General features: G+C 44.8%; 5 protein-coding genes and 1 non-coding gene across 7 annotated transcripts in view; 4 read left to right on the top strand and 2 right to left on the bottom strand.

Annotated features, from left to right (window-relative positions):
* The window catches only part of hmgn3 (high mobility group nucleosomal binding domain 3), a 6,661-nt gene extending 1,271 nt beyond the window's left edge, over positions 1–5,390 (top strand). Inside the window, exons 2-6 of one of the 2 annotated variants that reach the window (XM_030109685.1) lie at positions 970–1,020; positions 1,268–1,297; positions 3,655–3,705; positions 3,895–3,993; positions 5,346–5,390. In XM_030109685.1, the coding sequence (XP_029965545.1) occupies positions 970–1,020; positions 1,268–1,297; positions 3,655–3,705; positions 3,895–3,993; positions 5,346–5,387 (273 nt within the window). In that variant the 3' untranslated portion in view covers positions 5,388–5,390. The remainder of the gene's footprint in view (positions 1–969; positions 1,021–1,267; positions 1,298–3,654; positions 3,706–3,894; positions 3,994–5,345) is intronic. The other variant, XM_030109686.1, reaches the window with a different exon arrangement.
* Positions 5,391–13,769: 8,379 nt separating this feature from the next.
* phip (PHIP subunit of CUL4-Ring ligase complex) lies at positions 13,770–45,145 on the top strand. The gene is made up of 39 exons (XM_030109799.1): positions 13,770–13,915; positions 14,030–14,088; positions 14,174–14,203; positions 14,354–14,413; positions 17,981–18,131; positions 18,500–18,598; positions 18,796–18,956; positions 22,268–22,489; positions 24,387–24,487; positions 24,727–24,797; positions 25,021–25,121; positions 25,542–25,582; positions 26,131–26,229; positions 27,052–27,208; positions 27,870–28,004; positions 30,807–30,935; positions 31,044–31,269; positions 31,386–31,508; positions 33,108–33,291; positions 33,381–33,483; positions 33,570–33,805; positions 33,899–34,106; positions 34,230–34,340; positions 34,429–34,536; positions 35,716–35,840; positions 37,229–37,311; positions 37,422–37,533; positions 38,934–38,995; positions 39,103–39,258; positions 39,829–39,949; positions 40,045–40,170; positions 40,600–40,675; positions 40,789–40,848; positions 40,945–41,097; positions 41,497–41,649; positions 41,771–41,982; positions 42,064–42,305; positions 42,382–42,525; positions 42,602–45,145. The coding sequence occupies exons 1-39, from the start codon at positions 13,876–13,878 to the stop codon at positions 43,297–43,299; spliced, it is 5,478 nt and encodes a 1,825-aa protein (XP_029965659.1). The 5' UTR covers positions 13,770–13,875; the 3' UTR covers positions 43,300–45,145.
* Positions 45,146–46,676: 1,531 nt separating this feature from the next.
* LOC115401551 (uncharacterized) lies at positions 46,677–51,252 on the top strand. The gene is made up of 7 exons (XM_030109800.1): positions 46,677–47,658; positions 47,825–47,959; positions 48,897–48,986; positions 49,128–49,222; positions 50,377–50,537; positions 50,639–50,755; positions 50,821–51,252. The coding sequence occupies exons 2-7, from the start codon at positions 47,835–47,837 to the stop codon at positions 50,929–50,931; spliced, it is 699 nt and encodes a 232-aa protein (XP_029965660.1). The 5' UTR covers positions 46,677–47,658; positions 47,825–47,834; the 3' UTR covers positions 50,932–51,252.
* Positions 51,154–53,835, bottom strand: irak1bp1 (interleukin-1 receptor-associated kinase 1 binding protein 1). Its single transcript, XM_030110852.1, has 4 exons — positions 53,579–53,835; positions 51,948–52,029; positions 51,733–51,863; positions 51,154–51,656 (listed from the first exon to the last, which is right to left on the bottom strand). Exons 1-4 carry the CDS (start codon positions 53,833–53,835, stop codon positions 51,401–51,403), a joined length of 726 nt encoding a protein of 241 aa, XP_029966712.1. The 3' UTR covers positions 51,154–51,400.
* A 43,048-nt stretch (positions 53,836–96,883) lies between these two features.
* Positions 96,884–96,972, top strand: trnay-gua (transfer RNA tyrosine (anticodon GUA)). Its single transcript is given in 2 exon segments — positions 96,884–96,920; positions 96,937–96,972. It is a non-coding gene; the product is annotated as a tRNA-Tyr (tRNA).
* A 12,323-nt stretch (positions 96,973–109,295) lies between these two features.
* tbx18 (T-box transcription factor 18) lies at positions 109,296–116,608 on the bottom strand. Its single transcript, XM_030110179.1, has 8 exons — positions 116,287–116,608; positions 114,796–114,958; positions 114,390–114,491; positions 113,055–113,226; positions 112,279–112,446; positions 111,456–111,520; positions 109,973–110,067; positions 109,296–109,839 (listed from the first exon to the last, which is right to left on the bottom strand). Exons 1-8 carry the CDS (start codon positions 116,519–116,521, stop codon positions 109,298–109,300), a joined length of 1,542 nt encoding a protein of 513 aa, XP_029966039.1. The 5' UTR covers positions 116,522–116,608; the 3' UTR covers positions 109,296–109,297.
* Between the last annotated feature and the right edge of the window lie 27,115 nt (positions 116,609–143,723).

Below are 143,723 nucleotides of genomic sequence, written 5' to 3' on the forward strand. Positions count from 1 at the left end.
CAGCAGCAGCATCACATGTTATCATCTGATAATAATTACAGCGCAGATTCATAACAGAGAAATTCTACAGACTTATTTCACCGGGCTTTTGCGGAGAATTATGATTAGAATACTCTATTTTAAATGAGAAAAAAATGTCACCCAGATCTCATTTATTAATTTGACAAGCTCTCAACTAATTGTTCTACAGCCACTGGAAGCTCCAGAAGGAAAATCTTAGGTTGTGTCCTTGTTCCTTTAAGCTTTTATATGAGTTGTATTGTTGACCCCATTGACTTTTAATCAAACAATCAATCATTCCTGAATGGGGAAATTGATCATTTCTTTGATGGATTGTGAAACAAGACTGTAGTGATAACAATAAATCCAGACTTTAAATTGTCCCTGCAGTCTAAAACCATAAAATATGATAATTATACTTTAAATACAGAGAGAAACTTGTCAGTGATGGAATGGCGCTAGTCTCTTGTATCATATATGGTAAGTAGAATGATATATAGATCGTGCAATTAACTTTTATGTGCCATTCTTTGACCTATTTTACGTATCTTTTGAATATACAGAATATTTATTAATTGATCAATTGAGAGTCTTTCTTTCTCTCCATGATATCAACTGGTGTTACACAAAATTATAGCTACTTTACAATTGAAGAAGAACCAAAGGGACTGAAATGTTTTGAAGGTTAGAACTGTGCATTCTAGTTCTCATTGGATTATTGGTTATGCACATCTTAGCATTATTTTTCAGCTTCATGAGCTCTACAGATCTTTCCGTATTTTGTGTATTGCAACTCAGCTTTATCACCTTGAAGCTCCTCTGATTGACTTTCGGACGACTGCAGATCAGATTCACCTAAACATCGCAGCCAAGCTCCAGATTTTAACCTCTTATGATGTTTTTCACAGTGAAAGCGGGTTAAGCCACGCGCAGTATTATCATTAAGACTTTGCCATTTGTTTCCCGTAGTCCCCAGAGGGTGCCGAGGGCAAGGACGCCCCCAAAGTCACAAAGCAAGAGGTAAACACTGTGTGTTTCTGTGCTGCGTGGTCGCGTCTGCGTGCCGTGTTTTGACACCGTTCTGAGAAAGCGTGTGTGACTGAGTGAACGGGCACATGACGGGTTAGTCATCAGGACGTTTGTAGAGGCTGGAAAGTAGATCAGCCCACAAAGGTACAACTGATCTCTCTCTCTCTCTTTCTCTCTCTCTCTCTGTCACTGTCTCTGTCTCTCTCTCTCTCTCGTTGATCATGCCTTTCTCCTGCAGCCCACCAGAAGGTCGGACAGACTGTCAGCGGTAAGTCTCGTTCTCCCGTCCCTGTCCTCACCTCTGTCGCTGTCCTTTCTTTTCCTCCGCTCGTATGAGAGTTAAAGTGTCACGTTGCCAGTGCTCAGAGTAAGGTCCTCGCTGCATCCCATAAACGTGGTCCACCAGGACTGACTCTGGCTTGGTTTGCGTCTTTTCTCTGTTGTCTTTGTCTAATTTCTGTGTTGCAACACCTTGTTGATATACAGGGCTGCATGATTTTAAGAATAATCTTCCAGCAGTTCTTTTGCTCAGTGATGCTTTTGAAATGTAATTGATTTGCATCGAATCTAATGGACATGGATGGTAACCAATGCAAGTTAGCATGTGCATGTCTTTTACGTGTGGTAAGTGCAGCCCTGTCAAACAGGTGGTGCATTTCTATATGTTGTCATTTTTTATGTGCGGTCCATCTGTCCTGCGTAATTTGCATGTGCTTGTATTTTTGCATGTTCGCGTTCAAAAACCAGATTGACTGTTGTTGAACTGTTCAAACGGATTAGATCAACCTTTCAGACCACTCAAAACTGAAGCGTCAGAGTTGAGGAAGGATGATGAGGAGGTGGAAAAACAGATGTTTCAAGCTGAGGAGGAGGAGGAGGAGGAGGAGGAGGAAGATTGTGCTATCCTTAGACATTATGTGGATACGTTTGCCTTTTAAAGTCTAAATTTACTTGGACTAAAGCAATATCATCTTGCTTCAAGTGGAAACTAAGTGAATCACGCTCAGAAGCAAAGCATAAACTTTACTGCTGAAGTAGAACTGTCTACCTGTAATAAAATGGAAATTAGTGGAGAGCTTTATTTGCTCTTAGGTCAAGTGGACTGTGTTTCACAGTCACATTACGAGTCGAGGCCCCGTACAGAAGAATACTTGTTCTAGCTGAAAGCACAAAACTCATGGTGTTCGCTTACACTACAACTTTACTTGAAGACTTTTCGAAAATGGCTCCCAAGGTAGAACTTCTGTAACTTTTTTTTTTAAATTCTCAGGATCTGTCTCTGTGTAAACGGGGAAAAACACAACTTTTCTGAAACGCTGCTACTGCGCATGCACACCATGCGGCATTGTTTTCTGCACACAGCACCCACTAGTGGCCCAACTGGAAAACTACATCGTTTTGTGTGTTTCTGCAATTTCTTTGTCAATGCAGAACTTTCCTGAAACAAAAACACAAAATCGATGCGTTTTCTCTTGAAACGGGGGTCTGAATCGGCTGGTTCTATGTAAAACCAAACAATAAATCAATAGTACTTTTAAACTTTCCCAGTTTACTCATTATAAGTGATTGGCAGTTGTTACCTCTACATTACAGAAAACACTTACATAATAAATTGTTAAATTATAGAACATCAAAGAATTGACCAGAATAAGAATTAAATGGAAGCTTTTTCTAAGAGAAAACAAAACTGATATTGTTTTTATGTGATCTTGTAAAGGTCAAATCAGCACAGTGACATCCAAATTAGTGCAGTGAGCGTGGAAAATCATCTTTCTAGTCTTAAATAAATATCAGAAAATGTTGGATGTAATAATTACAATGCACTAGCAAATGCAAAAAGTCCTGTAAATCTCAGTGTTAGCCATTTTTCATTCCATATTGATTATTCATGCTAAGTGAACTTATCTGGTATGTGTAGCATACAGTTAGTGAGATGCTATTTAGAGAAGTTCTGCATGCTATAATTTCTTTTTGCATGTTTTATAGTAATTTCTTCATCTTTGCATGATTTCAACACTCGGATCAAATTAACATAAGTTTTTTGCAAATGTGGATAATTGCTATGCTTTATATAGATATGCTACAATTGAGATAAAGAATTATACTTTTTTTTAATGTTTGAGAGATTGCTGATTATTTTCCATTTAAATTGAATGTAAGCCTTTAGTTTTTAGGTGCATTGTCCAAGATTTCTGAAGAACCATGAAGCCAGTCTGAGAAGCCATCATGTGATTTAATTCGATCTCAGCAGTGTTACTGTAGCTCGTGGCTTCGGGGTAACGTGGTTCACACTCATCAGTCTGGAAAATTTCTGCAGCAAACTTACTTGCCCTGAGCAGTGCTGATTTTCTATTTATTTATTTTTTTCCTTATCTGATAAAATCATCGCACAGTGGTCTGAGGTCGGTTCAGTTTTACACAATTCTGATATTTAACTCTGGTAAGCATGAGACATCCAATCCTCCAGGAGCGCTGGATCCATCCTGATGAAAGTGTCAAGCTGTTTTGGCTTCAGAAAAGTTATTTTAAAGAGCACTGAATGAGGATCCATGGGGAAAATCATGCTTATCCACAAAGCATGCACACTGGAAATGATCACTTCTAACTAGCTTTTATAATTTGTAGAAACCTGCTCCACCCAAGCCAGAGGCCAAACCCAAGAAGGCCATCGTGAAGGTAAAGTACACTCACTCACACACACACACACACACACACACACAACACATCCAAGCAGTCCCACAGTAACTCATATACACCCGCATGAACAGTCTGTGCAGTAAGTTATTATAAAAGATGTGAACAGAGACGGAGACTGAGATGTTTTGGAAAAGACGCCTGAGTTTGTGTACCATTTGTTTTGCGCAGAAGGTGGCCGATGATAAGGGGGTGAAGGCAAAGAAAGGCGGACCCAAGGGAAAGAAGGACGACGGGCCCGCCCAGAACGGAGAGACCAAGACCAATGAGGTACGACGAGAAGAGGAGCTGAAGACGTTTATAATGAGGAAAATGCAGATTCAGCAGATGAATGACCCTTCTTCTCATGTGTTTGTATCTCTCCAAAACCCAACACATACCTATGCCTCACTACTGAACACACACACACACACACACATGCACAGATCTATGTGTCTCGCCCGTCCGTCAGTGTGTCCTCCATCAGAAGCATGGCGCCCTCCATGATGTCAGTCAGAGGGCAGAGTGAGACAGTCAGAGTTAAGGGTACGACCGAGTGTTCCTAACCCAGCTTTGCCGTGTCTGTGTGTGTGTGTGTGTGTGTGTGTGTGTGTGTGTGTGTGTGGACACTAACACATGATCATAAACAGAGCGGACGACGTGCTTTTTGCTGTGTCTCAGGTGTGTGTTTGAGGGGAACCGCAGCGAGACGCTGAAGAGGCAGGGAGGCCCGGCGAGTTGACTCAAGGACAACTTTTTTACATTAGCATGATGGGGATTGTGATTGGCTGGCTGTGGCTCACACACAGCTCTCCTCTCCAGCGGAGGAGGCAGACAGGAGAGCTTTTGATATTCTGTTTATTCACTGAGGTGCAGAGATACATGGGACCTTGTATGGAAAACAAATATTGTTGGAATTTTTTTTTTTTTAATCTAGGACAATTAGTTTATCTTTCCATGGAAATCTGTGAAGGGAACTTGTGTATTTCAACTATTTTCAAAGAACCAAGCTGCTTTGTTTCTTTCCTGATCTGAATACTGATAAAGCTAACGGTCTTTTCTTTTCAGTTCTGTGTTTTGACAACTAAATTCCTCTTATAGCTTTATATGCACCAAACAAGAACACAGGTGGGATCACTGCTGTGGCGGGTTTAATCCTCACGCTCCTCTGTCTACATGCTGAAGTATAGCTGGAAAACACAGGAGACCCACCGTCTGTCTGACTTTCAGCAAAGCAGCCAATGAGAAGACGTTTCTCCAATTTGATTTGTTTGCATAAGCTTTTATGTTTTGCTTTTGTAATAGCATCTTTTTTTTAATCAGTTATAGCAAGGTGCCAGTTAGCCTTCCAGTCTTCAATTACAACAAAGCTAAAAGTGTCTCCTCAGATTATTCGTCCGATTATTCCTCAATTTGCCATCATGTGGATGAAATGAGGACTTTCTTCATATTCTAAGTGTGTTTTTTTTAGCACTTATTTAACAGAAAATTGTCAAAAGTTAAGTCTTTTCTGCGTTGTTGCCATGAATAACATGGGTTCAGACTGTCGTTTGTAAGCCGTTTGGTTGGATTCCGTTCCAGGTAAGTGATGGTAGCTCACCTCCGCCGGTGTCTGAAGCCTCTCACCTCTTCTCGCTTCGCAGGAAACTGAAGCGGCAGAGGAGGCGACTGAGGAGAAGGCGTAAAAACACGGACGCGCCCGCCAGCCCGTCCCCTCTGACTCCATGGCAGCAAAGCATCTTTTTTTACTGACGATTTTTGTACCATGCTGAATTCTTCTTTTCTTTTAGACTTATGATAGTAGAGACAGACAACCAGCAGCCCCACCCAACACACCTTCCCCCCCCCTCTGTATCTTCATGCAGCAGACAGGGGCAACTTTCAAACACTGTTGAACCACTTCTAAAGTCTAATTTCACTGAATGTGTGTTTAGATGGGAAACATCACACGCTTGCATGTTGATTTAATCAGTTTAACTTAGACACAAACCAGGAGTTAATGCACAGTGGTGTAGTGGTTTGCACTCTTGCCTCACTGGGCTTTGGGGGTTGGTCTTCTTGTGTTGAGTTTGCATGTTCTCCCTGGGCATGTATGGGTTTGTGATGAACAACTGCAAAATCCCAGTCATCCTCAAAAACAGATAAAGCTGAATGGATGGGCGGATAAATTGACATAATTGTCAGAAGTGATAATAATCTCACATTAGGACTGCTGATAGTGAGTAAAACATCTGTGTGTGCTTCACAAAGCTCAAAGTTGCCCGTCTCTGCTGTACAATCAGAAAGGCGTAATGAAGCGGTTTCATCAGACGGCTGTAGTCGTTCTTTATTTTGCCTGACGGAGGCCGTAAACGCGACCGTGATGATCTCTGGAAGAGCTCTGCTTTAGTTGCTGGCTCCTCTTCTCTGATCTTCATCGTCGGCCTGCAGTGAGGAGATGTTTCCCCCCCCCCCTCGACGATTAAAGTCGGAGGCTCGTGGGTGTGAATCAATGGAAAACACTTCCGCCGTCACCATGGGGAGGGTCTGCAGCGCTATGGACATCTTTAGTTTTTAGATCCACCCTCACTGTGTTTCACATAGCTCCTTTTGTACATGTGTGCTGGAGTGAATGTGTTTGTTGGTCTCGGTGTTTGACTTTGTTTCCCTTCCTCCCTTTCCTTTTTTTTTTTATTTTTTCCTTTCCCCCTCCACTTGAACGGCTTGTCCCGCAGCAGAGTGACATAGCAATAATGAGTGGTGCTTCTGTTCTAGACGGCTCTATTGGCTTTGGACCCTCTGGGCTTCTCTGACTTTCATCCTGTTGGGAGAATATTTTGAAATAAAAGAAAAAGTTGATGTCACATATTCGTTTGTTCCCTTTTTTTGTGTGTGTGTCGTCCCTCTTACTTTTTCCACCTTTTGATTCCGCGTGGTTGAATTGTTCCTCTGGACTTGCTCTGGTATTTCTAGTGTGTGCTCTAATCTGTCAGACCGCACATGTATGAGGCTGGAGTTTCTTTTCAATGCGTTCAGGTTTTACGAGCACACAAAGCCACTGTTTGCGCACATCTTTGTGTGTGTGCGTGTGTGTGGCGGGTCGTCGGGGGCACGTGGCGGTGTTAAATACAACTGCTGCGTCAGGAAGTGAAAGGTCAGCAGTTGCCAGCGCGTTGGGATGATATTCTCTTCATTACAGGACCGGCTGTCACTCAAAGTCAAGCTCCAGCTGACTTCTTTACTGAGGATCCTTGGTTAGCAGTGTGATGCATTTAAAGTTATGCAATGCTTGATTTGACCTTTTAACCCTTTGACCAAACCACTGAGTTCATGCGCTTAATGCAGGGATGTCAAACACGTTTTCAGGGGCCACATACATCCCAGTTTCATCTTCACTTTATTAACCTTTGAATTTAAACTTTGAAGTTTTTTTTTATACGTGACAAAAATGCCTATAATTTCACACAAATAAACAACTACTAATAAAATTGACTTCAATCACAACATGAAGGCAGTTTTAATAAGACCTTCTGCTGAAATGTCAAATTTGTTCGATTACTTTTGAATTATATGTGCTTTTACAAACTCACCCTGACAGCAGGGCTTTGCCGGTAAAGATAGTTTACTGTCTTTCATGCCATCATCACCAAAGTCTCACTCTCATCTGTTACTCTTGAGAAAAAAAATTTTTTTTTTCAATTTTATCTTTGAAATTTTTACAATTTGTTTGATGGTTTTGTGGGCCAGATTGGAGCCTCTTGCAGTCAGGTTTTGGCCCACGGGCCTTATGTTTAGACACCCCTGTCTATGGGGTTCTACTAAATAAAGCAGAATCAGCGGTTCAGTTAGATTAGATTCCCACGTGCAGCACTTCGGGAGTCATGAAAAAAAATCAAGGTTAGGGATTTTTTTGGTTTAAAACAAATTAACTGATATTAAAAAGTTGAAAAAGGATATTGACAAATCAAATAGTAGCACTTGTGTTGTGTGACGGACTAGATCAAGGCTGTACTCTACTAATCAACGAGTTACTATTTACAGTAAAAGAACCTGTGAATCTGACTGCATTGTGCTCCTGACCTTTGACCCCACCATGGCCTCTGTGTCGGGCTGAGTGGGACGGACTGAGGTTGCCTCCTTGTGGTAGTGTCAGCCACCACAATCCCATGTGCTGGGTTTCAGGGCAACTCATTAAAAAAAATTAATAAATAAAATAAACTAAGGTGATTTTAATTTACAGTCCATTTTAAACTCAAGCAACAAGAATAAATATCAACCTTTAATTTAGTCCCACTGTGAATCAATCCTTTGCTTAAGTGCAAATAACTATTTTTAGCAAAACCTGACCAACCAGATTTTTCCTCCTGTCACACAATTAGTGAGCACTTTCCAAAGAGACACGTCTCTCATAGAAGAACATACTTTTAGTTTACATTTTGTTACAACTTCATGCTTGAAATGAATCTAATAACTCAGTTTTGTGCTTTGCTTGTCTTTACTAATGGCCTGAAATAAATTCTATCACAATTCACAAACTCCCTTCAGCTGACTGTGTGCTATGATACGATGCAGTCTTACTAACTTTGCTTGTCATTGATTTGTCAGTTCTGTCCCTCAGTGTTGTGTTCTCTCTGTTACGAGACACCGCAGAACTATTGATTGAAGAGGGAACAACACTAACTGTTTGGAACATTTTTTATATCATCTTCATCATTTTTACACATTATGAACTTTAGAAGAAATGCGTAACACTTTAAATATGTTTTCTCCAGTCGTGAAAGTACTTTACATGAGATATTCCAGTTTGCTGTAGCTACACCTTTGGCCATTAACCTGAAACTGTGAATGTTGACGACGGTCAGTATAAACAAGTGAGAGTGAAGAAACCAGAACATAACATGTGAACATAGCATAAAGCGATGTAATAGACAACAATTTTACACTAAGAAAAAAAAAATCCCTGCAGAGACATTGCCAGTTCTCTGTGAGTTAAGTTCATTTAATTAAATAACACAACAGCGTGTTAATTGATGTTCACAGAAGAAGGAATTAGAATCCAGCGCAGTATGTTATTTTGAATTTTATCCATCTTTCGTGTTTCCCAGCAACCAAATCTGTTTGTCTTCAGCACGTCGTATATATTAAGAATGTTGTTTTATAAAAGACATCGCATTTGTTCTGCAGTTAGATCAAGCATCAGAGTGTTTAACAGAAGTAAAATTGCCAGAATGAGAACTAAAGCGCTCTATAGTAAAATGTGCAATTTGTAAAAACATCCAGATATGAGGCAGACAAAAACAGTCACAAAGGGGCGTGAGAAATCCAGGAATGAGACACTCAATGACCAGCTGAATGGTGAAAAACATCTGTATCTCTGTGGGTTTTTGGTTGTGTCTTGTGGGTTTCGCTTTCAGTTTTTGTAGCACAGATCTTCTTCCTGTCTTTACCCAAGGACCAGTGATTTTAAAATCAGTACATACAGTACGCTGTACACAACAAAGCAGTGTGTGAGTTTGCCGAACAGATGCAGTTTTCGGTTATTAACTAACCAGATGAAAACCGGATGAAAATAGTCCAAGTGCTTAAAAATAGAAAATAATATCTATGTAGAAAAAGTGAAAAAATAAAGAAAATGTTAACTTAATTATTTCTGTCAACTTTTTAAATTTGTGAAGAACTGTATTTGTGGGATTAGCAGTAAAGTGATATATCTGTGTGAAAAATGATGATTGCACATTATTTCACAGCAGTATGAGAATGGCAGTGTGACAGGCTTTTTTTAACATTTCTTCTGTCTCCTGTTTGAATAAGTTAATGAACAGTAGTATTATTACTTCAGTGTTCTAAACAGATTGGTCTGTTTCGAATTGGCAGAGAATAAGATTTTTTCTATTTTTTCATGTCCGCTTATACTTCTCATTCTACAAATGTAGGTTTCTTAACAATGTGGCAACAGTAAAGCAGTAAATGGATCAAGAGGTAAGAAGAACAACGAGCATTGTTCCAACAAGGAAATAAACAAAGTGCCAATCAAACACAAACTGCCTTATTCTTTGTGAGCAACTTAAAGAAAAATAACAGTTGAAGTTAATTGTAATAAGATAGATGACAATGAATTAAATGACTGACTGATAAGTAATTACAAATACTGAGTTGGTTATGGTGATAAATATCAGTGGGTACACAGCTGCAAGGTCAAGGTTTTGAGAATAAGTTGACAGATGAGTGGAACATTTTCCAAAATCACATTAAGTGATGATTTCTGAAAGTAAGTGAAGATTATATTTTGACTCATTTAAATTAAAATCTGGTGAATTAAATTGAAGATATTAGTCTGGAGTTCATCTCACAGGCCTGCATGGGGGCTTTGACCCAAAAAAAAAAAAAGGTTACAAATCCTCCCATTATATCAAGTGGGCAACAAACTTTCCCAAAGAGCCACATGGAAAATTTGCTCTTCTGTTGAAAGCTGAGACAGAAGTTGACATGAGGTTTTCCTCAAAAACATTTATTTCTTAATAATAAAAAGCAGCTGTTTTAAAATGATTTGTATGAGCTACTGTTGCTCTGTGATACTTTTTCTCAGACTCCCAGTCTGTCTGGTCACCATGATTACATTTTTTAAAATTCCGAGTTCAGTAAAGTAAATAAGTAAATAAAAACTGTCCAAGGTGCTGCTAGACGCAACTAATTGATGTAATAATGTGCAATCGTGGAAAATATGACCATGATAGTTGTAATAACAGTAGTTTTCATTTAATTCAGGATTTCTCAGTGACAACCTGAGGGCCGGTCAGGCAGAGCTGAAGGGTCACACAAGGCCCCCGGGCCTTATGATCTCCAGGTTTGCATTATAATCTAAACACCTGCTGATCCTGAGGTGTGTATTAATATTTAAGCTGCGGCTTGTTAGTTAGTGTGATATATACCTTTTTGAAACTGTTCCAAAAAGATGTGAAGATATTTCACTTTCAATTTTAAGTTGTCGGCTTCCTGAGGACAATGTGGAGCACATCTTACAGGGCTGTGTGGGCCATTTGCAAGAAGAAAAAAGTATGTAATGAATGATGATATATACTTTTTTTTTTTTTTTTTTTTACTGTTCCACCTCGATGTGAAGATGTCTCACTTTAATTTTAAGTTTTTAGCTCCCTGAGCTACTGTAGCAAAACATAATATAGCCTCACATAATTAACAAAGGAATCTCAGAACAATACCTAAAGGAAGCTAATATCAGTAAGTAATGACTACTTATGTGTTTATTTGCTTTTAATAAAAAGGGAAAAGCCACATTTTAACACTCACTCACGGGCACATTTTATCCTGGATCTTATTTTTAGAGCAGACCTGTGCCATGGCCCGTGCTTGACTGACCCTCAGGGCGTCACTGGGAAATTGTAAATCAAATAAAAGTTAGTGTCCGTGTTGCATGTAGTACTTTATTACCCTGAAATAGCCATTTTTTCTTTTTATGGTCATTTATGCATTAGTGTTTGCTGCTCACACCTCAGGTATTAGAACCAACATCCATTACCTCACAAACTCATTGGTTCACAGCTTTTCTTGTTTGTTTACTGAACTCCAAATGTAGAAAAATTGATTTGCAATTGCTGTGCAAACGTTTCAAGTGAAAACACAAAGCTTTTGTTGCGTTTTGGGTGTCCGTTTGCAGGACGACGGTGCTTGCAGCTCCCTGAAAATGATACTTTGTGAAAACGACACCTAAGTTGAAACTTTTCGACAATGCTCCAACTCTGCCATCATGTATATGGTGGAAAACGCAACTTTTCGAAGACGCTCAAGCACCATCTCACTGCGTAAATGGCAGAAATAATGCAATGGTGCAGTAGTTGTTCAGCACATGCATGGATTCCATAGATGATGGGTAATAATGTTTTCGTTGTCTAAATGTAGCCGTGTAAACGCAGAACTTTTTTTTAAATTTGAATCTTTATCAAAAAAAAATTACAAGAGATTAATACACCCATCAAATCAACCTAGTCATGGTGTCTACAAAACACATAAGCAAACAAAAAACATCAATAAGGAGAAAAAAAAACTAACAAAATAAATTAAAACAGTGACATAGGTGTTCCCTCTGTCACTAATGTGTGCAGCATTGGCCTGTTCTTGAAATAAAATCTCTTAAGCTATAGTGTCATCCCCTTTTCTTTTATATTCAATCCATTTTTTCCCACTTTGATTGAAACTTTATCTCCTGTAACCTCAATGTGTGTAAGTCTATCCATGTCAGTTATTTACTCCACTATTCTCAGCCACTGCTCCTGTAGGTGGATCCGTTTTGCACCATTCCCTCGTTATGCTTTTCCTGCTGGCGGCAAGCAGTGCCTTTACAAGATATTTATCCCAACCCAGAGTATTTTCTTCTCTCAGACTCCTTAAGAATAATACTGTGCCCATCCTTTGTACGTTATAGCCTAAAATCTCCGTTAATACTTCCCACGCTCCTTCCCAAAATTCTTCTGGACACTTCTAAAATATGAGTATTGTCCATCTCCTCCTGTCCACATAACTTCCAACACTTTTTCTGTTCTGTTCTGGAAGATACCTCCCTTTTATCTTTGTGGCTATGAAGAATCTGATGATGTTTTTTCTACTGAACTCCTGTCACAATGTTGACCCAGTAGGTTGAATGTTACATCTTACATACCATTCTTCTGCTGCCATCTCAACTTCAAGTTATTCTTCCCACTTTTCTATAAAGTTGAGTTTTGCCTACTCTTCACCATAGCTTGATACAGTGTTACCCTTCCTATCTTCCCTTATATGCATCCATTAATACCTTAATTACTCAATTTCCCTCTGTGACCATATCTGTTTAATAATTCTTGTCTGCAAATACCTGAAATAATCATTCTTTTCTAAACCAAAATTGTCTTTCAAATGTTGAAAGCTAATTATTTCCCCTTTTTCTTGTAAATACGAAACTTTTATGAAACTAAAATGTAAAAATGATGCTTTTTTTACTTGAAATGTTGGGTTAACAGGATCAAAAATTGTGACACACTGCTTTTTATCAAGAGGTAAATCTTAATGAGTAAAACTGAAGTCAACTTATGTTTTGGCCTCAATAATAGTGCTATTTTTTTCTTATGGTCCCTTAGTAGCTCATCCATCATAGAGGGCTTATCACTGATTAATAGAACAGTTACACACATATTACAATAAGAATTATTTTAAGAATTAAATGTCAATGTGTTAACTCTACACCTGTGTGAGATTTTTTTTTTGTCACTGCATGTTGGGGTGATTACAGAGGAAGTGTGCTGTAATATATTTCCTCCATTATCTTCCCTGATGGTCTGTGTTGCATCTCCACTGCCATTAAATGAGTGTAACTCACAGGGTTTCATTCATTAAGCTGCATTCCCCTTCTTCTCCAACCCTTCCCCCATTTTACTGCCTGCCACTATTTGGAGGAGAAATGGACGACTTCCCCACCAAACGGCTCCCGGAGAGAGTGGGTGTGTTAGCTGCACATTTTATTACACTTGAAGACGCAACCGAAAGGAAATAGCTGTAAATTCGCAAGAAAATCGCCATTTTTATTTTGGGAAAGCAGAAGAAATACTAGCTTGAAGCGGCAAGAACGGCTGTAAATCCCCCCCTTCATGTTCTACATCCGCAAGCGGTAAATGTTGAAAAACACAGCGAGAATTACAAGGTGTTAATCCGCAGTGAGGCTTAGGATGTTGTGTGATGAAGCCGTAATTAATAAAACGTGATAAAGTCGAAAGAAGCAGGCTTTCTGCAGCAGTGTGTCCTCTCCTTTAGCAGGCTGCCATTTCTACCTCCCCTCGACACTAACGTGCATGAAGCACTCCGCTCGTATCCTTCCGCGGAGGGCTTGCGCTTTTTTTTCTCCCCTTTTGAGGGGGAGGGGGAATCCAAGAAACGCTCGTATGAAACAGATTGACCACTACTGAAATTCACAAAGACGGACAATGAATGTTTCTGAGGTTTGTTGTGGTTGAAGAGGCTTTCTCGCGTTGAGGGGCGAGCCACGCTGAGCGCACTACTTCCTCCCCGCGCGGAGGACTCTGGCGCTCGGCCGGGACTCGGTGTGAGCTGAATGGAGGCAGCCTCTTCCTGGTGGATAAACAGTGACAGCTACAGGGCAGCCACCTAGACCCACCACTCAGCTCTGCCGCTGCCCTGGCAAACAACACCAAAATGGCTTCAGACAGTACACACATCGCGCAGTTGACTTCTGGTGAGTAGAGGAGATCGGGGGACGTGTCACGGTTGTGTTAATATCCCCTCAGTTTCCTTCGGTGCCCTCTTCTAACGCAGCTCCCGTCCTCTTCTCCCCCTCCAACCATACCAGAACTGTACTTCCTAATAGCCCGGTTTCTACAAGCTGGACCGTGTCAGAAAGCAGCCGAGGTTGGTCTTTACGCATTTTAGGACAATTTATAATATGTGCGGGATCGTAACGAAGCGTGATTTTGTGTTTTTATGCTGTTTTCAGACCCTGATAAAGGAGGTGGAGGAGAAGGAGGTAAGCAGGCAGCAGTGGGAGAGAGATGCTCCTCTGCACTGTACTTTGTCATGTTGCTTTCTCTCGGATTTTATCATTTTCTCTTTTAAAACATCACTCCATACATTTATGAACCGGGTGATCACGGTCCTCACTGTTTTTCCACCCCAGCTGCTGCCCAGAAGGCTGGACTGGACGGGACAGGAACACCCCGGGACCTACGAAAATTTGGTAAGGGAGCTCTATAACTGAGGAAAAAGTTTTTAGAGAGCAAAATAAAAATTGAATTTCCCGCAATTTTTAAATCAGGTGGTTGAGAAAAACCCCAAAAGGGAGTTTGCAGGGCGCCTTGGCTGCAGGCTGGGGCTGCCGTGGAGCACCCAGTGCCCGGGTCCCAGCCTCCTGTGCGCCGTGCTGCAGGAGTTGGGTGCCATGCATGTCCAAAAGGTTGTAATAGTTGTTGGAAAAATGTGTGTGAAATGTTGATACGTCATGAGTGTTGTGGTGTAGGAGCGCCAGGATCCGGAGGAGGGACTCCCTGCGCCACGAGCCACACAGAGATGGAGGCGCTCTTGTCCTGCAAGAAGCATAATTTGTGTGCATGGGTTGAAAATACAGAGGGGGCAAGAGTTAGAAAACAGGAGTTGGTGGGTTTTTTTTATGGGAGCAGAATATAAACAGTATATTCAGTAAAGTTGAGGCTCCTGTTTGAGGCTGTCGATCGGCTGTTGTGGAGCGTTTCCGCGTTTTATTTTTTATTTTTTTTTTTCAATTTTTGTGGAGAGACTTGGTGCACGATCGAGAGGAAGAGATCGGCGAAGACGCGAGGTAACGCCGGGGTTGACGTTCTATAATCGCGTTATTAATTTGAGCGCTAATTGTCATGTAAACAAACCGGGCTCGCCTGGACGCGCCGTTTACGCATGGGGGCGTGGATTGAATTCATCATGGCTCGCATTTTACGTCTCACCCACCTCTGCTGACAATTTGCGTCCCCGTGTTGGTTGTTTTTGCTGTTTTACAAGTTAGATTTTTATCACTATTCTAAAAATAATTGACCTATGCCCTATTTGTTTTTATTTTTTAATGCGTTATCACGCGGGTGGGTTTTTCCCTCGCTTTCCACGCGCGCAGGAGAGGTTCATCCGAGGCGAGATTACATGAAGTGTGGACTTAAATGTATACGTTTAAGAGGTTATTGACAGCGTCCCTGTGCCTGCATGTGTTTTTTTTTTCTTCCTCCCTCCCTCTCTCTTCCTGCTTGGCTCGCTGGGCTCTCCGTGCAGCCTCCTCCTCCTCCCTTCCCCAGCCGTTCAGCCTGCCTCCTGTCTTTTGTGCATAATTTTCCGTATTAAAAAAAAAAAAAAAAAGGAAAAATACTGCAGAGGGTTTTTAATTATTAGACCAAATAGAAAACGGGGGGGGTTTTAAGTGGCTGGGGCGCAGGATCCGAGCTGGTTTGTAGGTGGACGTCTGGGCTGCTCCAGAAGGGGGTTGGGCAGCAGAGACGAATCATTTCTATGATATTGTAATAATTAACGATATTAATTGAGGATTATTAATTAAGGCGGATTAATTAGAGTCTTGATTATTTTTATTTTTGCATATAGAGATAGCTCAAACCAAAATGCGCATTTAACATTGGGATACTATTAAAGACAATACAATTATATGATCTTTATAGCCCTAAATATGTTTTAATCATTTTATTAATTTGTGGAGAAGAGTCCCTTTTTCAACATGGCGCTGCGTTTTGGACTATTATAAATCTTTGTCGGGGGTGTTTTGTTAAAGGTGAGGTAAATTTGTAGCTTTTTTTTTTCTTTTTGAGCCGTGTGCTTTGAAGAAAAGGTGAAGAGGATGATAGAGGAAGTGTCTGGTAGTGGTGTGCAGGACCATGTGCTTTCTGCTGCTGCGGTTGAGGCTTCGGGAGTGTTATCTATTACAGCTGAGGAGCAAGGAAAATGGAGTAAATTGTTATTGCACATCACTGAGTTAGTGTATTTCTGTGTGTATGCGTGTGTGTGTGTGTGTGTGTGTGGTACCTGAGAGGGGCTCTGACATGTGCTTAGAAACACTGATCACGTCTCTGAACCAGCAAGGATGTTGAAAGCAATTAAGGGGTCATTAATTGTGTGTGTGTGTGTGTGTGTGTGTGTGTGTGTGTGTGTGTGTGTGTGTGTGTGTGTGTGTGTGTGTGTGTGCGCGTGCTCCGATAAAGGAGTGGAGAGACCGTGCGTGTGCGTGTGGCATAATTGTTTAATTTCAGGCTTATTTGACCTCGTTCAGATATTTAAATCAGATGTGTCTGAAACAAAGACGATTACTGCGTGACTGAGTCAAATGAATACATGAAAAAAAAAAAAAAAACAACTGAAAAACAAACACACGGCTGGCCTTTCTCTGCTGGTCCTCTCATGTAGGCCACGCGGGATCGTCCCCCATGTGTCAGTAGGATCACTGTGTTTAGAGCTGCGTGGGCTTCACAGGCTTCACGCGCACGCTGCATGCCACGCCCCCTTCCTTTCCCTGCTGAACTCAGCTGTTTCTCTGTCCACGTTAAAAACACGATTTTCAACTTAATCACATCTTTTTACTCATTTAGAATGAATTAATGTGATATCATATATTTAGTTTAGGATTATTCTATGTGTGTTATGTTTAATGTGTGGGTGCACTGTCTGAATATGTTTTTGGTTTTGAATGTAAAACTATAAAATTTAACGCGAAAATATGTAATCTGTATCTATGCATAATATTTTGGAATCAGGATAAGTATAAAATTTGAATATTGGACGGTTAAAGTATAATAAATGTTTTTCTTTTCAGATATGTTGAATTAGATGTGTGTATGGACAATATATATGTATTTCTAGATAGGTGTGTGTATACTTAAATATAGGTTATTGGTTATTAATGTAGTGTACATGTAATTTCATTAAATATAGATTTATGTGTAGATTATCTAAATTATGTCTGGAACAAATTAATGAAAACATTGTCATATTTGTATTCTAAAATTATGATTCCAGTTTAAGAGGATATTATTTAAAAACATATGCTTATTCAGTCCTTAATTTATTTTTTTTTGTTTTTAACAAGTCCAAAAAGTCATCCATCCACCTCACACGCCCTTTTATCTACGCCCAATGCTAAGCTGTGAGTGAAGGCAGGGTTCCTCCTGAACAGACTTCTGAACACAGAGGAGACAGACAGTCACCTCCACACTAACGTTCACACTCGCCGGCAATTTTAGAAACCTAATTAACCTCAGATACGTGTTTTTAGGAACCTGGAGAAAACCCAGGTATGCACAATAACATGCAGGCTCCACGCAGAAAGGCTCCCAGTGGTGCAATAGTGCAAACCACTGTTCAACCCTATTTACAAAAACATGAAAATCAATAGCGCTCATCAGATTTTAGGGATTCAAGGATTATTGCACATTAGTGAAATAGTGTGTGATGTTTATGGAGTGGAAGATGGAAACTATGTATTTGTTACATTGGATTTCTGTGCTAATTCTTACTAAAACAACAGTCAACCTTGCTTTCACTCCCAATTTTGATTATATGTTAAATAGTGTAAAATTCAAGAGTCAGATAAAGAAATAAATCCTTCTTCGATCATTTGCAAATATTTACTTTCATTTTGCTTTTAAGGGCATCTAGACAACTTGATGCAGCCACCACAGGTTTCTTTTATTTCAGTTTTCTTTCAGTTATGATCGTTGTGCTCGGTGTTTTGTGTTGATTTAATGGCTTTACTGCGAACTGACTCAAGTGTTTTTGCACCCAGGTGAAGCTCTACAGGCACATCGCCCCGGACCACCTGCTGCAGGTCTGCACCAGAATATGCCCACTGCTGGAGACGGAGGTCCCCGCCAGCGTGCCGGGACTCACCAGCCTGCTGGGGGCCGGCAGGCAGAATCTGCTCCGCACTGCCAAGAGTGAGAGGAAAACACACTTCTTGAACATGAGCTATTGTAATGTATAGACACACAAAAAAAACAGCCTGTCTTGATCTAAGCTGATCTGGATCAGTCAAGAAAACGCAGAAAAAACAGACCATCACTCATTCGCACATTCACACCCACCGGCAGTTTCGAAGTTACCAAATTACCCGACAAGCATGTGTCTCGACTGTGGGAGGTGGCTGAAGTACTTAGAGGAAAACCCACGCGTGCAGGGGGGGAAAACCTGCACTGCAATCAAAGCGGTAGTGTTCTGATAGAGGAGTTTCATCCAGGGCGACACTGTGTGGCCTTTACCTTAAATCAGTATACACGCAACCTGAATATTTGTGTTTTTCTTCCAGGCTGCAAGCATGTTGTGTGGAAGGGCTCAGCGTTGGCTGCGCTGCATTGTGGACGACCACCAGAGCCGCCTATTATTTATGGAAGCCCTCCCAATATTGGTAAAGCAAGCGCTTGAATTTCTGCTGTTAAAACTCTCTCTCTCTGTTTTCCTCTTTGATATTCAGTCAGTGAGTCATGTCTTATGTATACTGTGGGTAAGCATACGACACTGATGTTTTATACAGTATATGTTGACTTGATTGAGTTTGATTGCTGTTTCACTCTCTGCTATAATTCACGTTTCCATGACATCCAGTGGAGACCAGCTTCGGCCGCCGGCTGAACGGCTCCTACCGCCTGCGCCACCTCCTGCCCACGGCCGTCTACCAGCACATGAAGATGCACAAGAGGATCCTGGGACACCTGTCGTCGGTGTACTGCGTGACCTTCGACAGGACGGGGCGGCGCATCTTCACCGTAAGGCGCCGCGCTTCTCCCGTGTGTGTGTGTGTTGGCCTGGCTACCGTGTTCCTGTCGAGGTTCTTTGTTTGTTTAGTCACCTGTTGTATCCTGGGATTGTTAACATGCCTCGCTAGCATCTGTATCCCACGTTGTAGCAGTTCTGGTTGGTAGTAATCACTGTTTACTGCGGTGGGATGCTTTTACTCACCGGCTCTTCACTTAATGCGGCGTAAAGGAGAGATTCACCCATTTAATCGCATTTTCGATGAGGAAAATCCTGGAATTCCCTCGGTTTCGACAGTGAGCAGTTGACCTTTGCCCTTCTGGTTGCCTTATCAGCGAGTGAAACGTTTGGCGTTGTGCTAAATATTTGGGGGAACAATGAGACGATGTTGATTTAATGTCGCCGTCCTTCTGTTTGGATCCTCGAGTCAAACACTGCCTGCTGCTATACACCATTTTCAGCTTTCACTTCTTAAATCTCTAAAAATGGCTGGCTGCTGAGAGGGAGGGAGAGAGAGGAGGGGGGGTTAGATTGACTCTCTCTCTCTTTTCCTGTTATCTCTCGCTCTTTTTCTCTCCCCCATCCTCATCTTATGCTGCCCCTCCTTTGTTCCTTTCTCTCCGTCCCTCTCTCTTCTCTTCTCTTCCCCGCTCCCCCTCCTCTCGCTATTTCTCATCATAACTGGAGAAAATGTTTCCTCTGAGGCGCTGGCTAAGTGCCAAAATTAAAATTCATTCTTGGTCTCCTTCACTTTCTCTCTCCTTTTTTTTTTTCCTCCCTCCGCTCATTTTCTCTTTCCCTCTCTCTTGTCGTCTCCCTTCATCACAAGATCATTTTTATTTATATATTTTCTTATTTTTGGTCCTGCTCTGTCTTTTTGACTCTGCTGCATGCGTTCGCAGGCGTTTTGATTGATCACTGTGTATAGCGGCTTGTGATCATTGACTTTGCCGAGCGTCCGCGCGCGGGTTAGGTTAAACGATTGATCGGGAGACCGATTGACTGGTGTAATGTACATGTGGAGACGGCTCAGACCTCATTATCGTGGACATTTGAAAGGACAACATAAGACCGGTGGCTCTGGTTTGTTTGCCCCCCCGTGACACCGAGTGACATTTCCTCCTCAGCGATAACAGAACTTCTTGTTGGGTCTCCTGCAAATCCCGAACCAGTCTTCTTGTCTGTCTTTTCACGGTTGTAGTTTGTCCTTGAGCCTTTCTGAAATCCGTCCCGCGTTTGTTTGTGATCAGGCCTCGGAGAATAACGGCGACTGTCCGGTTTGGTTCTGCCCGCTGTGGAGTGACGGATTGTTGTCTGAGGCAGATACCGTGTTTTGTTTTCTCAAACGTTTTGCCGACATGAAATGATGTAATTTCAGCGAGCGGAGTTGCAAGGTGGTGCAGTTGTTAGTGCTGTTGCCATATCGCACAGAAAGAAAATCCCCGTTTTGGAACTGGTTTTCTTTTCACAGTGCAAAAACAAGCTTTGCAGGAGATTAAATTTCCCATATGTAAGAATGTGAGGGTCCATGTCGACTGTCTACTTGTTCCTTCCAGCCCACTGTGACCATGTTTTGCAGTTGTATGACTTATTAGCATTAAAGTCTCCAGTCAGTTTTTTTTTCCTTCTTTCTAAATAAATGCAGATATTTCAGCCTGACATTAAGGGTTTTTCCATGTTGGATACCTGTTGGTTTCAAAATGAGTTTTGAGGTCCTAATCAAGGCGCAGACAAGAGGCGCACTGTGTTAAATCACCAAACATTTTAACCCCCAACAAGTTGGATCACAGCCAGGAATTTTCAGCAGAGTCCCTGAAGGCTGTTTTCATTGTTAAACTGTTTTGATGGAGGTCTCGATGGTGCGTTTTTAACACGGGCGGAAGGAAGCGGCCTGCAGTCTGGAGTTCACTCACTCCACCATTATTAAGCCGTCATCATTTGGTTTTCTGATGCATTGTTTCCGCATCTGTTTTGTGCTTTTGTTGCTACTTAAAATACCCTTTTTGGTAAAACCGGTGTTTTGCTATAAACTCTGCTCCAGCTGTTGTAAAATGAGACATCTCCTCATAACCCAGGGAGGCCTCGGCCGAGACATCTGTGTTACTCGGTAGTCGTGTTTCGCACTACTTTATCTCAGCTGAACAGGTGAGCTCATGCGCTGCCAGTGGTGTCTGTTTAATGGCATTCTTCTCATTGTAATTCAGTATTTTATTCAGCCTCCATAAAGAAAACAAAATGTGATTCATCAACAAGGCCCAAACCGAATGTCTCTCAGCAAAACACTTGACAATCAATAAAATCCGGCTAGTAAATCTTCATATTATTGCAGCAATGCTGTTTGTGGAAAAGCAGTCGGAGTCATTTTAAACTGAACATACAGTGCGTTGATATATAGTATATGTTTTTGCAAAGCTTCATTCTATCAGTGTTTCTTCTTTCTAAATGTGTTTGTCAGGAGTGTCAAACACCTTATGGGCTCTTTATGGCCCACGGGCCTTATGTTTGACAGCCCCTGGTGTATGTGGTCCACTGTCTTTCCTGGGAAAGCCTGAATATGCTTCAACTTTCAGATTGTGTGAGATAATGTTCCTGTTTCTGTCTGACATTTCCAACTCCTGTTATTAGCTAATAGGTCGCGCGAAGCTTAAAAGAGGACAAGTATCGCCGTGTATCGAGTAAATGTTCCCCGCTCTCCCTGTGTGTTCAGTATTAATGTTCGTCTTCTCACTTATTTCAAGCGAATACAATAATGTAATGAAAGTCTGAGCTTCAAAATGACACAATTTCATCCGTTTGAATGCGTCTATCTGCTACTATTTAACCAGATCATAAAAAGTGAATTAACAAATGTGAGTTGGTCTTTATGGACACAGATGTTTTTTTTTTTCTAATCCTCTTTGTGTTTGAAAGAGCAGCTGAGGCTTTTTACAGGTGCAAGCAAACAGAATCTGACTAAGATATTCTGACACAATGGCGGAGTCTACCCATTCTTGTGGCTGTTATGTTTTCTATGGTGTAAATTGAATTTGTATGTTATTTGGTAATATTAGGATTAATAATAATGTTCACTGCCACTGTTTCCGTCATCGTGCAGCCTGATCATTCATCTATCTTTGCTTCTGAAGACTCGAGTCCCTCTTTTGTTTGTCTTCCAACTTTGCCAATCTGCCGACCGTCTAGCGCTGCAGCGCGCCCAGATATATTTTAAAAAGTCTCTTTGAACTTGACAAGTTGAATTCGTCTTACCCCAAGTGTTGCCCAGAAACGAGACGCTTCGCAGACTACCTTAAACGCCAGTCTTTCTCTTCTTTTTTTTTCTCAGGGCTCGGACGACTGCCTGGTGAAGATCTGGGGGACGGATGACGGCCGTCTGCTCGCCACCCTGCGCGGCCACGCCGCCGAGATATCCGACATGGCCGTCAGCTACGAGAACACCATGATCGCCGCCGGCTCCTGTGACAAGACCATCCGAGTGTGGTGCTTACAGACCTGCGCCCCGCTGGCCGTGCTGGAGGGACACGCAGCCTCCATCACCTCACTGCAGGTAGGACCTTTATCTGTGTGTGTTTGATTTCTTTGTTTCACTTGTCTGTGTGTTTCCAACCATATCAAAAAGGACTGAACCAGTTGTGTCGTCATCTTTGGCCACTATTTCAGCCTGACACCAGAAGATGTGCCGATGATTGATCCGTGTTCTGATCATTCTGATCACCAACTTTGTCATGAATTTTGCACCACTGAACAGCGGGAGACTGGAGACTGTTTCAAATCTGCAGCTCATCCACTGGTTTCAGAATCATGAATGGTTTTAACCTTCATACATCACCTATGAAAAAATATTTCTTTTTAATTCTACGATAGACCAAAGTTTTCGAACGGTGTGAACAGTGTTGTTTTAATTAATTTAATTACAGTTAAAAAAGTTGTAAACTGACTAAAATAACATATATCACCATTTCTAGCATGTAATTTTTTTCCACTGGATTTTAGTAAATATGTAGCGGCACAATTCTATTTTTAATACATTTTTATGTTTAAAATCTAAAAAAAAGTTTGCATATGTCAAAAAATAGTCATTAAAAAATAATTATAAAAGCCAGTCATCACCATAAAAGCTACAACTATCAAGTATTTCACACTTAATATAACTTCTCAAAATATATTTCTGTGTTTGAAAAGGAATGGTTGTGGTCATTTATTTTTATTTTTAATCAAACAAACTTTTCTTCTTTCTCTTTCCGACACAACTCTGTCATGTTTTCCACGACGGTCATTTATTTACATTTCTTAATTTGGAAACAAGGCAAAGGTTACCTCGGCCATTAAAGGGTTAACGCAGTGCCTCCCGAGGGGGTCAAAGGTCAGGAGCTTCCCAGACAATCCTTTACCTTTGTTCCTGCGCAGAGAGACATCCGCCAGTCTGTAATATCTTTTGAAGATCCTCAAGTATTTTCCTTTATTAGTTGCTCTACATTTACAGCTCGCTTTTTACACAGTGGTGAACCTCTGCTTATTTTTTTGCTTGAATTGGATTTTACATGTTAAAATAGATCAGATCAACATCATCAATATGTAATAAGAAGCATTTTTTTTTTGTCTCGCAGACAGACATATTTTTGCCGTCAGTAATTTCCACAGCAGCGTTATAAGATCACGTCTTCCCTATTTTTAGAAGTAGGTAGAAGTAAATGAGATTTACTCAAAATAAACTACAGTGCGCGTCGTTGTGAAAGAGAAACGCACAAATCCGCATCAGTCATGAGTTTTAAATAACGCATTAAGATCTTCTGATGCAGAAAAACAAGCTTTATGAGCGTTACATGTGGAAACGTTACGACACAGTCCATGCAGTGAGAGAACAATTCTGTAACCGAGCATAACGAAAATGACAAAAATAACGGCGTTGTGTTGATTTGTACATGAGTGTATTTAAAGCAGGGGTGTCAAACATAAGGCCCATGGGCCAAAACCAGCAAGAGTCTCCAGTGTGGCCCAAAAAAACCCACCAAGCAAATTGTGAAAAGTTTCAAAGAAAATATTGAATTTTTTTTTTAAAGCAGATTTTCTTCAAGAGTGTTAGAAACAACACCACACTGAGACTCCAGGTGAGATATCGGTGATGTTGCCATGAAAACTAGCTAAATCGTTGCTACAAACAAGCATCAAAGCCGTGTTGACAGGGTGAGTTTGTTAAAACATCCATAATGCAGCAGCTATGGGAGAAGGCTTTTTTAGAGATTGCACTGTATTTTGCAGCAGGAGGCATCATTAAGATTGGCTTCATGTTGAGATTGTAGTTATTTTCTGTAGTAATTGTTTGGTTTTGTGAAAAATATAGACATTTTCGTCACGTATACGCCACAACAAAGAGAAACTTTCTTCATCGTACTCGGTTTATGCGTCGCTCTTCAACCGGGCCCTCTGATTGGTTGTGTTTGCAGTTCTCTCCTCTGTGCAGCGGCTCCAAGCGCTACCTGTCCTCCACCGGAGCCGACGGCACCATCTGCTTCTGGCAGTGGGACGCACACACGCTCAAGTTCGGGTGAGAAACACCGGGCCGGGCTGCAGCAGGATTTTTCTGGGAATATTGATTTTATGCACACAAAGTTTTTTTTCATCGTATATTTTGTCGCTGTGTTTTGAAGCAAAGGTCAATACGTCCCTGAAAGGCAGCTTTCCAAAAACAAAAAAAAAAAAGAGGGAAACATAAAACCACAAAACAAACCTGAAGTGGTGTCTCAGATTTAATATCTGCTGTGTTTCTTGTTTGTGTGTTTCCAGTCAGAGGCCCAGTAAATTCACGGAGCGCTCCAGACCCGGTGTGCAGATGATCTGCTCCTCCTTCAGCGCAGGTGAAAACAGCTGGCTTTTGTCTTCAGCAGAATTACTTGCACAATTAGGCCAAGTCAACACTCCAGCGTGGCGCTGCTTTTTATGGAAATGCGAGATTGCCAGATTACCTGACTCTAAAATTCTAAAAGTTTTTGAAGCATGACGAAGACGACAAGTAAATAAACAAAAACCATGTACGATAATCACACCGGCCTTACTTTAATCTTTTGTTTTCGTGTCCAGGCGGGATGTTCCTGGCCACAGGCAGCACCGATCACATCATCCGGGTTTACTACTTCGGTTCAGGTCAACCGGAGAAGATCTCTGAGCTGGAGTCACATACAGTGAGTCGACACAGATCTGTGTTTAATCCAAACTCTCAGAATCTCTTAAATATGTTTCGTTTTAATATGCTAATGCAGATCTTACTTCTTGAGCCTGAACACAGTAGCTTGGTCAAATATAACTCAACTCACTATTGAATTATTTTTTTCCTGATGTGTTTTAGTCTTTCAAATGGAAGATTTTGTTTACAATAATGGCACACTTTTATTCTCTTCTTCCACACATTGAGAGATATTGTTGTCTTAGAAACACACTAAACATTTGATAATATTTTTGACCATATTGCTGAAGTATATTTTAAAAATCAACATGCTGTTTCTGAAGAGATGATTTCATAGTAATCCTAAAAAGTGTGACGCTGAGTGAACCGACAGAGGAAATAATGTACATTAACTTCTCCCTCATATTTTCTTGCCTAGGACAAAGTTGACAGCATCCAATTTTCACATTGCAGTGACAGGTGAGTGTTCTCAGGTTGTGTGTGTGTGTGTACGTGTGTGTGTGTTGTCGCTCCATATTCGGCGTCGTTAATTCTTCCATGTGCGTGCCGCTTTGTTTTTATGAAACCTCGAGGTGCCGGAATGCGACTCCGTGGTGTCAGCACAAACGCCGTCTTTTCCGAGCGTCTCGTTGCGTCTTCTAATTCGTATTCACGCAGCCGCGCACGGATCAACACGCGCCTGCGCACGCCGCGCGGCGCTGGACTGCGTGCGCCCGGATGGCGTTTGCAGGAAAAACAAGCTCGGTGCTGTAATTCCCCCGGGTGGCTGTAATCTAAGCGGAGAGGAAGGCGGACTGTCTATGCAAAGAGAGAGGGAGGCAGAGGTGGAGACGGAAGGGCTGCTTATAATTAGTCTATATTGACGTGTGGAGATGGAGAGAAGCATTTCACTGCAGAATGCAAAAGTAGAACTTAGTGTTACGTTTTAGAGCTGCGTGATTTGTTTTTTTTTTTCGCTCACCAGTCCATCGTGTGTGTATGTGTGTGTTTTTGTGTTTGTGTTGCAGGTTTGTGAGCGGCAGCAGAGACGGGACGGCTCGGATCTGGCAGCTGCAGCCTCAGGGCTGGAGGAGCATCCTGCTGGACATGCAGACCAAATTACCCGGGTACACATGTGCTTGGTGTGTGTGTGTCAGTCCGTCCTCTCCATCGGCAGTGCTGTGCTTGGAGCCAAGAGCCTTGAGCTGCAGTAATCCCGTATTTTATGATATCTATATTAAAAAAAAAAAAAAAGGTTCTTATTAAAAAAGGGAAATGCAGGGAAAACTACACTTGTATTCTGGGATCCGAGGCCATCTTGGGTGGGGTCCAGAAATCACATTGGGGGCTCCAAGGCTTTCAAAAATTAGTTTTTCATTTGCCTGCGAAAACTACTTTCTGGAATCTGGAGCTTATATGATACACTGCACTGAGATTACTGAGAGTCGGTGTGTTTGGTGAGTTAAAGCTCAGAGAGTCTGCAGCCTTTCAAGTAAACAAAACTTACACGCTGCCTAACGTGCAACATATAAATGATTAAGAGAAGAAAAGGAGGACATCCCAGCAGCATAAAGTGAGACGTAGTGATGGATTCCTCAGCTGCTCCCAGACGCCGTGGATTTACTGCAGGCACTGCTGACGGTGTGTGAATGGAGATGATGCTGATTATGTCTTTTTATTGTCTGGATGAAAACAAAATTAAAAGAATAGCCCTAAAATGACCTATTTAGTTTTAAGACCACGAAGGAAATTTCAGTCGAATACAGATGCGCTCTTGCTTTGACAAAGAAAGTAGCAATGTGGACAAAGAAGCGTTGATATGTTTAGGAAACGGCGACATCTGGAGTTGTGCATAATTATCAGAAGTTGTGGAGATGTGAACGAGTGATAAATGGATCAATTCATCGTCGTCATCATCATCATCATCATCGCCCTCGTCGTCTCTGCAGGAAGTACAACCCTCCTCCCCTGGAGGACAAGGTGACCAAGCTGAAGGTTACCATGGTGGCGTGGGATCGCCACGACGGCACGGTGATCACTGCCGCCAACAACCTGACGCTGAAGGTGTGGAACTCCACCACCGGGAACCTGGTTCACGTCCTGATGGTGCGTACAGCTCAGCTCATGTCCCAAAAGCAAGATCAGTATGAAGACCCATTCTGCCTCTGTTAGACCGGGTTTCACTTAATTTTATAAACATGGGTGATAAAAACTAAATACCTGCAGCTTCAGAAAACTGCTGTGTGACTGTTTTTCACCTCAAATTTGAAAACACCAAAGTAGTTTTTTCCTTCTTCAGACTGAATTTAAGGTTGCAGGGCAATCTGAGTCAGGAAGTAAAACAAACTATGAGCACTTTTGTTCACAGCAGAGATTCAAGTTATGGTTTATTTGTTAGACCTTGAAGTCACAAAACATGTTTCTGTTGATGAGCTGCGCAGTCAATTCATTTATTACATTTTCATAGCAGTTCAGAGAATAAAAGAGGCTTTTCTCATTTCACTACAGTGTCTTAAAGACACTCCGAAATGATAGTTTCTGCATGTTTATTGATGGTAAAAACAAAGTGACTGCTGCAGAGGAGACATGGCGTCATTCCTGCAAGAGCATTTCTATTGGATACAGATTTGTTAAATAGGCAAAGGAGGGAAATTGGTTTTAGTTGGCTTCAGCTTCCTGTTAACTTCATAAACAAGTGCTTAGACGAAGAAAATTGGTAAAATAGATCATTTCTTCACTCCAGATGTGTGTGCTGTTTCGCTCGCAGGGTCACGAGGACGAGGTGTTCGTCCTGGAGCCGCATCCTTTTGATCCCAGGATCCTTTTCTCCGCTGGCCACGATGGGAACTGCATTGTGTGGGACCTCGCCAGAGGTGTCAAGATCCGCTCCTACTTCAACATGGTGAGGATCTTTGTCTGCGTGGAGTTTAGCATCGTCCCCGTGCCGATCCTCAGATGTGAGGCAGATGTCACGTCTGCTTTAGTGAACGTGTACGAAACGACACGATTTAAAAAAACACAAGTTTCTCATTCTGGATATTTCTTTGGTATTTGCTGCATTCCCACCACACGTTCTTCTCATTAATTCTCAGACATTTACACCCTTTTTGTGCTTTCACTCGCAGTTCAAGTACTCTGAGGACACACATTCTTCTGTTTTTGTATTTCTGCGGTAGCTGAGTAGAGCGGCGTTCACACTGCAGGTCTTAATGCTCTGAATTTCTGCTGAGATACGATTTCTTTGCTTGGTTGTTCATTTTATTATTATTGAAATGCAACCCCCATCCAGTGAATTGGGTGTCTCACAGTCAGCTCCTGGTGTTTGACGGAGTTCAGAATAGTTCTGACGCCTCGGCTTCAGAAACAGGACGTGATCCACGGACACCTGTGTGAGCCAGGCAGATGTGCAGTGAACCTCACTGAGGTGATTCTGTGTTGGGATTGGCAAAGCAGCCACAGGTGCTGGACATTGCTGTTGGTACAAAGCCATTTAAATCTGATGCAAAACAATCTGTGACAAGGAAATGTCTGAAAAGTTTGTGTGTACATCTGTTTAAAAAAAATTTAGGCTAATAGTAGCTGCTAATTGTCTTGCATTTCTATTTGCATGTCACTATTGACAGAGGATTTGGTATTTAAAACCCTTTTTCTTTTTATATACTCTGTAAAAAGAGAGGTTGTCTTGTATTTGGTTTGTTTACTACAATTATACACACTGACATGTATTAAGTTTGAAGTTGCCAACAAAAATATGACAAATTGATAAAGTTAATAAAAAAACAAAGACAGGCTAAACTGTAATTATGGCCTTTTGCTTAAATGAGATCTCTTTCTTCCACTGATGCACAACTGTGATGTCTGGGAGTACATTTGAAAATAATCTGAGTCTGATTTGGTGGAAAAAAGGAGACTTTCCAGACTGTTATAACAAAATCAGATGCAGGTAAAAAGTCAGATTTGAACCACTTCTGCCTTAAGTAAATTGGTCATGCGACCCATTCATCCTCCTCTGTTAAACTTCTTCTGTGCAGCGTTTTCATGTTCTTACTGTTCTCAAGCGGGCTTTCTCCAAGTAAACGACTTCTTCTTCCCGCAATCAATCCCACAGTCCATCTGGATCCAGTCTGCCTGAGAAATGGGTCTTGAAATGCTTCCAAAAGGACTCTGGTGCAATTCAATTAAAGTCTGATTTAAATATGAATGCAGAAAACGAACCAATGCAGTTCATCCCAGCCCATATCTCACAGTTTATTCTAATTGATATGTAAGTTAGAGGAATTCCCGATGCTGTTTTGACTACTTAAAACATTTTATGGGCTGTCGGTGAGTTCCTCGCTGGTGAAATTCCCACCACAATAATTCAAAAGCCATTCCGTTACATTCAGTGCAGCACACAGCTTTGTTGTGGAAATCATGTTGCAGGATACAGTTTGGAACAGCCGCTCGGCGTGTGTTTTGTTGTCGTTTCCACAAGTGTGATCACCGCATCAGAATGATTTCATGACCTCCATCACGTACCTTGTACACCTTGATGCAGGAGAACATTTCTTTGCAAACACACGGTTCACCTCCGAACCCTCACCGTAGAGCTCAGCTCTCGTTTCTGATGCTTCTGGAGGAAGAAGCAGCTGCAGAATCCATTAAAATGCCATAAACACATCAGGCCATCATGACATGCAGAGGAAACCTTCCTCGCCCCAAATAATTCACTTTGTTTTTGGACAGATATGCATTGTTTCATGGGAAGAATGCGAGGGACGGCCTCCAGCTTTGGGCTCCAGCGTGGCTAACGCTGGATCGAGTTCACAAATTCTCCAGTGGGACTCGTATGGATGTGGATGATTGATCATCTGTGAACACAAAGACGCATTCAGCCATGTTACATGTCCCTCTGGCTCATGAGTGCACATAACAAATCGAAGGTCCAATAGTTACAAACGTCTACAACACACTCGTTCATCGAGGCTTTTGTTGTCCAAGTGCACTAGATGTTGCTCCCTGTTTCCACGGAAACATTCAGAAACAGTCATTTCATTTGTCTTTATTTATTGACCGCGAGTGTCGAGTACACCTTTATCAACATAGATATCTATTTGAGCCTCGTTATTCGTTCTTGATGAAGCACTTTTGATCTGCGCTTCAACCAAAGCTCAATTTCAGGGTAAATTCATACCAAACCCAAAAGTTCATCAAGTCCTCTTAAAATCCTGAGATCCAGGTTCGTCCGAGGCCGGCTCTGCGTGCTGCTGCTCCTCTTCGGTGGTTTGTAACATGCTGGACGGGACTTTTTTTTTTTTATATGAATGAAGGACAAAGAGTCAGGGGCTATACAGAAATGTTCCATCTTGTGATTGAATAGAGCCAGTGTGCAAAAAAGTGAGAATACCCACAGATCAGACCTGAAGCAACAGCTGCCTGATGGTCTGAGCTTCGCCTCTTCGATTTTCTGTTGATGAAGTTTCACTTTCTGCAGGTGGCTCTCTGTTGGATGCCATTTTTCACGACCCGTCTGCTGCCCTGCGAGGCCTAAATCTGTACTTTTTTTTTGTACAATATTACTTGTCTGTGTCAGTCCGTTGGATTTTGAGAGCTGACTGTGTTGATGTTAAACAATTGCTGGACTTGCCTGTAATTTCCCCTCCAGTCTTCCAATAGGATTTGCTAAATGCATTTATTTCCTTCTTTTCCTTCCTGTTTTCAATAGATCGAGGGCCAAGGGCACGGAGCGTTGTTCGACTGCAAATGTAGTCCAGATGGGCAGCACTTTGCAGCCACCGACTCCCACGGTCACCTGCTCATCTTCGGCTTCGGCTCCAGCAGCAAGTACGACAAGGTAAGCCATTGTTCTTAATGATAAAAAAAAAACACACACACACACACACCCCGCAGCCTGCCGACCTGAACGCTATTAGCAGTAACGATTCCCCTCTCCCCGCTGCAGATAGCCGACCAGATGTTTTTCCACACCGACTACCGACCCCTCATCCGCGACGCCAACAATTACGTGCTGGACGAGCAGACGCAGCAGGCGCCGCACCTCATGCCCCCTCCCTTCCTGGTGGACGTGGACGGGAACCCGCACCCGCCCCGGTACCAGCGGCTGGTGCCCGGCAGGGAGGGCTGCAGGGACGAGCAGCTCATCCCCCAGATGGGGGTCACCTCCTCGGGTACGGGGGAGAGGGGGTGGTTCTGCTCGGCTTGTACTCTTCAAATCAGCTCTTCACCTTGATCTCTTCTTCTTCTTTTGGTTCCTGCTGCTGCTTTCCTCTCCCGCCTGCATCAGGCCTCAACCAAGTGGTGAGCGAACAGGTGGTGGACGGCCCCAGTCCTCTGGACACCATGATCCAGAGGCTGCAGCAGGAGCAGGACCAAAGACTGGGGGGCAGCGACGCCAGAGCCAGCAGAGGTAAAACAGCTCCTGCTGTTGTAGCGTGGGCAGAATGCTTCACAAACCGATGCCGGAGCAGTCGCAGTATTTTCATTTGGCTTTACTCAGACTGGAAGTGTTTGTACTTAATACTTTAATTGAAGAAAAGGTTGATTCATTGTTTTGTGGAATGTTTGGACATGATCGGTCTTGGTCGGCACACAGTGAACACACAAGACACTGATATGCTAGAATAAAAGCGTCAGTTTATTCCCCGCAACACAGCGTATCACAATCACACAGCAATATGCAGCATAACAACACATTGTTATAGTTCCTTACCGCGACGCACGATCCGGGGAGCCAACAGACCAGGCAGGAAACTCTTTACTGCATCAATCCGAGCGAGTGTACATCTCCACGGAAGACTCCAACTAGACTGCGAGCGCGAGCCGTCTTTTATCCCGTCAGACCCCTCCCGTGGTGTCACCTCGAGATTGGCCAGATCTCACATGAACCGGGGAGGATGACCAGGCAAAAGAGTTCTCGCATTCCTCTTTCTCCACCTGTCCCTACTCCCATACCTTGTTACGGCAACCGGACATCGACATCTTGCGGGAAGGAAGAGTTCCCCCCACATTCCGAACATGTCAGCGTAACTCTTATAGATAACGATATAAGAACATGTCACCCTGTCCCTGCTTCCCGGACCATAGCAGAAAAACATGTTTATTCCAAAGCATAGGCGGACGTGCAAAACCGCACGAACACAGAAGATGCATGCAGAGCTGGAGGGGGCTGAGGACTTTCGTTGGGTCATGACGACTCCAGCTGGAAAGCAGCGCCGTCACCACATTCATTCATAACTAAGTGCCTGAAAATGACATTACACAAGAGTTTGTATTGATTGCATATTTATTCATGCAGTAGTTATTTAAAATAGTGTTTATATGTGCAAAAAGATAGTTATGCAAAACAAGCCCTTTATGTATCTTCTGTGTAAAGAGAGAGTTAAGGTTCACAGTGAAAACCCATAAAACACAGTGACAATATGTGATTTAGTTCAGCATTTGGTTTGAGATGTACAATAACTGACTAATATCACATGTTCTGATTCACTTTGAGTTACAAATCTTTTCTTTTTCAGTGCAAACATAATAGAGTGAAAACATTAATTGATTCATTAAACATCTAATTGTACTTGTTCTGCTTTTACTAAATTAATACAAAAAAACTAATTAGGTTGTAGAATTGTTGGTTGCAAGCCAACTGAAGATATTATCTGGGACTGTAGGGAATTTCTGGAAACAGCAATATTTTAAAACATGTTTCACAAACCACTGATTTAAGATCTTCCCATCAGCTGCTGACGAAAACTACTGTTACTGCAGCTTCACCTCATTTTTATCTTTACTCACACTTCACACAGTGGGTTTGCTTTTTCCACTGTAAATAAAAGGTTGTGTGGAGGAGACAACTGCAGTATTGGACTTGTTTATTATTAAATTATTCAGTCTTTCTGTGATAATTAGACTTTCATACATCACTTGGTGATTTCCTTTTATTCCCGCTGTGTGGATTAAACCAGCCAGATGAACCGTTTCCTCCCTTTTCACCCCGCCGGTGCTGCTCCTGCAGGGTCGGTCGGCTCGCCCACGGAGGTCCACTCGCCGCCCAACGTGGGCCTGCGGCGCAGCGGGCAGATCGAAGGCGTCCGGCAGATGCACAGCAACGCCCCCCGCAGCCAGATGGCCACGGAGGGAGACCTGGTGGCCTGGAGCCGCAGGGTGCTGGTCCCGGAGCTGGAGCACGCCACGGTCAGGTAGATGACACACACACACACACGAGATGGTTTCGCATGCTTTGGGAGTGATTTAAAACGCTTTGATCTTTTACGTGTTCGTCTTGAAGGAGACAGGTGAACTGGCGAGAGGCTAAGGGGGACGAGGAGATCAATATTTATCAGTCAGAACGGAGGAGACGCACAATCCACTCCCTCCCCAAGGAGAGTCGGGTAAGAGGATCGACGTGACCCGATTTCTCCTTCTGAGCTTTTTGGAAGGGAACGCACACTCACCGCGGCCGACTCTCCTCCTGCAGGTTCACCCGACGTCCGAGTGTGTGTCGGACGAGGCGAGGAAGAGCCAGGGGAACCACGGCTATCAGACCCGCGCCGCCATGGAGGAGACGAGCCGGCAGAGCGCCGAGGCTGCCGACGAAGACGATAGCACCTCAGAGGGAGAAGTGGAGGTTCGCCAGATCAACGGACACTCCTCAGAGGAGGAGAAGGAGGAGGAGGAGAAGGAGCCCTGGCCAGACGACCACAGCAGTTCAAGGTAACGAACGTTTAATATGTTGCACAGATTCAGTTAAACCAAACACAAGCGGCCATCTGAGCGTTGGATCTCCGCCGCGCGGCACCTTCGCAGCGATTACTCCAGCGACTACTCCGACTGGACGGCGGACGCCGGGATCAACCTGGAGCCGCCCAAGAAGAGCGTCAAAGTGAAGAAGAAAAGCAGCGGCTCCGAGGAGGACGGAGAGAAGAAGAGGGAGGGCAAGAAGGAGAGGAAGAAAGAAAAGGTCGACAAAGACGGGGCGTTACCAAAGAAGAAGCAGCCAAAGGAGAAGAGAAAGGTTTGTAAAGACTGAAATCACTCATTTTAAGGTCAAAATCAAGAGAAGCATCGTTATATCATTCACAGATGTGTATTATTCCAGCTGTTTAGTTAATTCTGTTGTGTGAACTTTAAAATTTAGCGGACGGAGCTCCAGGAGCAGGGACTGACTCTGGAGGAATGGCTTCCCTCCGCCTGGATCACAGACACGGTCCCCCGGAGATGCCCTTACATCCCCCAGATGGGAGACGAGGTACGCCCCCCTCCCCTCCCCTCCCCCAACACGAGCTCCCACCAAAACACAGCATGCTGACGGACACGCGCTGCGTTTCTGTGTGCAGGTGTACTACTTCAGGCAGGGCCATGAAGCCTACGTGGAGATGGCCAAACAGAAGAAGATTTACAGCATCAATCCTAAGAAGCAGCCCTGGCACAAGATGGAGCTGCGGGTGAGGAGCACGGCGACACAGATGGACGGGACACACCTGGAATAGAGGCGTCTCTCACTTTAGATCCGTCTACAGTTTCCAGAGAGCTCTGGTTTTCCCACAGTCGCTCCTCTGGAAAAATGACTTCAGTCTTTAGTTTAGGAAAGTCTTGATATTGTTAGTGACATTCTGCTCGTAAACACACTGGAAGTGTTTAAATATAAAGGAAAAATGCAGTAATTATCAACTGATTTACAAAAATGGTATGATCAGCTAACTATACGTTTGAATCAGCAATCAGAAAACAAAAAAATAACCAAGTCAACAAACTGCTCTGCTTCTGCAGCACTGCTGGTGGGGGTTGAACACGTGATATAAAAGAAAAAACGGACTGGAATTCTCACAGCTGGTGTCAATTAGTGGGAGCACAGTGATTCGGAGACAGTGCAGAAAGTTTTCTTTGTTGTGGTACATAGTAGAGTGTATGTGGAGAAAATGAGAATTACTACAAACTTCAAATGCCTTCTTATGCAAAGTACGGTATTTAGTTTTTTTTTTTTGGCAGCATCACCGATATCTCAACTCATGTCTCAGTTATAACTGCTATGCTGCTATAAAAATAAAAAAATAACAGTTTTCCTTGAAATTTTTACATTTTGCTTGTTTTTTTTTGGTGGGCCGGTTTTGGCCCACGGGCCTTATGTTTGACAACAGTCCCCTTTTCCCGTAACTTTGCAGATTCCCTTTAAAAAGATTAATTTCTTCTCACTCTTTCAGTAAATAATTTCTCCACCAAAAGGAAACGGTGATCTGAAGCTTTTCCTGACAGAGCAACTAGAAAAACACCTCCTGTCAGACACTTTACCGCCGAGAGGCAGCGGCTTATAAGATTGTGTTTTGCTTGGTTCACAATTCTTTCTTTTTTCTTCCATGAGATGAGGCAGGAGAGTAGTTTCGATTCGGACGACAGACAATAACACACTGCCGGCCCGGCACCGTTCTTTGTTGACTGGCTGTTTGCAGTGTGTGAAATGTAGCTTTCCTGTTTCTAGCTTTTTTTTTTTTTTTGTGTAATTCTGTAATTGAAATACTGCTTGATTTTAGTGGGAAAAGACATTAAGTAGATAATACATAAATAGAAATAGAATAAATAGAAATGATTTCTTTATTTTCATTATTGTCTTCATTTCTGGTTTTCAGGAGCAGGAGTTGATGAAGATCGTAGGGATCAAGTACGAGGTGGGTTTGCCCACGCTGTGCTGCCTCAAGCTCTCGTTCCTGGACCCCGACACTGGCAAGCTGACCGGAGGATCCTTCTCTATGAAGTAAGCGTCTCCGCTCAATAATAAATGCTGCTTTTAAGTGGAGTCACATGTATCTCAAATCGGGCCTGTCATGATGTCAGTTTATTATGGGCAAGAAGTATCATGATAACCACGTTATTCCAATGCAGATCAATAGTTTCCTCACTGCAACAGAAGCTTTCGCTGCTCCTGCATCCCTCTGATGTGGAAAACTCCTCAGGGCACGGAGACTGAGATGAGCAGTGCTCCTCTTTTAGCAGATACTTGGCTTTTTTCAGCAAACTGGCATCTCCTCTGTCGAGTAATCCTCCCGCAGTGTCCCACTGTTTTCGTCCCTCTCCTGTTCTGGTTTGAACTCGTTGGTCCAACATGTTTTCGGGAGTAACACGGTGGACTCGCTGAGGAGCTGGGCGACTTCACACACACACACACACAAGCTTCCTTGAGATCTGTTGGTTTGGATAATTTCATATTAGCGGAGTGATGCTATTAAATTCTCTTAGAGTTTTGAGGAAAATTGTGATGCTATCAAACCAGTTTCTCTCTATAAAATAAGAAGAATTAGATCCACATTTGTGTTTATCACGGTCCCTGACACTCGGTTTTTTTGCTGTCTTAGCAAAGGACTCAAACAGTTATCAGAAAGTCATGCAATATACTCACAGTTCTTGATATTTTCTCAGTCTGATCCTGTTAAACGACGTTCCTCTATCCTGTGTCTCGGTGCATTCTTCTCTCTCACTGTCACATTTCTTCAACAGTCTGCAGATGTTCTGCACCAAACAAGAACCAGACCGCTCTTTCAAATGCTTTTATACATCTCACATCTTTAAGATAGCTCCTCTTTTCAATTTAAAGTCGGGTTTTAAAGCGGCTGCGCACAAGATGAGCGATCAATAGTGATTTGTCTGGTCTTGACTTGAATTTTTGATCATCAGTCTCACAGTGAGGGAGGTTTCCAGACCACAGACAGCCTGAGATTATCTCACCTGACTCCTGCTATAAGCTGCAGCTGCAAACAACCAATACAAATAGTAGAACAACAATCAGGGCAGCATCAGTGCTATTCCAGATTTCCAAGCAGGTGAAGTGTTGTTCAGCTTTTCCTTTTTACTCCCATCCCATAATGACACCTTTTCTCTGCACACACAGTAGCTACTGCTGAAACAGTGACCTCAGTTCTCAGGTTTATTTCTTGCATACTGAAGTATGTCTGTCACCTCTGATTCAAAGGAAAGCAGAAAATAATTCAACAGTCACTGTTGCATTGTGGTTAAAAAAAAAAAGTCCAGATCACACAGCTGATGGAAAGGCTGATAAACTCACCGCTGCAGCCTTCAGGACTGAGAACAGGATGAAAGTTGAGACGGGCTCCGTCATCTGTTACTCATACTGTTTTTCTCTTGCAGGTACCACGACATGCCGGATGTGATCGACTTCCTGGTGCTGCGGCAGCAGTTTGATAACGCCAGAAAGAGGCAGTGGGCGATAGGTCAGGCATTTTCACCGAGTAACATGTTTCTGATCTGAATCACACATGAAGCCTCGCAGGTTCGACATGTTGCCGCCCGGTTCCTTATCAGTCCTGTGATGTCCGTGCAGGTGACAGGTTTCGCTCCGTGATTGACGACGCCTGGTGGTTCGGGACGATCGAGAGCCAAGAGCCGTACCAGTCCCAGTATTCAGACAGCTTGTTCCAGTGCTACAATGTCTGGTATGGCGCTGGATTACTTTGCCTTCATTATTTTATCAGGAATCCCCAGATAAAGTACCTGGTCACGGTGGATTCCACTATAAAACACACGCAATGTGTTTTTACTTATCCAAAACACATAAAACTCCTCAGAATATCAGCAAGAGTTCTTCTTCGGCAGGTCAAATTTGGATCCCTTTGTGAATAATTCCACTCTGGATGAATTAAGGCAAAACTGCCTTTTTATAACGCGCAAACTATAGGTCCAGTAAAGCAAAACGATCTTCACAGCAGATCCTTTTATCAAAACACACCAGGAACATGAAAACCTGTTGCTTCACGGGGAGAATGGGCTGAGATGAGAACCGATCCAAAGAAAGATAGACACTAATTAGACGTATCCGATTTGGAAGATCTCACCGTGGATGGTTTGGGAAAACAAAAAGCGAGTGAAGGAGAGCAAAGCGTCACATTGTCTGTTTGCAGATTCAGAGGCGCCGATGACAGTCGTCACAGACTTGATGCGTTTTCTGGCACAATCGCGGCTCCGACCGGCAGAAATGTATTCAGCCTTAGCTGAATGACAAAACTATAAATATCACGTTACCAGTCAGAAAGTCTCTTTTCTCAGCCCAGCAGCCAGCAAAATCCAGATGCACCGTTTTATACGACACACACTTCACACAACTTATCGGCTCAGGAGGGCTGAAGAAGGAATTCAGCCGGAAAACTAAATTCTTAGCGAGGCTGTTGAGGTCTCTTCTCTTACGCACGCCGATGCAGCACTAATTCCTTCTACTGGTTACACAAAAATGGGAGTCAGAGAAATCTTCGAGGACTCTCTTTTAGAGATCACTGAAGATCGCCGAGGCCGAGGTCTCCAAGCTTTGCGTCAGGATCACACTCAGTCCTGATTGTTTCATCGTCGTGAGTCAATGAAACGTCATCAAACAGCTCGATTAAAACAGTTTGCATGAAAAAGGAATCAAATTCCGAGCAAGTGTGAACAAATACCCTCTTGTGATCGTGTTTTCTGACACAACTGTCAAGAATGAAGTGAGTTTTCAGCTTTGATCTCTCATGAAAGACGGTTTGGCTTTTCTACTCATAATAATGCCTTTAGAAGTGAAAGCAGTGCTGGAAATTAGTACTATTGATTAGTTTGCTTTAATTGGGCTTGAATTGGTATGAAGTTCTCTTCTCAGACTTGTAGAACTCTACTTTAACAACGGAATGCGATTACCTTATTCTGTTACGTTCGTCCCTGAATCACAGCCGACACTGACTGGAGTCTCTATATACACTGTATTTATATTTCGTAGAGCTTGATACACACTTTACACAGCTGAGGAGGAGCAACACCTTTGTTAAATACACTGGCGACCCGTGTGATGATTCATATGAACCCTTTTTCCCGTCAGCTGGGACAACGGGGACACAGAGAAGATGAGTCCCTGGGATATGGAGCCCATCCCTGATGACGGTATGTGTCTAAAATACACACACACACACGTAATCCGTGATCTGATGGAACTTCTTAACAGCCAACGTTTGTGACAGCTGTTGCTTCCTCTGTCCGCCGCGGCGCAGCCACCTTCCCCGAGGAGCTGGGCATGAGCGTCCCGCTGACGGAGGACGAGCAGAAGGACCTGCTGTACGTCCCGCTGGACGGGGAGTGGGGGAACGCCGCGCGCGCCGACGAGTGCGAGCGCATCATCAAGGCCATCGACCAGCTCTGCACGCTCGGTACGACGCCGCGTCCAAATCCCGGAACCCGGGGGATGATGTGAAGTTTCTCATGAAGGAGGAAGAGCAGCAGCAGCAGCAGCAGCAGCAGCATGACTCCTCACAACATGAGTCACCTCGGAGCGGATTGGCCCGAGCCGCCCGGCCCACCGATCAGACGCTGGGAGGAATAAGTTGCTCACGCTTTGAGCTCAACGTTCGGGCGCTAGTTTGAATTCTCTTTAAATGATGTAATGTCATATTAGGCTCAGGTTTTTTGTGCTGCTGCAACCCTCCCAGTGGCGGGGAATCTGGTTTCAGGGCTCCCTCTAGTGGCGGTTTGGAGATTAAAACTTGAAAAAGCCCCCACATTCTGCACAGCTAATCCTGGGAGATCTCTCTGGCTCTGTGTTACTCCTACGCTTCATGCTGTCGTTGGCTCACAAGACAGGCTTTTTATCAACTCCGTTTGGTGCATTTTAAATATCTGAGGTGAAGCAAAGTTTAACACCTGATGGAAAAACACATATTGCATAAGTCATGCAGTCCTTTACACTGTGTATTCATGTCTGTTACCCACCGTTTCTGCAGATGTCGCTGCACCCTTTGCCTTCCCAGTGGACCTTCAGGCCTACCCCACGTACTGCACGGTGGTGGCCTACGTCACGGACATCAGCACCATCCGCCAGAGGCTGGTCAACCGCTTCTACAGGTAACCCCCCCCCCCCACCCTCACGCTCGTGTTTACCGCACTGCGTGGGCACGCCGTCGGGAGAGGGCTAAACTCGCTGCCGGTTCCCTCCTCAGGCGGCTGTCCTCCCTCATGTGGGAGGTCCGGTACATCGAACACAACGCGCAGACCTTCAACGAGCCGGGGGCGTTCATCGTCACCACCGCCAAGTTCGTCTCGGACCTCATGCTGCAGTTCATTAAGTGAGTGCGATCGATGGTGCTGTTCTACTGGTCCGGCCCACTCCTGATGACACTGAGCTGTATGTACGATACGATACCAGAACAACACCAAGTCCTCCTCCTGGTTGAAGCTAATGCCGTGTCACTGCTGATCTCTGGGCTCTGAGCGTTGCTGCCATCTGGTGTTTAGTTGTGGGTCTCAGTTTTTGTCATCGTGTCTTTTATTTTTTTCTGAAACACAACAATAGGAAACAAATTAGGAACAGCATGTTTTCCTGCTCTCCAAGGTCATCGGCGGAGCTGTTTGCTACATTCAGACACAAAACAGCGTCTGCTCTGAAACGATTAGCTCTGTTGAAAAGGTTTATGTTGACGGCCCGACAGCTTTTTCACTGTTCTGACCCAGATGAGGGAGTAATGGTTTTTTTACCTTCTTCTCTTCCTCCCCAGGGACCAAAGTCTGACAGACATCATGCCGCTCTACAAAACCATGAAGAAGGCCACTTTCTCCGACTCTGAGGACGAGGTGCGCGTCTGTTTTCACCCTAACCTGTTTTCCCCAAGACGCTTTTTACAGATGCAACAGATGAGATGCAAAAGACCACAACGCAGATCAAACCTTTCCCCCTCTGTATGTAGGATGACGAGGACGAGGATGAAGACACAAACACTCCCGGAACATCCACACGAAACCATAAGGTAACACTGAACCGTGTTTCCATCCGTCCCGCCTCCTACCTTTCCCATCATCCGAGGCCGTTTCCCATCAGTTTGCTGGTCTTGATTTCCACGCAGGGCCGTCGACCCATCCAGCGCCAGCTGCGAACCCGCCCCCCCTCGTACGACCCCAACGCCTGGAGAGGCCGCTGCAAGGAGCTGCTGGACCTCATCTTTCAGTGCGAGGACTCCGAGCCCTTCAGAGAGCCCGTGGATCTCCAGGAGTACTCGGTAACTCATGCCTGAACCAGAGAAAAAAAAACTACACCTCAGTTTTCCAGCAGACGGACACAGATTTGCATTTCCTGAGGCGCCTGTTCATTCACACCCTGTGAAGTAGAGTTTGGTCCAAAGAACAGAACTCTTCATGCTGTAGCTGTAGTAAGGAGGAAATCCAGTAGCCGTGGATGTTGTGAAAGGCCTGGCAGCCTCACTGCGGTTGAGGACTCTTTACTAACAAGGTGGAATTTCTTTGTTCTCGGTTCACTTTTTTTTTTTTTTTTTTTTTTTCCTGAGAAAAAACTCAAGTGTCTCACTTCTTTGCTCCCTCTCACTCGGCTCCCCCTCCTCTCATTCCTCTCTTTTTCCTTAAACTCTGAGTGAAACGTGGCTTCTCTCCGCCTCTCCAAGGACTACCTGCAGATCGTCGACTCGCCGATGGACTTCGGCACCGTCCTGAAAACGCTGACGGAGGGGAAGTACAAGTCTCCCATCGAGCTCTGCAAAGACGTCCGGCTCATTTTCAGCAACTCCAAAGCTTACACGCCGAGCAAGAAGTCTCGGGTGAGAGCCGCACACACACACACACACACACACACACACACACACACACACACACACACAAACACACACACACTCCTATCCCACCATCCATTTGATTCACTGTTTTGTTTGCCGTCTCCAGATATACAGCATGAGTCTGAGGCTCTCGGCGCTGTTCGAGGAGCACGTCAGCTCCATCCTGGCCGACTACAAAGCCATCCACGGCCTGACGGACCGACTGACGCGGCAGGGCACGGACAGACAGACCAGACACACTACGGACAGGCAGACGCGGCACGCCATGAAGAGGAGGAGGAGGAAGAGCGAGTCCCCCGCCAGCAGCACGGCGTCCAGGTACCAAGACGCTCCCGCCACGTGTGTTCTAAGCTCGACGACGGCCTCCCCCCTCACAGCCCCGGTCGTTTGTCTCTGCAGCCCGGAGAGGAAGAGACGCGTGTCGTCCCGGGTGACGGGGAAGAGGGAGCCCTCGCCGGCCCCCTCCCGGCCCCCGTCGCTCAGACAGACCGCCCCGCCGAAGCAGCCCCCGCAGCTGGTGAACGGGAAGGCGGACAGCCTGGCTCTGGGACGCACGCGGAGCGGCGCGCGCCACTCGGCGCACTCGCCGCCGTCTTCATCCGCCTCGCATCACGTCGCCAACAACGCAGTGAGCACAGCGGGTAAGAAGGAGGAACTCGCAGCTACTGATACGTTCCCGAACTCCAGGTTTCTAACCACGGAACTCTTTGTGTTCAGAGTCGACTCGCTCGTCTCGGGCTCACAACTCGGTGTCGGCTTCCACACCGGCAGCCTCTGAAAAGGCGGCTCCGCCCCCGCCCTCAGAGAGCAGCGGCGGGAGCACTCGGCGGAAACTCAGGACGCCAGTCCGACTCACTCCTGGTGAGTGACGATTTCCCCGAGACGCGGCCGAGTCGTACGATTCCTCTCATTGAACCGCCGTCTCTCTCCCTCCCAGGGTCTCCGGTCAGACCCTCGTCGCAGAACGCCGTCCACCTGAACGGCCACGGCAGCCACGTCACCCTCGGCGTTGGGAGGCGGAGCCGCAAGTCCCGGACGGATTTACCGCAGAGTCCCCCGGAGGCCCCGCCGCCGTCCAGCCCCTCCAGACCCCGAGGCCGCCCGCCGGGGAAGAAGAGGGGCCGGAAGAGCAAGCAGGAGCTGGAGGAGCTGAGGCGGAGGAGGAGCTCCACCCCCGAGGACGACGACGTCGACCAGTCCACCGGCGACGAGGGCGCCTCGTCCTCGGCGCAGGAGACCGCCGCGCTGTCGGACTCCACGCCCAGGCGGCGCGGGAGGCCTCGAGCGGTCAGGACTGAGGAGCCGCCGCCGCCGCCGCCTCCGGCCGAGTCGCCGGAGCCCTCCCCCCTGAGAAGGAGCAGCAGGAGAGCCAACGAGGAGGCCACGCCCCCGCCGCAGACCGCGCCTCCTCACCGGTCCGGCCAGAAGGAGGAGTCGCCGGCGGGCGACGAGGCGGCGGCGGCCATGCGCACGCGGAACCAGGGCCGGCGCTCGGCCTGGTACATGGAGGAGGACTCGGAGGAGGAGCAGAGGCAGCTGCTGTTCGAGGACTCGTCCATCACGTTCGGCACCTCCTCCAAGGGGCGCGTCCGCAAACTGACAGAGAAGGCCAAAGCCAACCTGATCGGCTGGTGACTGCCGGCGAGCTCCGAGCCGCTCTGAACGCCTCCGGGAGCCTCGGCGCCGGGCCGCCCACAGCCTGAGCCTCGGCGCCGCCTCCTCCACTTTATTGATCCATGTTGGATCCGGCGGGAGCGCAGGGAGTCGCCCGAACCGCTCTCAACCCCGGCCTCCGGCGAGGCGCGGCGTCAGATTGGACAAAAAAAAAAAACAAAAAAACAAACAAACCAACAAAACAAAACAAAAAAAAAAACATTAAACTGAGCAGAATTTTTAGTACTTGAAGAAATCACGAAGCGACCGGATGTACCTGGCTTCGCTCTGGCTGTGTTTGAGCGCCCCGGCAGCGCCTCTGCTGGGCGCGCTCACGGTGCCTGCAGAGCCGGAGCCGTGGGGTCAGTGCCGGACGACCAAACCGACGCCCTCTGCCCCCCCCCCCCCCCCCCCCCCCCCCATCGTCATCGTCCCCCCCTCCCCCGCTCTTTTTTTATACGACCCGCTCTCTGCTTTTCTAAGATTTGTACGTGGCGATCGGCTCTGCGTTTTGGAAGTCTTACACATCGGCTGACCCGAGCGTGTCCGTCTGCGCTAAAATACCAAATGGTGTACCTCTGCGGGTACGGTAGATCTGTAGGTTTTGTTTACTATCGACGTGCGTGGCTGTTTTATTCTTTTTTGCATGTAAATTGGATTTTTTTTGTTTTTTTCCCCCCACCTGAAGCTGTTTTTACTGTGAGGAAGAGGGGGGGGGAGAAAAACGGATGCGTGGGTGAAAGGTCATGAGTCTCCACACAGATCGTGTCTCGATGCGTCCTCAACATTAGCAATACCTTGTGCCTTTCTGTCTTCGGTGTGTGTGCGCATGTGTGTGTCTGTGTGTGCGTGTGTGTGCATGAGTGCTTGGCCTCCGCCATGCAAAGTACACGTGCCTGTTGGTGGACAAACTCCCGTTGCGACTGTGTAAATCTGAAAGTGTGTGTGTTTGTGTGTGTGTGCGCGTGTGTTTTTTTTCTAACACAACCGAGCGTGTCGTTCTCTTTCAGCGTGCAAACGGTGGCAGACAGTCTGACCCTCGCGGAACCTCCAGAGAAATGTATTTATAGCAGCTGAAAGAGAGTTTCCTGTCGTCGTCATCATCCGTGTCGATATTATATGATCGTATAACCTGAATCACCCGTTCATACCGACGGTACGGAGGGCGGCGAGCATAGCAATGCACTTACCACACACACTCACGCACACGCACACACACACACGGTTCAGTCCTGCATGTTCTCGCACTTCCTCATGCCTCAAGCCAACCGAACGGCCTGCGATCAAACCGCAGGACTGAATGACTGATCACGGAAAGCCACCCAGGAAGAGAGGAACTGGTCTCCCGCTCGTCTTTCTGACTGTGTGCCTTCGCTACTCTCAGCATGTTGAACTCCGTCACTCATTCTGAGGCCTTTTTTTTTTTTAAATTTCCGTCACTGGTTCTTCTCTTCAGCTTTCCTGGAGCCAACAGACTCGACGGGGGGAAACAGACTGAACTGGGTTTTTTTTTAAAAGTCGGTGATTTCATTTCTTTTTGTTTTTTTTAATTCTGCAGCACAGAGCAAAGTGAAAGCCAAAATCTGAACGTTGGTGAGAACTGGACGGTAGCATCGACACACACACACACACACACACACACACACACACACACACACACACACACACACACACACACACACACTCTCTTCTCATTTCACATATTACTAAACATATATCTCTCGTCTGTTCGTCATTTCTTTGTGTTTTGTGAACGCCAAAATTCTGTCTGGGGGCACTGAAGTTTTCCAACACGGCTCATGAATGTTTCTTTTTTTTTCTCTCTCTCTCTGAAGAGGGTTTATTGTCTCCACGGTGAGTTTTAACTTGTGAAGTGTCAAAGTGTTTTGTTCTTTTGTTTGTTTTTGTCCGTGTCCCTGCCGTACAGGATGATCTATCAGCGGGTGGATGAGTGAAGACGGAGCAGTGTGTTTCGACTCTGCCACACCAGACCCTAACATTCATGGTTTCTCTCCCTTTTATTCCCCCCCCCCACTAGTGTTTTCTACTAACAGTTTTCTTGTGTAGCTGTTTACTGGCTCCAAAACAAATTCTCCAGCAAGAGCAACTTCTTGTAATTTGACTCCAGCCTCTTCCTACCTGCAGCTGATTTTAGAAACACCCATACTGCTTGTTCACATGTCTTCATTTAATTATTTTTTTTTAAATTATCTTCTTAAAAAATTTGGATCTGCCCAGAAAAGATTCTTTTTAATTAGTACTTTTAGTCATTTTATGAGTTCCTTTACGGCTTTAATGATAAAAACTAATCAAAACTCTTCATAGGCACATGCTATGTATTTCTTTTTTTATCATTTTAGCAACAGATGTAGATGAATTGCAGTGTGGGAGCTACGTTTCTGAGCCAAGCTTTTGTTTAAAAACAGTTTCTTTTACGGTAAGAGACCCGACGAAGTTTCAGGTGATCATAATGAATAATTAATGAGATTTCTATTTGATTTCAGTCCCTCGAGGCAGCTGTCTGCGTTCGAATTAAAATCTAAAATGACGGATCGCGGTTCAGAGCAGCAGTCGGGTCTGGTGTGTGGCAGAGTCGTGTGTGTCTTTTTGGCCTCTGATCAAGCATCAGCACTGTTTGGTGGGAGGTTAAAGGTCACAGTGTGTGTGAGAGAGAGTGTGTGTGTGTGTGTGTGAAGTGGCTGCATGTGAGCCACCAGGAAGCTTTTTTGGGTTTTTAAGAGGACGGGAAAGAAGAGAACGGGTCTGCAGATAGGGGGGAAAAAGAGCAGCGGTCTGTTTAAACTGATTGACAAGGTTGTCTTTGTTAGTTTGGATACTTTTTATATATAAAAGGAATTAATGCAAAAAAGAAGCATAAAGCTAGAATGTATGTGTAGGGGAGTACTGCTGTCCTGTTAGTTCATACCAATATTTTAAGTAAATAAACAGTTGTGTTTCCATATTCACTCCTACGTTACTGTTGTTCATTTTTGTGGCACAAAATAAGAAAATATATAAAACAGAATGAAGTCTTGTCCAGGTCTAGTTCACATTGACTTGCAGCAGCTCAGTATTTTTCCGTCACATTCATACATTCGTCGGTTTCCTTTAACCGAAAACTGTTGCTTCAGGCATAATCGTTCACTAAATACATTTCCTGATTAGGATTTTTCTATACTTTATCAAATAATTTTATCTGATTTTTTTTTCATCGATTTTATTTGAAACAGAATATATTTCCATTGCTTTACAAAACAATCAGAATGTTAAAACGAATTGAATGCTTGCAGCTGACAATGTATTTGAGAGCGATCATAAAGTAAATGAAACCCCTACACATTTTGAGAAAATATGTTGTACTTTAACTTGAATATTTAAAGTATTAAAATGTTAGCGATCAAGAGTGAGAAAATCAATAGTTTGTCAGGGTTTCTCTGCAGAATCTCTGTAAACCTCTAAAACTAGAACAAACTGAATTTATCTCCAATCGGCTGGGATTAATTATATAAAATGCTGCAGAATACGCTTGCACTTGTATTTTCAGCACTCGTTCTACCACTTTCCCACTGGGAAGAGGGACTTTCAAAACTGGTGAATTGAGAATGAATCGACATGATCGCACCAATAAAACTGTAGGTGAAACAAACTTAAAAAAAAAAAACATTACGGTAAATTTATTTCTTGAGCACTGTTCATACACATTCATTGAATTGAATGAATGAAAAAAATGAATGTTCATACACAATAAAACTCACCACACTTTACAATGAAGTAAATCCAAACAAAATGAAAAAGAAAACTAAATATAGCCAAAACTTTATTAGGCTAAAGGTAATAAAATTGGTAAAATCTATAATATTAATATTATTAACAATATTTCAAGGCCTGATTGAAAGAAGTGAAATAGATTCAGTATATTTACAGCTGTCAGACAACAAATACCCAAATTTTTAAATGCCAAGGTCTATAATTATATTTCATCATTAGATTATATTTCCCACTCAGTGAAAAACACCCCCATCTGGCGGTCAAAAAGCGCCACTGCGGGAGAAGTCACTCGGCTCAGTTCGGTTCTCTCCGGCTCAGCCTCGGCTCTCTTCGGCTCACTGATCTTCGACTCTCATTGACGTGGCGCGAGGCGAAAGGTCGGCCGGCACTTCCGTGGTCTGCGGTGATTGGACGCTCAGATCTGTTTGTTAAATATGCAAATATACAGGTGGCGGAGTGCGGCGTAAGTAAATAAAACAGAAGTGAAAGCGCGTCACTTTTTTTCCATGTTCCAACTCTCAAAGTCTCCCTGAGAGACATCTGGAGAGGAGAGTTTGGGGTCTACGGCAGCAGGTAAGACGACAAACTTTTAAAACTTTAAATATATAACCACACCTTCAGGGGTTTCGTTAAGATTTATTCTCAAAAAAGTATTGACTTTGCCTTCTTTTTTGTTGTTTTTCCTTTCTCCCACACCTGCCGCCACCTCCACGCGCGCCCATCCGCGTGCCTGTAACAGGTGCGCGCTCATGCCCAGGCTCAGCGCTGCCGCCGCGCTGCAGCTCGCGCTGCTGCTGTCCGCCGTGCCCGCGCAGTACTTCATCAGCAGGTGGAGCGGAGCCACGGCGGTGCAGCGCTACCACGCTACCTCCCGGTAAATACCCGGCTCCGCGGCCCGGGCAGGGGCCGCACCGGGAAAAAGAAAAGAGCTACTTACTTTTCATCATAATTCTGACTTCATTTTTAAACTTGTTTTAGAGACACTTATTTCTTTTTCGGTGGTTCTAATCCTCTTCTGTAAATCTCTGCAAGGAAGGAGAAGCTTCAGTTGTTGCATCATCTGAAAGAAATCCCAAATACTCACATTACAGTGATTTATTGGCACTTTTGAGAGTTTTTTCCTGAGTAATTTGACTCATATCCGTCCCTAACTTCCACATGTTTTCATTGTTTATTCCATGAAGTTAAACTGATAGCATTGACAGACTGCATCATAAAGAGTTGTGCAAAACTTTGAGATCGATCTGAGAAATTTGAAATGCATAGCACTTCAAACTTCTCATAATGTCATAAATGTTGGCATTTTGGTGCTCCAGGTTCAATCTATCTACTGATCTAGTCAGTATAAATTACAACACCACACAGTGAACAGTCACCTTTAAGGTACTTTTTCTTTGATAGTACCACATTGTTACAGTAACGTTCAGGGGTTTAAAGCACATAGTGAGAATAGTGCATAACATGGCTCAGACATCTGGTAAGAAATACTGTGAGTTTTGGTCAATTTAACACTTTTAAAACAGATTTTTCAACATTAAACTATTGTCATCTGGTACAGTGGTGTTCATTTCTACTGCCTTTAGATACAAGAAGTTATTGAAGAAGTCCCAGTGGTTGAATAATCATCTCAATAAGAGCCCTGAAGGTTCTGTTAAAATGGAAATAATACTTTAGTAGTTTTGTAATGATGATCTGTCCTTGGCAGCAGCTGTACTTCAGTATGAAAAGTTAGATTCTCTTCTCACAGCTGTTATGATACTGCAATAACAGCATTGTTTTTTGCCATACTACTTCCACCTTTGTTTTTTCAGGTTAGTTCGACTTTGGAAAGAATGGACGTCGTCGTATCTGAACGCCACTGCGTGGATGGACTGGTCCAATCAGCAGGTGGCCAAAGTCATGTGAGTGAATGAACACTTTTTTGTCCACACTTCATCTGAAGCCACATCAACCGCTGTCATTGGTTTACAATCTTTTTTTAGAACGCTGACCACCAGTTTGTGTGTGTAGACTGGGCTGACGGTGGTTGTTGCTTGTTGAAGGTCTCTGGTTGGTCTGGAACCAAGCGATGAAGGAGCGCCGCCACCGTTTCCCCTTGAGATGATGATGCATGACAACGACCAGGGATTCTTTGGAGGTCTGTGTCTCTGGAATTATGTAGACTTGGACACCGTCAAATAGGAAACTGAAAGGTTTCTTCAGTGTACAATACATGACAGATTTAAATTCAAGACTTGAACAAATAATCAAATAACAGTCATGATATTCCATTTATGTGTTTGTGTATATGAGAGCACCCGCTTTGTAATTCCAGCGTCCAGTTTGCCCTCTAGCTAATCAAATAATGGAATGGTTAGGAACATAGCCCTGAAAAATGAAACTGATAAAACAACTACCAGAAGTCAGAGAGAGTTAAAAAAAAAAAAAAAAAAAGCAAATTGCAGCACAGAAAAACAGTCATTACAGTGACTCAGTTCTGCCATCTAATCACTACCTCCAGGATCTCACACATAGAAAAACCGTGATTTTTCTCCAAAACTATAATACAATTCAAGAAATGTATTTATTTGTTTGTTTTCTGTTTCAAATTTTAACCACTTGAGAAAAATCCGTTATGGGAGCTTTGATAAAAGCACACAACGCTTAAAAAAATCTCTTCTATTTTATTTAGTCTTATGTAAAATTGATTGAATTAAACACACAGATGCTTTAATATTCACCGCTCGACATTCAACACATAAATCCTGCAGAGGAGACTTGGCTCGCCATGGATGACTTGTCCTTTTCATCCACCACAATAGTAAAATAATTACCTCCCACATTTCTGCAAAGATTGTTTAGTGAGAAAAAATGCAAACCTGCTCATGTATTGCAGGGTTTTACCAATTCTCAGTGAGACATCGGTCAGTAGTGATGAGAAAAGTGCTTGTAATTTGACACCAGCCTCGTAATCTTGCAAGCTGACACTGACCTGTACTGAGCAATCCCAACATATAATCCTCAGTCATGCTCAGACTACATTTGGAAACATCCCTCCTTTGAATACAGTCACTGAATACTGGCTGAATCGTGCTGCTGAAATTCAAATGCAGCATGAGAATGAGGAAGAAAGGTGGAGATCGGTTTCATAAACTGCTGATCTGCTGGAATCTGCACGTCTAGATTCACAGAACATGATCTAAAAACAGACAAAATTCTTGTAAGAAAGTTAAATTTATGTGACAATGTGAATTTGACTTGTGAAAATGGAGTAATCGGTGTCGACCTCTGGATCTGACCTTGCCCCTCCAGCCTCCAGGACGGTGCGCAGCCCTCGCCCGCCGTTCGTCTTCCTGCGGGTGGGAGAGGTGGTGATGGAGAGGAGGGGCCACATGATCGGGGTGGTGGTCAGCTGGGACCCGGAGCTGCGAGCTCCTGCAGAGTGGACGGACAGGATGTATGCAAACTCCGAGGTCAGCAGCCTCCACCGACGATATTTAAATGATGTGCTTTATTAATGCCGAGAGCTCAACACTGAAGTCCAGCGTTTGTTTGTTTGTTTGTTTGTTTACAGGAGACCAAAGCGGAAAACACACCTCACTACAAGGTGCTGTTCAGCGGGCCTGAACCCTCGTCCTTCCTCGTGGCTTATTTACCTCAGACTCAGCTGGAGCGCATCACTGGACTGAGGGTAAGTAGCAGCAGTGAGAGCGCCGCCCAGCACGCCGAGCCCTCCACTCATGGGGTCTCTTCCAGCCGGACATCCCCACCCTGGAGAATTACTTCACACACTTCGACGGGGAGCGGTTCGTCATGCAGCCCTGGCTCAGAGAGCTCTTCCCAGAGGACGAGGTCGAAGACATCTGACGGCTCAGCGAAACGTCCCAGAGACAGTTTGATCCGACTTCCTTCCGTGGCGTTTAGTCTGGTCCCAGGCTGTCTGGCGTGTGATGCGCTGAGACCGGAGGGACCGGAGCGGATTCAAAGACCAGACACAGGATGATTGTTGAATCTATTCTTTCTGGACATCAAGTGTTTTAGGGTTTTGGAAGGGATTAAGGAAAAATTTTGACAATTAAGGTCTGAAACGATCATCTGTTGTCTTTTATTTTTGAAAAAAAAAAAGTTTGAAAATACAGTATTTTATTTTATTTTAATGTGTGAAAAAAATTAAAAAAAGCAACTTCAGTTTTTGTGTTTACTTACATAAGTGGAGATGCTTTAAATTACGTCATTAGAGTTCTTTTTGCTGATCTGAAAGGACTCTGCAGAGCACTTTCTTTCAAGTATTGGAGCTACGCATTAAAACAAAAATGTCTCAGGGTCCGGGATGGCTTCACAGCTTTTTCCTGCTCCGGCCTCGAAGGCTGAAGGTGACGGACACCTGCGAGGAGGCGGTGATGGTGGGGAGGTGAGGAAGGCGTGCGGGAGCCGGTCCTGGGCCTCCGTCCTCCTCCGCCTCCTCGCTCCGCCACTCCTTGGTTGCCTGCTCTATCACCAGCAGAGGAGATCCCAGGCTCTGCCCCAGGACCTGACACACCCTGCTGGCCTTCTGCTGAGCGTTATCAACCGCTGACGTGCACGAACGCTGCCTAAAGCGGACAGAAACAGGCCGGTTACAAGCGCTGCATTCAAACAGCTCAATGCGGCTCGTCGGTTTCATTTCACCTCATCTCGCTCAGGCATTCGGGGCTGTGGTAGAACTGTGGCGTCCCCACGCTGACGCTTCTGTCCAGCTTCTCCAGCAGAATGCTACACACACGCTCCATCTTATCGAAATCACAGAATGTGACCACCACCTGTGGGAGAAGTATTGCATCAGCGTCTCAGGCAGTTCGACACATGTCCTCTGCTGCAGCTTGTGTTTGGTTGAAATCTCACACCTCCACATCCATGCTGTACAGGTCTGCGTCTCGGTGGAGAAACCTCCTCACTGATGTGTCTCCCTCTGCGACGTTGTGCTGTCTGAACAGAGTGAGGAAAAAAATGTTCATTTTAATTTCAACGTATTCTGAAATGCCAACGTTCACACTGCACACATTAAAATATTATTGATCGCATTAAAAGCCAGTATTTGCAACATAATGGTGAAACAGGCAAACTGTAGACTCTCCAATAGGGAAATTATACATATTCAGAGTATTTACAGTGGAGTACCATGGGAAGTGTCTTATCGTGTTGGACCAGCAGTAATTACTGCAACAGGTGGCACTGGATGGAGGTCAGAACCATGAATACTGTCTGCCAGTCAAAAAAAGATCCTCCACACAGGAAGGCTCAGGCCTGGACTCTTCTTGTTTTGAGATAATATTTACAAAAAATAATAATAATACAAATACAAGCACTAATATACTTGTTTAAAAAGATTGTGGTGGAAATTGTGTTATCTGTTTATCATGATATTTATTTACAGTTTCTATGGCTAAGGTGAGGAGACAGATATTAAGATGATAGGACCTGGGACCATAGGTGGCGCCACCACACTCCAAAAAAAATCTTTTTTTTTTTTTTTTTTTTTTTTTTATAATAGTGGTTTATTTTTAGTCATACAGAAATATCACAATTGTTTGCCTGGTTAATTACTAAATGCAACAATTAAACATTTATTTATTTATTTATCTTTACTAAAAACCGGCGCGGTCTGATTGGGGTCTCATTGGTGCAGCGCATGCGCATTAGAGCTTACCACTTCCTGACAATGAGCGCATGTTTTCTGGTGACTGCCCAACCTACTAATAATAAATTGGAACAAAACATGGAGCGCTTTTTTGCTAAAACGTTATTTACCCAGAAAAAAGCTGCCCCAGCAGCAATGGCGACTGAAGATGCTAACATTTTCCATTCCCGGAGTCCCGGAAATCAGGCGTTTCGACAAAAGCTGGAGTCGCCTGGAATTAAATCATTAATGCCCTCGCTCTCAACCACAACAACCGACATGTCGTTTTATTATGACTGACATCCAATGGTAAGTGCCAATTTGTGACTTGTTCAAGTTAATTATGCATTTATTATGTGTTTATTTAGTCATTAGACCTACTGAATTTAATACTTTGCTTTCAGCTGAGGTTATACATAAATGTGTTAAAGTTTACACTCAGTGAAGTGTTTAAGGGTCAAAAAATTAAAAACCATCTGGTTCCTACACCACCACTGCCCTGGACAGAGCGCTGGGGAACAATGGTGTTTCGGATGACCTGGTTTCCCGGTTAACTGTTGATAGACAGATGTTGAAAACCCGACTGAAACTTGTAGATGTTCTAGTGAACATTGATTATTTGAAGTTTCAGTACACTTTTAAGTTCCTTGCCTTTTATGACTCTAATTTTAACATATGCTATTACCAGCATGTGTTTACTGAGGTCTGTCATCAGATAACATGGGAACCAGTTAATCCCAAACACCGGGAGAGATGACTGGATGATCTGAGCAGTCACTATCCCCATCACGTTGTGTAAATGTTATAAATTTATGTTAAAACATGTTTTCGGTAAAGCTCAAAACTAGTTCCTCTCACCGGAGAGCCTGGAGAATGTATTCGAGCCGCCGGGAGACGCTCCCGGTCGCCTCGCTGACGGACTCCTTACTGCTGCTCACACGGACCCGCACCGACGCTCGGTCCGCCGGGCAGCGGACCTCCGCCGTGCCCGTGACCCGCAGCTCCCTCACCCGGGGACCGGGAGCCGCGTCCGGCCCCGGTTCGGTACCGTTACCGGACAGTCCGGCGCCAGCAGGCGGCACTAAGGCAGCGTAAAGTCGAGTGGGACTCTCCATGAAGGAGCCGGACGTAAAGCGACGTCCCGCTGCTATGGCGATGGGCCGCAAAGCATCTCGGGACGTGTAGTTTTATTTCTGTCACAAAAACTACAAAATAACGACACCGCCAATGTTTAAAAATACAAACGAATTAATTCGTTTGTCTGACTGTTGAACATTATCAAAGACTAGAAATTAATCAGAGAGTAGAAAAATTGTATTTAAATTGTATTTATTCCACACTCAAAATTAATTTATATCATTTCATTCTCTCTAGCCTGCACAGTTTAACAGTGGTAAGCACTTTTCCCTCACAGCAGGGGGGTTATGGGTTCAAATACTGACCCTTCTGTGTGGGGTTTGCATGTGCTCCCCATGTCTGCCTGGGTTTGCTCCCACAGTCCCAAAACCCTAATTTTCCCCTTGGTGTGAATTTGAGTGCTTAAGAAGTAGATAGTAGCCCTGCAATTTACACCTTGTTATTCATTTAAAAAAAAAAATCATAACTCAGTGATGGGATGTTCACAGTTGTTCAAGACCTTTGACCTGTAGGTGAAAAGTAGATGCAACAATGACCAGTTTTTGAAAAATTACTTTGTGTTACATCACTATGTTGTGCTGGTCATGCTGATACTTCTAGTCTAGCACAGTTTAAGCCATGAAACACAAGCTGAGAACTCCAACCTCAGAGGAAGAGGAAGCAGACTCTGTTGGACAGTGTTGTAGTTTCAGGTCAGTGACATAAATGATCTTGCAGCCGGAGGCCAACTTTCAACTCATGTGTAGCTCTTCTCAGCAAAAGCATGTATATTAAACACATATTCAATATAGACCTTTGACTTTTGAAGGATTTTTCCTGTTTGTTAAAAAAAAGAAAGTTTTGTATTTGGCTGGCTGGAGTGGGCTCAGAAGACAAAAAGTCTGCACTGAGGAGTATTTGGCCAAATGGGAAGATTATGTGCAATATGTCGCTACGAGATAAGATCTTGTAGTGTAATGTTAGTTGAATTATACACTTGACTCATGTGTGTTCCTGTAGTTTCGGGATTTTTAAAATTGCATTTATTATTTTAAGAGATTTTTTTCTCAAGAATTGTGTCTTAAACATGCTTAGAAAAAATGCAAATATGCAGAATAATTGAATTAAGTACAATAATGAAGTATCCAGTTACTTGTCAGTCGTGGACTTGGAAAACATTACAGCTGGTAGTTATTAAATCATGTGGCCATAACTTTTTATTTCTATTTAATGATTAGTTTCAATGATTATTGATGCTTTCTGGCACATTCACTGCAGATATTAAAATATATTGAATCAATATTGAAAATATTGGAAATTCTTGAAAGATAATAACTGGTTGGACAGCAGATACATTTGCAGACATTTTTATGAGTGTCTGTTGGCTTTTTGAACATGTTTTTTGCAGGTGACAGTGTTGAAATAGTGTGGTTTTATGTGACCAGCAGGTGGCAGCAAAACAAAGCCGTTAACTACGGAGATTCCTTTACAGCCAAAAAAATATTATAAAGTAATTTATGTAACAAGCTTTAATATTATGGCACCTTTTACATTTTTTTGTTTGAATTATTTTGAATATGTACCTAAATAAGTGATAACATTTTAAAAAGTAGCAACTTTTAACATGCATGGTAAATATTAGTATTGTTGTTTGATGTATATTTTAACTATTTGCTCTAAAACCAGCCTAAAGAAAGAAAGATAGAAGCTCTGCAGCTGAATTAATCATGTATTTATTTGAAAGCTGTGTCTTCTGATTAGTAAGTGAGCAGATGTTTGCATTTCCAGAACAATCCACCAAATTTGATCTTCTGTTTTCGGGTTTCCGTATTGATCTGTCCATTAATGTTCTGCACTGCTAAAGTGGACACTGTAATTGAGCTCACCTCATACGAACAGGTTGTTCTGGTTCAGAGCTTCCTGCTGGTTCCATGTACAGTACAAAGCCCCGTCGTTTTCCTGACGTTTTGAAGCAGTATCTGGGAAACCGGATCAGTTTCTGGATGCTGGTTTCTTATACAGCAGAGTTTGCTTGGTTTCCCTCGAGTATTAAACTGTGAAATGAGCTTTATAATCACAACCTAAAAATACAAGGCCGTATTTGTTGTTGTTGTCTCTGGTTTCACCGGTCCCCCGGTACGCCCTGTGAAGGCCCACATCTGACGTGAAGCTCCGGCCAAGACAGATGCAGCACTGTATAATGTCTTTTTTTTTTTAAATTTTGCTCGGATGGGAGAGAATGAGAAAAGGAAAGGAGGGGCCGTTTACCTGGTGCTTCCCCTCCTCTCTGATCAGTCACACGTCTCACCCGCATCGTCTTCCGTGTTCGGAGCGGCACATTCGGGCACTGCCAGATGAAACTGGCTGTAAAAGTATTTGTTCAGCTGGCAGTCATCACAAACTCGCCAACCACTTACATAAACAACGATGTCTTTTACAATTGAAAGCGTACATTCCTCTCCCCTCCTCTCACTGTTTATTTAACTGCCATCACTTAAACAGCACTTGCTGTGATGCCTGCCATGAAATGACGTTGTTAAGATTTATTGAGATGAAAACTACACATTGCCTTTAAGGAGGATCTGCTGTAACCCCCCCCCCCCCCGCTCCCCGGGGGTCTTCAGATGGAGACTGTGGGCACTAAGGGGAAGAGACTGGACTGTGACGGTCTGTGAATCTGTTGACGGGCGTCTGCGTTTCTGCTGCTCGCTCAGATGAAGTAATAAACTGGGCCGCGCTGGAGTCCCTCCATGTCTCTCCATAGACCGCAATCAAGGCCCGTGCAGTTTTATTGCAGTTTTATTTTCATATTGTCCAAGAAATCTCCAGACTCCCTTCTGTGCCGTTGCCATAAATTGTAGTGTTTGACTGTATTTCTTCCACGCTGCGTTTCTCTTTCTCTTTTTTTTCCCTCCCCTCCTTTTTTTTGTATTTATGGGTGAAGGCGATAAAACATGCCGCTCGCACTCTGTGTGTCCACAGCTGTCATCTGTCTAGGACTTCATTTCAAGTTTCATTTTTTATTTCCCGTCACAAATCCCCCTCCCTGTTAAAAAACAGATGCTGATAGAATGAGAAAACACAATAAATGGGAGAGGTTTTCGTTGTTTGCGTCTCCTCCGGTGAACGATTTTATTGGTTTTTAAAGCTCTCGGTTCAGGAGGAGGCACTCTGTACCTGTTAACTTTCACAATTCTCCAGAATGCCATGAGGGATCATGAAGACTGTGGCCTTTAACAGTTTAAACTGAAGATCCTCTAAGATTACTGTGTTACTAAACTCATATCTTTTACACCTTGCTCATGATCTTTCCTTCACGTGACCTTTCTGCTCCTTTCCGCTGCTCCACGTCGGCAGCTTGTCTTGTCGTGAAGAGGATCTTCTGTTTCAGATCCATCTGAACATTGTGAGTAATTCAGACGTCAGACTCCATCACACAATGTTACAGCAACAGCATTATAAACAGAGCAAGACGAAAAAAAAATAACAAAGAAATAAGAATATATATACTGTGTAGTTGCATTCATTTACATTACATTACCAGATTGTAAGTAATTAGTTACTTTTTATTAGCAAGGCAGTTTCCTTCTTAGTAAAGATTTGTTATATTTTTTCAACATATCACACGGGATTGGCATAAGTTAGCCATGATATTAACTCTATCAGACCTGAGACATAAGAGACTCTTACAGCAGAGTAAAGACTAATAACTGATAGCTTCCCCAATAATGTCATAAAATAGCAAACAATCAACACCGATTGGGAGGAAGAGTGTTTCCTATCCAACTAAAACTGAACAAAACTTTCAAAAAAATCCTTTAATTCCATGAAGAGCTGCATTATTTTTGTATTATTATGGAATGGCATACAGTTATTACCTGTTAAGATTAAGATTCTTATTATTTTTTTTAGTGTCACTTCACTCATGAGATTATTGGCAACATGTCACAGTAATAATAGATAAAATAAATTGTTATAACATTGGTAATGTATTACATATGGGCTTTATTACATTGAAACAAAATCCAAAATTACTGTTTCATTTGCTTCAGTTATTAATTCTTAAGGATTTATGCCATTTCAGTCATATAATGATTTATTACAGTGGTGAAACTGTGTCATTAAATTAATGCCTAAACTATCTTATTACATTAGTGACAAGTTATAAATAATGGACTTTGTTACATTATTGGCAGGTATTACGGTTTCAGTTATTATTACATGGAGTTACTCCTAGATATGGAATTTGATGATCGCCTTGTAACAAAATTACTGCAAATAAAAATCAAATAGCTGCTACTTCTGGATAGAGCTCACAAGTTTTTCCCACTTGTGCGTCCTGCTGGTGGACCCTGGGATCCGGGCGGGGAGGCGGGCTCCCTGCTGAGCTCTCAGCATGCCGGTATACTTGTCAGAGGTATTTTCTCATGCTGCCACTCAGCTCTGCGGCGTTCATCTCTGTAAACAGCTCGCAGTCAAATAAACCTTCATGGCAGGCTCCGATATTGACTGGCGATGGCGAGGAGAGCACACGTGTGCCTGATTAGGTTCGTGTAGTGTGAGAGTAGTGCTGTGGCATGTTGGCGCTGCCGGGGGAGTTTAAACGCATCGCCGCCATCGTTCGTGTTTCCAGTGACACCTGCATCTGAAAACTCGCATGTTTATCAGAGGGAAAAGAATAGAAATCAGGAGACTCGCTGCCAGAGAATTCTTTAATTACTTTCAACTGTTGTTGTTGTTGTTTATGGTTGGAATATCTAATCTGTAACTATGGCAACCAGGGAGATTACCTAAATTCTCTCAACATTTTATATTATCTCCTCATTTTCATTTACGGTCTTTTTTTTTTTTATTATACGACAGCTCACTGATGAGAGGTTTCCATGTGAGGCCTATGTATACACACACACACACACACACACACACACACACACACACACACACACACACACACACACACACACACACTGAGCTGAACCTGTTGTAAAGACCTCATAAAGACCCAACATCTGTTTATTGCGATGCATGCCAGCAGACTCTGCAACACAAACACCCACCCCGGTAAACACCCTCCGACCGAAATACCCACACAGAGAGGCCTGCATGTTTTAATTAGCGTGTTGCAGGCGCGGCCGGGGCTGCAGGTGCTGCACGCCGCGCCGCGCCTCGCCGCGCCTCGCCTCGCCGTGCGGGGCCGCTAATGTTGTTAATGATGTGTGTTAAAGAAACAGGGAATTTGGAGATACCTGATATGCCTGTAATATTTTGGCATGTGTTCCAGATCTTTTAATATGTGTCTATCAGCCGGGTCAACAGGTGTGTGTGTGTGTGTGTGTGTGTGTATGTGTGTGTGTTTAACTAGTATGTAGTGCTTCATTAGAGTTAACAGGCCAGTTCCTGTGATTTGTGACTACCACATTGTCGGGTTTGTTAGTCACTGTTTAATATCTAACCTGTTTAGAGTTTTACGCCACCTTTCCTCCTCACTCTCTCCACGCTGATCTCGTGTTGCCATTTTTTTTTCTCTCTTTTTCATTTTCTGCTCTTTTTCCTGCAGATCTGTGCTTTTTAAGGCCTTGTTGGGTTTCAGGGCTCTATTAAAAGTTCAAAGGCAGCGTTTACTACTGTAACTGGAGCTAGTCTGCACTGAGGCTTTTCACTAATGAGTGCACGGCGTACACACACTCACACACACACACACACACACACACACATTCACACTCACAAATGCACACAGAGCTGCAACACATGTTCCCCTTAATGGAGGCTGCGGCGAGATTGCCCATTGTTAGTCCGTGGTTCTTGCAGTAATGTTGTCTTTTGGAGTGCCAAAAGCTGGATCAGAACCGTCAGTGACTTAACGACCCTCTCAGCACCAGGCTCCCTCTGTTCTTCTCCTCCAAACAACACATCCGGGGGATTTTCTCACACTCCAGGCCTGATCTGAAGTGACCACTGCTTTTAATCTTTCAGTCAGCCTGCAGCGATTAGAGAGCATGTCGAGAATAATGTCGATATCGTGTGTGTTATATATAACTTCTTTCTGTGCTCAGCACCCTTCACTATCGTCACATCTCCCGGGATCCTGCAGGATTTGCCGTTTCCGTCCAGCTGCCCGTCGCGCCTCGCAGCGGACGCGCTCCCACGGCGCATGGAAGCCAGTTAATGGTCTTCGCTCCACCGCTCCCCGCAAAACCTTTGACAACAAATTAGAATTTAATAATGTTTGTTGAGCCTTCAGAGCCTCGGCGGTTTTGACCCTCGTCTCTGCTGCGTCCTCGGATGTCTGACATTCCCGTGTAAACACAAAAACAAACGGGCCAGACGGAGAGGCCTGGGATTACACGCCTGCCATACGGACACACTGTGAGCACGGGTCACTTCAGTTTAACTGTGATATGTCCTCCAACAATCTGAATGCTTCATTGTTAAAGAGTTATTTTCTTGCTGTTTTAAATCGTGAAAATCGGTCGATCAGTACGTCCTTAATTTTAAAGTTGCTGCACGAGAAGGTCTCTAGTGTTTTTCAGTGCGTCTAAGAAAGTTAGAACAAATGCGACGTACAGGAGCTGAAACTCACAGGATAGAAAGGTGGGGGCTCGGAAACTCAAAACGCCAAACGTTTATTATTACCGCGGTTTGCAGCGGACCTGCCTTGAGGGGAGACTGCCGCGGCGACCCTTGACCCCGGGGCTTGGACCCCCTCCATGCCTCAGTCACTCCCCCCGCCGCCCCTCTTTCCTCCTCCCGTTTTGCGGTCTGAAATGTTGAAAGGAGAATGAAAGGATACACGGGGAGAATATCTGGGGTGGTTCCGGGAACGGCGGAGGTTTCTTTAATCCTTTCATTACGAGAGACGAGCGAAAAACATTCTTCACAGCTTTTTCGGTCCAACTGCGGATCCAGGGTGATAAAAAATGGACGTTCCTCCAAAGTTTTTACGGCTTACCACTCGCTCTCTGTTCCTCTCTTTCTCCACTCCCCTCTCTCCATTCGCTCTCCGCCCCCCGCTCTGTTCTGGGGGAGCAGCAGGAATCCGCTGGCCGTTGGCACCGCCGATCATAAACACCCGTCCGCCGCGGCGCCCGCACCTTGGGGCAGGAAGCCCCATGCAACACGCACCTGCGTGAGCCGCCATGACAACGAGGACCATCTGTCCGTCGGGCCGGCGTATGAAAGAACCTGCTCCGAGGATAAACACACGTACACACCCACAGACAAACAGTGGACGGGGGTCAAAGGTTAAAGGACCCCCTTTCCTGTCCAGACAGACGAGGCCTCCGCTCAGCTCCTTCCTCCCAGCCGCTCTCCCTTTCATTGGGAGTTTTTTTTTTCCTGTTTGGAATGAGATTGATGAAGTGTTTGTAACGGCGGCTTCTACTCATCCCCGTGATTGTTAACTGACCATTTCTTCTTCTTCTTCTTCTTCAGCCTGATTCGGTAATAGGCGGCGGAGTGAGTTAATCTCTGAACGTCTTTGGTCCGCTCTCCAGAGCTTCATTAATGGGCCATGATCTTATGTTACACAGATTTAGAAAAGCTTTGGCGAAAGATTCTCGTTAGTCACTATTGAAACCAGCTTTGAAAAAAGAAAACAGAACAGCTGAGATTTAAATCAGCGTTCTTCACAAATATATCTCGATACGGTTTCATGCATTTGAAGGTAATTCATCCTGGATACACACGTCCCCCTCGCGAGATGAGACAAACCCAGAACGCGCCTTTGTGTGTTTTTCAAGTGTCCACGTTGTATTCGCCGACGGTCCAGCCCGGCGTCTGCCTCGGAGCGGAGCGGGCCTCTGCGGCGCAGGCCTGGTCTGGTAATAGCCCGGGCGCTCTGGCCGCGCCGAGATTAATGTGAAGACTTATTGATGTAATGACGGAGCCATGAAAGAGCACTCTGGGCCGTGGTTTGAGCCTAATGGACTCTGTGAGTCTGTTTGTGGGCATGTGTAACATCTATGTGTGTGTGTGTGTGTGTGTGTGTGTGTGTGTGTGTGTGTGTGTGTGGTTTTGGACTCAAACAGATGAAACTAATTGGGAGGTTTTGCGTTCATAAAAAGCGAAGCGTCTGCGTTTCTTGCGAGATTTCGCTGCCCGGAGAAATCTCCCCGGGACGTGTGCGTGTCCTTCGTGTCCCTGCGACCTCGGGCTTGTCCACGTCTCCCCTCTCCGTCCATGTGAGTTTCTTGTGCGGCGCGGCTCTGTGCTGCCCGGCGGTGTTTTTTTTTTTTTCCTCCAGTTAAAGGGCAGCGAGGCTCACGCTGACATTGTGGGTCGGCGTGGTTGGAGGCAACATGAGAGGGAGGCTGTGTAAATATGACCAAAATTAAAGTAGTACCTTTTCAGCCGGTGCCCTGCGGGGTGTGTGTGTGTCGTGGGCGGATCGGCGGATTCTCCGGTGAGGCCCAGCAGGTGCTGACAGGACCTCCTTTTCCCTCCCTCTCTCAATCCCTTTGTGTGTGTTTGCATGTGTTTGTGTGCCAGCAGGCTGGATCTGCGCTGCGTGGGCCCGACGTCGGGCTGATTGACAGCGGAGCAGTCACTGGGGTGATTGAGAGCAGTTGTGGGAAGAGAGGGACCTTACAGCCCCGCCGCCTTCCACCCCGAGGGCGGAGAGAGAGCGAGACAGACAAAGACGGAGACAGTCTAAACAGATTAATGCAGCACACGGAGAAAGAGGGAGCGAGACGGCATAAAAAAAAAGAGCGAGCGTGAAAACGAGTTGCCAAATAATCGGGTGGATTTTCTCCCACAGGAATCAGGAGTCAGTCGGTCGACGCAACAAGCGGACAAGATAAAAACTGAAGTTGCTTCTGATAAAACGCGGCTTTGCTTCATCGCCGTAATCGCCCCGACTGTTTCCTGATCTCATGGGTGGGAAACCCTGGGGACCACGGTGGTTTATGGGAAACGGTTCACGCTATGCGGAGTGACGTCGGGCTGTCGGAGACGGACTGGGCTGATACCGCGAAGGGAGGGCGAATGCAAGCTGCGAGACCTGGAGCTCCAGAGTCTTTGCATTCTTTTCAGCATTCATAGCTCGGATAAGTCATATCTTCAAAACATGTCAAAGAGTAACAAAACACTGGATTGTCTGAGTTGTGATTCTTTAATTAAAAAAAAAAAAAAAAAGCTAGATCAGGAATCTGCACCACTGTTTTTGTCATGTTCACTACAGCCACTAGTGGGTTGCATTTATTCTGAAAACCCCAAAACAAGGACACCCTCCCCGTCCTCTTGGAGATACAGCAGAAATGCAAAAACACAGCCAAAGATGACAAAGTAGCCAGGCATTTATTTGAAACTTTTCTTTTCTGTTGAAATGAAAAAGTTCTATGATGTAAATATCAATAATATCTCCAAAGTCAGAAAAATTAAAGTCTGACCTGGAACTGATCATTCATGCTTTCATTTCATCTCGTATTGATTATTGTAATTCTTTTTTTTACACGACTGTTCTTAACAAACTCCAAACCTCCCAGAACATCCCTCATTTCTCCCGTTCTGTTTCGTCTTCATTGGCTTCTTCCTTCTTCTTTTCTTGATTTTGTGTTTTTACCTTGTTCTGTCCAGAACTTTGTGATTTTATCTGTGAAAAGTGCTTTATACATAAACTTTACTCACTAGAAGTTCACTATCATTCATTTTTGAAAAGAGCTTTTTTTTTTTTTCTGCAGTTGGTCTATAAAAGTGAATTCATGCTTCAGCAGTTTCTGTTTGAGAGCACAGAGCAGGCAGTCTGGAGGGGCAAAGGATTATGGGACATTGCTTCCCGGGACATAATTTCTAAATTTAGTGAAGTTATACTGAGTGGTCCTGTATTTCTCTCATTTTACTATCGAGTGTTATGGTTCCTTGTTCACTGTAAGATTATTGAGACGGCAGTTCTTCTTGTTTCCTATCAATGGTTTTCACTGTTTGTTGAAATACAAACTCTGAGGCTTCGTTTACGTGATAACGTCTCAAGTGAAAGAGCAGAATTTTTTCTAGATTAAGAGAAGTTGCATGTTTATGTGGCAACTTTTTGACAATGTCGCCTGTTTGTACGGAGATGGACGCAGCAGAATTTGTTGAAAACATCATGTAAACAGGATCTGAATGTGTCGTGTGTACTGAAACATAAAGTCTCTTCACATTTTGGATTTTAAAATCTTCTGACCCCGAGTCCACCTCCTCCTTGTGCTTCCAGGGAGGCATAAATAAAGCAGACGTGAAGTAACGGGCCGTCACGCATCGCCACACACCTGGGAGGACGCGTTCGCGCAGGTAAGCGAACAACATATCATTTCCCAGACATTTTCTGCCGCGTTGATGTGAATACGCGTGCAGGAGAGACGGCGGCGGCGTCCCTGCCTGGTGAGAGAGAGAGAGAGAGCGGCCCGGCGGCCATCTGGGTTTAGAGGTGTCTTAAACTGCAAGAGGTGTAAATCTGCTGCCCATGTGCTGGAGGGGACGTCCGTTCCTCCCCGGCCCGCAGACCCACTCACAGATCAATAAAGTTAACTCAAAACATTCACACTCTGCCATCTGAAATCAACCATTTAATGGGTTGCTGTTCCTGTAAAAGTGGAAAAGGCCCCTTCAGATTTATTAGAACGGAGAGAGAGTAAAATTCCAGAGAGGACGACGAGGAAAGGAGGCTGAAACTGCAGTGTTTTTGTTTGGATTCGTTTAGGAGCCGCAGCCTGTATCTCTATGGAACGCACAAATTAAACAAAATAAACAAGCAACGCAGCTTCTTGATCCAGATGTCTACGAGGCTGCAGACTCCCATCGAGGTGACGGGATGCTTTTTATAGTGGCGAGCGTGGAAGGTGTCCAGACTATAAAACAACGTCAGTAATGTCATTTCTCTCAGGATGCTGGATGGAATCCAAATGCGGGGCCTGTTTTCAGAATAAAAACAGGTCCGGCAACAGAATGGCTCTTCGGCTAATGATCGTAAACTTTTTTCTTTTCCTTCTTTCTTTTTCTTTTTTTCTTTTTTTTTTTTGCAAACGAGAACAAATGTTGAAGGAGGCAGCTGCAGGGCTTACCTCTGTTTCCACTGGCCTCCACAATAACTCACAGTCCTGATGAAGTGAGGAAGACGTTCTGGCAAAGCGTTAATACATTTACAGAGACCTGGAGAGACGAGGCTCCACGCTTGTGTCAGTTTATTAAGCAGGCCGAGTGTGGAAAACAGATACTGCTGATGCCTTTTCTATTAAGTTTGATTGAGTGAATCATTTCATGTCGGCACAATTGTGCAGAAAAGTCAGGGGCAGGAGATGCGTGCAGGTTGTTGGCGCGTCTGTACAGGGTTATTTTTCGATCTGCGCCCGCCCCGTGGCTTCCCTTAACCCCTCCCTTATCCCCATAAACACGTGTCCACACAAACACTGGTGTCTACCTGAAAATCATCTGTTGACTGCTTTACGCTGATGGAGTGCATATTAAGTGTACCGTTTACTCTCTACTGCCCCCCCCCCCCCCCCCCCCCCCCCAAGTCTCTCATCCTCCACCACCAGCCAGGCCTGCCCTGGGGGGCCACACAGGAAGACGAAGGGAGACAAATGAAATCGTCCTTTTTACGTCCATGTCTTACTTTGGGGGTTTACGTTACTACATTATGAGGCAAATCCCTCCAGCAGCTGTCAGGCGCAGCAGCCACGTTTCGCCGGATTGTGTTACCTGCGCCGCACACTGCTTTATGGCGGCTGCAAAGAAAATCCTACATGTTAACAAGCGCGCATGGAAAGCATTAGAGCGCGGACGCCACGCTGGGCGCCGGGTGTGACGTTACGGCTCTCAGAGCCGCCGCCGCGCTTCCGGACGACAGGCGCTGACAGTCCGAGGCACAGGTCAGGAGCTCACGCTGGATCTACCTGGCTGTGGCACACACACACACACACACACACACATACACACACTCGTCGGGCTGGGCGGATTATTTGAAGAGGCTCCGACACACCCGGAGCAGTGAGAGCTCGTCCGCCATGTGTGAGGCGCTGGCGTGTTTGCACTAGTAATGGCCTGTTTGCGCGAGTGTGTGCGAGCCTGTGTGTTTATGCTGCTAATGGAGGTTTAATTTGATAAGCGGTCGGCGGATTTGTTGGCGCTCAGCTGGGACGGAGGCGCTCTGTATATTTTGGGTAAACATGAAGAAATTCACTCCAGGTTTCCTCTCTTTCTCTTCCTCCCTGTATACAGAAATCCTATTGACAAGACAGAGATGTTACTGTGTACCTGCAGCTACCTCTCCCCCCAAAACATGTGTAAAAACAGCTTTATTTGCTCTCTGAAATGAGCGAAAAGTCGAAGATGAAATATGGATTAAGAGATGGTAATCTCAGTTTATCGCTGACTAGATTAGTTTTAAGGAACACACAAATATTAAGGAAACAGTCATGAAAGAGCAGCTGTTTTTCCATTAAAATGTCTCTTTAACACGTGTAGCTGAGTTTTTAAATCAGAAATCTCAAGACTGATCTCATTCTGTGGAGTAAACCTGCAATGAAGGTTGGAAACTCAAATAAATGGGTCATTTTCAGCCTTCTGGAAATTTTTTTTCCGTCTTTGATTTGTCTGTATTGTCATTGTATGTACCGTAATTTTATAAAGAATTTGCAATTAAACTCCATTCACACAGAACAAAGAAACACATCGAAAGAAAAAAATGTTGGAGCAGCGTAAAATATAAGAACAGGACAAAAAGGTTGTCGTAGTTTTATAAAGATCTATGTTTCGATTTTAGCCAAAGCTCTAATATTGACTGTAGTGTATTAATGTGTTAAAAGCTGAAGACTAAATATATGTACTCTGCTTTTTTTTCAAAGTTATTTTGGAATATTGAAAATATTAGATTAAAGCCTCGAACTGCAGCTGAAGTGTTGAACCCGGTGTGATGTCTGGGCCTGAGAGGAGGTTTAATATGGGAGACATATGGCGTTGGGGGCTGTAATGTAGTCACAACAGAGGGTTCAGAGCCAGAGGAAGCAGGGGTCTCCTTCTTCTCCTAAACAGGATGAGAGTGTAAGACCACACGCATGGCACACTGTATACTGTATATGTATCTGCGAGCAGATCAAACAGCCCGAGGTTTTTCTAATATGTTTGATTTCTGTACCTATTCTGTTTTTTTTTTGTTGTTTTTTTTTTTTTTTTCTGCTGAAGTTTCTTTTCTTTCTGGGACACACACACACACACACACACACACACACACACACACACACACACACACACACACACACACACACACACACACACACACACACACACACAGTTCCTCCTCGCACAAAGCTCCACATTCTCCGATGGTCCATGAATGGCTCCACTGTTCCTTCTCTTATCTTCTGATTGCCTTAACTCCTCTTCCTCCTCCTCCTCCTCCTCCTCGTCCTCGTCTTCCTTACCAGGAAGTGGACAACGATGGACCTTATCTCCACAGATAGGTGTCTATACTCTCGCTCTTGCTGATACACGCATAAACCCCAACAAGCATTCACATGCAGGTGGACTTTCTCCGCGTCACAGAATAATGAATGTAGAATAACGTGAGTTCTAGAATAGTTTGAGACCAGTCTGAAGTGTTGAGGCAGCTGCTGTGTGAGCTGTCTTCATCGGTCACAGCATCACGACTCAAATGAAGAGAAGTCGAAGATTTTCTCCTACAATTCACACTCCTGCTCCCTCTCACCCTCTCTCTCTCTCTCTCTCTCTCTCTCTCTCTCTCTCTCTCTCTCTCTCTCTCTCTGTGTGAATGTCTGTGTATGTGTGTGTCTGTGTTTAAGGTGTTATTCCAGGTGCTTTGTCGAGAATGGTGTGTGTAAATCAGCTGGAGACCGGAGAGAGGAGAGTTACCATCCTTCATCACCATGGATGGCTGTGTGTGTGCGTTTGTGTGTGTGTGTGTGACAGATAGAGAGAGAGTGAGAGATAAAGAGAGTGTCGGTTCAGGAAGTGAGGGCAGTTTTTCTGACACCCAGAGATGCTTTGATATATAATATGAAGAAGCAAAGGGAGACAGGAGCCGGACCTGTCGGGGTGTGTCTGTGTGTATGTGTGTGTGTGTGTGTGTGTGTGTGTGTATGTGTGTGTGTGTGTGTGTGTGTGTGTGTGTGTGTTATGTGGTGTTGGTGCAAGTGTGTAAACACTCCCCCATTCCCCTCTGTTCTGTCCAGCTATGACTCTGTGCTAGGAGGTACCCTCACTACCATAAGCACAATACACAACAGGAAGCCTTCTCTCTCACTCCTTTGTGTGTGTGTGTGTGTGTGTGTCTGTGTGTGTGTGTGTGTGTGTGTGTGTGTGTGGTCATAAATGCAAAAAAGTAAAATAAGTTTTTTTTTCAACCTTTACTCCAAAAAGTTTGATGAATCAAAAAATCAGATCCTGAAAATGACTGTTTTCGTGAAAAATACCCACTTTTCTTAATGTGCGTTGTCCGAGCTTTTATTTTGTAGAGGTATGCTGAGCCGGGATGTGATCACCTGGACGTCTCAGACCATGTAGGGTCAAGCGAGCAGTGTTGATCTTTGGAAATCTGCAGATGTTTTCTCGACAGCAGGATTACAGCTGCAGAGTTACAGTGACATTAGCAGACAGTCTTATCGCGTTAGAAGGGAGTCAGTGATGCATTAATGTGTAGAAAAGCTGATTCACAAAGACTTTCAACGAATCCATCTTTGATATTTATGAGGATAGAAAGATCAAAGTGAGAATTTGTGTTCGGTTACACAAGCTAGAGACTTGTAACAGAAGGTGTAGAGTAGTAACTCAACAGAGCGGATGTTAAAGCCCAACCAGCGCACACCGGTGGTGGCGCCGCTTAAAGAGAGAGGACGGACCTCAGAGCCACTAACAGGAGTGTGCAACCGAAGAGGATGCTCACCCACATGCACTCTCAGAGCTGGTCGCATGTCTAGTGGAGACCACCGGCTCTGGGGAGGGTCCTGCAGTCTCCAGACTTTCAGACGTAGTCCACCTGTTTTCCCAGCACCTGGGACAGGTGGGTGTTGATGCACCTGCTGTTAACGCCATATTCATGGAACTTTTCTAGCATATTCCCTCCTTCCCTCTGATTTCTGGAGCACCTTCCTGTTTTTAATGCCAGCGTAGAAATAAACGGATACACTCTGGCTCCTGACGGTCGGACAAAGACAATATGACCTCACTTGTGCCACATCGCAAACTTAAGAAGGCCCCCCCCTACACCCGCAATAAATCTGATCAGTCGAGTAGCGTGCCTCCATCTTTACGAGCGCGCCCATATGCTGAGTGTGTACGGCATATGCGGCTTTGGGTGTGTCGCGGTTCAGTGCGCATACAAAATCACCACCGAGTGAGCCTGCCTCTCCTGCTTCAGAGGAACGAATAAAGAAACTCTGTGTTGGGACGGACAGTCTGTTCTTCAAAGGCTTCACCAAGAGAGATCTCCGATGGATGGCCACGATGGTGAAGCTCCTGTCGGAGGAGGAATGTTGCTGCAGTCCAGCACGCCTTACCTTTGACCTCTAATCTGCCATTAAGCGAAATGACACCATTTGCCACTTGTCCTTTAGCTCCCGGCGACCTCCCAGGACCCTCGCCGCCACCACACATGGAGGCTCGACAGCGTGATCAGAAAAACAGTCACAGCACAGCAATATCCACAATGAGCTCAAATCCTGTTTTGAAATCAGTAACACGTGTTACGGTGTCCCGTCTCCTTCCGCCCCGAGCCGTTTTAATAACGCTGCTATATGGTCTAATGCAACAGTTCAAACTGTGATCTGAAGTACGTATAGCACGGAGATCACACACTGATAGCTCGCCTCAGCACCGCGCACTCCGCGCCTCTGAGACCAGCGAAAACACACACTCACACTGGCAGCAGGCAGCGGTTTCTGCAGAGGATATAGAGCGCCGCATCTCGCTGTGACTCCAGGAAACCCTGCGCTCACTTCCACCTTCAGCAGGATGAAAGAAGTTCAGGGAGCTAGAGTTGCACTCCCTACAGTGTGTATGTGTGTGTGTGTGTGGGAGTACAACACACAGCTTTTGGAGCCCCTATCTCCTGTCTTTGTGGTTCCAGCATAAGCACATTACAAATTCACACATGCCCCCGCCGACACCCCCATACTTCAAAACCTCTATCGCCTCACATCTGATACAATCACAACACGGCTACAAAGAGGCTGCCAGACAGGGGGCACCGCTGTCTGTGTGTGTGTGTGTGTGTGTGTGTGTGTGTGTGTGTGTGTGTGTGTGTGTGTGTGTGTGTGTGTGTGTGTGTGTGCGACTTTCTTTTTTGTGAGTCTCCAGTTCTATTCATGGGGCAGGATGCGGGTTTTTGGCGCTGGCTGTAAAATGGTGAGAATTTCCCTCGACCTCAAACACTCTTCACACTCTTCACTACACACACACACACACACACACACACACACACACACACACACACACACTCTCACATATACTTCAGTCACTTTTTTTCATCTCTATTAGAGGCTATTTTAAACGCAGAAATCCTAAACCCTCACACCGGGGCGGTGGGACGTTTGACTGTCATTTCCTTTCCTCTTAAGCTAAAAACCAAAGAGTCACAAGGATTTCAAAGCCCTGCTTCATTCAGACTGCAAGCTTATGGAAGCTTTTGCTCCAGATGAAATCGTGGTTTGCTTTTGTACAGATAAGTCACACTACAAAACTGTTTGTTTGTGCAGGTCCTCTGAAATAAACTAAATCAGAGCTGCTGTCTCTCTCTCTGTCCTGCTCTTTTGACTGTTTTCCCAGGTAAAGTGTCTTTGGTGCATTTGTGGCAGTAAATGAACGTTAACTTATCTTCATGTCTGCATGTTTGCAGTAGAGGCAGTGGAGCACTTACAGCTGAAAATAGCTTTAGCAATGATCGATTAATGCGAATGGATGTATGGTGCTTATTATGATGAACAGTGTTCACTGTCATTATTTATGACTGTTATTCTTGTTAATATATGGAAGAAACAGGAAGTAAAGGGTTACAATTAGTATATCATACTCAGTTTGCTTCGCATCAAGTCAAGTTATGATACTTTTTAGACAAAATATGTCACACAACAAATCTGTTTATCTTTATTCTCATTGTAGAATCTTGATTTTGATCCTCCTTCTTCTCCTTGATCCTCCCTGAAACACACACACACACACCCGCAGCGACTTGACTGACACACAGTTCACATATTAACGCAGAAGCAGACGGGTTTGCTGCACACCCGCCGATTCACACCCGCCCACGGACCCAACCGGCGCACAAACCCACCCACCCACACCTACGGGCTGCGTCTGTGATTGTGCGAGATTGACACACAGTAAAGTTTTACAGGTGCGCCGAAGCGGATAATTTGCCTGTTAGCTGTGACTAATGAAATCTCCACTGCTGTGCCCTGGACTGCTGCAGGGGCAGAGGCCACTTTCCTGTTTGGATAGGCAGTGCTTTAAAGCGGAGCGCGCTCTATGTGGGCGGGTGCCGCGTCTGACAGAGGGCGAGCGGGATACGTGTGTGTGTTCAAGCCGAGGAAGCGGGGAAAAGTGAAATCAACAGAGGAAATCCACTTTTTTTTTTTTTACTCCTTCAGTCACAATCACACGCTGAGAGGGAGACTCACACAGGACTCGATGGAAACCGAGGAGGTTAAATCAGTAGCTCCACGCCAGAGATCACCGGGGGGGGGGGGGGCTTGACTTTATGCCCGCTCTGAGGTTGTCAACATTAGATTTGTACATATCGAGTAAAAGTATATGGGGATGTGGAGCCAACCGGGGAAACTGCCGGTTGAATTTTGTTCTCCAGTGTTTGGCTTCACTGTTGAAAACAGAAAGTCTTCATTTAGAATGTGAACGGCGCTCAATGCTGTGCTGGTCTGGACTGAGTTGTCTTCCATAATTATTACATTAATTAAGAAAGAAAAATGTACGCACGATCTACCACTTTTAGAAAGCCATTACAAGGTCCTTTTAATTCAGTCCTTCATTACTGTACTATATACAAATTACTTAGTTCCCTCTAAGTTTTAGTATTCAATAAGTTTGTAGCCAATGTGTGAGTGAGCGCATCATTTTGCAATCAAATAAATGTGATTTCATACCTGTAATTTTAACTTTCAACATGTTTTTCTGACGCAATGTGATGTAGTGCGTTCCGCGATAATATACGTAATATGTACGGGGACTCCAGATCACTGCAGGTGTTCCACTGCGAATTCAATCCAAACAAACCTGGACACCGAGGTGAAAGGTCCAGCTGCAGATGGCTGAGTTCAAGGAGCACATATTCTAGTCGAATGTCAGCAGATGCTTTGAGCAGCTTATAAACTGATAATTAAACTGGAGAATACTACAATACTAAGTTCATTTCTAGGTGGAAATGATAAAATGCTTGTGCTTTTATTCCAAAAAGGTGAGTTTATGCTTTAAATCAACGTCCGTGGTGGCCGATAGCCTCGCTCTGCGTGGCCCTCTACTTTCAGTTGAGAACTTGCCGCGGTCCTGTCTGACTCTGTCCTCTTCCACAGCCACCGGTTCACCCAGCAGAGCAGATTCAGGATGTGGAACGACACAGGATCTGCACCATGAGGGCTGCTGACCGCAGATCTGCAGCACCTGCGTGATGCTATCAGCCCAAGCTTTTGTCTGAGTCCGTGTTTGATGCTACAAAGAGTCGAGGAGGTTCAAAAGGTGAGAGAAAGGCCTGGCAGAGTGAAGGCCGAGAACCGGCCAGTGAGCAGGATAAAGGTGAAACACCGTGCAACAATATGTAGTGATTGAGTGATCAGAATGTTAAATATATAAAAAGTATTCGTGGTTATGGACACTGTGCACGCTCGTACTGCGCACAAGGTTACGTTCCGTCTCTATTATGAAGGGAATTCTTTACAAGCCGCCATCGCTTCATTCCACTGGCTGGTGTGGCCTAAATAGAGTCAGCGGTCATCGACAAGTGTGCATCTGCCGGTGTGCGTTAGAGAGCGCGGCCCCCCCAGGAGAGCTGACGAGGGGCTGCGTGCGGCTCACCTCCGACCCTCGCACCACTTCAGGAGCTGGAATGTACACACACACGCACACACTAAGTGCTTCCCTTTGCCCTTCAGCCGGCCGCTGACAGAGCCGCCCGCCGCAGCTCCGCGGCCCGCTGGCGGGCGCTGATTGACGATTGGCCGAGGGAGCGGTCGGCAGAGCGTCGGCGGCCCTCACACCGACCCGTCACCTCTGGCCTGCGACTCGGGACAGCGGCGCGTTAACCACGTCGTGCAGGAGACCTTCGGATGCCGATGGCGTCTTCTTATTTTAGCTGGTGAGCAGTTTAATGAGCTCAAGACAAAACGGTTTGCTTTCTCGAGTATTGCAGCCGAATATATTAACATAATAGGTGAATCCAAGTGAATATTATAAGGTGTTGTGGCTGTATACTTTGTTACGTAGCTTGTCTCCCTTTCACATGTAATGGGTTTTTTTCCACGGTGATGATAAAACAATTCAATTTTATGAGTAAAGTTGTTTACTATGAGCAACAAAATCTACTCCAGTGATGTTTTTTGACCACACCTCGCATAAGAAATCTATAAACACGCTGATTGAACTCCAGGTTTTATCTTTCTTTTTGTATCTTCCTCATTCTTCTTCATTGTTTTGTGCGAGACGATATTCCAGCGTGGGAGGTCTGCGTGGCTCTCTAGGTGGCGTTGGGTGTTAAAGGCCACCGTCCAAGTGAATGTAACGAGCCGGCAAGATGTTGCCCCCAGGGTGGCTCGCTTCTTGGGCGTGTGTCACCAAACGATGGGGGCTTCTGCTGCAGTCGTCACTGCTGTCGCCTCGCTTTCACCTCGACCTCACGTCCATTTCTTATTCACGTTTTTCCAGCATCAGCTGGGATCAGCTCCGAGAACTCAAGAGTATTTAAATGTTGTGATATTCTAAAATGCAAGCTGTTACCAAACACTTACAGCGCTTTGTGGATTTGACTTCCTCTAACAAGCTTTGCATACCAAAGAGAGATTTCCTTCAGGCCTGCTGAAATCCTCCCATTGTATTTGGAATAGAGAGTGGCCCTAATAGTTTTTTGCAATGACGAGTAAACACTTTTCTCTTTCTGTTTATTAAATAGTGTAAGAGAATCGTGTGTGACCTACGGGTGAAGGAATGGAGAGCGAGGCAGAAGAACAAAGGGGGAAACCAAAGAGAGGCAGCGACGATGATGATGATGGGGCTTTACGATGTAAAAGTTCTGATGGGAATTTCAGCTGCTGCACTTGAGGAACAAAGCAGATGTAAGTGTGTGTGTGTGTGCGTGTGTGTACGTGTGTGTGTGTAAGAGAAAGCTTTCAGGTCCCTTTTTGCTGTTCTCCCTCTGAGGAACAGTAATTGTGATCCATGCTCTGTTAAAATGCTCGGCCCTCTGGGATCAGCATGAAGATATTACACACACACAACCACACACTCACACACGCACAGGAACAATGAAGACGTCACACACACACCGTCACTTTACCTGCACTTGCACCTCTTTCACCCTGCTCAGCCACATCTGGTTCCCTCCCTCATTTCTTTGCTCCTCTTATCTGCAGAGGAGCTTACAGCTGCAGTGCTGGGTTTGTCCTCAGGGGGGAGCTCTTTCTCACACTCTGCACGCTGGAGCACCGACATGCTTGGCCCTTCTTTTTCTAATCATGTGGTCTGGAGGACTGAAACTATGATTATTGAAAGATTTGCATAAACATCCCTCTTTGATGTGTTTCATCTTCCATGAATCTACAAATTTAACAGCTCAGATGTTTTTCCTGGTTGTATTAGTTAAATAAATCATTAAAAAATGTTCTGGATAATTTAAAAGAAATCTTGCACAAAGCTTATAAATATAAATTTGAGAGAAACCTCTGTGACATGCCGATAGAGATTTTTTTTTTCAATCCTGAATACATTCTATGCTGTCGCTGTTCTTTAAAGAGTTTTATATCAGAGCAGTGTTGCACGTGTAATGTGCAAATTTTCCCCCATTATCTTCTTAATGTAAGTGCTAAAAAACGGCGGGGTTTGACTCGGGTGTGAATGCCTGCAGCCAAGTCAAGCGTGTCCCGGGATTGTTCCGCTGCGTTTATAAAGATTTCTCCCATTTTAGCCTAATTTTGTGCTTAAATAAACCGGGGTGGCGATTCGCAGACTTGATGACTGCTAAATGTGGTTTCTATGTTTCAGTTTTTAAAAAGCGCAGTAAAAGAAACCGAGCTATTTAGAGGCAATCTCAATTCTGTCTGTTAATTAAATTCAACAGAGAGCTTGACTTCCTTTGAAGAGGGGGCCGTTAAAATGTTTGGGATATTTCCTCCGCGTTTGCTTTCGAAAATAACCAAAACCCCGAGACCACAGCGGACATAAAGTTTCAGTTCCTCCAGAAACATGAAAACTTTTTGGAAGCGACGTGAGAGGAAACAATCAAGATAAATCTGAGAGGGCCGAAAGGGGTGACCCCCCCCCCCCCCCCCAAACACACACACACACACACACCACACACACCACACACACACACACACACACACACACACACACACACACACACACACGCATCTTGGCAGGGTTTTGAGGCTGGTGCCATGAGTTGCGTTTCATTCGTTTTTATGTCGATGCGTACGGGGTAACCATGAGGAGAGAAAATAAACCAAATGCCATTTTGATTGTCAGCACATTTCAGCCGCGGCTCTACCGAGCGAGGGAACCATTAACAGACTCGACATATTACGGACTTTAAGAGGGCGGCAGGATGACTTAATAGTTCTCGTTTCATGTGGTCCGGCCGATGTGATGATTTCCACTTTGTAGTTGTGTCAACTTGAAATCTGTTTATTTTGTGCACTTTTCTTTCTCAACAGTTACACGAATGGATGTCTTGTGTGCGTCGTCACCACCTTGAACACAGCCGGGCGCTTTTTTTTTTTTTTTACTGTGCCAGCAAAATGGAAAGGAACAGTTCACCATTTTGGTTTTATTTCAGTGTTACATAAGGAAGTTGGTACCAGGTTTTACAGCTCCTGAGACAGATGTGTACAGTTTGACTCTGGAAAGGGACGAGAGGTGGGACAATTGCTGATTTTAAGGCGAGAAAATACAGCAGTATGTGATGTTTGGTTCTTTTGTTTTAAACATAGCAACATATTTTGACCATGAAGATCATTTGAGAGCAATTCAACTTTAATAAGAAAGGCAAGTTATTCCACTACACAGAGAAAAACAGGCTAAATTAACAGAACAAGTAAGTTCTCCAAGCTCCCGTCTCCTTCCACATCTCTGGATCCACTGAATTCTTCATCCTCTCCTTTGCTGTCTGTTAGCTAGTTTGTTCCGAGCGTTGACCGCTGAGAGATAATCGTCACACTGAAGCGAGTTATTGTGGAGTTTTAGTGTTTTTTTCTTTTGGATGGCAGCACAGCGATGAGTTGTGACCCCCGTCCCCTCCACTCCCTCCTGTGTGTTTTAATGCTTAAGGACAGGCACTTATAGGTATGGCAGGGCTCGCGGTTTGTGTGTGTGTGTATGAGAGGAAACAGGAGAAAGTGTGTGTCTTGTTCTCGAGTGCCACTCCTGATCAGCTTCATGATGGAAAAGCCAGGAGGCTCTTAAGAGGTCGGAAAAAATGAATTTTCACCTTCGGTTTACATTCGTTCGGCACGCCACGATTCAGAGCGCTCATAAGATACCTGCTTCACACTCACACACACTGAAACACACCCAGCAGATGTAACTGTTAGGATTTAATAGCCATGCAAGAGCGCTTAACCCTGAGATAGTTTAAAGGTTTGTAGCAGGCTGTAAGAACCTCTAATGGAAGGAATTTTGAGGAATCGTCCACATATTACGACATATTGATGCACCTTGTGATTGCATCTCGACTAATCATCAGTTTCTATTTTACTGTTCTTTGCAAAACCAGTAAAAAATGAATCCTGAAAATGATATTTTACAGACTGAGCGCAAGTGAAAATGACAACTTCACTGTAGTGAGGCTGAAACTCTCTCCCCACTGTCAGGAGTTCCTGGTTTGAATCTCAGAATCGCGTGTACAGTCGCTGTTTATTCATCATTCAAATACACTGATAGTCTGAAGTGCAAAGAAAATGGTCAAAATGCAGCAATGTCTAGGTTATCATGTGAGATGCAGCAAAATACAGTTGGGAATTCTTGTCTTTTTACAAATAGTGAAAAGGCACTCTTTGCCAAATATCGAAATATCAGAATTAGAGATCAATACTCATTAGATAAGGAGGTTTTCCTAATGCTTATGGTGAGTTTGAAATAGATCTTCACGTTCAGTCCCCACGTTTTTCCCCATGGATTGTGAATGAAAATCAATAGATTAGTTTGTGAAATACTCAGGACATTCATCCATCCTTCACTGAAACTCATGTGAATCGTCTTTTAATCCCTTTCTGATGCTCAGTCGGACCATTGGTGGGTTGATTTTATTGTCTCTATTTGATGAGTGTCTTGAATTACTGCTACGTGACGGGCTGCTCTGGTATTCGTTGAGCTGAACAGCTGCATTCTGGTGGCAAAAATGGCCATTTTGAACAGAGACAAAGGAATCATAAAGCAGTATATCCATGGGTGAAGAGAGTGTGAGCAGATTTAGGCCCTGTTTACATGACGATGCAAGTGAAAACTTGAAAACTTTGTCACGTAAACAGACACCTTCTCAGCAGAAACGTAACAAAAGTTTTCTGTTTTCACTTGAAAATGTTTTGTAATCACTTACATTCGCATTTACGAAGACTTAGAGACAGCATCGCATGTTTCTGTACTGTGAAAAGCATCTGTCTGTCTTCCTTCAAGCTCAGTCTGGGAAACATCAGGAGAAAACTCCACACGGACACTCAAAGGCCTTCAGGCTGGGACCAGACTCAAACCGAGGACCCTCTGGCCATGAAGTGAGAGCGCTGTGCAGCCATTACCAAACAGTGTTCAGGAGCATCTGATGGCTTTTAATGAACCTTTCTGTGTCCCGCGACGAGCCGGAGCAGGCCTCTCAGGTCGTTACGTGGTATTCAGAGGTATTCATTGATAATCCTCACTTATCTGGCAAGCGCACAGCTCTGCTTTTTAGAAATGTGCCTGCGCTGTGTTTCAGGCTGATTGGAGCCGTGACCTTATAGCGGCGCTGCTCTTCTACTCCCTGAGGCGCAGTTTCCACATCCGTCCGTAGCAGAGACAGTAGTTTGATCGGTTTACCCAGTTTGAAAGCTGGAGAATTCTTCTTTTTAGAAAGCTCAAGATAATGTCCAAAAATAAAGTTTCACCCATTTTATTACTGGTAACATTCAATATTCAGCATCTTCGTGCCTTTCCTGGTATTTGTAGTTTGTCTGCGTCGCTTCGTCTCTCAGAAAAGGTCGTGTGAGAACATTTCCATGGAGAGTGGTGACGGCTGTCTGTGGGGTCTTGAGAGTGTGTTATAATTTAGAAACTTCCCTTTCAGTGTGTGTTTGAACTGAAGTGATTTGTCATGTAGAGGATAGGTTTCAAAAAGTAAAAAAAAAAAAAAAAAGCATGCTATTACATTATGAAGGTTTATGGTGATTCATAATACCAAAACCCATTTAGCTTTCTCGCTGCTGATATTTTTCTCTCTCACACACACAAAACTGGTAAGAGAATCCTTTGAATTTAAGATTTATGTGAACAGAAGTAGTGTATTAAAGAGTCTGACCCCTCATCAAAAGTTCTGCACTCTAAAACGGTTGGATGCAACTTCAACCTATGACTATTTTCCTGGCCCGAAACCCGCAATCTGTTTGCAATGGGGCAGTGAAAATTGAGCCACTAAAACAGTTGGAAATGGGCTTATTGAATGCTGTCAATGACAGTGGTTACTTAGGACATGGCTCACCCCCCAAAATACGCACAGGACTTTTTTTTTTTTTTTTTCACTGGTTGGTCTCCATTTGACATTTGCAGCCAAGGCCTCATTTGAGTCCTGAGAAGAAAAACCTTGAAATGAAGTCTTTGTATCATCTGCAAGTCATTAAAAACGACCCGTGAGTCCTGAAAATGTGTGAGCGGTAGGACCGAGAGGAGCGTCACGTCATGAAGGGGAGAAGTGGCCGGATCGACGCCAGCCACGCTTTCGCTGATGGTAAAACTATCAGCCAACTGTGACACGGCGCGGGTCGTCTCCGAGGATCTTACCCATTCAGTCTCGCTTAAGCTGATTTTCTAAGTGCTTATCAATGAAATCTTGTAACAGATCATTGTTTTATCATCAACAAATCTCACAGCGTCTATTGTTTTCCAACTTTGATCATCACGAGAGACACAAAAAAAAAAAAATAGTCATCTTCACTGGAACCAAGAATTTGGGTTTTTACACCAAACCAAAACCATACTGGCTGCATTTCAATCCTGACCAGATTTATTTTGATTTACAAGCATCCAACCATGCACAGAAAAAAAACAAAACAAAACAAAAAACAGTTTTACAATGGCTTCCAAAGTAGGAAGTCCGACTTGAACTTTCTGGTGAGGAGGGCGTTCATCCTCCACGCTGTGTTAATCCTCTCTCTGGAGGATATGGGAGCTTCGTCTTGTTTTGGGGTAACAGACGTTAACGTCTCTACTCCTGTCCTGTTGCTGTTGACAGGATTTGGCATCCATACTTCTCATAGTCATAACTCCCAGGCTGCTTAAAGCTCGTGTCCGGAGTTTTGAAAGAGAGAGGTTTTTTTTTTTAATCCAACATCTCAGGTTCCCCCTCCCTCTGCTTTCATGAGCGACCAAGCCACGCCCCTTTAATTGTGCACGCTATTATCCATCGGGTGAAAATGAGAGCCTCCGAGTCCTACAGCATCCTACATGTTTATCTGTTTACGGTGGATGTTCAGCAGACAGTGGATATATCCGAGGTAAGCGCGGCGGCTGCTGCGTAGCTAACTCTCCTCTGCCTGGGCGAGCGGCCGTGCTCTCTGGCTGCGACGCTGCGTGTACACTTTGATTGACAACATGCGAATGCGGAAGCTCGAAATCTATTGGCTGAAGCTGACCGGCGCTTTTTCGGATAACACAGGGGTCTATGAGACGAAGGCGGGGCTCATAAATACATTTTTATATTGCTTTATGCTAATATTATATTGTAGTATCGAACCAGACTAACACATTTAAACTCTGTTGAAAAATGATACATACTTTGGACACGAACGGAAACTCCGGACACGAGCTTTAAGCAGAGTGTCACATTGAAATCAGATACTTCTGCAGTGAAGTAGAGCCAGAAATACCTTTAAATGTACTTACATTCTCAAGTTTTTCTTTGTTATGACACAGACGAGACACTTGAAAAAGTTTGTTTTTTCCTACAATCTCAACATGAAGTCAGTTTTAGTGATACAAAATGCAGTGAATTGTCCAAAAATCTTCTGCTTTAATTGTCGTGTTATGCAGCTTTTTGTCATGTTTTTATAAGCTCACCCTGACAGCTTTGAGGAAACTGTTAGTTTTCATTCCAGCATCACAGACATCTCAGCTCGGGTCTCGGTGTTGTGTTGTGTCTGCTAATCTTAAGGAAGCTGTGTTCAAATTTCAATGCTTTCTTTGCTTGATGGCCTGGTGGGCCGGATTGGAGCTTCCTGTGAGTGGGTTTTGGTCCACGGCCCTTATGTTTGACACCCCTGATATAAAACTCAAATGTCTTCAGTCCGTCTCGTAGTAAAAGAAGGTCAGGTGACGATAAAGTTCATTCTCTGACATGTTACCATCTCATTCAGGCCGAACAACTTCCCACAGAGCCGTTTTTCTTCCCAAAACATTTGACGGATGATGATTTGTGCGCGGCCTTTGAGAGGCTGACCAGCTTTTGGCCTGAACACACACACACACACACACACACACACACACACACACACACACACACACACACACACACACACACACACTGAATCAGAGAGGACTAAAGCAAGACTGTGCCATACAGAGGAAAATTAAAGGGCAACAAGCTTATTGTATTAAGTAATATCATAAATCTTGATTTATTTATAACCCTCCTGGAAGGTTTTACCCAACAATCTGAAAAAAAAATAAGAATAAAAAAAGCAATTGGCTCATATTGTTCCATCCTAGATGAAAAAATAGTGTTCGGTGAAAACTGGCTTTTGGAGGTCATTGCTTACATGTCCAGCATGTCTTAGCATCACCTCACGTCGTCCTCAGTTATTTCAGTGCTCGGGGGTTCATGCGCCGCAGCTTTTCCCTGTGGGTGTAATTAACACACACACACGCGCTCGTAATCACACACTCTCAGGGCCACGCCATGTAAAAGGCATGTCTCCTCCTGGTGTTGCTGAGAATAACCAGATTATTTTATCTGGAGATACCAGCTCCTGCAGCGACCTCCCCACTTCTCCGTCTCCATCAGTCTGCCTCGCTCCGACTCCGTCCTACAGTCTGTCTCTGTTTCCCCTCTCACGTTCAATAAAAAAAATTACGAGACATCTTAAAGTTTGCAAAAAAAAAAGAAGAAGAAGAAGAAACACGGCCGCCACATGTTGAGTCGTACTGAGGTATGTCTTTGTGCTCATTAATGCTCAAATGGTAGAAAAATGTGCTCTCATGGTGTCATCACCGGAGTTCGCTCATGCTGCCGGTCAAAACTTTTATGGACGGTCTTGTGGGATGATGTGTAGGTGAAAGGTCGGGGGTCGCTGTGGGGACGGGCCTGGTGAGGAAGACGATGAAAAACATTCATTCTCTGATCGCATACATCAACTCAGTGTTAAAAACCAAGAAGAAAAGATTCACTTTTTCCTTTTATATTTTCACTTTTGAGTGCTCCTACCCTGATGACCTGTCCACTGTGTGTCCTGCCCTCACCTATCGCTGGGACTGACCTCCCAAGATAAAGCGGTGTAGAAGACGGACTGAAGGACGGATGCAGATATTCTGCCTTAAAACAGATGCTTCAAAATCCAAGAAAGTATCGATTTTGCATTTCTCAGGCTTGTTATTACCTCCTTCCTGATGCGACTCAGTCGATTCTGCAGACAGCTTAGCAACCATCCCTCTTTCTTCTTCTGAGATTTTTTGAGCTTGTAACCCAGAACATTCTTAATTGTTGTTCTTGGAAAACAACATAATTTGAGGTAGAACTGACCTCTGTTATTACCAATCATGCTTATCAATCGGATCCTTGTTTGTCTGATATTAACCTAAAAAAATGGTAAATGCACTTCACTCGTTCTTCTAGAGGCTTAAAACACTTTAATTTACATGCCTTGTAAGCTTGGTTTGCATTTGAGCAAACTCACCATTTTGATTTAAACTTCTGTATTAAATTATGCAACAAAAGAAAAACTTTACCAAGCCTTTTGGGTTCACACGAGACTGGAACCTCCAGGCTTGTCATCTCTTCACTCATACTTCATCTGCTGCCTTTCGACACCGCTTCTGCCGTAAGTCTTCCCGTATCTGCGCCGCTGATAATAACCCATTGCAGTTAAACAATAGGCCTGATAAGATGCGACTTAATGATAGATCGACTCTCGGAGAAAGAAAATCAAGAACAGTTATTAATCCACAATCTACAACCCATTAGGGAAAAACACTCCCATGCTTTGAATGTTGGCTGGAAACTCATTTCTTTCCTCTGGCTTCGACTTACTTGTGTTATCACCGTCTCATTCGTTATACCGGTTGCATCGCTGCCTCTCCAACCGATTTCTGTGTGTAATCTGTTCTCTCTGTGTCTTTTTTTTTGTCTATAAAGAAGATAAGGGTGAAGACAGGGAAAACACACACCAGAAAAACACTCCGGCGAGCTGAAACCGAGAGGTGGGAGGAGCTTCGGTTTCACGTTAATGAAAAGTTCATTATCAAATTTATGAGCGCTGGAGTCAGCGGGGCCCATCATTCTGCCGCTATGAGACAAGCAGTGAAAGAAACGCTGACGGAGAGATGGAGAGCGGCAGGAGAGGGATGAAGGGAGGAACAGGAGAAGATGAAGGCAAAGGGGGGGACCTCTGTGATAAAGAAGTTATTAATGGTTTCATCTATTGCGCTGGCTTTGTTTTTCCTCTTTCCGCTCCCTCTCACCCGCAAACACGCAGCCGGCCGCCCTTTCCTCTGCCTGTTTGCTTTAGACACTGATACTCCCCACTTCAAAGAGGAAAAATGAACTTTTGCCACACGGACGCGCACACAAACACACACACTCTGGCTCTTCCTCTCCTCCTCCTCCGTGGTGTTTCATCCTGCCTTTACATCTCCGAGCCTCAGAGGAACTGCTTCTAAAATAATCCCGTCTCGCTTTATCATTATTCACACACACGTTTCCGCACAGAAAGCCAAACACAAACACCAGAAAAAAATCTACTTCTGTATCTGAACTGAAGCCCCCTCCTCCAAAAAAAGGGAACCAAAAAAAAAAAGAAAAACGAAATAGTTTAAGATTTTGAGGAATAATTGGCGGGAGCTTCCAGGCCACAACGGCGGCTTCCTGGGAGGAAGGAAAAAAAAAAAAAAAAAAGCTCCTGCATATGGATGATAGAGAAAGTTCCCCACAAGATCAGTTTGGCGGGCTCATGCATACAACATCACAGATAAAAGTTTGAACTGATGTCAAATCCTGCAGCCTTGGTGACGCGCTCTGTGCCTCGGTCTGTCGGTGTTTAGAAAAAAAACTGAACCCGCTCCAGCATTTCAACTGTTTCAATGAACTTATCATGCAGAGACAAAAAAGAGGTATTGACTGCAGATTTATGATTTGAGCGCCGCTGAAAGACACCTGCTTTATAAATACGCGGCTCTATCTGTGGTATGCGTGCTCGTCAACTGCCACTTACGCATGTACCAAGTGACAAACGATGCTCTTCACTGCTATCAGGCCAGACCCTGAACCCCGAGGCTGCGACACAGACGCCTGACAGAGGGAGACCCTGTTTGTCTTTTCTCACCCACTCCAACACTTGGGAGTATCGATAAGAGCGCGCAGGCCCGCCGCTCAGCGCGGCCAGATACGACAAGCACACATTTAACCTCGGCACTTTCCCAGGTGTCACTGGGTCCAACGCCGCCGACAGAAGAGAGACGTCCTCCATTTTCAACGGCTTCCAAAGCGCATACCGTACGAGTGTTTTCAGTGCACGTGTCCAACATCCACTCCACTCGGAGAGCATATTTTCCCTTTTATTATTCTTGGTGACTTTTTGATGTGTTTTGGAAGACGGCGCTGGGTTCTCACACTCCCACACTCGGTAACAACTGTTGCGGTAGCAAATTCAGTTTCCCTGCTCAAACCTCACGGACGTTCGATCCAGTGTGAGGCAATTTACAAGGTTCAACGTTTACAATCTGCAGGCACCCTGAGGCACCGGTGCGGCACAGAGTACACGACTTCCAAACTAATTCAGGTCGACTTCCTGTGGGAAGCTTATTGGTCGTGCCAGCCGTGGATTTTAGGGCTGTGTGTTCCTGCATTCGGCCCTGGACAGGTTGGTACACAGTTTGAAGGTTATATAACAATTTGGATTCAACCAAAACTGTGATTAATGTTTAAAGATTAGCATTGTGCGTACAGTTGCTAGAGTTTAAATGAGTTAATTGCTTCCACTGCATGTGGAAACACACAGAGCAGCATTAAAGTAACGAGCCATAATTAGAATAATGGAGTTAAAATAAGAACAGAATTGTCACATTTCAAGTAGCTTTGTGTGTCAGTCAGTTTTTATATTGCTCACACTCAACAGTTGAAAGCTGTTCTCTGAGACGGGGTCAGATTCACAGGAAAGATGATCATAAAAAAGTTAAAAAGAAAAAAAAAAATCAATGCTGGAAGGTCAGTCTGGTCCACATTTTGCACCCATCTTGACGTGTGTGTGTGTGTGTGTGTGTGTGTGTGTGTACCATGTACCGCTCTGGCCATGTGGGTGTTATCTGATGAACAGCTGATGGTGCTTATAGCAGAGCGCCCCCCCTCGAGAGCCTTTCCTGCACACTGTAAATCTCACTAATAAGGCCCGGGCGCCTGGCGAGCCCCCTCCGCTCTACCGGCGGGCGATAAATAACCCGGCGGACAGCAACCGGACAGAGCCAACTACAAAGAGCGATCCCACAAGTTCAAGCTAATAACTTAGGATATCAAGGACTGTGGATACACTCTGTGATAGCAGTGAGAGGAAAAGCCACGAGGAAGATGAATGTGTGTATTTGTCTCTGTAATTGCGTGTAATTGAAAGGTCAGAGATAGAGTAAACGTCGGAGTAAGGAGGGTGGCAGCCTGTCTGCCTCTGTCCCAGTTTGTGTGTGTTGCCGCAACAAAAAATCTGCTTCTTTTCTCAGAGTTTTTACAGAAACGACTGATTGCGCGCGGAGACAGCCGTCTGACGGGACGTCCTCACCCCCGCACGCTCATTAATTACGCTCGTAAACACACACATGCGGCCGCGCGCTTATCACTTATCTTCCCCGCGTATGAAGGTTGAAGCTACACACAACCCCTGCAGGACCGGGAGGAGGAGAGAGAGGAGACAGGGAGGCTGAGGAGGACGAGCTCGAAGCAGAGGAGAGAGATATGAAGGGGGGGGCGGCGGCCGGCGAGGAGAGGAGGAGTGGAGCTATCGCAGAGGGAAACAGTGGAGCTGTTCTAGCTCGAGTTTCAAGGTGAATGCGCACGGCGTGTTGTGGTTAGCGCTCTCCCCTCACAGGAGGAGGACGCCAACTTTTCCATTTTCACTTGAAAATGTGTAAACGGGTCCTTTGACTACAGCACTGACATAAAAAACTCAAGACAACATGCGGGAGTTGCAGATTGGACAGGCTGGCGAGGACAAAGCTCGACCCCGGAGAGAGGAAGGCGAGTCCATGGTCCATCTCCCGTTTCCCGGTTTGCTCGCTAACCATGCAGACTCGCCATGCCCCATAAAGAAAGCATTAGCCCTTTCCGTGTCCCCCCCCCCCCCACCGACATGCTGAGAGGGAAAAGCTTTTTATTAAATTACATATGATTCCTGTGTTTTTGTCTCCGTGTGCCATAAAGCCGGCTGCGAGCGGTGAAAACACGGCGAGGAATGCCACGCATCTCTGAACGGGCCGCCTCAAGCAAGCAAGGCGCTGCGTCCAGTTCACACGGAGACGACGCCTCTGGACGTGCGCACCTACACACAAACGCACAGCGCGTGAATAATAGGGTGTTGATTCAGGAGGTGTTGCCAACATGCTGTCACCCCCCCCCCCCCCCCCCCCCCCCCCCGACCCACTCACACACAGCTCTTGTTAGACCCTTATACACTCATTTCCTCTTTTTTTTTTTTTCTTTCCCTCACAGTCTTTAAAATATGTAAGTGATTTGGCCTTTTCCTGCGCTCGCCTCTCACAGTTTTATATGAGACAGTTGCATCCCGGTCGACTCTCTCGCCCTCTGTTTGCATGTTTACGGCGTCACCTCCGCGCCTCGCTGACTTGCTCCCGTAACAAACCCCCAGCGCCGTCTGCCCCGGCTTGTGCTGTTTTTCTTTCCGGACGTTACCTTTCTCCTGTGTCAATGTGTGTTTCCGGGCTCCCTCAGATACAGACGTCTCAGGTTTTGAGGCTTTCTCCTTTCAACACCTCCTCTCTCCAGCTGATGGCCGCAGATAACACTCGACTCACTTTGGTTTCACCCTCTCTTTCATCTCGCCCGTTCTCGTACGCTCCACGTCTCTGTGATAAGCGATGCGCTGTTTACTCTGAGATAACTTCAGACTGGAACCTTTTGACTTATTTGCCTTCTTTCCTGTGCTTTCTCTCGACTGTTTTTCAGTGGTGTTCGGCCCTGCCAAAAGTTCTTTACATGCACCGTGAAAAGGCTCCGCTACAAGCTAATATTCAGCATGAAGCTCCCTCTCCCCGTCCTCGGGAGTTTTTTGCACCTGCATCATTAAGAGTGTTTTGGCTGGGAGCGTTACCACCTGAGTGGGCAGGACTTCTCGACCCCGAGGACGAATCGCTAGAGGACATTTACAAGAAATGATTTAGTTTTAAAGTCAACTGCACACAGATACATGGAAATACATGGCAGGTTTTATTGCTCTCATAACATGATTACATCTCATTTGCAAAAAGGAACATCTTGAGAGGGACTCGGATTTCATTTGAGCTGAAATCAGGGACTTTATTTTTGATGCATAACCCTATATAACCCTAACCCCATCTGCTTTTTAAGTGGACCTCCAGGTGCTGCCGGGGTTTGCATGGCATGGTCAGTTTATAGCTGTGGCAACGAGGGCAGTGGTGCAGCCTGCAGCCTGTTGTGCTCCTGCAGGCTTTTTTGCCATCAGAAATAAATGAATGATGCTCCTACAAAAGACAGAAAAGGTGTTATAGTAAAGGTGTGTGTGTGTGTTGTTGTTTAAAGCGGTAATGGGGCTGCTCTGCTCTGACCTCTTTTGATCCCTCCACGCCACCTCAGTTAGCACCTCTGCATGCGAGGAAGTGTTGTGCAAAAAGACATCTGCTCTCTGAACTTGATAATGAGACACCTTGGACCTTTGGTCCAAATTGATTTGGGCTGTGAGAACAGCGATGGCCGCGTTCTCTGCAAAAAGCCTGTATTTTAGGGATCTTGCTTGGCTTTATGACGATTTTCTTACAGAACATTCTGTGCGAGGACAGCTTTACAGGAAACATATATAGCACGGAGATGCTGCCCACACTCCACGTGTGAGCCTTTTGGGTGGATGTGTGTGTGTTCCACATCAATGCGCATCTATGTACAAGCTTGGCAAAGAAGCCTTCGCATTTTATTAGTTTCTGTCTCTGCATCTGTTAGATGTTTGCTGTGTTTATATTTAGCATTTACATCCCTGAGTCCTAAATTAGCGCAGCCACCGAGGATCTAATTCTAGGAAGTATATGCTAAATTAAGGTCCACATAAAACACATTCTCTGGTTTCCGCTCGCCTGGCTCTCTCTGATCACGCTGCTGTAACCTGCTAATCACAAGCAGCACGGCGAAACGCTGGTCACAGGCCTCTATGTTTAGTGTTTACAAGGCCCGAGCACGGTCCCGTTCCGACATGCTGCGCTCGTATAGACAAAGATACAACACATGCAAACACATTTTCCGAAGCCTATGTATCCATGCATGCAACCCACACGCACGCAACGCGCCGAGTGCTCAGTTATTGTAACTGAATTTGACATGAGACGCTAGGTCCGCAAACTGCAACAGGAGGAGGTTAACACCGACTTATAATAAGTCGGAGCGTAATTTTATAGTTTGGACCGCAGGGTTTAAAAGCCGCCGTCGTGTCCAGAACTTGTATAACGTGTGCCGCTGTGGGGCAAAGAGCAGAGCCGGGGCTGCTTCAGCAGTTTGTTCTTCTTCTTCTTCCCTCTGCTGCTCAGTTCAGCAGATCAGGAGGTGAACAAAGACATTTAAGGTCAGAAGACGTGGATTGGGTTCGTCGGCTGCTTCGTCGCTGCTCACTGAGACCCTCTGAATTCCTAAAATTCCCATTCAGTAGCTTTTTCAAAACTGACGGTTTTAGAGAACTCTTAGTTAAATCAGAGAAGATGGTATCAATTAAATATTTTAAATTTCTCTTACTTCAGTTGGTGTGTTTTCTGTCAAGTTCTTCATTCCCGGTGTCCCGACCCCTCCTGAGATAAAAACATTGTTTGTCAATTAGCTGTCAATCAAACATTTGACACTCAAAATATTTAAAATGATTGTTTCTGTCAGCATCACTGTCTTTAGAGAGACATTTTCTTCTCTGTTCAAACAAACTGTCCATATAGGAATAAAGGTATAAAGACATTTGTCATCTTGGGAACCTTCCAAGCAGCAAATATGTAGAAAAGTGTGTTTATCTGAGTACATTGTGCAGAGTGTCTTAACTGAGTGTGTGTCTTCCACTGACGATTACATTTACTATGGTGCTTCAAGGTAAAGATTACCGGCAGTGATTGGACTTGCTTGGAGGCCGTTTTGCACCGTCAGACGTACAGTTTGCGCAGTCGTCATCCTCGGACCTTTGCAGACGGAGACGTTCGTTCCTCCTGTCCGCTCGCCGGTGGGCCCCAGTGGTGTTACAGAGCGTGACGCCTACAGCAGCCTGGGGAGTCGTAGCTGTGCCCCTAAATTAAATACAACTCTCCAAGGGGAGAACAGTCCTGGCCACACACACACACACACACACACACCCAAGCTGTTTGTATATGTGTGAGCGCCGCTCGTCTTGTTTACGTTGGTGAAAGTTGGCTGGATTTATCTGTTAGCGCTCAGAGGCCATTGCGTGTGGGATCCAAACACAGTGGGGAATTATGGGAGATGCAGTCAAAGGTCAAGGCCAGGAACACAATACAGTGTGTATTGTGCGTGGGGAACCCCGCGTGTGTGTTGGAGGAGTGATGAAACGGTCTCGCCAGGGAGGGTGTGCTGCACGGATCGTCGGGCACGTGATGGAAGGTGTTCACGAGGAATTTAGATTAGCGCCGAGAGAAAACAAATGAGACGAGGGGGACGAGGAGGCGAGTGTGTTCATCCGGGCCGTTTCACACACTCCCGTCCAGAAGCTGCTGCTCTACTCAACTGAGTCCTGGATATGTTTTCATTATATTTATGGTTAAAAAAAGGCCAAGGGAGACAAATAAATAGTCCGTTCTGTCGACTTTGTTCAGCAGGACAAGCAGGAAACTGAACAGTAGCTTACGTTTTGTATTATTAATGCTTTTCGCGTCTACATCTCTACATCTATGTCTTTTAACAATCTTCCTGCCACGACTGGTTCAGCGCACTCAAGGTCAAGACGTGGCCCAACACACACCGCCACCAGGACAGACACACATCTGTATAATACGCGTGTGCCATGCAGCCCTTCCTGGTGGATATTACATTGTGAAATACTGTCTGGGTAATTGTTCGTATTGCACGGCCAGCTAACCATTACAGTTACATTACGCCGGCGCAGCGGCCGGAGTGATGACAGCCTTTCACTTAGAGCCATTATTATTTTGACCCCCACGCTGCTGTCACTCCGCAGCTCCGCACGCTAATGCTGCAAAGCGAGAGGAGAGGAATTTTTCAGGGTTCAGAACAAGTTCAACGACATTTTGCACACGGAGAGATATTTTCATTAGATGCTAAATATACACTGACGACAAGTCCGAGACGTGAATTCATGTATGAAGAGGTGCGTGGAAGGTGGTGGGAATGTGAGGCGGAGGGAGCCTGTAACTCTCCTGCATGAGCAGAGTTAATGGCACATCAGCAGAACCCGGCAGGTCGTAACCTTTGCTCACGCTGGCTTTTATATCAATTACAGACACAGGGCCACGCATCCCTGCGCGCAGTGTGTGTGTGTGTGTGTGTGTGTGTTCGTGTGGGCCGAGACGGAGTGTGAAGGGTGTTTATTTGGTCGTGGGTCTAAACCGGATGGAAAGGTGCGGGTAATGGCAGCGAAGGGACCCGAAGTCACTCCTACATAAAGCGGGGCGCAGTCGTCAGAGAGTGCGCTCTTGCAGGGCGAGGGGCTCATGCTACATTGGCGTCCGAACGCCGTGTCCTTCCCGGCAGCGTCTCCCGCGGCGGGCCGGCCGTGGGAACGAGGCGCGCTTGCAGGAGGAGGCTGACAGGGATATTTAATAGAGCTTTTCCTGATGAGGTGCTGTTGACTTGTTTCATTTCTGTTCTCTCTTTTATTAACTTTTCAAGGTCCGTGGTTATAAAACTTTTGTTGTTGTTGTGTTTAATGAGAAGCAAGTGCAGCTCTCGGCTTCAAAAGTAGCACAGCAGCTGTTTGTCTGAGGGCTTTCACTGGATTTGTTTTATCGCAGCGTTTCTTTCAGACAGCCTGAATAAGATCAATCGGACTCTTCCTGCTGGTAAACAAGAAAACGGAGAAGAACTTGTTTCCTGCTGTGGATGTCAAACTGCAGCTTTATGATCTACATTCCATAGAAATAGTCTCAATAGAGGTAGAAAATATATACTTGTTGCAGTCAGACAGTCAATTTTACAATCAGAAATGGGAAGAAATGGAAGGTTTCGGCAAATTATCTGTGCATACCCTACATATATGTAGGGTATGCATGTTCTCCCTGTGCGGAAGTCCACTTGACGTAAATTGATGACTCTAATTTACTGACAGGCATGTTTGTGCTTGTGATTGTCTGGTCCAGTCCAGGATATACCCAGTACATCAAACTTAGAAATTATAACATACTGTCGAAGACAGATGGATGACTATATCAAATACAAACACTGAATATTTGTGAGTCAGATGGTAAAGTGGATTGTCTTTGAATCTCAGAGTTGGTGGTTTGATCCCCTGTCTATGCAACATCCAAACCCAAAGTCACTCCCTTGAGTGGAAGTTGCATTACAGTATGAAAATCTGTAAGACTTTGTGTGTGCTTGTTTTTATTTGCACATTTATACTTGGATGCATAACGCTTGATGAATTATGAAACAAAGTTTAAGTTTTTTTTTGTTCAGTGTTGGTCAGTTTTTTTCTGCAACCTCTATGCACCATGACTGCAGGAGTTTTCAAATCTTCCTGTAGATCCTCAACTAACATTGAATCATTCTTGAGTACTTCTTAGGTCTATTTTTTGAAATGACATTGCTGGAGCAGTTTGTGTGTAAAAATGGGTGCAAAATTAGCAATACATTCAGGCATTTGTGGAAGAATATCTGCTCATGGGATGCAGTGAGAATGGCAGAATGGAGTTGTGTAGAAAAAGACAATATGAACTCAAAATAATGGGGGGAGTATGCCATGTGACCAGTAACATCTGAAAACTTGAGATGTTTGTCTGTATTGATGTGTGTGTACTCAATGCCTTTGCTGTTGTTATTGTGGTGAGAAGCATTTCTTTAGCTGTCCCTCCATGACTTTTATTTGCTTACTTTTCTATACTGCTGTTATTCTAGTAGCATGTATTTGCACAGAAAAGGTTAAATAGGATGTAGAATTTGATAGATTCAGGTTTTGTTAGATTTAGATTGGGTCGTTTTGAAAATTTTTGTGATCCTTGCAAAAATCATGTGAAGAAGATGCTAAAATCATGAAACTATATTTGACCTAAGTCTCACCTCTGCCGCCCTGATAGCAGATGACACCCGCATAATATCAGAGATGGGAGTTGTTGACTCAGTGCAGCCCTGATAATAACACACAACTGGCATCACACAAACACCCCCGTCCGTAAGCAAACACAAACGTGTCCGAGCCGCCGCAGCTCAACTGGTTACAGATGAAAAAGATGGCGCTTCCTTTCCTCGAGCCGTCCGCATCTGTTTCCCTGCCTCCGTGAAGATGGCGACTGGGATAGTCTCGCCTCGCTGCAGGTGTAAGTGTAAGCTGAAGAGGATCCAGAGAGAGGGGGACCGGGAGAGGCCAGCAGACCAAAGCCGGGGGGAGATGTGCGAGCAGATTAGGCCGGTCGTTGGCGCCTGTCTGTGGTTCCAGTGAATTGATGTGTCACCCGGATCCTGAGGGCGCTGACAGCCGCGCCGGGGAAAAGAGCTTGTTGATGCTACTTGAAGTTATTCCTCCCTGTTTAGGATCTGGGACGCTCGCAGATGTTTTGTCCCCGCGAGACTGATTCAGGAACAGCAGGAAAAAAAAAAAGCTGGAGAGGTTTTACTTATTTAAGAAAGCAAGAAAAAAACAGATAGAGGGAGCAAACGTGCACACATTCCTCTTTTGAGTGGAAGCACAGATATGTGGTTCAATCAAAGTACTGAAGTAAACATAAGAAGCCTTTGAACGGCGTTTCTCTTATTTCAGGGAAGGATTTAGGATTTTCACCCGTGAATCAGAAACGTCTCGCTGCTCTAAATCTGCTGTTTCGACAGTTTGAAGATTATCAGTAACGAGACTTGTGGCTGTCCCTGACTCAGACACAAGGTTTACTTTTCTCTTTGGTTAATGAGCCCTCTCCGTCCTGCTTTGTCTTTTTCAAGTAATTTTACAACTTAGAAGATGCAGCTGTAAAGACAGGATGATATCAAGGTGAAGAATATCATTGTAACTGGTTGTTCGGATCGTTTGATCATATAGTCTGCAACTGCTGCTGTTCTGAGGTTGCTATAAAGCAGGAATTAATGCCTACAGCTCTTATTAAAAAAATAACTAATAATTATAAATTCTTCTTTCTAATTACTAAACACCGATAACGCTGTCAGCTGTCAGTCCCATGACCCCAGGACTTTTCTTGGCCCTGATATTTCAGGTTATCACCTCCCTTTAAGTTCCAAACGTCATTACAGTATTCTAAATCTGTCTCTCTCATTAAATTTTTTTCAATGCCATGCTTTTGTTTTCGGTTCCCTGAATTGCAGTTTCTTTAAGGTTGGTGTGAGAGCCCTGACCTATTTGCATAAGTGAACGATCCAGAGAATTTCCATTTCTGAGAGTGGATGTGTTTCTCCTCTTGCTCGCAGGTCCTCCCCTTCATCACGCACAAAATGCACAAGTGTAAGAGTGCATGTACGTGTGCAACTGTGCGAGGGCGTGCGTGCATTCCAAGGTGACACACACACATGGTTTTCTCATATCTGTTTTACAGCCTTTTGCTCTGTAACCCTGACCAGTGTCTAACCATCTGTCCTGCTCTCTGGATGCCTGTAACTACCCCCCCCCCCCCCCCCCCCCCCACACACACACACACACACACACACACACCCCACATACCCCCCACCCCAACAACTCCTGTCCTCCGTGCCCTGTCTCTGCTGGGATACTGATCCCTCTCTTCATGTCGGTGATCATATCAAAGAAATCAGTTTAAATCCGTTTGTAACGTTCTCGTCATCGAAGAAAGATGTTCCCAGAATGCCATTCTGGGCTGGAACGTGTGATTGTACTCACTGTATTTGTCAGATGGTATTGTGAGAGTGTGAGAGCTTCAGTATCAGGTACGCAGGGTCACACGCTCACACACACACACACACGCTGAAGCGTTTGGGGGCGGTTTATTTCATTTCCTTCACACCTTCACACCTGTGCGCCCTTCAGTGCGATGGCTTACACAAACACAGACGCGCGCTCATATGCTTTCCATACCGGCCGGCCGGACAAAGCCGCGCATTCACAGCCACTCACTTATCAAAATGATACAGCTGGGAAACGTTGTGGCGGGTGGGAGGTGCCGATAAGTCTCCTCTGCGAGGGGATGATAACACACACACACACACACACATATACAGTGAAGCTGATGTGTGAAGGACAAGGCTGATTTCTTCTTTGGGGCACTTTTTTTTTTAATAACATTTTAGATAATGTCCTTTTTCCTTCCATACTTTACGCGCTATAAAGGCTTCTGCTCTCTCGGTCTTTAAGTTCGTGCCAACATGGACCGGCAAGAATCCCTGCGAGAAGCAGCAGCGCCGAGACACGCATGTGCACGCATATATATCCATGTAAGCAGGAGCTAAGGAGGTGTGAACAGGATGGGAGTTAGTCAGAGTTAGTATATGTCTCGTAAATCTGAAGAGGAATAGTATCTTAAGCCAACTAAATATAACGTGCGCCCATTAGGCAGCCTGTTAAAAATCAGAGCTGGCAGATACGTTGCTTGGTAACCTGCAAATAGAGTGTCTGGTTCTGTGCAACTGTTTCGTAGTCGGTGTCAAATTGCGCGGTGTGAGCCGGACCCGGGATGCTTTACATAGCGTACCGTATGTGTGGATGCGTGGGACTTGGGATTATAAACGGGGACCTCGGCGAGCGTTTTAGCTGGCGCAGGGATTCCTTCGCACCTAAATCTGATGAGCAAGCCGATATTAGGTGTCAGCAAACACAAACAGTCCGGCGGTTCAGAGTTCAAAACGCGGCTATGTCGAGGTTTCAGTGACTATTTGCAAGTTTACAGCATTTCAAAACCCCTTCCTGAAGTCTTGAAACAAGTCTTGCACGGCTTTGCTTTCAGTGTTCTGAGTGACCGCAAACTAATCTGGACGTTCTCTTACTCATGGTGTAAATAAGTATCTTCAGGATATTTATTGATCTGAAATTTACAGGAGTAAACCAGGTTGTGATGTTTTAAATCTGTGTTTTTTAGCCACAATTCAGAAACAAACCGTAGGGAACAGGGGTGTCAAAGTCATTTTATTTCAGGGTCATATGCAGCTTAAACGGGCCGGACATGAAGGCATGTTAACAGTGTTTCTTTGTTTTGGTGCAGCACATGGAAATGTATATATTTTCACAAAAAACAAGGAATTACTACCAAAATTTACCACAGTCGCAACATTAGGCCGATTCTAATTATATCTTCTGGTGCAAAATACAGTGAAATGTCATAAAAACGTGTCCTGGTGGATTTGAGGCTAAAGCTAGTTTACATTTTTGTATTGAGGTGCCTATTTTTCATTGCAGCGTCTTTCAGATGTCAGCTCGGTTTTCAGTGTTGCTGTGAAGAAATCTGTTCAAAAAACAATATATTTCTTTAAATGATTTACTTGGTGGTGTGGTGGGCCAGATTGGAGCCTCTTGCAGGCTGGTTTTGGCCCACGGGCCTCATGTTTGATACCCCTAGTTTATTTTTTTTTTTCTAAATAGATAAAAGCAGAACTTCCCGACTTACCTCTAAAAGTCCTTTTTGGACCCAATAGTGATTCGAAAACGAAGTGATTGTGATACCGAAACATAATTACCAACTGAAAGAAACCAGCCCCATAATTCATCATTGACTGAGCTTCTGAAGCTACAAACAAATCCAGCCGTCACAGTCAGGTTTCTCAGTCTGGATTTCTCAGTCCGGCCTGTTGTGGCTGTTCAGCCGTTTCACAAAGCTGTTTTTAAAAAGAGAAGCACTCTTTACACGGATTAAAAGGAACAATTCATCCATCCCCTCTTGGAAAATCTACAAAATACACCGAGTCTGTCAATTAAATGTGGCGCTTGGTCCAAACTTAGTTTTCCTCATACTCCGGAAATGTCACTGATTCTCAGTATAACTCATTCTTTGAATCATTAAGTTTTTAACTTGCTTTGTAAATAGTTTTTTTTTTTTGTCTTTCTCTACCAGCTTGCACTCAGTGCGATCTGATTAGTCATCCTTTCTTTTTTCCTCCGACCGCAGCGCGAGTCTAAATGTGTGTTATGTTAACGGGCTCATTTCCGCAGGTTTTCGCCGTGGATGTTTTTGTCGGTTTTGAATGGTGGAAATCCAACCTCTGTTTCCTCCCTGCAAACCCTGCAGTCAAAATACGCTTGTTTAGGCTTCGTCAGGATTACGGAGGGGTTAGCTGGGGCCGGGGAAGCGTCAGGGTGGATAGGGTGTCTCTAAACTTAAGAAGCAGATTTCTTGAAGGCTTCAGACTGAGGTTGCTTCAGTGGCTAAAATTCCAAGTTGTGACACAGAATTTTCTTTCTGCTTCATTGAGACTGACGGATGATTTTGAAATCCGCTGAACCCAAACTGAAGCAAAGCGATGAGTGCGAACGTGTCCGGGACGGAGCGTGGCGGCGGGGAGGAGAGTCTGCTGCTCTGAGTGGGAGCGCTGTGCTGTGGGGTTAATTAGGCGTATCAGGGACTAATCCCTCTCCAGGGTCATCTGCAGGGGTCAGGCCTGAAAAGGGAGAGGTCACAGCGGCATCCGGCCCGGCGCATTAATGACGCCTTCGTAACCGTCGACCTGTGTGCCGCAGTCAGGTACATCAGAGGCCTGCCTCCACGCCGTCGCTGAGCGTCAGAGCGGCTGCCCGTCCGGCATGTGGCGTTTATTTGCTTTGGCAGATGGGACGGTATTGATGATCGGGCTCCGGTCGCCGGTATTGATCGCTGATTACAGTGACGAGGCTTTACTGTATTCACACAGACGCGGCGGCGGCGCTACTGTAGCCCGCGGGGAGCAAAGCGCTCGACGTGCGCACACTGGAGTGTGTGACTGCTGAGCAAGGACAGGGATTAACACACACACACACACACAAGCATGCAGCAGTTATGCACACACATTGTATGGAAATGTTTAGAAAAGCCTTCTGGTCACTGTGCAGAGTCTCAGCTGGTCGGTTCTCCCGACGCTGTGTTCAAACGCCGCTGAACTCCCGATAAGGTCGTTCTGACCGGTGCAAACCACCTCCAGCAGCCCCTTCGATAGCTCAGTTGGTAGAGCGGAGGACTGTAGAGTGACTCACACAGGCATCCTTAGGTCGCTGGTTCAAATCCGGCTCGAAGGAGGACACATTTTCAACGCTCCCAGGATTTCAAGTTTACTGTGATCGGCTCAGATTTCATGCGGCTTCCATTCAGAACCGGACTCCGTGTGTCTGTCCTCCTCAAAGCTGGAATATCTGCTGGAAGTGAATAACACCCTTGTTCTTGTCTCTCTGGTTTACCTTCTCTAAACACACGTGCCCGCCCGGCTATTTTTGCGAGCATGTGACTGTCCTGGTTGTGTGACATTGCTCGGCGAGACCCTGACTTCTATATTGTGTTACATCTGCTTTTCATCGCCTCCAGATACGCCTCAACTCCAAAATAGAAAAGGCTCCATTCTTAGATTTTATGGTACTTCCTATTATTTGTCACAGCAGCAGGATCACTTTTGTGGAAAACTTCAAAGTGTAACGAGTTCGGTCGAAGGCATAAATTATTATTTTCTTAAACGCAGCTAATATGATGGACTTTTGGATATTAATAAAACACGATTAATCAAAAACTCAATGCGTGGCCCACACGTCAGTTTTTTCGTAGCATTTGTGAGCTGATATATCGATGCGGTTATAATAAGCCGTAAATTAGGAATTTGCGAAAACACCTCCATTCATCCAACTTTTAAACGACTCTGTGATGCTTGGGGCTGGGGGAGTGTGGAGCAGACTCCAGCGCACGCCCTGTCAAAGGTCACCACCAGTCCGTCAGGGGGGCAAACGCAGAGAGCCAGCCGAACACATTCACACGTTTAGGCCTCACAACATGAATGTTGCGTGGAAATTCGAAGCTTTTCTGAAGCGAAAATGCAAAAAAAAAAAAGCAGTAAAATTTTCCCGAGTAAAGAATACACTGAAAATGATGCTGACATGTGCAAGTTTAGCGCTCTGATTAACGCCTGCGTTGATCCAGCTATGAAAACGGTTATTAAGCAATAGCTTGTTCCTTTGACTTCATGCAGAAACCCCCTAAAACCATTTTCCTTCACTCGGTTTTTAAAGTTTGATTGCCTTTCGGCACAACCTACTTGTGAGCAGCCGGATTGGTTGCGGCGGGGTCTGCGTGCGGTGGGCCGCCCGCCCGACTGATTGACAGCTCGCTCTACCTGGGTGGTAGGAGGCAGTGACAGCTCTGTCGCTGTGGAAACAAACACCGCAGACCCGCCGGCCAATCAGAGCCCAGCGAGAGCCCCGGGGATCCATCTCAAGACATGCTGAAGATTTCCTCAAGACCAAAACACATATAAACACACACACACACACACACACACACACACTATGTGCTATGTGGGATATATGCACGCTAAAGTTTATTTGTGTATATGCGTGTGTGTGTGTGCGTGCGTGTGTTTTCTCCCGCTCCTTGTGCGGTGTGGTCCTCTGTTGACACCGTCTCCGGGTCGTTGACGTAGTTGTCATGGGAGACTGCTCCCCGGACCTACACACACACACACACATGCACACACACACATGCACACACACCGAGCAGGGGACAGGGGTCAGCTTGTATTAAAAGACCAAATAAACGAAATGTTCACACCAGCAGCCCTCCGCAGACAAGACCAGCAGACGGAGCAGTGTGTGGAGGGAGTGTGTGAACTGCAGCAGGAAAACGTCTTTCAGGCACTGTCAGGTCGCAGGGCGTCCTGCCCCACCTGGACGGCGGGGGGGATCAGCCACACCTGCAGTGACGGGAATCCCGTCTGATCGTTCGGGGAAGTTTCCACGTTTTGGTAGAAGTGGAGACGCAGGCTTCAGGCCCGCGGTGACTGATCGCTGGCTAAAGCACGATCCTGAAGCCATTTTGCCAGTGAGAGCACTTTTACGCGTCCCCCTTTCAAATCATGTGTAACTGTAGCATGTTGATGTCTTTTAATAGACTTTAAAGCTCCTGCCACGTCTCCTCTTTACTTAGTGTCTTAGTCAGCCATCTGTCCCTCTCAGCGGGTCTCACTGCCGTCTCGTCTTCTCTTCCTCGCACGTCGCTTCCCTTTATCGCATCTCCTTTCAACTCCACATCTTCTTTTCTGTGTTTATTTCACTCTTTCTCCTCCGTTCTCTCTGTTTATGTCTCCTTCTCCCCTGTCTGTCCTGGTTTTTTTTCTTTCTTTTCGCCGTCTCTTTTTCTCCCTCTCTCCCGGCCGTCATAAATCGCTCTCTTGTTGGCTGTTGAAGTGTGAGGAATGGCAGATCTGATGGTTTCTCACAGCTGTTGCAGGCGTTCCCAGGTTCACCTCGCCGCGCTGCCCTCTGTGGTCCCGGCTTTCAGACCTACAGGCAAAATATACAAGACATGAATATGATTTTAAATATTTGAACTGCTTTGATGTGAGCTTGATTTATCTCGCCTAATAGTCCAACAAGTGAACACATCTCATCCAAAAATAAGATAAATCAAGCGCTACTTTTTTCACCAATCAATCCAAGTTGTTATTTTAATTTTGAATCAAAAAAGGTCAAGAATACATATATTTTTTTGTTCTGCTATTGCACGAATTTATATTTTTCCATGATTTGATAAATAAATATTAAGCAAAATGTCCCTAATCTGCATAAAAGATAAGACTTATTATACAAAACCTAAACGAGGACTGATTCAAGTTTATTGGAAATTATATCAGTTTTTTTTCAGCATGTTGCTATATTTATATATCACAATGAAAAGCCACCATCAATATTTTGGCCTGTTTTTTTGTTTGTTTGCATATAAATGGGTGCAAACTGTGTATCGTTTGCACAGAAGGGGATCTATGCACAGGATGCAAATTAACATTTACAATCAATAAATGGCATCTGCCTTCACAAAGTTAAAGGCTTACTTTGAGTTACAGATCGTTAATGGTAATATATTAGCCTATATACAATGTGCAATGGAATTTAAAAAAAAATCTTAAACCAACTGATTAAGATGGTTTGTAAATAAATAAATAAATAGAGAAGGAGGTTCGAATGGACTCTGCCTGTCTCTGTGATCATTTAGTTTTCTTCAGCTGGCTCCCCACAACTTTTATTTTTAGACTTTATAATAAAGTTTTCTTATATTTTGCTTTCATGAACCTCTGTGACAGATCATCTGAAGTATTATCTTTTCTTCTTATTCATTCTCTGTGACACTCCAGTGCTTTTGAGGGCTTAGCGCTCCGTCCAGTCACACCGTGCTGCAAGCAATCATAGAAAATGTAGGCAAAATGTGTGTAAAATAAACGTAACATATACACAAAATGTATGTAAGAGACAGAAACGTGTGTCAGCCTGCCAGATTGTGAGTAGGTAACAAACTTCACACAATGCTTTGCAGTGAGTTTCAAATTGTGTTCTGATTGTGTGATTTTTCTTAGTGATGACTGATTAAAACTAATCTGTGATACTGTTTACACACACACACACACACACACACACACACACACACACACACACACACACCCTGTCTGTTGTGACAGCGATGTTTTCATTATATTCCAGTGCACCGCCCCTGCGTTGTCCAGTAATGCACGCCGGCATGTTGAACACAGCAGACTGAACCGATCCCTTCTGCACCTTGCGCCCGTCGGAGTCGTCGCTCTGTTGTTGTATGAAGACGCAGTGTCCTGTGTCAGCACAGCCTCGCAGCACATTGCCAAATATCCTCTTACCCGTCCCCACCTCTCAGCAGTGTTCCTACCCCCACCGACACACACACACACACGCACACACACACACACTGCTCCATTCCAGGCCCGGGTCTCAGAGCACAGTGTGATCTGACGCCCAGCATGTGACCCTTCCAGCTCCGCCGCTGATACAGCATGTGCTCGTCAGCCTTTCCACCAAGCACTTCCAAACTTTTGGAACCTTGATTATAGGAAAACTCGCCCGTTACTGACTGTGATTCTATACGGGAAGCGTCACGAGACATGTGTTCTCACACACTTTGGCTGCTCAGCAGTTTTTTGCGTGGCTCGGCCCGCCGTCACTCACAGAGAGCAATTCAGGCCAGAGCACGAGTATCAGATCATTATTATCGCAAACAAGGATAAACAAGTTGTGACCTCTCTCTTTCTCACCCCATCCTTCTTCCCCTCCCTGACTCCCTCCCTCCTCACTTTCACTCCCTCGCCCCCAGCCGCCGCCGCCGCCGCCCTCCCCCCGGTTGGCTCCGCCCCCTCTCCTTGCCCTCATAGAGTGAATAGTGATCATGTCTGGCGTTTCATCGGCTCTTTGCACTTCTCTCTTCTATTAAGATTGATGGGCTGCTTGGCTATAAATGAGCATGCTAAGACTTGGACGGGGCCACGGTCAGGCAAGGGCTATGTCCACATAAACACACACACACACACACACACACACATGCACACACACACACACACACATATATGTATGGACACTCACTCCCACCGTCCCTATTAGCAGCAGAATGTCTGAGCGGGGGCCCAGGAAGGACAAGAAACCACACACACACTTTACACACAGGCACGCCCACGCACACGTGCACGTGTGTGTGGGTCAGTCACCTCCAGGACTCTCCGTCTTTTTATTCATATGCAAAAATACTTAGCTGTTCTGCCTCTCTCATCCCATCTGTGAGCCGCTGTGTTCACTCACCGCTACAGGGGGATATTGGGAGATGGGGAATCAAACCTGCAACCTTCCTATTGACAGGGCAGACACTCTACCAAGACACCCACAGCTGCCATGTGTGTATACTTCATGTTTATTTATGATAGTTCACTATGTATTTCTTAATCTTTGTGTTTTTAGTGGTTTTTGTCTTTACATTCATACTATTTTCATATCTTGAGAAGTTAATGACTGACTGTCGTCTGCAGGAACTTAAATTAACTATATAAAGGGATTGATCGAGACTGATTGAGTCTTTAAGGACGTATGAGAACTGGAACTGCTACGTAACTTTACGTAAATTTGAACGGAATAGCTGTAAATTCTGCGTATTGAGTCAGAATGAATGCGTCTGATCATTAAGATGTTTTTTTTTCTTACTTCCACAGTATTTCAGGAAAAAGTTGCATGTGGCCTGAAGGACTGCTATGCAAATTTTCAGGCACGCAATATATTTTTACTCAAATTTGGAAAAAACAATCAAAGGTCTGTTGTTTTAAACATCACCATCAGTCATTTCAGAACAGCAAGATTTCCACAAAAGACATCCTAACAATAAAGTGATAATCACTATGTGTGTTTTATAAGATGTGAACAGACGGACTCCTCTGTTCGTGGAGACGGGGTAAAACTAATTTTAATCTTTGTGGCCTTGTAAGCCATGTCTGGACCAGCAGTAACCTTTTTATTTTCCTACTTTTGGTGAAGCGCACAGTTCAAGGGTCAAACCTTTTTGTCAGACGAGACCATCGATATTGGACGAAACCCCACGAAATGCTAGAAGGCAATGATTTCTATACGTCTCCCTCCATCCGATTAGGGAAAGACGGTATTAAAGGCTTGGTTGAAGTTGGAGGGAGCAGACAAAAGATTGAGGTAACAGCTAATAAAACGGCAAATGTTCATTTCAGGTCTGTGGCGGGACAGGAAAAAAAAAAAATCCAACTGCGTATCGCCGCGCACCGCCTCGCTGCAGAACTGACAGAACGCTTCCTGTTCTGGCGCCAACTGATGACAGCGGAATTAAATTGTGAGGTGTAGAATCACTCAGTATCCCAGAAACTGCGAGAGATAATGGGCTGGGGACTCGAGGGACGCATTGTTAAAGGGCACTAAAAGCTAAACTGATTAAATATCCACCGGTATCACTTAATTGTTTAGGCCGTATTTTTCCCTGTCAGGAAAACTGCAGTAATGAGGAGGAAGTTTGAGTTTCGCGGTTTGATTTCAGCCATTTTGCATTATTACAAATGTCAGAAGGGTTTAGTTTAAAACCAGGTTTTCTGGAGCAGAACCCAGAAGTTTCAGTTTCCTTTTTGGCTCGGGGGAAGAAAACGTGCCATATCCTGAACCCACCGCGGGCCTCGTCAGTCCGGCCTTTTGGGGGGGGACGTTCGTCCACCGGAGGACTCGTCTCTTCGTGACTTCACCGTGGCAGTTTGTCCCCCTGCCCTTCCAGCTCCGCTCCCTGCTCGCGCACTTTAACGGAGCGGCGCAGAAGCAGTTTGCGTCCGCTGCTTTACAAGTGCTTAGGTCAAGTGTTAATTTAAGTTCCCCAAAAAGTCCTCGGCCCTTAAAACTGTCCACTAAGGCAGCTGTGAATAACTGTCCTGCTTTTGGTTATGTGTTGGCCGGCGCGTCCGCAAGGGACACGGCCACAGATCACATGCTTAAAGAACTGATAGACATTTACAAGACATTGCAGAGCCTCTCCTTTCTTTTTGGCTCGACACTCAGTCTATCAGACCGGCTCCACGTCTCACGCAAGCGCCGAGTGTTATACGCTAACTATGAGGCGTACGCGTGTATGCGCATGCATGGCGGTGTGTTTTCTGCATCTCTGCGATGTCGCGGAGCCGCCCGGCGAGCCCGGGGACGCCATCGCGCCCTCTCTTTGTTGACATGGAGCGATTACAGGAAAACATTGTGTCATAATTATTTCTCAACACCCCGTCATAGAGCAGAGTTCACGCGGCGTCTAATAAGGGGGGGGGGGGGGTACTGAGAAGCGCGCCGTGCTGAGCTCGCCGTAAATCAGCTCGGCCGGGGCAGATTTGATGACAAAGATTTAACGGCTGTAAAGGACACCCTGAGCCTCGGATTCTTGCAACTGTCATCAAATACCCACAAGGCCATTAACAGGTCACGTAGGCGCAGCCGAGCTGGGGCTCGGACACCCCCCTCTCCCAGAAGCCCCTTCAAACACAGGTGCACTTCCTAGAAGAGCAGCGGGGGCTCGGAGCGTCTCCTCTGGCCTCTCCTGTCCTGTCCCCCCTTTGTCTCTTTAAATAGAGAAACACTGCGGCCTGATTTCAGACTTGACAATCAATTCTCTTAAGCAACTTTGTCTAATCCAGGTTCATTTGTAATATCATGTAAACATGCTCGCTGTTACCCGAGTGTGGAGTTCAAGCACAAAAACCTGACACATCTGCATGGTGTTCTGTTCAATGCGTTTAAGTTTTTTACTGTATATACGTAAATCCAATAGCGTTCTGACATGTTTCACAGGCTCTTTTAGGAGTCATTTTGCCTTCACCAAACCACATTTTTGAAATTCTAATGCGCTGCTCATCACATACAAACAGTCCTTCTCTTATGGCTTTTTTTTTCCTTTGACGGCTGCCAAACCGGCGTCTGTGCTTCGGGGAACCTTCCTGTCGCGGCCCAGCATGACCTCACCTGCCGGCTCCCCGAACCCGTATGCTCGGTCACGCTCGGCCGGCCGCAGCTCCCCCCTCCGAAACGCGCTCCGCCGCCGTGTCGCGCCGTCGTCCTGTATGTTAATGCGCACTTCAATGGCGCAGAACGCTAAAAAAACCACACAACTGGCCACTATGCAAATGCTGACTCCTGTGTTGAGAGCTCAGGGAAGCCAATTCCCTCAAGGGAAGAGAGGAGGGAGGATATGGTAAGTAGGTTTATTCCGCCTCGGCCAGAAGCGCCGAGCTCTATCATGCTGCACATGGAAAACATATGATGGAAGTAAAGTTTTTTTCTTAAGTTGTCTTGAATAAAATAAGATATTAACCCATCCTGCCGGCTCGTAGGTGTTAGTAATCCATGCGCTGACTGTTTCTTCAAATAATGTGACTGTAATTTAATATTAAAGAGAAAATGCAAGACAAAACAGGCCTTGTGAAAGAGTTTTGCTCATCTCGTTGAAAAGGTTTTGACACGTCTGGACCACCATCAGATCGTTTCTGAAGGGGTGCCTACAGATTTATGACGGTGGTATTTAAAGTGTAGGTCGGGCCAGGGAGCTTAAAGGGGGCGCCGGAGCGGGAGAATGTAGGGAGGTAGGGTAATGCATAAATTCTTCCCTTTAAAGTTTTTTTTTTTAAAGAAATCTGAAGAACATTAAAGTAACGTTCCACTTCGATAAAGGAATACTTGCAGGTAAGCTTCGGTGCAACAACAGTTTCGAGAGTCTCATGCTGAACGATATGTGAAGATTCATCAAAGATTCACTCTGAGGTTCTCAAAATGACTTTCGGCCCGTCAGCCTGCAGTGTGCTTCTCGTGTTCTCTCTGGACGGCGGAGGCCAGATCGCCCCCGCAGGTGGAGGGTCTCACTTTTTTAATTGATCTGATTTATGCCTCCAGTTCTGAGAACCACCTTCTGATCCTGATCCTGTGATGAAATTTTTGAGTTCCTGGCGACTACTTAATCTCTTTTCCTCGTTAGACGTTTATAGTGTATGTCTATATTAGTATTCCCGAGCTGGCATGGCCGCGCAGCCACACATGCGAACACGCTCTAGAGTGAGGAGTGATATCTCTCAGCTTTGGTTTGATGCCTCAGACCTTCGGGGATATTCAGTGTCACGATGAGATGTTCTGGCAGCGCCGCTCGCTAAGTGTATATTTATGTGCGGCTAATGTTAACACTAAATCAGAGTCTTCCACTTTGGATAATAATAGAAATTACAAGAAAAAGATGCGCCATTGACCAGAGTCGTTTGTGTCTGTGTGAAAAGTGTCGTGACACAATAATGCAGCGAGGCGAGTCACGGGCTAAATTCGTCTCTGCTCTCACCTCTTGAATTTTTATTGTGAGAACGTAAAACACGAAACATGTTACGCCTGCGTTCTACTTTACAGCTTCTGACTCGTCTCATCAATAGTAAACAATGTTCAAGCTGTCATAAAGGTGGAATTCTTTCTTATTGCTCATTTTGAATTTTCTTTTCTATTTATATTTTCTACTGATTGAATAACCTGCACAAAACTTTTTGGTGCTTGAGGCCATAGATTTCTGCTTATAAGACCGTAGAGCAGGGGTGTCAACGATAAGGCCCGGGACCAAAACCGGCCCACAAGAGGCTCCAGTCCTGGCCCACCCAACCACAAAACAAAAGGTAAGTATTTTATAGAAAATATTGATTTCTTTTTATATTTCAGTGTATTTTGCACCAGTAGACAATGTTAAAGCAGAATTTATATTACAGTAATTGTAGGTAATTTTTGTTGGTAATTCTTTGGTTTTGTGAAAATATAGACATTTTAATCACATATACTGCACATCACGACAAATAAAAAACTTTAAAATTGAAATTGAAAGGTTATTATGCCACTATTTGACCAGTTTCACCCACTCAAGATGAAGTTGAGCCTTAGGCTAAAATGTGTTTGACACTCAGGTCATAGAGATTAAAAGATGACAAAACTGCACACGTTTCAACCCGATTCCTGGTTGTTTTCCGGAACTTTGCCAGGTTGTTAAACTAACAAAAATGACAATTTTCTAACTATAATAATGCATCGTTGTTCATCACAGTGATGAAAGCTGTTGGTCACGTTAAAATGTACTTTGGGTTCAGAAATGTGCAGGTTGTGGAACTAAATCATGAATTGTAGATGGACTGTAGGCGTAAAAATCACTTCACTCTCAATACTCTGCTAGCACACAATACCAACTACTGGACACCTGAGGCAGCAAGTCCCACCTTTCAGAGACTCTGTTGTGTCGTCCGATGACATTTTGACTCACTCAGAGGAGGGACTGAACCACCACAGCTGAGCTTAGGAATGTTGAATTTTGACACATGAATGAAACGTTAGCGTCAACGTTATTCACGGCCAATTCACGATCTTTGCGTCTTTACATCTGAAAGACAGAACCTGATCCACCCAGGAAGGCTAAAGTGTGTGTGGACCCATTTATGGCGGTCCGAGAGCGGGGCGAATGTTTCCTCATCGGAAAGTTGTATCACATGATAGAGCGACAGCTGAGGACAGCCTCGGGTATTTTGTCTATGAAGAGCCTGGTCTGATTCTTTATTACTAGAAGATGATCCCACCAGAGGCTGTGGCGACCTACTAAGCCCCCCCCCCCCCCCTTTTTTTTTTTTTTTTTTTTTTTTTTTTAATAATATTAAAAAATAAAAAAGCCAGGACATAGTATGTCTCAGCTTAATGTCTGGATTTCTTACAGGCTGTCTGAGCCACTTCGCTTAGCAAGATAACAGACTTGTAAAGGCTCAGACAAACGTTAAACACACATACCAGACACGCTCTCCGGCCTTGTCTGCGCCCCCCCCCCCCCCCCCCCCCCCCCCCCCCCCCCCTCCCCCCCCCCACCCGCTCCTTGAGGCACATAGCGTGACAGATCTGTCACGTCGGCACCTGGTCGTACACAAGTGTTAATGTCCCCACCTCCACTGAGGAGCACCGGACCACTGACACCACACACGAGTGTGTCTGTTTGATGGCAAGTGTGTGTGTGTGTGTGTGTGTGTGTGTGTGTGTGTGTGTGTGTGTGTGCGCGTGAGATTTTCATGCAACTTTCAGTGACAGGAAGATTCAGCCGTATTTCAACGTGCGCGCTCCGCTCAGAGTTTGCAGAGTGTGTGTGTTTCTCTGTGTGCGGTAGGGATGCGCCAGGCAGGGTTTCCGTCCCCTGTCACTCAGAAACAACAAGCCAATCATTCCAGGGTCCTAAAATAAGCTGTGCCCCCCCTCCCCCCCACCCACCTCCCTCCGCCGTCTTCCCCCCCTCCCCTCACATGTGCTGCTCTCGTCAGCGGCCCTCACCTTCAGAGTGACAGGAGACAACTGAAGGCAGCGGAGGGGAGAGAGTCAGCAAACACTGGAAGCTGCGGCTCGCTGCAGGTTCACTGCTCCAGCTCGCCGCTTTTTAATCAACCAGTGTGACGTGAGAATGAGATATCAGGCTGAGCACAACAGAGGCCATCGCCATGCAGGGAGGCCGCTCTCTTCAGCAGAACAGCGTAGCTTCATAACCGTAGAACAGCGTTGTGTGCAAGTCACGGAGAGGAATCTGTAAGACCAGCGGTGAAACAACGTCGACGCGGACGTGTCACGCTGTGTGCCGCCATGTTGAAAACGCAGAAGTCCTTGGAGTTGTTTGAGTTCAACCTCGGAATTCTGACCTTCAGGGGAGGGTCACTTCCGCTCCTCAGCTCAGGAAACAACTGCTGATTCCAGGTTCTGAGGACAACTGAAGCGAAACTCTCAGTGTGTGAGATTAATAACAATTAGAGTGTGTGTGTGTGTGTGAGTGTGTGTGTGTGTGTGTGACTGGACACGGTGTCAATGCTCAGGGATCTACATGAACTTTGGGACTGTGAGGTCAGGTCACACACTCGCTGACAACTCAAACACCTGTTGCCACACACACACACACACACACACACACACATACACTCACACTCTAGAGTGACTTTTTTGTGTCTGTGTGTACGTCTGTCGATCTAAAGGCATTTTTCGATTGTCATGTTTCACCGATTGTATCGTGAGCCTCCTGCATCGCCTCGACACAGACACGAGCGCAAACACAAATCCATTTTTCTCCAGGAGATTTTGTATTGTGATTGTTTTCATTAAAAAAAAACAAAAAACAAAAGTGTAAAGTAATTCTCGCTCACGCACACGTACATCGAGTTACATTATAAAACCATGTAAAATCAGTTAAATTAGTAACGTACTGATTACATTCAAACATCATGACATGAATACATAAAGTTTATTCGGCTCAAAAAAAAAAAATGTCACAGAACAGAATTCATGTTCTTTGGCCAAAGGGCTTGCTTGATATAATGTGTTTGCAAAGAAAAAGCTTTTTTTTTTTTTCGGTCAAGTTCAGGGCAGGCTGTCACGTACCTGACCCCGTCTAAAGAGCAGAAGCAGGTGCAATGGGGGTTTTTTTAAGTGCGAAGGGTCACACGGCCCTTTATATACACGTCTCTCCTCCCCTCCCGGTATATACAGAGTCATGCAGCGTGACGTCCGCGCCACACAAGCAAAGATGTACTTTCACAATGACGATGAACGAACACGGCGTTTAACAAGGGTAAACACAGCGTTCTGGACTTCCATCTAAAATAGGCGAAATCGTGACGCGAGACGCGAAACGCCGTGTATCATAGTTACTGCCTCGGAGTCTCCTGCCAGGAGCTGAAGTGCTTGCTTTGACTGTCTGGGCCGGCCCAGACTCGGCTCCGGTCGGGCCGCTGGGCTGCATCGTCTGGACTCCTGATCTGAAACATTTGTTCCTTCATCGGCGGCTGCAGCGGTTTCGTAGGAATAATGCACCCTGGGAGAGAAGTACTTCCTTCAGGTGAAGTTTTGGGTGGATCTCTCGCTCCTCTCCGTTTGTCCACAGTTCAGAGCGACGCTCGGTCGGCACAGGGGGGAATCAGTTCATGAAGCGTTCTGAAGCTGAAAGCGACTTCCACCCGTTTCCAGGGTTTCATTTGTTTTTTTTTTTTTTTGCGTGGGGACCGAGTCAGATTCAGCCCATGTGGGCCGTGACCTGCGAGGCCCCGCCCCCCGTCTGGCTCCCGGACAGCCCCAAAGTTCGAGAGTCAAACAGGAAGCCCTGCTGTCCTCCGCCGAGCACGCCTAGACTGTCCGTTAGAGTCCCGCTGGGAGACGAGCCCAGGAAGGGGCTCTGGTGGTTGGCGGTGGCGGCGGCGGCCATCTTGTCGGGGCTGGCGGCGAGGCGCGGGGATGGCGGGAATGTGTAGCCGTACAGGCTGTAGGGCGGCGTGTGCAGCCGCAGGCCGGCGTAGCCCTGCGGGGCGTGGTTGGACAGGTAGCCCAGCTGGCTGGCGGGGAGGGGGAGGGAGCAGAATCCTTCGCCGTCGAACGCCGACGGGCCCCTCGGAGGGGGGAAGGGCTCGGGCGGGTTGCCGTAGCGGTGGAGGGGGTGGGCGGGCCGGCTGCAGGTGTAGTCCGGCGGGCTGAGGGGGCAAACCTGGAACGGAGACGAGCAAGGCGACGTGGAGAGCAGGTGGGACGAGGATCCGACTCCTGCGTGGGCTCCTGGGACTCCTGCAGAACGAGAGCAAACGGAAGAGTGAAACTTTTGGTACTGCGTGTGCACGCCATGGCTGTATTGAATAGTTCATCTGCACATGGATGGCAGAAACAAAAATGGCGGCCACTAACTCGTCATTCGGCCTACCTTGCTTGGCCATGCCGGGGATGTCCTCAAACGTGAGCGTTCGCAGGGACGGCCGCCAGAATGCGTAGGACTCCACCAGCGCCTCCAGACCCATCCTGGAAACACACACACAGACACACACATCGACGCACACGTCGGCGTTACTGACGGAGCCGAGCGTCCACGTCCTGCAGCCGCCGGCCCTCTCTCCCAGCATGCCCAGCGGGGCCGCAGACTGCGCCGAAACCACCTGGCGGCCATCTCACTCGCCTGTGGGGCCTCTTTCTGCAGTCTCCATGGAGACGGCAGGTAATGAGGAGCATAAACGCCACGTCGCGATTGGCTGCTGCCGGCCGGGCGCTCGGAGGTAATTGCTTTCACACGGCTTTTATGGGCGAATCAGGACGAAGGAGCAGGAAGCCGCAGCAACGATTTATGAGGTGGGACTCCCCCCCGCCCCCCCCCCCCCCCTCAAAATCCAAGCCTCCCTCCTCCTCTGGGTGGGGCGGAGGTTTGCTGCGGCGGGGTAATGCGAGCACTCTGTTACCCCTCGTTAGCGTGAGGATAAAAGTGCTCCCCCCCGCAGGGTTGTAGCCACGGCGATAATTTAGACAAGCTGCACGGAGCGGCGCCTCGCGCTCCGAAGCAGCCTATCAGAGCAGCAGTTTATTTAGCAAACTGCTTAACTCTTCCTGTAATATTTAAGAGGAGGGTTTTTTTTTTTTTTTCGGCCTTCCTGAGTTTAACTTTTATAGGGTCAGCTGTCAGGGTCTCTGGGTTATCCCGTTTGCCAATCTCTGCCTTCCTCTCGCTCAGATTTTTCTGTCTCACACATTCCCTCTCTCTCCCCTCTCTCTCTCTCTCTCTCTCTCTCTCTCTCTCTCTCTCCTTCGCTCGTCCTCTCTAATGATTTCTGTGAGGCCTCGGGGGAGTGGCTGTTTGGAGGCTGTTGGAGTTTTACTGCTGTGTTGGTTTAATACTGTGTTTATATATGTTTAGAAATGTGTTTATACAGATTTTCTTCAGGACACTCTTGACTTTTATTATTTTTCTGTTGATGTTTATGTTCCCGAGCCGAGCTGGAATGTAACGGTCCATTTACATGTGCAGGGAAAAAAAAAAAAAAAACAAAAAACTCTGTTTTTATTTTTTCCCCCCCTCCTGAACATGTGCCTTTAACTATGCGATTGTGAGGAAATAATTTGCCCTTTAACTTGGCGCGTCTCAGTGAGAATGTGTCACCAGCTTAACTAAATATTAATATTCGCCACGTCTTTTCTGCCTTTCTGCCTTGAAGGCCGCAGTTAAATGGGGAGGCTGCAGCACATTTTTCCATTAGAGAGAAAAAAAATAAATAAATACATAGCTTTGCTCCCCGTAAAATCAGACCGAAATAGCGGTGACAAAAACCACAGCCGAGCCAGCGAATAACGCAGCCATGCATCCCACAGCACTGCTAATGCAGTAGATAATGTGAAAATCTCTGCGGTTAAACTGAACTCACCGGTTTCTGCCAGAGTCTCTGAAGCCTTTGGCAAACGGGTTCCTGTCAATTTTCAGCCTTGTAATCTGAAAAACAAAATAAGACTCTCATTATTCCCCCAAATATACATTATCACACCAAAACAGGAAGATTACTTTTCATGCCAATTCAGCTTAAATCTGTCAATTGTGTGTGCGTGTGTGTGTGTGTTTTCTTGCACATATATGTGTGTGTTTGTGTGTGGGGCTGTGACGGGGCTGCTCAGGCTGTGGGTGGCGTTTTAGGGCCCGGCTCTATGACCCGCGTCCAGAGGCACTTTTATAGGCATCGCCACCGTGTTCTGACTCCAGCCGTCATGTGCTGCGGGCCAGCTAACCTCACTTAACATCCCGCTTCAAAGCCCTCTCTGGCCGGACCCAACGTGAAAACAGAGAAAATAAAAGAGCGACACACACACACCGATTCAGAGACCAAGCAGGGAAAATATTAAAAAACATAAATCATCTTCAGAGATAAAAGTCATTACATCTCTTTAGACTCAGTAAGCTTTTCTTCTGCTTTAAGAAAAACTACAAAAGCCACACACATGCATGTGCAATCACTTTCAGAGAGGAATTCTTTGAAGAACACATCATGCATGTTGCAAACATTAAAACCTTATAAGAAAGAAGTAGAAAGTTTCCACAATCTCAGTCCAAACGCAGCGGTTTGATGGTTGTAAGTGTAGGTGTGCAGGCTGGAAATGTGGCCCTTCTGGCCACAGCGGTGATTTCATTGCATTTAGTTCCACTGTTTGTCGGTTTAAAGAGGAAAAACGTGGTTCGGCGGAGCTCGGCTGTTCTACCTGTTGGTTCTGATACGCCGTGACGGTGGTGAACACGGTCTCCGGGAAGGAGAAGGTGTGTGTGCCGTCCCCAGCGGGAACGGCCCTCACGGGGGATAGCTCCTCTCCACACTCCTTGCGGATCACGTGGACGCGCGGCTGGTACTTGTGCATGGAGTGCAGGATGATCTGAGCAGGGAGGGAAGAGCCGTTAATCCAGGCTTGATCTGCATTTATAGGTGCACTAAGTGTCAAAAACATTCATAGGAACGGCATGGCAGCAGGTAAGTAAAGCACCTGGGGCACAAAATGCACTTAATTTATCAGATTAACAGTAAAATATTGAAGTTTGAAAAAAAAAAAAACCATGCATTTGTTTTAGTTTGCATCATTTAAGGAAACACACTAAAATGCAGCTGCTTGAATATGGCTTAGAAATATCAAAACACACTGTTGAGTTTAACAGAAACTGCGGCTTAGATTTGAAAAATATGACACTGTCATCAAATTGTGAAATAGAAAAGATGTTCTGTGCATCATGACACCCTAATAATCTAATGGTCCTTTTCATTTTTTGACCCAAACCAGATTTTTAACAGATCATCTCTGTTGTTTCTCAGTTAAAGATATCATTTGGTTTTATTCCTACATAATTATTCCAACTGTGTGACTTAGACTTCTTTTATTTTGCATCAATCACCAAACAATAACATATATTTGGTTCAGTCTTCTGAGGGTGACAATATGAAGCACATAATACAAATGTTTCTGAATAAAATAATCTGCTATTTACGTACATGTCCCTGGTCATCCAGCTCATTGTTGGTCAGCTTGAGTTTGTCGAAGCTGACCACCTGGCGCATCCACGTCTCTCCTGACGCAGGGGAGTCCGGGTGGATGTACACCCTGGGCGGCACGGGGGAGTCCGCGTTCCCAGCCACCATCCACTTGGAGCTGTGGTACACGTACCTTCACAGTTCACACACACGCACGCAGGAGATGAGTGAGCAGGTTGCGCGTTCTCACACGTATGCACGTCTATTTGTACGTTTGCGTCATTACGCACGCTGCAAGATCGGAGTCTGCGACATTACGCATGGCTTGATTTGAGAATTGACGGCGAGAGTTTAAAAAACTATGATAAAATAAATTAGGTCAATCAGATGAAACGTGAGAATTTTTCTCAAAAAGTGTAATCAGAGTGTGTTTCTTTTTTAATTTAAAACTGATGTATAATCTGAATGTTGACATCCTCAGTTTATAATGAAAAATATTTCAAGTAGATTCATTACAATACAGCAATGTGAGTGCACGTGACATTTAATTGGTTTGGTCTAATAAATTAAAAAATCAATCCTCAATTAAATGAGTTTGTTTAGGAGGTGCATTTGTCACCTGCCGCTAAACGTTTGGAAGAATAAAACCCTGCAGACTGCTTCTGTCTGCCTCTGTCATTTTTTGCACATGAGCGTAAAAAATGCGGAACTCCTGTGCGCCGCACGGGCCATCGTGTCAAGCTGGAGGCGATCAGGATGTCAGTCATCGCCGCGCCATGCCTCTGAACGTGTGCTGGCATATAAACGGTTCTCGGGACTTTAAAATGACAGGCCTTGGCTGCGCGTATTCCGCAGCAGCATGCAAAGCCCTGGCTCGCTCCGGTCCCGTTGTAATAATAACGCGCTGTTTTCTTCTGCATCATAACGACGTTTGTTGGGTTTGACCTGCAGGGCGGAGAGGTCAAGCCGTCCAAAAGGCCCTTTCCAAACGGGACGGCTAAACCGCCGTGACAACACGCCGATGCCAAGCGCCGTTTGTGGAAACTTGAGTTGTGCGATTGGAAAGCCTTAGATCGTCCCAAAAGCGGAGTTTATGAAGTCAAAATTAAGATTAAAGAAATAAAATTACAGCGCTGATCCCATCACAAAAGAGACGCGTGACAAGTTATATTTAATCCTACTCACAAAATATGTAGAGAACAAATATCATTTTTATATCAATATGCACTATTATAATAAAAAAAAAATTATTTATGACTAATGGTTCTGGGCAGGTGAGTTCAGAAAAGACGCAGAAAACATCGCTGAGCATTTTGCGCCACAGTGTGAGCGCTGCGCGCGCTTTACGCATCCTACCTGTATCGCTTGTTGTCCACGGGGATTATATCCATGGCGATGTAATACTGCTGATGTGGGTCCAGGCCCGTAATCTTCACGCGCATAGCAGGGAACATCCGCCTGACAGGAAGACCAAATAAATCTTGTGCACCAGAGATTTCAGCGCAACACAGCATTCCCCCTCCATCGCTAAAACAACGATATTATAGATTTAAATTAATAACAAAATGTTGGATCATTAATCATTTTGAAAACGTTAAAGATTTAATTCAATTAAATGTTAAGTATTTAAGATTATATTTGTCATTTCCAAAAAATAATATTAAGTTACCTCAGAATATATATATTTTTGTTGTTGTTTTTTTTTTTTTGCCTTATTACTTTTTCCATCAAACGTCTACAACACATTTGCACCTCTCCTCACCTTCCGGCCTTGGTGATGATCATTTCCGTGCCAATCTCGTGGAAGCGCTTCCACAGATCCGATCCCTGCAGGTCCACCCGGGTCTCCTCTCCGGTCCCGGTGACCGAGGCCGTGCACAGCGCTGCGGGCTGCGGGCTCTCCAGCAGCGCGTCCTCGCTCTCCGCTGCACCGGGAACACACGACAGTGGCTGTTTTGCACCGTGAAGCATTGCGAGCTCACAATATGTTGCACTCCTTTTTTTTGCATAAATAATTATTCAATTTTGAAAATGAGAGTTTGGATATCAAGCAGGTGACCACATTCACAGCGCGTGATCTCTGTGTGTAATCTCTTGGTATTTAAAACAGGACAACTTATCAAGTAAAACTGAAAAAAATAACCAGCTATAAACACTGGAAAGAAGAAGACATGCAGTACACACACACAAATATTTTAGTAGGAATAAAAATCCAGTGGATGCATTAAATAAATTCTAATGATGACTGTCTGGAACTGTCAAAAATATTGACGTTATATATTTTTTTTCTAAATATTCAAGTAACTCCAAATAAATTGCTGCATATGCTGTTACACAATAAGGTGGAGAAAAATTACACAGTTTTTGACCTCCAGTTTGAGTCCCATGGGGAAATGAGTAATGATTTTAGTGCAGTGAGGGCACGTTTATTTTAATATTAAGGACATGTTTAGAGGGCACCGTAATAACAGTGTTTATGTGTCTGTTGTCATTTGCGCTATTCGAGGCGGGCCACCCCAAGTACTGGAAATTTATGGACATTAAACATGGGCCTAACAAGCCAAACTAACACAGAAACAACCCCTGAGCCAAACGCATTTCCAAAGTTTGCAGCAGATTTAAATCGTAATTTGTCAGGGCCGGTGGGTTTATGCTTTCTGCAGCCCTCTCAGGATCCTTCTCCGTGGCACTTTCCCTGCATTTACACGCTGCTAATTGCTGTGTTTATGATTGCAACACAACTCATAAAGCCTCTCGCGTTAGTCACACTCGGCCCTCTTCTATTCACCAGGCCGGGACACTGATATGATATCACGTTCCCACCGCGCAGCCCTGGCCGAAAATCACACATTGTTTTTGTTTTACAGTCCCCAATCGTTTGTGTGTTTTTCTGAATTTTCCACGCTGAATTTTCCAAAGAGTTAAAAAAAAATCTTTTACTGAAAATTATCTGTGTCAAAACAGTTTACATTATAAGCTTAATAAAACAAATATGCACTGAATAATGTGCAGCTTCTAGCTGCCAGTAAAAACATTGCAAAAGAAAATGTTTGCAGTATTGGAAGATGGAGCCTTCTGAGCATTTTGTAATGGAATATAATGCTGCATGATTTAAGAGTGTTTTATTACTGTTTTCTGCCCTAATTCATAATCATGTCGTCACGTCAAGGATCAATATAAATGCATGGAAATTATGCATTATAATTGTCATCATGATGATCATTTTGCAGTGTTTTGTTAGTTTTCTACTCACGGGATCCGTCACTGGCGCACTCCGCCTCGCTGCCCCGGTCGCTGGTGCACGCTCTGTCGGCCCGCGGTCCGGGACTCCCGGTTAAATCAGAAACATCAGTTCCGTCCTCGTACCCGGGAGACATTGCATCCTCCCCGCTCGTCCTGCGTCGTTTCTCGGCCCCGATCAGCGCTTCCACCGAGAACGCGTGCGCCTTGACGCTCAGGGCGCACGGAGACCGCCGCTTCTCTGCCATGGCTCTCGGTCTCTGCACCGGGCGGCCAGCTGAAGGAGAGCGCCTCGCTGACTTGTGACTGCAGCTCACAAAGTCAAGCAGTCAGGAAGGAAAAAAAATAAAAAAAGCGGGGGGAGAGGGGAAATCCACCACGATGGCGGCTGTGAGGAGGACTGGCGCTCCGTCCTGCAGCAGCAGTGGGACCTGAGGCGCGCCGCGGCGGTGTCTCCGTTATCCGCAGGAACCGTGCACGACTTTTGGAGAGTGTCAACAACCGAGCTTAGAGGAGAGCCGGAGAGAGCGAGCTGTCAGTCAGGGCCCGGAGCAGCCAATCAGGAGTGATCACGGCCCCCCGGAACTTTTGCCCTCGGTCCCGCCCGCCGTGGGGGCCGCTCGTGCCGCCTTATGTGGTCAAAGTGGAGCTGGTGAATGAATCATGTCTTCAGGAGAAGCAGCGCGAGGAGCGTCTCTCTTGGGGCATTGCGCGCATTTTCACACACCGGCCCGACATGCTTTGCATATCTGGCCATTAGTGCCTCCTGCACGGTGGCCGCTTCAGCGCCTCCATCGCGAAAATGAACATTTCTGACACTCCCAGCTCTCAGGCTGACAGGGCTCGTTCAGGCCTCAGGTATGGGCGGATAGAATACATCACACACCTGAACATTCGTGGATTTATTCAACCTGTCCTTTAAAACAGGCCTTTAAACACCTGATCTGGATTCCAGCTTCTCAAATATTAAAAAAAACTATAATATCCCATCACCAAAAGTTTTCCCTTACGTATTTCGGTCAAAAATGCGCATAGTGTCGATGGCATGAAGGTTTTTTTGTTCTGAGATGAAAAATATATTTTCCTGTTTTACTACATAACGCCAAATTTCTTCAGTAAAGAGATGAAATCCGGTAATACTGCACCAAACAGTTCCGAAATAACGTCACTTCGAGTCGAATGAAGCAAATAAATCATTGCTTTGTTCTTGAATGGCTACATTAATTGCACAAATTTGGCTTTTAAAAAAACATATCAGGTCAATCCTGAAATTCGCTCTATTTAGTGACACCTAATTCATATTTAGGCTACAAATAACTCATTCTATTGTAGAAAAGAAGGACTTGGTGTTGACAGTCTTTTTCGGAAACCCAGACACACATGCGTCTCACAAATGAGAAGTTTGTTTGATTTCGGTTAAGTTTTATATTTTCCAACACTTGAACGAAAAAACGTCCCAAAGTATGCTTCGATATTTCAAAGAAATTCTTGAGTATTTCAATGATGCGTAAGAAAAAAAAAAAGTTCTTTTGAAGTCTTGGCCCTTGTACAGGTTGTATCTTCATCATGTTGATGCACAATCATTACCTGGTCCATTTTTCTTAGATTCAAACTACAGAAATCAAACCCTGCGTTGTAAATCAACACTGGTTTGATGATATTTGGAGCGACTGAGGACACCAGCGGAAGTTTTGTTCTCTTTGAAACTGATCTTCAACCCTTCGGAAATGAGCGCGTGGGCGCACCGGGGGCGCGCGTCTCGGTGCGTCTTGGCGGCTGCGGTGCGGTGCGCATGAGGAGAGGTGGGTCTCTTGTAATTAACACACAACTCACCACAAGAAAAAAACAAAACAAAACAAAACAAAAAAAAAATAGTTGTGTCTGTGCAGTGTGAGCATTTGCTCATGCCACATATTTGCATCTGCGCATTTTTTTAATAATAACGCACGCAGTTGCGCCTTAATTAGGCAGTTTTTTTTTCACTTAACGCTGTGTTGGTGCAGTTTGATCACTGTGAAACGACCATTATTCACAGGAGGATTTAATTACTCTTTCTGTGAAGTTCCCTTCGCTGAAACGACCGTGAGGCTCGAGGCCTCCGCCGCCTTATTGGTTAAATAAACAACACGTCGTAATGGTTTATTGGCATAAAGTCAGTGTAAACGGCTGGATGTCAGGGAGAAGCTCCACCGGGCCGGTCTGCCCCTCTCCTCGTCCCCCGGGCCACTAAAAATGTCGCAGTTCCTCACATTTCCCTGAGAAATAAACGGGTTGTGATCTGCTTCGAATGCGATTCGCTTTTTGTTGCTGGATATAACCGCAGCAGCTCATTTATGTGACATCAAAATTCCTCTGGCTCGCAGGGATAAAATACTTACTGGTTAAAGTATAGTTTATCTATTATGATAATCATGATCATTCATTTTAAAAAAGAAAGTAAAGTGAAAGCGGTGCAGCTAAATAATTAATTTTCGAAATAATAGTCCGTAAAATTCAAATTGTTTTTTTTTAATGAAATTCAACATGTTTTGTAATTACATGTCAACTCTTCAATAAAGCAATTAATTTAAAAATTAATTGTCTTTATCAAAATAAAAAATGGTTAAATGTTTCCATTTTAATATTTGTTTAAAAAAAATATTAATATTTGATGAGACTTAAATAAAGAAACTCAATAAACCGTTCAATGTAATAAATAATGACAATAAAATTTGAATCTCTAGATATTACACTTTCATATTGACATTTTAAGAAATATATTTATGAATATTATAAATATTTCATTTCACTTTCTTAATAGATTCTGGTTCCAATTAGGCAAGAATCCAGAAAACAGGCTTCATTATATAATAATAGCAATCTGGCTTCTGTTAAGAAAATCACATTTATGCACAGCATATTGCAGTGAATTATGTGTTTTTTTCATTATGTTTCTCGAAATAGTCAAGATAACAGTCTAATGCAAGCTTTTTTTCCTCTTTTTTTTCTAACCAATAATTAACTTAATGATAAAGAAAAGCTTGAAGTGACCCCACAAAACTTGTAAAATGAATGCTTGTTTACCAGTCCATAAAGTGTTTTCTAACTTTAGGAGGTCTAATACCCTGAAGTCAATCCTGGAGCTTTCTGGGACAAGAGGAGCGGAGGGGATCTGAAGGCAGCAGGGACTGTGGAATAGCTTGTTTGAGCATCTAAAAAAAGAAGCCATATAAGATAATTTAGTGCAGCTTGGATTTACCACTGTGGCGGCTCTATATACATCCTTGAACTAACAAAGCTTCCATTTGCACACGAGGGAAATTCTGTATTATTTGTCGTTTCAGAACGTTTCAGATGTTCTTAACCTGCTGTACGGCTGTCAGCACCTGTCCTGCAGGGGGTTCCTTCTGTTTTTTGAGATTAAAAAAAAAAGCTAGATATCGTGGTCTATGCTTTTATTTACGACTAACACACAAAAAGGCAGAGGGATTATAATTATAGTTCAATTTACAGCAACTATTTTATATATATTTGAAATATTTTTTGCTGCATTAACAACTAATTATTCAAACATAGGTGCGGGTTTCAGCCAATCAGAGACGAGCTGCTTTTTAAAAATAGCCCTTATTTAGTGACTGTAGGCGGAACCCACTGCGCACTGAATAGGCTGTTTATTAAAAACCTTTGACATAATTACCTGCGGGCTTTGAAGGGCTGAGAAGTGCCCGAGCATTGTTAACAGTTATTTAGCGCGCGCTAATGGGCACGTGGAAAGTTGCCAGGGCCTTTTTTTTTATGGCGGAAGTGGCGGGAGAGCTGGGGAAGGTGTGTGAGGAGTGAGTGTGTGAGACCAGCTCCCAGAGCAGTGCTAATGCTTTCACAGGATTCAGCAGGAAACCAGAGCTGGGAATAAAAACTAACGCGGGAAATTAAAAAAAAAAACATGTTTGGTAAAAGTTGCTATAATCCTTCTTGGAAATAAAGCTTGGAAATCAGTTTCTCTACTTTATAAATGATGCCTTTGTGGGATGAAAACAGTTAATTATGTCGATTGACACAATTAACTGTTGGGAAAAGATGGATTTAGGATGATATAGATAGACAGATATTTAAAGGAAAGAAATTATTTAGCAATTCAAAAAAAGCAGATCAGAATCAATCAAGCAGTATCCATCCATCTGAAAACCACTCCCAATGGGCAGGGCAACAGTAATCTATACAAATAAGTGAAGCTTAAATCTGAATAACTCAAATACATTTATTCATGGTGCAGCATACCAAATATTTATGAGGAAGACAATAATAGGTGTACAGTGTGTGTTTGTATCTGTTCTTTTTTGAGGAAAGTTCTAGAGAATAAATCTTAACAAAAAAAATGATTGTTTTATTATAAAGCATAATTACGACTAAATGTATTGTAACTTTAATAAAGAACCAATAGTGGTAAAGTAACTAAAATAATTGAGTAATCTAATAGCTAAAATTAAATGCTGTCACAGACTATCCTCCATCATTTTAATTTAAGTCCAGCATCAAGGAACATTCACTGTTTAACAAGAGTCCCGGGCAGAGCTTCAGGCAGAACACCAGCAAAGTTATGGGCCTTTACCTTTTTATTGGACCTGCCATCTTAATCCATAAATCACTGCAGCGGGATGCGGCACAGTTTAGGCTCAACAACACATCAGTTAACCTGCTACAAAGACATTTACAAAGAAATCGCTGCTATTGTCTCCAAATGCTTTAAAATTCCAGGTGCCTTGATATGAGGCATGAGACATGAGTTATTCTAGTGAACAGCATGGAGTGATGGAGCCACATGGATAGAGGAGGTGAAACATCCCGGCCTCCTTCAGCATTCATTTTCAGCCATCGCGCTACGTGCCTCCCGGACTTGAATCCGACTTGCTAACGACTGGATCTCAGCCATAAGTCGCAGTCCGTGCCCAGAGCGAGGCGTCCCGGGGCCCCCGCCTGCACATCCTGCTTATGCTGGCCCTGAGTCACTCGTCATCCGAGTGAAGTGACCCCTGCTGTCTTTCATAAAGTTAACCTTCCATTGAAAACCTGGTATTTACTTACACGCTTGATAGAAATTGATGGATCTATGACATTTATTGAAATTTTTTACGAGCCCGTTCTGGTCCTGACGCCGTTTACTCAGGCCTCTGTGCTCCCTCGGATGTTATTCCAGTTGAACTCCCGCTCCGGCTGCTCGGGCTTTGTCTCCCCGGCTCCGGCGGCACGCAGATGCACCCGGACAGAGAGGGAACGAGGCGGATGACTCAGCCTCTGAGTTACAGCCTCACACTGCCGGACCGGCGTTGGATTCGTCCTCCCATTCATGCAGCAAGTCGCAGCCAGTCACATCATTATTTTCATGAGATCACGCTGGACGGTGTTTAGTGTGTGACTCCTGCGCTGCACGGCCAAACGAGTGGAGGGACGTGTCAGATGGAGGATAGGAGGGAAAGTGACGTGAGAATTTGTGATGTTGAAGGAATTTTATTTCTTGGGTCATTTAATAAGTCGTTTTTTAGGATCAGATATTTACAAGGGAAATATTCTGCCATGATTCTATTGTAATCTGGGTTTGGTCATGAATAAAGTCATTTATAAAGATGAAATGATTCAAAGCCTGAAGCAGGTGTTTTCCTTGTGAGGAGTTTTGTAAATGTCATAATCAGAATAAAGAAAAGGTCAAACAAGATGACTAATTATGATCACAGTCGATCATAAGAAGAGATTAAGATTTAATATTTAATTTCAACGTGAAGCATCAGTGCTCAAAGTGGCTGCTGAGAATATGGTGAGTCAAGATTGTAAGATTGGAACTGGAATAATTGTAGCATGTTTTTTTTTTTTTTGAAGGTGTATTTTAGTTTTCCAGATTATAATCTCATAAAAAAGCATTTGAGGATCAAGTCCATCAATCCTACACTAGAAAGTGCATTTAATTGCTTTTTTTAATTTTTAATAATTAGTAAATTATTTTATTTATTTGTTTGTTGCACCGTGGGTCCGAGAGGACTGTAATTTCATTTGTGCTGTATGTGTTTATGTATGGCATATTTGACAAATAAACTGACTTTGACTTTGACTTTGACTTTGACTTTTTTGTCAATTTTAAAGATGCATGCTTTTCAAGCCCATCTGCAGCTGCTCAAGGTGAGACATCGCCCTCTTGTGGCCAATATGATTATGACAGAAGCCATGGAGAGAAGACTTGCGACATAACCCAGGAAAATAGTTTCATTTCCAGACTTTAGATTATTTTATTGTCCATTAAACATCAGCCGTGCGAGACAGTGTTCACATGTTTATCTTCGGCACCAGATAAACAATATATTTAATCTGAGACCTCACCCAGATCTCTGTGTTGTCTCCAGTGCGTCTGCTAACACGTCCAGGTGATGGAGATGGTTCTAATTCTCAGTATCAACGAGCCTGAAGCGATATCACCGCAGTCCTTCAGCCTCACTGTCACCATTTCGAGAGTTCGCTCAGTTACCTTAATACTTTTCCACTGGGAAAAGGCGACAGTATGTGGTTGGGAGTTTGAGTGCCGCAGCTGTATAGTTGAAAGAGAGAGTTTAATGATGCAATAATGCCTCAGTGATTATCTGAAGAAGGCTTTATGTAGCAGCGCTGTTAGTAATTGTCTCGGTGCTTAAATCGGGTCAACGTAGGTCAGGCGCTCTGCAGGATTGGCTCCAGTCATATTTACCAAAGTCAGCAGGAGACGCAGCTACGCCGGGTTCCCGGGCTGATCTGTTCATTACAAACCGTAGAGTCACAATTTGCGGAAGTGCAGCATGTCTTTGCTGGCACCAAACACACTGTAAAGCAGGCGGGTTGTTTCACTGAGACGATCGATAACGTCTGATCTGCGGCAGGGGAGGCCCGTTGGACTTCACCGTGCCCTTGAGCAAAGCTCCGGAGCTTCACCCGGTCAGTTCAGCCGGATTTTGGATGGGAATGGGGTTCAGCGCAAAGTTACACAGCAACGAAATAAACTGTCTCATTACTGCCTTTTTTATGCTTTCAGGGACGTACGGAGCGGAGGGGTGGTAGGGAGGGGTGTGTGTGTGTGTGTGTGTGTGTGTGTGTGTGTGTGTGTGAGGTGGGGGGTGGGGGGGTGAGGGGGGCAGCAGGTGCTGTTTTTATGGTTTTCATCATCCAGCGAAGAAGAGGTGAAAACATTTTCTCCTCTCATAACCCAAGAAAGCGCGTGAAGACTCACCCTGCCTGGTGGATGTGTGTGTGTGTGTGTGTGTGTGTGTGTGTGTGTGTGTGTGTGTGTGTGTGTGTGTGTGTCTGTGTGTGTGTGTGCGTGTATGAGATCATTCGATGGAAGGACGGTGTATGCAGAGGTTTTGATTACCTCCTATTGTTCGCTGCCAGAGGTTTGTGGAGTACGGCGGTGTGTGTGTGTGTGTGTGTGTGTGTGTGTGTGTGTATGTGTGTCTCAGTGTGCGCATGCGGGCCGTCCGTCTCCGAGTGGCGTTTCCTGCGATCAGCCTGCATAACGAGCTGCTAAAAAGCGCACAGATTACAACCAGGGTTAATTAAGCTGAAAATGCTCTCAACTTCTTTTTGGTTGAAGGGCTTTTTTTTCTTCTTCTTTCTTTCTTCCTCCCTTCGCTCTTGTGTTCACAAACACGCAAAGCACACATCCACACACACTGCTAACGAGTGCTAAGCTCATCACAGAAAACGCCGCAATTTGAAAATAACAACAATCATAAAAAACCATACAAACATCTGCAGCTCGTAACTGACGTCTGGGGCCAAACCCAGCACACGTGCCTCTTAAAACCGGAGAACAACGGTTATTTTCATCTCTTAGATGTTGGAGTTTTATTTCTTTTCTCTTTCTCTGGCTCAACTGGAAGCATTTAGGCGTTTTTTTTAATCAAAGAATGAAGTCGTTAAAATTGAGAATTGGCGGCAAAGGCGTCCGGTAAGCCCGCCTCTCTTCCCCGACTTCCAGGCTCGAGCTAACTAGCATTTAGCACAAATGTGAGGAACTCTACTGAACTGTCATTTTTTCACTGATATTTCTTATTGAGCGAAGTTATTCCAGTGTTCTAGTTGGTCCTGATGATACAGTTTGAAGAGTCTCATGGAGAGAAACGAGATATAGCGGTGTAGTGGTTCAGACTCTTTCTATGTGGAGTTTGCATGTTGTTTTTGTCTGTTTGTAGGAAGAACGCGGTTTCTTTGCATAGTTCACCTAAGTATTACATCCAGGTTTGGAAATATCTAGGATTGTTTCTGGTCCTGCAGTCGACCTGTCATGGAGGTGTGAGGAGGTCTGGGTCCTATAGAGGGCGCTAAAACACTCGTCCGTGTTTCTGCGGGGCTCGACGCCCATCGTGCTTTTTAGCCGTTTAAAGTACAAAGATGTGTGGCTCCGTCAGTCCATCGCAAGTTCACATTCGTGCACACTCGGTCTCTCCCAGTGTGTCGGAGCGTGCGCGGCGGCGTGCACGTGGCCGTACGTGTGCAGTGACACCGCCTCGGGGAGAAATGTGTTTTTGATATAGAGTCTCTTCCTCTCCCCGCATGCGTCTAATACTCTCCCTCTTCCCAGGATAACAGGGTCACAGCATGGAGACCTCGACGACTCCACACCTGGAATAACACCACCCAGAATATCCGCTCTGCTCCGCCTGCGATCCGCCGCCTGTTTATGTGTCTGTGTGTGTGTGTGTGTGTGTGTGTAAGGCGCATAGAAAAAAGACATTTATGAATGACAGAAAAGAGGTGGCCGTGTAGAGCTTTTTCCAAATCATCCGTCTTGCTAATTCCTTTCCTCTCTCTCCTTTGTCGGTCACACACTCAGACGCTGAGCTCTGCCGTTCATGTGATGGCCTGGTTTTTTTTGTTTTTTTACAGCAGAGGAAATATGAAACACCCAAAGGCATTTGTCAGTGGTCAGTTGCTTGTTCCTGCACTTTTCTCTATGTGTGTGTGTGTGTGTGTGTGTGCGTGTGTGTGTGTTCACATTTCAGACCCACAGACCGGTGTGCGTCACCGTCCTCCTCCTCCCTCCGACGCGCTGCTGAGGCCTGATTAATAAAAGATGAGTCCAGGGGAAGTATGAGTGTTTTGATTGCCCCCCTCCCTCGGCGGCCGAGAGAAAAGAAAAGAGGGGATGAAAGACGCGGCGAGGAGGAGGAGGAGGAGGAGGAGGAGGAGGAGGAGGTGGAGGAGGAGGAGAGAGGGAGGGCAGGGTCCACTCTGATCGCTGCAGGACCACACTGTGAATGGGCCATTGACCCGGAGCGAGAGAGAGAGAGAGGGACGGGGCGAGAGAAGAGGATGAGGAGAGGACCTGGAGAAAGAGAGAGATTTCATACGTTCACCACCGTTTGATGCCTGCGGTGTGTCTGTGTAACTGTAGCCCTCTTTCTTTAACTTGCTCCTGCTCCCAGATCCCTCTTTTCCCTCCCTCCCCCCCCCCCCCTCGACCCCCCCCCCCCCCCCTTTTTTTTTTAATACCCTTCTCTTTGCCCTCTTCCTGCTGATCTGTGCCAACCACCATGAAACCACCGCCACATTAGAGCCTTTAACGGGCACGGCCTGGCATCCTGCTCTGTCCAAACATATTATAGCCTTGTGGCAGACACACACACACACACACACATACACACACGCACACACACACGGAAGAGTGTGCATACGCATGGCATGAAGTTTCTGAATTCACGACTGCAGGGTTGCACCATACATTCAGGGCTAAGGGGGATATTTTTCATCCCTACAAAACTGCCACGTGTCGCCGTGGCTCCAAATAAAGTCCAAAGACGTCGAGCTGCTTCAAACAGATCGCAGATCGAGCAGGCGGCAAATAAACGGTCCACACATACGGACAGAAAAATGATATTAAAGTTGAAGAATTTACTTGGAATACAGTCTAGACTGATGTTTATAGAGTGGAATATTATTATTGCTCTCTGTTTCATAGCAGTGTGGCGTTATGGAGCGGACTGATGAATAAAACCGAGTTTTATTTAAACTTCTCTGCATTTACTCATCTTTCATAAATCATTCACACCCGTTGCCGTCCTCTATCAAGCTTCGTCTTCTTCTCTTCTCGTTAGAACCTCAGACGCTCTTATCTTGACTCACTTGGCTGTTGGTGATCTGAGTGGTTATAACTCTGCTCACTGTCCGCCGGCCAAACCTTTCATCTGGAACTAACCAGCTGACCGACTCACACAACCACACACACACAGCTGGACGGTGCAGACGCTCTGACTCGCGACGGCGAGACGGTGCATCTTCGTGCGGTGTCTGTTTTGATAGGTTATAAAAATTCATCATCCTTTCACATTATATCATGTTGAAATCATGTCTTTGGCCGTTGGAGGAACGTGGTAGAAAAACATGTATGGAGGGAACGCGCAAACTTCCCCGATAATCTCTCTGTGATGAGTGAGAGCTAACCACTGCCCCACCCAGATTATAGATACTCCATTAAAATATTTTACCACAAAAATGTAGAAAAGTATGAAAACAAGTGTTTTGGTGACACCTGATTTACATATAATCTTACATCACATCGCTGCACGTACGAAGCATTACAGCTGGATTGTGTTGCGTGTACTCGCCGATTTGATCACTCGTCTGTGCATTTCTCAAACGTTATATCATGTTTTATCGTCTTTCAGCATGCTGCTTTGGTTTGTCAGTCAGCGAAGCTTGTTTTCCCCGGAGCGCGGATCAAACCGTGTTTAAACTTCGCGTCCCGCACCACGACACAGCCCCGGCAACCGGCTGAGTTAGTTAGAAAACTCATGTCACCACCTTTAAAACATAACAGGACCAATCAGCCTCAACTGCTGGATCACACCAGCAGAGACGCACATGTGAGGTTTTAAAGGGCACTTTTTTTTTTTCTTTTTTTCTGGTATCAATTAAAGTATGAAACAATTTGTTTGGGTTTAAGCTCAGAAACAACTTGGGGATTTTATGAAAATATGATATTTTGAGGTAAAATGCATGCATTCCTGTGGTTGTGGATGTAAGGATGTTAACACTGGGAGATGCATTGCTGCTCTCTGGTGAGTTTTTACACCTAAAAAATTTCGGAAGTTTAAGGCAAAATAATATATAATAAAATATAGAAGTTATTTTGAGTTGTGTAATTTTGTTTTATTCAAGTAATATGCGCTGCAACAACTCACTTTTATGGTGCAAAGTTAAAAGAAAAAACAAACAGGTTGCATCTTGGTTTTGGGTTAAAAAGTACAGCATGAATGTTCAGTTTTGTATTTATAAATAACAAATATAAGGTTGTGTTGTTTTAAAATTACAATGTTTAATAGGTGTTCGCTTTTTGTACATGACTCCATTCAGCTGGGAGCTGCTGCAGTAACAATACATCCCTTTTCCCATGACAATAACAAACAGAGGCAAGCTTATTGTCACATAGATCAACCAGGAGGGAAATGAAATGAAGCTACAGACAGAGCAGCTTCCAAACTTTTCCCAGAATTCCCAGTTTGGGCACGTTCGGTGTGATCTTTTCATTGAGAAGTGGGTTCTTTCCCTCCTCTCCATTACTCATAAACACACCAGAACTTCCACAGTGTGACTCCAGCGCGTGATGGATGGATATTAATAATAGATAATTGAGCCATTTAATCTTTCTTCCCTTTGTCATCTGTTTATCATCCATTCTTCTCGTCAGCGAAGTGATGAGACTCAGCTGCACATGAGGTGTATTTGATGGAATAAAAAGGTTCACTCAGCCCTGCGTGACAGGAACGTAGCATCCTGTTTTTTTCCCGTCTCCGCCGAGCTGCGAGAGCCGATTTTGGAGAAAGCACAGTGGGCATTACTGTCAGGGAGCATCACTGTCCTCGGCGGCTATGTAAACTAAATTTGTTGGTTTACTAAAAACATAGGAAAAGGGGGAGTTAGAGCATCACTGGAACAGTTAGTTCTGTATTTGACAGTTCGCTTCCCTTTCATAATGGGCATGGAGCAGATCCGGTAATTACAACAGGCAGTTGGTTGGGCAGCCCAGGGATGAATATGTCAGTCTGGAAAAAAAAAAATACAATGTGAATGTTGGAGCCTCAAAGTATGGTTATCCTGTTACTAACAAACATGCCAAGCAGAGACCTTAACACCATAATGACATTTTATCCACACTCATTAAACTGTCCTTTCGGTTTTTTTCCTGCTTGTTTTTGCATTGCACCGTTTCACCCCATCCATCCCTTCTTTATGGATTTATCTTTCACTCCCTGAGCAGCATTTTCCCTGTGTGGACAGAGGTGCAGCGGCGAAACAGATACTGTAATTATTCCATAAATCAGGCGCGTAGAAGACCGTGGAGGACTCCTTGTAAATACTGCGGAGGAGTAACCGTCCCTTCAAGTGGCTATCCACAAGTCTTTGCGCTTCAAACCGGCCAGTCTGAGGAGACCCGCGCACAGACAAGAGGGCTGATATATGCTTTTTGTGTCAATGTAATATACTGAATTTTCTTTTGAAGCCGGAGCTTTAGTCAGAACTATGATTTACGGCCTGGAGTCTGAACTGTAGTTTACAACCTCAAATGGGTCATGCTTCTTTTCTGCTGGGTTTTAATGTGCTTTCATCAGCCTTGGCCCAGCGGCATGAAACACGCTTTTTTATACGGGCCCAGGATTGAAAATGTTTGGAAACCCTAACTTTATGAAGTCTCTCAAGTCCAAAAACTGGAAGGCTAAGGAGACCAGTCGGGATATTTTCCCCAGTGGGTTGCTCAGCAACGCCACTGTTGTACGAGATGGAGATGAGTGGGAATAATAATTTGCTACGATATCTGCAGTCCATATGGAATATCATAAAACACACGTGGTGATCGGCGTTTGGTAAATATTCAAAGCAGCATCGATGAGTCACCTAGCGACAAAATAAGGCATTATATGAAACATGCATGCTGCATTCAGAGGGAAAAATAGCTCCTTGACAAAGACTTATGCTCCACGTGAGTAGATGGACGATAACGACAATGGCCGCCTCCGAGGTCGCATGAAAGTTACAATTTTTTAAGAAATTTGTAACTTCTGAACAGCGGAGGATTATCGATGGTGCAATCACATCTGGGCCTGAAAAAAAAAAAAAAAAAACAGAATCTTGCTTCTTTACTCTCCTCATGACACATTTTTAGGCAGAACACACAAGAATTTGCTGAACTGCAACTTACACTCAGGTTTGACTCACAGTCTGGAAAGTCCAGTCCCAGACTGAAAAAGCCCTTCACATAACTTTTGCAGTTTGAATTGACCCTTTTGTAAAATGTAATGCAGTTTGCAGATAACCGACTGGTCAAGTCTTCAGAGATTATCATCTTGGTCTTGAGTCCTGTCAGCTTCCTTTGCAACACTAGTCATCTCTCAACAAACTAGACGAGCTGGTTATTTTAGTGATTTACCACGTGGGCCTGATGGGCTTCTGGCAGCACAGAGGTGAAAATGAGAAAGAACAGGAGAGGGAGAGTTTTCTCAAGAAATTAAGATATCTGTGGAGACCAGAAGATAAATTGGCTCTCCATTCACTGGCTCATTTGGAAAACCGATCTGATGCTATCTGTCGATCTGACGGCTGCCGTGCGGCCGGTGGCGGCGGCTAAATCCTCCCGAACACGCCGAGGTGGTGAGAGGACGAAATCCAGAGAGCAATCAAAACCCGGTGAAACGGGAAAGGGAGCAACAACTCTGTGGACACAGCAAATTTACTCCTAATAGACTATGACAAGGACCCGCTTTTAGTCTGGCGGTTTTGGTTTTGAGTGTGTGAGTGTGTAGACAGTCCAGGAAAAGAGATCATTGTCTTGTGATGAAAGATGGAGCCTGTGTGCGTGTGTGTGTGTGTGTGTGTGTGTGTGTGTGTGTGTGTGTGTGTGTGTGTAAGATGGCCACTTTAAGCCTTGGTCACATATTTTGCCGTGAGTTCAACATCTTCTATGAAAGTTTTCTGGGACTTCTGACTTATGAGGGAACTTTTCTTTATGTTTTCTTGAAGCAAAGTTTGCATTTTTCAACAGTCTCTGCCATCTCGTTTTGCATCTTCTCTGTTTTATTTTACTATTTTTCCACGGTCCAGTGAAGCCAGAGCGTAATAAAGAACAGGAATTTTAATCAGGCTTTTAAACGGTCTCCTCTTTCCTGCAGCTACGGGCCCTGCGCCTCCCTGCTCTTGTTGAATGCGCTCATGCATGATGGTCTGAACTTGATAGACGTTTAGAGGGCACGCAGGCACCGGGCTGTGAGCGCGTGCACGTGATGGATAGAGTACGTGTGGTCGCCCCCCTGATTGGGGTCCGTGCATGTTTTTCATCCGTTCCTTTTAACATCTTGTGTTTCTACAACATATATATCAATCCGATGCTCAGATCTCGCCCGCTTTCATCTCTCGCTCCTATTTTATTCTCATCTACAGGGAGGAATGTGTTAGTTTTATGTGAAGGCAGCACATATGCCAACAGGCCTGTGATGTGGATGCCAAAGTATGACGACTCCGTTCGGGCGAGCTGTCAGACATTAGCCGAGGAGAGATTCGGATGAATAATTGAAAGGAAGTAAAACGCTGCATGCAATAGAGAGTTTGGGTGTCTGCGTCTGACACTTATTTGTAATAGTTTTCTTGGATCTCTCTTGGATTTCCTGGGAAACGAGGACGTCGAGGGAGGGAGTGGAGCGGCCTGGCACGGGGTGTGTAATTTAGGCAGAGGGATTTTTAATGAGCGGAGATCTCTGCAGGTAACTTCCTCTCCTCCCTCCCCCCAACCGCTCCCCCATCTTCCACAAATGTGTCCGGATGGAGTTGGTGTGTGTGTGTGTTGTGGGGGGGGGGTGCTGAGAAACCCATCTGGTTGGACTAAACAGCAGATTAGCACATTAGCACTGGAGGACGGGCAGGCAGGCACCGCGGCAGAGACCCCGGCTTACACATGACACTGGCGCACATGGTGCGCCACTCATTAAAAGGAGACATAAAAGTTGCACTAAATTAAAGGCAAACTCCATCCGCCTTCATTAACAGATGGTAAAAGTCTGACTCACTTTTTGCAGATTTTGGTCTTCGTGCAGAGGGACTGAGATGTAACATGAGGTGTTTGCGTGGATGTATGTGTGTGTGAGAACGATGATGATGATGATGATGATGATGATGATGATGAAGATGCGGATCAGTTCAACATGAGTTTCAGAAAGCTTACGCAATTCAGGGGTTTCAGACCTGTTTTACTTCCACAGTTTGATCTCAAGTGAGTCGACCTGTGAACAATGGCTTTAAAATATAAGAACTCTGAATGTCAGACTGAAGAAATTCAATGTTTCCTCAACTGAGAGCAGAGAAATGTTCAGTCTCTGGCCCACCTGCACACCTGAAGGGTGTTTCCTCACAGAGCTACTTAAACTACGCAGTGCTGTGTGGAGTTTGCATGTTCCTCCTGTTTCACCACTAGGTTTCTTCTTTCTCTTTGGCTTCGCTTGTTCGATTGGCTGCTGTCTTTCAGGTCACTTTAGATGTGAGTTTATGTAATATTTTATCGTGTGTGATAGTTATGTGTTTAATGAGCCACCTGTCCAGGATGTATCCTGCTCTTCACCTTCTAACGGCTGAGGAAGGACCTAGCCACCCATCGCTGATGGAAAATACAGAACACAAGGGAAGGATGAATGATGAATGAGTGAATTTTAGAATCTGAGAAACAAGTGTTGATAAAGCTCAAATGACTATACTTCCATATTTGGCGCGTGATAGAAGTATGACAGAGGTACCCAGGGTTGCATTTTTCTGACCTTCGCTTTAATGATGCCAGAGCCAAGCTGTGAGAAACCGCTAAGCCGCCAGGCGAGACTGCGAGGGGTGCTGCGTGCACACATGCATGTGTGCATGCCGTAATAAAGTGCGTCCTGCTGCGAAGTGGGGAGTTAGAAGCCGCTAAAACAGCCACACCTGAGATTGCAGCTGCACGGACACATCATCTGCGCTCCTGGTGATAAGTGGGCTGGAAGAAACCGGTCCCTCCTTTCAGAACTCTGCTCTTAGACGTTGTTAGACGATGTTAGACGTTTAAAGAGGCTTTAAGTTAATGCTTTCTTTATTCTTAATGCAAACTACTTAGCAATCGATGCTCTAATATGTGGATTACTGCTGGATAAAGTGGAGCATTGCGCAACCCAAAGACAGGAATCTTTAAATGCTATCGAAACAAAGACGTTTTGAAATGCTGATGTTTCTAAACTATCGACCATTCTCAGTCATCTGGGCAGGAATGAGCATTATGATGTGGTTGTGGTTTGGTTGAGCTCCTTCACAGAACTTGGTTAGGTTTCTAAGAAAGGAACACTACGGTTTAGGTTTTTCAAAAAAAAAAAAAAGTATGTAGCTTTAAAATTTTTATGGCGCTCACTCACTTGAAATGTGCTTCCACTGAGGTACGAACAGTGGGGTGAAATGTATGGAATTATCCTTCCCAGCAGCCCCGTCCAGTCCCTCGGCGTCAGCTTTACACCGTGTTACTTGATTTTCCCCATTGCAGCCGTCATAATTGCTGCTGCCACTAGAGGTCACCGACTTGCCCCGTCAGTGAGATCAGGGAAATAAATAGGTGGTAACAGCTTCTACAGGTCACGCCCAAATTCAGGCGCGGTTTTCCAGAGCTGCTGCTTTGTTCGAGACGCCGGGCTGACTTCAGAAAGTCCAAACCAAAGAGAATCACAGTGTCGATTTTGGCAGGCTCTTGCAGGTAATTTTTATTTGTGTCTGCTAATTATTCAAGAAGTACATTGTTTTATGGCATATTAACACATATTATTTTTTTATCATGTGATAATCTGCCGCCATTATGTTTACTGCTTTTAGCACTGTGCTAAAGTGGCTAAAAGACTTTTAGTAGCTTTATTCCTCCATCATACTGTTGCATTGCTTCATATAAGGTCTTTTATGAACTGTAAAACACACAACCTTCTTTCTAGCCTGTAGTCTAAGTCATATGTGTCAGGTTTTTCTTTTTTTTTTTATTAGTTTATGTTAATTAGTAAGCAGGAGATCAAAAAATAAAGTGTATCTATAAAATTGTTACCAGCTTTTCACATGCTAACACATCTCCATGAAGGTGTAATGGCTCCCTCTCTCTCTGACTCACACACACACACACACACACACACACACACACACACACACACACACATGCAAGCACACGCTGGTCTCACATCCACAAACATAGGCCCGTCTTTGTTAAGTTCCGAGTACACAAGCGCAGTTGTGCACCGCTTTAACAACCTCATTTTGCCTGGCCAACGAGGTGTGCTATTAACAACATAACACATGCTTAATGAATACACACACACACACACACACACACACACACACACACACACACACACACACACACACACACACAGGCACCCAAGTGCATGTTGTCTCACAGCACAGAAAATATTACCCAGTTAACAAAAACACAGTCCAATGTACCTACAGCTAAACACACACACACACACACACACACACACACAAACTAATTTCACCAGGCCAGTTTAGCACACTAATGAAAGAGAGCAGACTTTATTAGCTGTATTTAACGGCCAACACCCCAACTAATCATGTTCACACAGACAGAAACATGTGCACATTTTCCGACACCGGTCCAAACAAAGACATCACAGACGCTTGACATGAGATTTGAAGTCGGCCGCTGTGCGAATAATCACTCATAATTCCATTTCCTGCCGACAGAGGCGGAGGGACCCAGTGCCATCCGAGGATCCATCTGGTTTCCGTTTGAATGGGGATCCCTCGCTGCTCCGCCGGCCGGGCCGCTGCAGCCTAACATGAGAAACGAGCAGCTTTTTTCATCTAAACAGGCAGAAAGAATCAGCATGTTTCAACTCACAAAATATGAGTAATTTTTAAATTACGTCATGAAACTTGTTGAAACTTTAATCATTTCAAGCGTAAATTTCTATCACTGATGTTCTCGCCTAAATACGCAGCGTTTCTTCCCCGTGAAGCGATCAGAATTGTTTTAGATTTTTTTTTTTTTCACTGACGGTGTTTGAGCCTATCTCATCCTCAGGCAGAGTCAGAGGTGGTCAGCTGTCAGCTGGGACAGCTGGAGGCCTGGAGGGAGGCAGGAAGTCACAAAAGTACTTACTGCGTCACAGAACAAAGCACGGTTTAATGTACGACTGAAATGATCCCAGCATGTGGCGTCTGAAAAAAAAAAATCCCCCTAAAACAGCATTTTTATGTCAAAAGTAAAATGTTTCGACGGATCAATAAGTATTTGTCAATCCAATTTGTCTTATATTGCATTTTTTTTTTTTATATCGTGGACATTTCTAGTTATTATGACAGTTTTTTTTTATGTGTTATTTTATTTAACCTCCATTAACTTTATATTTCACTGCAACAGATGACGTGTCTTTTTTTTTTTAAACACCTTTAAACCATTCCTCAGTCCGGCTCATGCACACACATGCTCGCACTGATACACACACACACACACACACACACACACACACACACACACACACACACACACGGAATGTCACTCAGTCGGAACGCTCTGCTTTGACGGTTCACAAACTCTGCAAATGTGTTGAAAGTTGTTTCGTAAACATGCAGCGTATCTGAAAACTCACTGGATTTCTTCAAATAAATAAATGGGAGCAAAAGACAAATTTGACATACTGATGGCTGAACCGTTCAGTAAAATATCTTCGAAAAAAGAAAAAGAAGAAGAAGAAGAAGAAGAGTAGAATTAAATGAAAGGCTAATTTGTGATACAATTTATTGGTCTTTAAGCAGGTTATTGGATTATCATGGAAACATCAATCACTTCTCTGCATTTGACTCCTTCTATTTTCAGTTTAATATTTTCACGTTTTGGGAGCATTGGGCTGCAGCAGTGCGGCTGCTGGGGGTCAAGGGTCATGCTCAGAGACCCAGAGTGGTAACCTTTCAGCGGCGGGATTCAAACCCGAGTCCAGTCCGTTCCTCCAGTGTCTGGATCACAGCTTTAAGTCATCCGTGGCTACATTTGGAGACGCTTACATGTCTGTGAAACTCCAACAGTGACTTCCTTGTTTTGAAAGCGTATTATATAAGCTGGCTCCGATCGTGTCATTAACTGGTCTTCTACTCATCTTTTCTCACACTTTCTTCCCTTTTGTCTTTTTACGACGTGGCTGGTTTAAAGTTTTGTCACACCAGCTCCCATCTTGCCATCTGAACGAAAGCTCGTGCTTCGGCCGAGCCGCGCTTCGGTTCTCGTGCGTTTCAGAAAAGGCAAAAGTGCAGAGAGAGCGAGCAGCGTATCGGCCGATACTTTACAGCGCTTTGAAAGGCAGTCTGGGTAATTTTCTGCACATTATTCACACCCTTTAAACAAAGACTCCTCGCTCATGACACATCGCCATTTTGGAAAACAAATTATGAGCCGAGCTTTTTATGGATGCCGAAACAAAAATCGTGTGTGTGAGTGTGTGTGTGTGTGTGTGTGTGTGTGTAGCACTTTGTGTGTGTGCATGGGAATGCAGTTAATATCCAGTGGTCACGGCATCGCTGTGGGCAGAGCTGGCAGCGCCTTTACTGTCCAAATTAAAACAGCAGAAATCACCACAACAATTGAGAACAGATTTTCACTCTCGGTGCCTTAATGACATTGTCAACCCGTTACCCTACAAACACACACACACACGAACACACACACACATAAACACACAAACACTCCCAGACAAGTAAGAGCAGCACATGTGAACGCTGAAGACTGAAAGCATATTCACTCAGAGGCTTTCTGATATATATAGCTTCACTGTGTTCATGTATGAATTTAGATTTTGTGTGTGCATGTGTGTGTGTATATGTGTGCATGTATGTGTGAGTATGTGTGTGTTTGGTAGGCATCAGAATAACCCACACCCGCTGTTCCAGTCTGTTTCCTCCCCATAAAAAGCAACACTTAGCACTTCATTCTCGAGCAGTTCTGACAACATTATACAGGTTAGTTTAAGAGAAAGGAGGAAAAAAAAACAAAGACGGAGAAACCGACAAGAAAATGTTTTTTTTTTTTTTTCTAAATGAAGCAAAAGAATAAGGGAGGAGGAGAAAAAAAAAACGGAAGCCTGGTCACTCAGCTGGGAATATTCAGAGAATTGTTTTTAACGAGTAAAATAAATTCTCCCACAAATGAGGTGAGGGAAAGAGAGGAAGGTGGAGAGAGGCCGGGTGTGAGAGAGCGAGAGGGAGGTGAAGCCCAAGCCAGTGTTTGGCCTGGTGTTGGGAATATTTTACAAGCTGCATTAATGGCTGTTCTTAAAACGCAGCTATTAAGAAACGGCTGTAACGTTGTATATCACAGGCGATTATGTTCACATGCTCGGGCCTACACAGCTAAACACTCTCCTACTACACACACACACACACACACACAGGAATGCACAGGCCAGGGCTCTTAAATGTGCGCTGGTCCGACACCTTTTGTGTAAATAGCAGCTTCCTCCTGCACCTCTTCACAATGTGCTCATTCACGCTGTCCTGCTGCAGCTCATTGTGGCGGAGCTTTTGGGAGTTACCGCACCTGAAAACACAACAACGTCTGAGCTGAAACGGGCGCCTCACTGTGCTCCATATGCTGTTGAAAGCCAGTTTGGGCACAAAGATCTTATCTGGACAAGATTTTAACAATACATTTAGAAGTTAGAGGTGAATTTATTCAAACACGTTTTTGAGAAAATGTGTTTAAATGAGAAAATAAGCATCAGCAAAACCGTAAATCTAACAGGTGCAGCTGTTACAGACTTTATATCACGACTGGCCACTTATTTACAGTTAAAAACATCCTGACGTGCAGAGAAATGGTTTTGCTCTTTATTGCTAACGGTTCTCAACAGCTGCTAACATTATTATTAATGTGAAAAACACTGAGAAGTTTGGCGTTACACCAAACGTTGCTGCTTCGCACGACGTGTGAAAGCTGAGTTTAAGACGCCTCATCCTGGAACACTTCGAAGAGCCCTGATCTATATTTTGTTGCGTATCACTGGATCACACATTACCTCGCATTGTGCTAAAATCACAGCGAAACACATCAAAATCTGCAGTTCGCTTTTGTAAAACAATAAATGAAGGATTCATTTCAATGTAAATATCAATTGAGTTCTTTTTTGTAAAATTTAAAAATTTATAAGACGCTGTTTTTCTCTAATGTAAAACTCCCTATGATTGTGATTCATGCTCACACACCATTATATCCCATAATAAAAAGGACCAGTCATGTATTCACTGTCATCCCAGATTAAACGCATTGCAATACTGGCTTTAACACTGACAATCTGCAACACCCGAGCTTTATTGAACTGGAAGAAGACTGACGGGGAAAGGATCTTATTGTATTTCTAGGTTGTAATCCATGAATCATGTGTATATGAGAAGAGAAGGGTTGGAAATATTAAGCCATCAGGCAGAGCCGGGCTGAATATTTCCTTTGTTATTGTAGGCGCCACGGTCTGCGCCGAGAGGAAGTGGCGGGCATTGTGGTCAGTAGCTGCGTACAGTATGGACTGGACTCCGTGTGTGTGTGCGCTGAGTGGTGATTGGAGGTGTGGCCACGTCTGTCAGCTTTCTCTCGCTTCCTGGTCCCGCTACTCTTCCTCCTCCTCCTCCTCCTCTCTTCACTTTCTAACTGCAGTCTCACAAACTCCAATTAAAGTAATAAAACCACACACTGCATCCACCCTTTAAACACACACGCATACACACACACACACACACCTTTCCTCAGCAAAGACAAATAACACACACACACACACACACACACACATTTCTGTCCACAGGTGAGCACACATGCACAAAAACACACACATACACTCTCACACACGGCCTCAGTTCCTGCCCTCTGACTTCCCGCCTCCCCTGGTTAAATATCCTGATTATTAAGCAGAAATGCGCTGCAGATTTCTGAGGCTCTGTGTGCGACACATCTGGCCTGGACCTGCAGGAAACGACTGGTTCACTTCACTCTTGTCATCACCTTCCAACATGTTTCTTTCACATTTCAATTTGGGAGCGGCGCAGCGGGCCGCCACAGCACACATGCACACATCTGCACGTACAAATGCACAGATGCAGACGTGCATGCGCACGCGCACAACCACACCAGGACACACATCTGGGCACACACACACACACGCGCACGCGGTCACGCACAAACACACGGTCCACATTAGTAACAGTGGGAGTGAACTTTCTGCTGTTACAACGCTCCATTTTCAGCCTCTCAGCTCCAAGGGGTGGACGCTTCTCATCCTTCACTGGCAGGATTTTCTCTCTCTCTCTCTCTCTCTCTCTCTCTCTCTCTCTCTCTCTCTCTCTCTCTCTCTCTCTCTCTCTCCATTCAGTGTTTTGTTGACAGTAGAAAAACCTCTAAACCACCCGTGACACAAACTTCCATTTCAAGCTCATTAAGGATTGTGAGGAATGAATAGAGTGTGATGGGCTGAGGATCTGGGAAAGAAGCTGTGTGTGTGTGTGTGTGTGTGTGTGTGTGTGTGTGTGTGTGTGTGTGTGTGTGTGTGTGTGTGTGTGTGTGTGTGTGTTGTTGATGTGTGTGAATCAGGTGCTATGAATGAATGGTTGCGTCTTGAGTTGGCGTGTGGATGTGGTGTATGTGAAGCTAGTGCGTAGTCAGTGTGTGTGTGTGTGTGTGTGTGTGTGTGTGTGTGTGACTGGGTGAGCTTTATGCCATGATGCATTATTCTTAAGACGGATTTGTAAACTCAGTTAAGTCTGTTAATTGAACATTGAAGTTTGCACGACAGCTGGTACTATTTGCACCTGCAGAAGTGACAAAGGTAGTTGCAGTCACAACAGTCATATAACCTTCTGAGGCCGCGCTGAGACAGGAAACCTGCTCTGACCTTTAACCTCTGTAGCTCTTTTGCTCTCATTTGGTCTCTACAGCAGATACAGACCTGAAACTTGAACTTTTAGGACTGGAAACTATAAAATCATGAATTGGTGGATTTAATTCATTAGCTTCTCCCAAACAGGAAGTAGCCTCAGGAAGGAGGAGGGGCTTCCAAATTCTAAATATGGCTTTCTGGCAGAGGTGTGAAAACGTCCCACAAATCTCTTCTTATTTGCAGCAAATTTGACCAACTGATGATGCTTAAAGGAGTCGTATTATGAAAAATTCACTTTAAAAATGTGTCTTTACAGTCATATTACCTCCCAGAGCCTCTGTATGAGCCCCCAGAAGTGAAAAATTCAGTCACCTCCCTCAATTGCGCACTCCACTTTTAAGTATTTTACACTCAAACACGCGATTCTGAAATCTTACTTTGTCTCCGTCATCAAGAGGAATAACCACTCCCCCCTCGGAAGAGGATCCAGCCTTTGGCCGGCCCCCGGATAGGTGGTTATAGTAGTATGTGTTGCCGTAGTGTCATTAAGACGTTCAAATTTGAAAGTTGTCTGTTACCTCCTTGTCTAGCTACACTGCATTTTTGAAAATGAAACTGAAACTTAAGCTGAAACGGTTGAGGGGATGTGCCTCTGACTGTGCCCCCCAGTCCCCCCCCCCCCACCGTGTGTGAGAGAGTGGGCGTGGCCAGATGCCTTCAAGTGCATCCCGGAAAGTAGGTTGTGAAAAACAGGCTCAGGAGGGCTGTTCTCAGGAGGGCTCCTCAGAGCCACTTTTTAGACCGCTCAAACTCCGAACATAGGATCAATTTCGGGCGAACAAACTTATATACTATGTTTTTGGGCTTCTGTGACCAATATGACGTGACTGAAAAATAGCATAATATGGGAACTTTAAATGATTGTCTTAACTGGACGTTGCCCCGTACGGACAGCAGAAAGGACTTAGTGGAGTCAAACCACCACAGATGTGATCCTGAGGGAAGACAGAAAAACATACTAAAATTTCAGCTTCCTTGATTGAAAAGGAGCAATTTTATCAGCTGATGACTCTGGGCCTGATCAGGGTCTGTGACCTTTACACTCTCAGAGTCTGGAGGAACAAATCCAGGTTCAGTTTTGATTACATACATCAAAATTTGTTCACCTAGTCTGAGAAAGCTTTTTCTGCGAATTTCAGCCCTCTTAGTGCTCAGAGGCCCAAGTGCCGTCTTCATGAAACCACTAACCAACCCCAACAAGCAGCTCCTCAAAGCCTGGCCCGGTTAAAAGTTTTCTTCTAATCTCCCCTCCTAAAATTTCAATTTCCTGGGTTAAAAGGGAACACTTAGGATCACAACCTGGATTTGATTGGTTGGAAAAAAAGCTGGGACGAGGAGGTTGGAGCATGCGCAGTGAGTGAGTCTGAGTGATTGTGCGATCCAACATGGCGGCGCCCGACAACTGAGAGATTCAACTTCCACAAACTTCTTCTTACAACCCTGGACGAGGATACAACTGAAGAACTGCTGGAATTCGTGGACGAGCACTACAAACGCTTATACGCTTAATACCAAGTTATCCAGTTCTGAAGGACGGCTGGCCCTGGTTGAGGTTCTTCACCGCGAGTTTCAGGATCTGCGGGATTCGCTGGAATAGTTGTTACTCTTCCTAAAAAAATGCACAAACATCGCTTCATGAAACAATAGAGTTAATAGACAAGTTCTCATCACTCTCAGAATACTCTATAAATTGGAGTAAATCAGTAGTCCTGCCGATTAACTCCATTTTTCTACACACATCTAGAGCCCATTAAAGCCTGGGAACATCAAATACCTTGGTATTAACATCTCTGCCAAACTGCCAGACTTAGTGCATTTAAATTACAACCCTCTCATTAAAACAATAAAAGAGGACCTCACTTGATGGACAATACTTCCCATTTCACTCATGGGAAGAATCGCAACCATCAAAAAGATGATCTTGCCAAAAATGTATTACATTTTTTTTAGGGATGCACGATATGGAACATTTTAACCGATACCGATAATCGATAATTAACTACTTCTCATGGCCGATACCGATAACCGATAAATTCTGATTTTTATATTCAGTATAATCTTAAAATAATCTCAAGTTTGTGTACCAAGGAGAATAAAAACACTGAAGATGCAGTGATGAAAAAAGTAATACTTTAGTAGCTCTGGCCTGACTGTAACAGCAAACAACAGTACAGATTCTTCACATGTTCATTTACTTTTTGCGAAAATATCAAACAGTCACAATGAGTAACAGTCTATTTTTTCCAAACAAAAATAAATCAAAATAAAATCACTTATAATTGTTTACACAGACTGTCACACTTCTCAAAACTCAGTGTATCAAATATAATGACATCAAATCCCAACTTAAGCAAAAACTGCATACTTTAAGAAAAGGGTTTCACAGAACTGTGACTTGTTTGTCTGCCAAAAAATGAAGTGAAATATTTTTCAACTATGAAATAAATTAATTGACATGTCAACCTCAAAACTAAAAACTAGGGGTGTCAACATTTACAATTTTTTTCTACAAGTGGCGTCAGATTTATCTTTTTCTATTGCAGTTGTGCTAAATGACCACAAGATGGCTCTGTCTCCTTTGAAATACACTATCTCATAATTCCATTAAATCAAAGATATTCCACTAGTTATCAGACAAAAGGGAGATTTCAGCTGTAAACTTGTTATCTGTTCACTAAATGTCTTGTCACATTTATTTAATTTGTTGTATATAAAATCCCTCATGCTAGCTTGTGAAAAGCTAGTGATAGTTTGCTAGCTAGCGTTAGCTCGCTAGCTAGCGTTAGCATTGATGCTAGCTGCAGCGTCTCTCCCTCCAGCTTGTCGGGGTGTTTCTATGGCGGCTGATCTCTCATAGATCCCATACTGCTGTTGTAAACCAGCTTTGTCTGACACAGCCTACACCCAACAGTAGGTTCCATTTTGAAAAGCTGCTACACTGCGCCCCGCTCGTTGTCACTGCATTCGTGTCCCCATGTCAACTTGAACGCAACACTGGCAGCTTGTGGCAGTGGCAGCTTTTGGAAGCTACGGAGGGGTGCAAAAAGCCCTTCTCCTCCATAGCAGTCAAGATGCAGGGCAGCAATGAACCCGCAGAAGAAACCTGCCGGCTCCTCGAGCCAGAAGTTAAAGAAGTTAAAGGTGCAGCACACCGACAAGCAATTTTACTGAACCCATTAATTTATCGGTTTAATTTATCGGATTAAATTAAATTACCAGATCAATAAAAATGACGTAATTTTTACCCCAAATCGGCCGATAATTATCGTGCATCCCTAATTTTTTTCTATGATCGCAACAACACCATCCAAAACTTGATTCAACAACCTCGACTCGCACGTTTAAAAATTTCAATGGATAACTCAAACTCTGTATATTATGGTTGGACTGTATTTAATAATGCAAAAAAACTCAATAAAAAAAAAATTTCAATGGAAAAATAAATTACCTCGTATAAGTTTAATAACTGCAGAAATCAAAAGATCAAGGTGGCTTAGAGCTACTACATTTTAAAAATTACTATTTAGCTAAGAAATTAATATACACCTCCCCCCTGACCTGCTATCTTAAAGTGGTGGGGGAGTTTGACTGCCTGCGTGATCCCAGGAGCTATGCTGCCCGGGGCTTTATACCCCTGGTAGGGCCTCCCATGGCAAACAGGTCCTGGGTGATGGGCCAGACTAAGAGTAAGTAAAAATCCCCGATGAAGAAGTTTAAATCAAGGACCGTGACGTCGGCCGCTATGGTGCAGCCAGGGCCCCAGTGGGCTGCCGGACCGGGCAGCCCTTAACAAGGGGCCCCGGACTCCGTATTCCCGAAGCACCCCCTACAAGATACTATGAGGGATGCGGTCGAACGCCTTCTCCAAGTCCACAAAACACACGTGAACTGGTTGGGTGAACTCCCACAAACCCTTGAGCACCCTATGGAGGGTATAGAGCTGGTCCAGTGTTCCGCGAGAAGGACGAAAACCGCATTGTTCCTCCTGGATCCGAGGTTCGACTATCGGTCGAATCCGCCTCTCCAGTACCCTGGAATAGACTTTCCCGGGGAGGCTGACGAGTGTGATCCCCCTATAGTTGGAGCACACCCGCGGTTCCCTTTTTTAAAAAGGGGAAGAACCACCCCAGTCTGCCAATCCAGAGGCACCGTCCCCGACCACCACACGATGTCACAGAGACGTGTCAACCAAGACAGTCCCTGCACATCCAGAGACTTCAGGTACTCAAGGGCAATCTCATCCACCCCCAGTGCCTTGTCACCGAGGAGCTTACCAACCACCTCAGTGACTTCAGCTTGGGTGATGGATGAGTCCGCCTCTGAGACCTCAGCCTCTGCTTCCTCCACGGAAGACATGGCGACAGGATTGAGGAGGTCCTCGAAGTGTTCCTTCCACCATTCTATAATATTCCCAGTTTAGGTCAGCAGCTCCCCACCTCCACTGTAAACAGTGTTAGTGGAGACCTGCTGTCCCCTTCTGAGGAGCAGTGGCAGC

The sequence above is a fragment of the Salarias fasciatus genome, chromosome 15, assembly GCF_902148845.1.
Source record: "Salarias fasciatus chromosome 15, fSalaFa1.1, whole genome shotgun sequence".
NCBI classification, from domain to species: Eukaryota; Metazoa; Chordata; class Actinopteri; order Blenniiformes; family Blenniidae; genus Salarias; species Salarias fasciatus.

Coding starts and splice junctions, on each gene's coding strand:
- LOC115401551 (XM_030109800.1), top strand. CDS start 47,835: ATGCCCAGGCTCAGCGCTGCCGCCGCGCTGCAGCTCGCGCTGCTGCTG. Junction 47,960..48,896: donor CGCTACCACGCTACCTCCCG/GTAAATACCCGG, acceptor TTGTTTTTTCAG/GTTAGTTCGACTTTGGAAAG. Junction 48,987..49,127: donor CAGCAGGTGGCCAAAGTCAT/GTGAGTGAATGA, acceptor TGCTTGTTGAAG/GTCTCTGGTTGGTCTGGAAC.
- phip (XM_030109799.1), top strand. CDS start 13,876: ATGGCTTCAGACAGTACACACATCGCGCAGTTGACTTCTG. Junction 14,414..17,980: donor CCGGGACCTACGAAAATTTG/GTAAGGGAGCTC, acceptor TTTTGCACCCAG/GTGAAGCTCTACAGGCACAT. Junction 40,171..40,599: donor CTCATGCTGCAGTTCATTAA/GTGAGTGCGATC, acceptor CTTCCTCCCCAG/GGACCAAAGTCTGACAGACA.
- tbx18 (XM_030110179.1), bottom strand. CDS start 116,521: ATGGCAGAGAAGCGGCGGTCTCCGTGCGCCCTGAGCGTCAAGGCGCAC. Junction 112,447..113,054: donor AGCTGGATGACCAGGGACAT/GTACGTAAATAG, acceptor CTCCCTGCTCAG/ATCATCCTGCACTCCATGCA. Junction 111,521..112,278: donor CGGCGTATCAGAACCAACAG/GTAGAACAGCCG, acceptor TTTGTTTTTCAG/ATTACAAGGCTGAAAATTGA.
- irak1bp1 (XM_030110852.1), bottom strand. CDS start 53,835: ATGGAGAGTCCCACTCGACTTTACGCTGCCTTAGTGCCGCCTGCTGGC. Junction 52,030..53,578: donor TACATTCTCCAGGCTCTCCG/GTGAGAGGAACT, acceptor CACTCTGTTCAG/ACAGCACAACGTCGCAGAGG. Junction 51,864..51,947: donor TGTACAGCATGGATGTGGAG/GTGTGAGATTTC, acceptor CTTCTCCCACAG/GTGGTGGTCACATTCTGTGA.